General features: G+C 38.4%; 1 long non-coding RNA gene across 1 annotated transcript; it reads left to right on the top strand.

Annotated features, from left to right (window-relative positions):
* Window positions 1-64,965: 64,965 nt before the first annotated feature.
* LOC128115902 (uncharacterized) lies at window positions 64,966-129,022 on the top strand. The gene is made up of 3 exons (XR_008220316.1): window positions 64,966-65,074; window positions 118,197-118,254; window positions 128,298-129,022. It is a non-coding gene; the product is annotated as an uncharacterized LOC128115902 (long non-coding RNA).
* The last annotated feature ends 15,157 nt before the right edge of the window (window positions 129,023-144,179 follow it).

The following is a 144,179-nucleotide window of genomic DNA, read 5'->3' as shown; positions in this document are numbered from 1 at the left end:
TATCCTGAGCCTTTTGTGTTTTCATATGTTTCATTTCATAATTTAAACATTCCTTCGATTTCTGTGAAGAATTGCATTGGAATTTTGATGAGGATTGTATTTAATCTCTATATCAATTTAGGTAGGATGACCATTTTCATAATATTAATCATAGTAATCTATGAGCATGGGAGGTTTTCCATCTTCTGGTATCCTCTTCAGTTTCTTTTCCAGTGTGTAAAAGTTTCCATTGCACAAATCTTTCACTTCCTGGGTTGGATTTATTCCATGACATTTATTTGAGGTGGTTGTGAGTGGTATTGTTTTCAAGGTATCCTCTTCTATAGCAGGGTGACAATGTCTCTACTAGATATCCTAGTTTAACAAATAAAAAGCCCCAGTGTAACATGAATTCCTAAATGGTCTTATTAATAAAAACCGGGAGCCAGATATTGGGGTAAAAGCTGAAAGATCAGAGGAATAGAACAATCCAGACACAAGTTCTTACTTTTAGGATATCCTCATCTCAAGAGAGCTACTTCCTGTATACTCATGCCTTATATATCTTTCTGTGCCCTGCCATCTTACTTCCTCTATGCCCAGCTACATCACTTCTTCTTTCTGCCTAGCTCTATCACTTCCTGTCTGTCTGTTCAGACCTCTAGACCTCTACGGTTAACTAGTGCTGGGATTAAAGGCATGTGCCACCACGCCTGGCTCTGTTCCCAGTGTGGCCTTGAACTCACATAGATCTGGATGAATCTCTGTCTCCCAAATGCTAGGATTAAAGGCGTGTGCTACCATTGCCTGACTCTATGTTTAATATAGTGGCTGACTCTGTCCTCTGATCCCCAGGCAAGCTTTATTTGTTAGAGCACAAATAAAATACAACCACATCCTGGGTCAGGAATGGGACATCTCTTTTGAAGTTGTTGGCCAGTGAAGTATCAGACTTCTCATGTTACAGGAAATTGCCAATGCTATTGGTTACCCTCCAGAACTTGATGATAAGACCCTATTGCTGAGGATACCACATATTTGAGTCACAGAACATGGAGATAACCAAGCTAATGCTAACCTGAATATGCATGCCTACTAGATAGCTTTCATAGTTCTGGAAGGTGCTTTGCATGCTACTAGTATGCAGAAAAATAATCATCAGTCTTACCCAGGCAAGAACCCTGTGAGCTACAATAAGACTGACCTGGTGAGACATGCCCACAGGTGCAATAGTGGTAGGAACATTATGGGAGTACCAACCACTTTCTGGTTGGATTTTGGTTCTACTCCATAAGATGAAACCCATACTTGGCACCATTGTTGGACCAAGAACTTGTGACTGGTCATGTCATAGACCCTAGGGTAGAATCTACCATTATCCTGCTAAATGGACATAATATTACACTGATTCAAAAAACCTAATAATTAATGTATCTCTCAACTCCCATAAAATAACCTTCTATTTGTAGTAAATGGTGGTTATCAAAGAGGCCTAGAACTGATTAAGGTGCAAAGAATAGGAGACTGCAGAATTCTGAGTCCTAAATGAGACATTTTATTGTATCCTTCCTCCCAAGCCTCAGGGATCATTGTGGAAGAAGGAACAAAAGGAGTAAAAAAGCCAGAGGCTGTGAATGACTACAAGCAGACCATTTTCCAGACATGACAGGGCAGTGCACATATGAAATCACAGCTGTTGTGACTGCACACACAAGACCTGTGCAAGGTCAAGATAGACCAAATACCAACATAGAGAAGGGAGGTAGGCACAAAGTCCCATCCTTAGTCAAACAGTTATTGGTAACTGATAAATGCTAGGAGAGGGAGAATCAGTTTTCCTTAGTTGTGTAGAACAGTGGTTCTCATGTTGCCACAACCCTTTCATACAGTTCCTCAATTGTGGTGACCTCCAACTATAATATTATTTCTTTGCTACTTCATAACTGTAATTTTGCTACTGTTATGAATTATAATATAAATATCTGATATGTGGGATATCTGATATGCAGCCTCTGTGAAAGTGTCATTTGACACCACCCCCCAAATAGTACATGACCTACAGGTAGAGAACCACTAACATAGACCCTAAAATAAGCAGATCATGCCCCAGTGGAAGACCACCACACATCCAAGAATGTATGGGCAACATGCATTGAACTTGATAGTTGTTAAAGTAAAGAGTATACTAATTTGGATGGGTAGGGAAAGAGGGAGTATATCTCAGAGAAGTTGGAGAAGGGGTTGAATATGATAAAAATACATTATATGAAATTATTAAAGAATTTTCTTTTTTTTAAAAAAAGACTACATTCAAAAGTGGTTGGACCAGTAAATATTGTGTTATGTATATTTTGTCATAATAAAAAAATTAAAAAAGTTAGTCAAACTTAGTCAGCAAAATGACTCAGTGGGTAAAGATGCTTGCCATGTATGTCTATCGACTTACTGTGATTCCTGGACCTCACATAAAGGTGAGTAGAGTGAACTGACTCCATAAAATTATCTTCTGACCAACATAAACTTGCTGTGGCACAAGTGCCACTCTTATCACACACACACACACACACACACACACACACACACACACGCACACGCACACGCACACGCACACGCACACACACACACACACACACACACGATGATAAATAATTTAAAAATAGCCAGATCATATATATATGGTTATAGAACATGAAACTAGAAGAAAGAACATGATGGGAGAAAAGAGGTTTTAATGGGAGTGGAGGAGAAAAGAAAAGATACACACAATATCAAAACTGATGCAGAGCTAAGGCAGCGAGGGAAAGAGCTAGTAGAAGAAGGACAATGGGGAGTGGGTGGAAGAAAGATCAATCAAAACAAAGTGTGCATGAAAATGCCATAATGAGGGCTCTAAGGGGGACACATCGATCTCTCTGGGAAGGGGAAATAGAATAGATTTTGCTGGTGGACTGGGGATTGGTGGGAATGGGAACAGGAAGGAGCAGTTAGAGGGTATAGAGATAGAGTATGGGAAGAGATGATTGGAATCGGAGGGCATTGCAGGGGGCGGGGCGATGTGGAAACCTATTGCAGTCGAAACTCCCAGGATTCTATGAGGGTGACCCTAGTGAGGACCCCTAGTAATGGAGGAATGGAGCTGGAACCTGCCATCTTCTGTAACTAGGCAACATCCAGTTGGAGGATGGGACAACACAAAAGCTTTGACCTACAATCTATCCTGCTTGCAAGATGTGAACGGATAATGGAGGTGAATATCTTGTGGGAAGGGCCAACCAATGACTAGCCTAGTTTGAGGCCCACATCATGAAAGGGAGTCCATGCCTAACAGTGCCTGCGTGATCAGGAACCGGAGGCTGGACAGCCCAGAGACCTATAATAGAAAAATCAATAAAATGATTCTGAATAATATTCTACTATACCCATAGATCTGTGCCTAGCCCAATCATCATTAGAGAGGCTTCCTTTGATAACTGATGGTAGCAGATGCAGAGACCCACAGCCAAACACTAGGCACAAAAAGAGCCCAATTGGAGATCTCTATTAGGTCCCTTCCCTTGGAGCTCAGGGTTCCGAAGAGGTGGAAGAAGAATTGTAGGAGCCAGAGGGGTTGAGTACACCACAAGAACATAGCCCACAGGATCAACTAAGCAGGCCTCATAAGGGCTCACAGAGATTGAAGCAGCAATCATGGAGCCTGCATGGATCTGCACTAGATCCTCTGCAAATATGTTATGGTTGTCAGCTTGGTATTTTTGTGGGACTCCCAACAATGGGAGTGGAGGTGTCTCTCACTCTTTTGCCTGCCCCTGGGACCCTTTTCCTCCTACTGGGTTGCCTCACCCAACCCTGATATGAGGATTTGTGCCTAGTCTTGTTGTAACTTCTTAAGTCATCTTGGGTTGATATCCCTGGGAAGTCTGCTCTTTTCTGAACGGAGGAGGAGTGCAGTCAGGATGCATTGTAAGAGAGAGGAATAAAAAAAATGCTATTGTGAAACTCATTACCTTTTATGCTAATTAAACATTAATAACAACAAACATATGTCAGAAGCCTATCTGTGTTCTACTATTTCCCTCCTTTCAATTCTTTCTTTCTCTCACACTGATGTCCCTAATTCTAGTTTTCTGGCTCCTACAGGTACTCCAAGTTATAGAAAAAGATATGAAACTGAGCCAGGAATGTGAGGGGAAGGTCTTGTAGGAGTTGAGAGGACTGGGGGTGGATATGATCTGAACACATTGTATTCATGTCACAAAATTTTCAATTAATAAATACTTTTTAAAATAAAATATTTGAATACATTCGGTCTGGTATTATATTCACTTAACAAAGTAACTAGTTAAAAGGACTAACCATTGTAAGTTATTATCAATCTGTAACAAGGAAAAAATAAGTGTTTTATTCATGGAAGGAAGAAGAAGGCACACACTGGTGAGATTTAGAGGGTAGAGTTGGTAGTAGGATCTCTAACCAGTTGTATGAAATTCTAGAAACTAAGAATCAGTCTTCAACCTTTACTTGACTGTCAGAGAAGGGGAAAGTAGGAAGACAAGGTTTGAGTGGGAAGTTCTGAACTTAGTTTTGTCTATGCTAGCTGTAGAGGTGTCTATCAGATATGCAAATAGAGAAAGAAATGTTGGCTATGTTATTCAGAGTGTGGGGGGATGTTGTTTGGGCTACAGATAGACTTGTAAAGGCCATCAATACCAAGAGTCACAATTGGAATGTTGATAGGATGATGGGAAATTATATAAATGGATGATTTTGGCTGGGCTGATACAGAGCTTAAGACAGTTTAGGACATTCAGTTTAATAACAGTCTGGTAAGCCAGCTGAACAAAATCCATTGGCAGGATACACGCAGCTTTGAGTAGCCAGCTTTCCAGCTTTGAGCCTTGAGTAGTCACCCTTGAGATCATGTGTGTGTGTGTGTGTGTGTGTGTGTGTGTGTGTGTGTGTGTGTGTGTGTGTATGCCATTAGAGTGAATGTACATAGGGCATAGAAAAATGTCAAGATCAAAATTCCAGACAAACAACATAAAGAACAGTGAGCTATCTAAATGTGTGTTTCATTTTTGAATTTTGAGAGACTATACTTTGCACATATTTTCTCTGGTTCTGTAGTTACACTCTTGCATTCTTGTAGAAGGGTCGTTCACAGTAAGAAAGTTCTGAATTTAGCTGAAGGCCAATTTATCAGTTTTCCTTTTGTGAATTGTGCTTTTATCTATCTTAGTTGTAATTGTTTCTTTTGTGTGATTTTTAAAGGGCTTGTGGTTTTATGATTGTTTAAGGTCATGATCAATACTGAATTAATTTTTGTAGAAGATGTGAGATTGAGATACTGGATCATATTTTGACTGTGGGTGTCCACTTGCTCTGGTCCCATGGTGTAGCTTTTTCTCATTGAATTAATGTCATTTCTTCGTTAAACCTCAGATTTTTTTTTTGTGTGTGCACACACAGTCTACTTGTGGATTCTTTATTTTATTAAATTGATTTATATACTCCTCTCTATGCCTGTGCCACACAGACTTCGTTACTGTAGCTTATAGGGAGTCTTGAAATAAGGTAGGCATCTTCTCTTCTTGCTGCATTTTTCTTTAAAAAACATTTTAGTGGGGATAATCAACCTCTCTGATTGGATTTGGGACCTGCTTCACAGAAGGGAATTCATGGCTGGACTGTAAACCTGTTCAAAATTCCATGGTAGGAGAGGTCATAGGCCTTAGGGATGAGCCTATTGATATTGTTTAGGTAAATTAACAAAATGTCAAGCTGCCTTCTAAATATTTGTTTATACTCAGAGACAAACACTACTCTACATTAATCAGAGAAGTCTCTCAATCCAGTGAATGGCGGTGAGTGCACAGGCCCATGGCTTGTAGAAGATGGAGAGAATAATTGATGGGCAAGTGCTCAGTCCTTAACAAGACATTTTATACCAGGCCCTATAAGGTTCAGGGAACACTGTGGAAGAGGGATGAGAAAGAATGTAAGAGCCTGCACATAAGAGAGAATAGATGTAAAATGTGACTGCCTGGGCAAGACACTTCCATTGCAGCCATGAACTCATAGCAGCTGCAGATGCCTGCACTGTGTTTTCATAAGAATATGCTGTCAACAGTTGAGTGTAGGTAGAGTGGGGGCACAGAAGTCCCTACTCCTCTCTGCTGAAGTATTTGATACTGATGAATTCAAGCAGGGGGCAATCATTGCTTTTAGTCGTATACCTATTGGTGACCTCACAAGGCTCCAATGATGTTGCAGTTTAATAATCACACAAACGTCCCCAGTTCAACAAAATGAGTTACAAAAGTGACCCACAAATCATGATTCTAGGAAAGGAACTGGTAGGTATGAGGGGTGGGGGTTGATAGGGATGTGAGGGGAGATAAAAAAGAATGTGGGGGAGAGAATAATCAGGATACATTGTGTACATATGTGAAATTGTCAAATAACAAAATTAATAAAAATATTTTAGCTATTTTGGTTTACTTACCATCCCATAGAAACACTAGAGTGCATTTTAAAAACTTTTGGAAATTTTGTTTAAGTTTTATTTGAAATATAATCACATCATCTCCCCTCTTGGCTTTCCTCCCTCCAACTTCTCCAATTAATGTTACGTGTGTGTGTATGATTCTAGGATTGACCACTTGCTTTTTGATAACCAATTAGGGGCTCATCCCAGGGAAAGACTAACTTTCTCTCAGCAATCGTTAGTTGCCTGTAGTTCTTTGTCTGGGGGTGGCGCTTTGTGAGATGTTCCCTTTGCAGTGATAACTCACATTATTTTAATATATAAATTTGTGTTTTCTTTTTAGCCGTGTCAGCCTTTCTTGAGGTCTATTAATTCTATTGTACTTTCCAAAGTATCAGCTCTTCATTTTACCAACTTCATTATTTCTCTTTTCAATTTTGTGGACTTCTGGTTCTTAGTATTTCCTTTCTTCTGCTTGCTTTGGACTTTTCTCTTTCTACATTCATGAAGTAAGGACTTACATTTTTGATTTGAGACATTTCTTTTTTTAAATATTTAGTGACATAAATCTCCATCTTAGGATTTGTTAAGATGTGCCCATAATTTTGGTGTGTTATTTTTATATTTCAAAGTATTTTAATGCCCCTCAAGATTTCTTCATTGATGCATGAATTATTTTGAAATGTGTCTTTTGTTTCTAAGTGCTTGGAAAATTTCCTTTTATTTTTCTGTTACTGATTTTTTGTTTGATTCTATTCTGGTTGAAGATTATGTTTGGCATGGCATAAATTCACTGAGGCTTGTTTTATGGCTCAGGATATGATCTATGGTGAAATGTTCCATAAGCACTTGAAAAGTATGTATATTCAGTCCTCTTTGGGTACATGTTCCTATATCTGTCCATTATATCTTGTTGGATAATTATATTGTTCAATTTTAGAACATAATGGATTTTCTATCTGGTTCTAGTAATTGCTAAGGCCTGGATTTTGAACTATTCAGTTATGATTATGGATTTATCTATTTCTATAACAACAAGTCTTTTAGTTTTTCTTCACTTTTTCAGCTCTGTTGTTGAATGTGCATTTAGATTGCTATTTCTTCCTAATAATTAATTTATGTGATGATACTCTTTGTCTCTGGCAATTCTATTTGTAAAAAGTTTACCTTATCTGATATTATGATTCCTACCCTATTTGATAGACGTTTCCATAAAATATATATGTTCATATGTATGTATATATTTACACACACACACACACACACACACACACACACACACACACACACACACACACGTTCCTAAGTTTATTTTCAGCATGTTTGTAACATTGTATTTGAAGTGAATTTCTTAGATTTGGGTCATAAGTTCATATTCTTAAATACTTTCTTCTAATTTTAACCTTTTAGTTCATATATTTAGATCATTTAGGTTTGGTGCAATTATTGATATCTTAGAGTTTAACTCTCCCATTTTTGTTTTATTTATTCTGTAATTTTAATGCTTTTCTTCTTACCTATGAGTCACTTGAATACCTTTTAGAATTCAATTTTGATTTAAATATATGTTTTAGTATCTTTCTTTATATAGCATTTTAATGCATGCTTTTATTATCAAATCATGTATACATAACTTATCAGTCTATTGGTGCCACTATTTTACCAGTTTGAACCATAGGCATCTTATATTCATGTTTTTCTATGCTTATAATACAACTGTTATAAATATTTTCTCTGCATATACTTAGAACCACATAAAATAGAGTTATAATTTGTCGTTAGACCCTAAAAGATAATTTACAAAACATAAGAGAGTATTAATATATATTTCAATGTTTTTGTTTGCTATATATTTTTTCCTTTTGATTGTCTTTCTAGAGAACTTCTTTTAGAAATTCTTATTTTTTTGTTTGATTTTTTTTTTGAGAAATGGTCTCTGTGGGCCAAGTTTTTCTGTGTCCTGGCAGTTGCTCTCACATAAACTCAAGAGACTTAATATTAATTATAAATGCTTAGCCCAATACCTTAGGCTTGTCTCCAGCCAGCTATTACAACTTAAATTAACCAATTTCTATTAATCTATGTGCTGCCCCGAGCCATGATTACCTCATCTATAAACTTCCCATGTTGCTTCTTCCATGTCTGGCTTATGACTCTGACTTCACCCTTCTTCCCAGAAGTCTCAGTTTGGCTCTCTCATCTAACCTTACTGTGTTCAGCTATTGACCAGTCTGTTTGTGTAGCTGGAGAGCTTCTCTCCAGGCCACACCAAGCCCCTGCAGTCCCACAACCCACATATAAAATAATCACTAAGATGCTTATATTACTTATAAACTGTATGGCTGTGGCAAGCTTCTTGTTATCTACTTCTTTTATCTTAAATTAACCCATTTCTATTAATCTATAAGTTGCCACGTGGCTCATGGCTTACTGGTACCTTACATCTTGCTTGTCATGGTGGCGGCTGGCAGCGTCTTTCTGACTCAGCCTTCCTGTTCCCAGAATTCTCTTCTCTGCTTGTCCTGCCTATACTTCCTGCCTGGCTACTGGCCAATCAGTGTTTTATTTATACAGAGCAATATCCACAGCACTTCCCCTTTTCTTTTTTTTTTCAGAAAGGAAGGTTTTAACCTTAACATAGTAAAATTACATATAACAAAACAATTATCAAGCAAGAACTACAGTTACAATATTAAAGAAGATATCCTATCTATCTTATATTTGTGAGTCTAAGGTTTCATATCTAACTTATCTTTTATCATAACTAAGGAAAATTATAACTATCTCTAGTGTTCAACTACATCAAAGACCTCAGAAGGATATATTACCTGAGAAACGGGAGAAGGATGCAAACAACTTTCAGGAGTCTTGCAAGGTAGACAGAGACAGCTGGCAGCCTGGACAGTCATCCAAAGTTCTCTTGTAAAGTTGGGGCATTTGTCTTCAGCCCACAGGGCTAGAGTCTCTCAGTCATTTTTCTCTGTGTCCTGTAGAATGTCTGGCAGTTTCCTCTGCGAAGCAGGAACCTGAAGGACCATTTCACCAAGCAAAGTTCAGTGGTCACCTTCCTATGGGTCTTGCATGTCCAGTTGATATATTTTTTCAAGCAGTCCAGGCAAGAACAATTTCTTGCCAAAATGGCTATTTTTGCCAAGGTGAAGATAAACTCCATATGGAGTGTCTTCGATGCCCATCCTCCTGTCTGAAGTAAATTGGTGCTGCCAGGAGCAGACATGTCTCACTGTCCAGAAAGTCTAAATTTTTAAAAATATTTTAAATGCCATATTCTGTAGGTCTTTGAAGTGTTTGAAGATTACCTGTCTATCTGAAATATATCTATGTATACCTAGAAAACTTAACTAACATGCTACAAGTTTGACTATCATAGAAGACCAGTTATCTGTATTTCTTAATTATCCATTACAATCTAAATGAGTTACATAAACATAATACTTCAAAATTATTAAACAAGAGTAGAAATATACACACAGCAAAATCAAATCAACTCTAAAGTTGTATCAATAAACTAAAATCCATAGCAATATAAAACATTTTAAACAAGTTGCTCTTTAAAAGTAGGTTCACTAATCTATCCTTTTATCCTATCATATCTATACTATCCCTTTTTTTCTTTAGAAAGACATTGTATTTATAATCAACCTGCTTTAAATAAAAATACTGGTTTTTCTCTGTCCCACACCAGAGGGCTCTTCTGATTTGGGACACAAGAATCTCTTAAGCTTTTTTTTTTTTTTTCAATATGTCTGGGTTTGGAGAAGGAGTGAACCAATTCCATCTCCAAAGCCAGCTTGGTATTATTTGGGAATTTGGGCGTAGCTTTTCTTACTACTTCCTGCTGGAGGGGGGCACTGTATCTTATGGGGATACAAAGAAAATTTTAGGATTATGGAGTAGTCTGTGAGGGTGTATTGTCTGAGTCAGTTGCCTTGAAATGGTTATGGATGTTGGATCATCTGGGCCTTGGTGTCATCGGAGACCTTTTGGGGGTCTTGACTGGTCAAACCTGATGTATCTTAAAATCCATAGCCTCTGGCTTTCTGTGGAAACAAAAGCAGAGCCTCTTTTCCAAAGCAACATATCCTTATATCCAAATTTTGAAGTCAAAGTACCTTTAAAATATACATTTTTGCATAACTGAACAGCTTTTGCAATCTAATGTTTTTCTTCAGTTACGAATATCAAAGAGAACATAATCCAGATTCTCTGTGTGATAGCCATCTTTACGTGTCTTATTTTTTATATTACCTTGAACCTATTGCTTTAAACTGCAGTATTCTAAGACTGAAATGGTGCTGTGGCTGCTGGCTCCTCCCACTTCAGCTTCCCAACATGGTGATGGTACATTTTCTGCCAGCTCTGGGAGCCATCAACTCTCAGAAATAGTGGGTCTATGCTTCTATCAGAGCAGCATGTAGCCCAGAAACCTCTTTTTTTTGTTTTATACTAGCAAAGGCTAAGTCCACCACACAGCTTGATGTGCCACTTGCAGAGGCCTCATTCCTGCCATACTGCAGGTCGAGCGTGCACGCCAGGAACCCACCATAGTAGCTCAAACATTCAGGCTGCTGCTAACTTGAGAGAGACAACTAGGAACTGTTTTTAGCTCTGTTTTAGAATCTTTTTTTCTCAGGTTTTAGGTGGAAACTCTTGCCAACCCGTTGGGTGCCATTTGTAGCTGAAGAGCTTCTCTCCAAGTTCCACCAAGCCCCTGCATGTTTGTTTATTAAGCTAATCACACTGAAATCTTCACAGTGTACAAAGGGATTATTCTGCAGCAGGTCTTACTATGTAGCCTTGACTAGCCTGGAACACTGAATGTATACCAGGCTGGTCTTGAACTTGCAGAGATTTGCCTTCCTCTGTCTCCTGAGTACTGAGATTGAAGGTCTGTGCCACAGTGCCTGGATTCATAAACCATTCTTCCTTCCTTCCTTCCTTCCTTCCTTCCTTCCTTCCTTCCTTCCTTCCTCCCTCCCTCCCTTCCTCCCTCCCTCCGTCCCCCCCCTCATATCCAATAAGTCATTCTTATGTAAGTCTGCTAGTGGCAAATTAAATTCTCTTGTAATTTTTTTTAATCCAAGACTGTCTCAACCAACTCAATTGCTGAAAGACTTTTATTTCCGATATAGGATTCTAGGTTAGTAATGTTCACATTTTAGTCCTTTTAGATGTGTCACTTTGTTTGGGTGTTTATGGTTTCTAATAAGAAACCTGCAGTATCTCAAATTGTCTCTCTAAGGAAGGAATAATAGGTCCTTTACTTCTTTCAACACCTTTCTTTGACTTTAGTTTCAAAAATTTTACTATGATATGTGTTGGTGTGGATTGGAGCTTGCCCTCTTTTTTTGGAGATTACTCAGTTTCTTGAATCTGTAAGCTTATGTATTTATTGAATTTAAGATATTTTCAACCATTATTATTTTTTGATAATATATTTAGCTCTATCTTCTCTTTCTCTTATCCTTCCAATACTTAAATACGAATAGCTAGATCTTTTGTTAAAGCCTCCAAGTCTATGGTGCTGTTTATTTGTCTGTGAATTTTTGTATTGTTCACACTAGTGCATTTCTGTGGTTCTATGTTGTAGTTCACAAATCTTTTCCTCTGTCTCATTTGTTCTTGAGCCTGTTCACTTCATTCTTTATTTTAAGAAATTGATTTTTTAAGTTCTTAAATTTCCATCTCATTTTTTATGTTATATTTCTTTCCTTATATTTTCTATTGTTTTTCCAAGTCCATTTCCCCCCAGAAGTGTTCTCAAGTGTCTGTCGAACCTTGATTATAATGACTATCATTATAATTTAGATCTGAAATATTTTCAAAGGCTCATGTATTGAAGCTGTGGTCCATAATACAACAATTAAGTGAGGCTTTTGGCAAATTATTAGATCACAAGGGATCTAATTTCTTCACAGATTAATTCAGTTATGGGTTGCTGATTGCTTCATACTTTGATGAACTATTGCTTTAGCATATGCCTTTGGAGAGTATATGTTGACTATCTCTCTCTATTTCCTATCTGCCTTAAGCATGTCCTTCTCTGCAACCATTCCCATCACTATTGCATTCTGCCTCTCTATAAGACTAACAGAACAAAGCCAGGAGACTATGAAATGAAATTTAAACATGTAAGTCAAAATGAAACTTTTCTCTTTTTAAATTGTTTTGGGTATTTTATTACAGTGATAGGAAGTCAACACAATTGCTAAAAATCTCTCAGATATTTCTAAACTCTGTATCATCTTATCATCTACTGTCTTTGATCATTCAATGTGATATCTTCCTGGTTCCTGGTATGAATAAAATTTGGACACATTGTCTAATATGTTATGAAAGTTTGAATTTGATTTAAACTTTTATTTTATCTGAACTTTTAAACAGTATTCTGCCAATGAAAATAGGCTATCAGGTTGAGCTAAAGAAAATCTATATCCTCTCCTTGTCCGTTGCTGATACCCAATGGGAGGATCTTCATTATTGTTGTACAAGGGGAGGAATTTTAGCTCCATCCTAGGCCTCTGTTGATAACTCTGTAGGTGGGAAGAAGAAGAATGTTTGATTGCTGCTCACAGATTGTCTTCTCTTCCACCACTCCAGTGTGAAGGAGAGAGAGGCATCTTATTCCTGCTACGTGAAACTCCAGTCTCTTCTGTTGAGGATTTCTAATGGGAAAGGGTCATTGTCTCCCGGGCAAAGATGAAGTCCAAGCTTCATGCATGGACTTCTCTGACACTACAGTGGGCATTTGAGGATTGTTCTTTACAGTGTCAGAAAAGTAGCAATCTATGCTTCCTACTTGGCCTTTGTTGGCATAGGTAATGGAGAACAAAAGCATTTTTATGGGGTTTTTGGCTTGAGAGAAGTACTGATTGTCCAAAATTTTTCTGCTTGTTGAGTCTTTCTCTACCCTTTGGTTAAAGAGAGCAGGCTTTAGTTGGTGCTTTCTTTTTGCCTGAACCCAATTCGTGTTTCTGCATTGCTAGTTCTTTCTGAGACTGGGATATATGAAACAAAGAGAAATCTCAAGAAGTTCACCACTGTGTTGTTCCTCAGCTACAAAACTCCCTAATTGATCTTCCTTTTCTCCACCTTCAAAAGCCTGCCTATTGTGTTTTACATATACTTTCCAGGGATTTTCTTTGTAGTTAGTGGAAAGAATATAAGGAAATACAGTAGAAGCCATAGGTTATTTTTCTTTAATCAAAGTAAAATATGTTCACATTTTGAAAAGCCAAGGTAGCCATAAGAAAATACGGAGTTGCACTATGTTGCATTATGCACTTCCAGATTCTAGTTTTGGAAGAGACTACTTTCAACATTTTTGGCTGTTTCCTCTGTTATTCAGTCACATCTTTCTCTTTCTTTCTTTCTTTCTTTCTTTCTTTCTTTCTTTCTTTCTTTCTTTCTTTCTTTCTTCTTCCTTCCTTCCTTCTTTCCTCCCTCCCTTCCTCCCTCCCTCCCTCCCTCCCTCCCTCCCTCCCTCCCTCCCTCCCTCTCTTTCTTTCTTTTACAAGTAAGTATTTCCATGTTTCAATTTAATTTGGCTAAGTTGGTTGCCTTGAGGTTAAGGGGTTAGTCAAAGGGACCAAATTCCATACCCACATCTGATAATTCCAAATCTTCCTTGGCTTCAGCCTTGGCTGGGGCTGCAGTAGCAGCAGGAGCAGTAACAGTGGCAGCAGTTACAGAGGCAATAGCCATGAATGCAGATGGATCAGCCAAGAAGGCCTTGCCTTTTTCAGCAAGTGGAAAGGTAGACCCAGGTTAACTAAAACAATCCTGTATAATAACAGAACTTCCAGAGGCATCACTATCCCTGACTGAAAGCACTACTATAGAGGTATAGTAATAAAAACAGCATGGTATTGGCATAAAAACAGACATATGGATCAATGGAATTGAATCAAAGACCCTGACATTAATCTACTCACCTATGAACACCTGATTTTTGACAAAGAAGCCAAAATCATACAATGGAAAAAGGAAAGCGTCTTCAACAATTGATGTTGACATAACTGGATGTCAGCATGTAGAAGAATGTAAATAAATCAATATCTATTGTTCTGCACAAAACTCAAGTCCAAGTGTATCAAAGACCTCAACATAAATCCAGTTACACTGAACCTGATAGAAGAGAAAGTGGGAAGTAGCCTTGAATGCTTTGGCGCAAGTGACAATGTCCTGAATATAGCACCAGTAGCACAGACACTGAGAGCAACATTTAATAAATGGGAGCTGCTGAAACTGAGAAGCTTCTGTAAGGCAAAGGACACAGTCAATAAGACAAAACGGCAGTCTACAGAATAGGCAGAGATCTTCATCAACCCCACATCTAACAGAGGGCTGATCTCCAAAATATATAAAGAACTCAAGAAAATAGACATCAAAATACCAAATAATCCAATTAAAAATGGGGTACAGATCTAAATAGAATTCTCAACAGAAGAATCTTAAATGACCAAGATACACTTAAGGAGTTATTCAACATCCTTACTCATCAAGGAAATGCAAATCAAAACGACTCTGAGATATGATCTTACACCTCTCAGAATGGCTAAGATCAAAAACACTAATGAAACCTTATGTTGGAGAGGATGTAGAGTAAGGGGAACACTCCTCCACTGTTGGTGGGAGTATGAACTTATACAGCCACTTTGGAAATTGATATGGCAGTTTCTCAGAAAATTGGGAATCAATTTACCTCAAGACCCAGGCATACCACTGTTGGGCATAGACCCAAAGGATGCTCAATCATACAACAAAGACACTTGCTCAACTGTGTTCATAGCAGCATTATTCATAATAGCCAGAGCCTGGAAAAAACCTAGATGACCCTCAACTGAAGAATAGATAAAGAAAACATGATGCATTTACACAATGAGTATTACTCAGCTGTAAAAAAAAAACAAAAAACAAAAAACAAAACAACAAAACAACAGACACCAAGAAATTGGAAGGCAAATGGATGGAACTAGAAAAAAAAAATCATTCTTAGTGAGGTAACCCAGGCCCAGAAAGGCAAACAAGGTATGTACTCACTCATAAGTGGGTAATAATTGTAAAGCAAAGGATAATCAGAGTACTACCCACAGCTCCAGAGAAGCTAGGCAATAAGAAGGGCCACAAAAAGGACACATGGATTTCCCTGGGAAGGGAAAATAGAAGAGATCTTTTGGGTAAACTGGGGGGTGGGTGGGAACATGAGGGATTAGGTTGGGTGGTTTGGGGGTGGGATGGAGGGGGAGAGTAATGAAAGAGGTGTCTTGATGGGGGTGGCAATTTGGGGTTAGGGAGAAACCTGGTGCCAGGGAAACTCCCAGGAATCCACAAAAATGACCCCAGCTAAGACTCCTAACAGTAATGGAGAGGGTGCCTGAATTGGCCATCTACTGTAATCAGATTGGTGACTACCCTAATTGTCAGCAGAGAACCTTCATTCAGTAATTGTTGGAAGCAGATGCAGAGACACACAGTCAAACCTTGGGCCGAGCTCCCATAGTCCTGTTGAAGAGATGGAAGAGGGATTGTACAAGCTGTGGTGGGGGTTCAAGTTCATGACAGGGAAGCCCACAGAGACAGCTGACCTGAGCTGGTGGGAGCTCATGGACTCTAGACTAACAGCTAGGGAGGCTGCATGGAACCAACCTAGGTCCATGGCATGCAGGTGATAATTGTGTAGCTTGGTCTGTTTGTGGGGCTCCTAGCAGTGAAATCAGGACCTGTACCTGGCCTTGAGTTGGCTTTTGGGAACCTATTCCCCATGCTGAGTTGCCTTGCTCAGCCTTGATGCAGGGGGAGAAGCTTGGTCCTACTTAACTTGATGTGCCATGTGTTGTTGACTTCCCTGGGAGGCCTGCCCCTTCCTGAATGGCCATAGATAAGTGGATGGGGGGTAGATGGGGGGCAGGGAGGGGCAGGAAGGGAATGGGAGGAGATGAAGGAGGGGAAACTGTGGTCGATATGTAAAATAAATGAGTTTATTTATGTAATTATTTATATTTTGAGACAGCATCATTAAGTTCCCTAGGCAATGGTCTTTGACCTCATTCTGTAGCCTTGGCAAGCCATTAATTGTGGTCTTCCTGCCTCAGCCTCCCATGTAGCTGAGATTATAGGATTGTACTGTCTTTCATTGTAACATGTCTCAAGAATAAAATGTCTTAAGCTTTAACATGTATATGGATCACCAAGATGATTGCAGATTCAGATGCTTTTGTCCTGAGTGTTGCCTGGGATTCTGCATTTTACACCAAGATACTTGACAACACAATGACTAGTAACATTCTACAGCATCTTCTATGGCAAAATCCCTTTGATATTTCTTCCATTTGCCATATTAGGTGGCAAATTAAGTTTGTATTGTTGCTATAGGATTTCTAGATGAGGAACATGACTTGAAAGACCATAAAGACAGGCTCTTAATGAAGGTGCTTCTATTACGAATTTTCTACCTGTGGTTTCTAACACCTGGACAATATTTATAGTGTGTGCATGTGTATGTGTATGTGTGTGTGTGTGTGTGTGTGTGTGTGTGTGTGTGTGTGTGTGTGTGTGTGTGCATGTGTGTGTGTGGATGGATGTGTGCATGTGTGTATGTGTATTTTTCTTCATATAAATCATCTGCCCACAGAAAAATATTTTTAAAATGAAAAATATAGTATAATGCTGGTATTCAGACTTTTCCTCTGAGAAGCAAACATGATATATTGTTACAAAAATGCCCAACCAGTAGTTCTGTAACTTTACTATGGTGACGATAGTTACTAAAATTTATACAGGATGAAGTTTTTATTGAACTACATGCAAAAACCTACAAGAGAAACCTGGTGAGCTTTTATTTTTGCTGAATATGCCATACATGTTGGTCTGAGGACATAGAGAAATCAAGCTGGAATTGACTGGAAACTTCCCATGTGCTGGCCAGAAGAGGTATCCACGTTTCTGGGGGAAAAATGTCATTAACAATCTTACTCAGCTGTAGACCTGTGTGCATCAAAACAGACTCACCAGACAAGATGCAACAAAAGTGACAGGCCACTGGCACAATGGTAGTAATTCTTTTATGGGTGGAACTAACTGTCTGATAAAGAAAAGCTCGTCAGAAGCTGATGACTGGGGAGGTCATAGGCCATAGTGGGGAAGCTATTACTGTTGTTTTGCTAAATAGACTTGTTGTGCCCATCCACTTGCCTTCTAACTATGTTTATATCCTCAGATTAGTGCTCTTATAAGCTGTAGTTAAAGAAATTTCTTTTTTTCAGTGGCCAATACTGACTGCAGAGATTCATAACTGGTCAAAATACTGAGCATAAATGACAGGTGAAAGTTTAGCTATAAATAGGACATCTATATCACTACCTCTATGGTTTAGAGAATATCTTGGAAAAAGGTACAGGAAGAATGTAAGACACAGAGAAAGACAGCAGTGTGTCATGCTGCCAGACATGTAGCTGTTTGATCTCATGAGAGCTACAATTACCTTCACAGGATCTACACGAGTTTGGACCTGCCAACACTCTATCATGGAAAGAGGAGGGAACTCATAAAGTTTTACCTCTCTTTGAGGATTTGTAGACAGTTAATGGTAAATGGGGGAGTAAAAGATAGTTTATTAAGTGATCCAGCTACTGGTAAAGCACATATACTACTGGAAACAAATGTTCAATTCATGCTCATGTTAGCAACTGTAATGAAATTCATTGGTATACATACACACACATACACATACACGCAACACACACTTGCACACATAGGCACATATGCACACATTCGCAAGCACACACATGAGCCCACACACCCTGTAGTTATGCTAATAGAAGGAGAATTAGTTGGGAACAGGATGGGGATCAATGAGAATGGGAGGAGGACAAGAGAGGGGAGTCTTCCTATAGTCCTCTGTTGAAGATACCATTATTATTCTCTGTGGTGGTATTTTACTTGTACTGAAATGTGATTTTAATTGTATGTTAATAAATAAAGTTGTCTGGGGGTCAGAGCTATTAGAGCCATAGCAAGTGCGTAGCGGCGGTGGCGCACACCTTTATGGACCTGGGGGGCGGTACATACAGGCAGTGACGAGGCAGTCACATGTTTGGGTTTACAACCAATGAGAAGGCAGAACAGAAAGACTATAAAGACAGACACACAGGAAGTAGGTCCCTTTTTCGGAGAGCTCTCTTGGCTGGAGAGGATCGCTGAATCAGGAAGGGTGAGGCTCTTAGCTCTGACCTCTTGGCTTTCTTTTCTGAATCGACTCTGTGTTTCTTATTTAATAAGACGGTTGGTTACATCTACAATTCTCTATTTATACATGAAGAAACCAGATCTCGGAAAGATGAGATAATTTCTATTCTGCCATCTAGCTAGTATGTTTCATGACTGAAATGCAAGTCGATAGATTTCTGACGAGTAAGCTGTTTTTCTTGCTGTAACCTCCCTACCTTCGTGTAAGCAACTGAAGTGTGAGCTTCCTATTCTAGACAGCTACCTCAATGGCTCTCATTAGGATATACAACTCTTTTACTTTTATAACTTTCAAACTCTTTTTCTGCTGAGATTTGTTTTCTTCCCTCAAATTCTTTCTGTGCTTTATTTTTTTTCCTATAGAAAGAATGCCAAGAATTTGTGCCACTTACAGAATTTTGCTCCTAGCTTATTTCCCTTTGGCTTCTAGATTTATAACTTAACTTTGTCTTATTTCCGTTTTTCTGGCTTTCACTGAATATTGACAGAGTGGTTTTATCTGAACATTATGTATCCGGCTATATTTAACCCATCCCCCCTTTCATCTTTATATACTCTTCTTCTCTCAAAAATGATATCATCAGTTTCCATGAGAGAGGCGTGACAGGCCACATAAAAGGCAGCCTTTTCTTGCTCACTCTCACTTCAATTTATTCCCTTCCCCACCCATGGCTATGTGGTATCTTGTTCAATTTCCACAATACATCTGGCATTTCATTTCTCTTCAAGAGTTTGAGAAGAAAATCACACACCAGAGCCTTTTCTTGATCCAGACACATTTCACAGCCTTTGACATTTAAAAAACTCTGAGAAATCCTAGTTCTTTTCAGTCAAATACCGCCTTTCCCTTTCTTGCTGTTTCTAGCACCTTGAGGCATATGCATTCTGCCAGGCTCAGCACCTTCTGCAGCTAGATTCCATGTGTCACCCTGATGACCATTTCTACTTCCTCCCAGGTGCCACAGAAACTAGCAGCTTTCAAAGCTGTGCTGAAGCTGCTGTCCCCAGTCTTGTTGAACTCAGCAGTAAAGGCAGCAGGGCAAGGACTATTTCTCTGCTTCAACAACTGGATCCTGCTGCTCACTTCTGGAGCTGTCATGTCAGCTCCTCTATATGCTGTCTCTTTCTGCTTTGATTGGTACCTTAACATAGGAGCGTGCTTTTCCTTTCTCCTGGATCCCAAATCAGTCAGGAAACAAACTACATGATCCATTTTTTTTTTTGCACCAACAAGCCTGTCCAATTTGATTAGGACTACCACCAACCAATATTCTTTTCTTTTACTCATCTTTTATTCAACGGTCATGGGGCCTGACTTGTATTTTGCTTTAGTTTGCTCTCTTCATTTTTCCTCTTGACTCTATTTACAACTCATGTTTTCATTTGAATTTTTGCTTTTGTTCTTTTTCTGCTACCCATTGAACATATCCTGGTTTGAGAATTTGTGTTTAGCTTTCTAAAGCAATTGGTTTGGTTCTTTTCTTGTATATAACTTCCTGGGGGGCGGATGTGAACAAATATCTACTCTCCTCAGTTAGGGAATTTAGAATCCATCACAGATCAATGTGAATGATTCCTCCAAAGTCCAACTTGGTGAAGCAATGAGTTTATTGTGGTTCCTTACAAAATGTCATTGTTTATTAGCAGGTGAGCAATACTCCATTGTGTAAATGTACCCCATTTTCTTTATCCATTCTTAGGCTGAGGGGCATCTAGGTTGTTTTCAGGTTCTGGCTAAGAGTGTAGGTGAGGGGTTACTTTCAAGAACGGGAACCTATTCCTCGTGCTGGGTTGCCTTGCCCAGCCTGAATATATGGAGAGGTGCTTGGTCTTATGGCAGCTTGATATTCCATGATTTGCTGATGCCTGTGGGAGGTCTGCCCTTTTCTGAGCAATTAAGGAGGAGGGGTGCATTAAGAGACTGCGGAGGGGAGGTTTGGGGAGGGTCTGGATGTAAAATAAATAGATAAATTAATAAAAAATATTGTCTTTGCAAAAAAATAAGATTAAAAAAAAACCAAACAAGCAGGGATAGCTCCAAGGAAGCTGTATCACCAAAAAGATCATCCCAACCTTGGTAAAAACTCAGGAAAGTTTCATCCCTGGAGCTCTCTGGGTAACGAGTAGGCATCGTGGCCAGTCCAATAGTCTCCTTCCCCCAGCTGTATCTCCTTCCCCAGAGCTATAACCTTGGGGAGTGGAGTTGTAAATCTTCAAAGTTTTAATTTTCCAGGGACTTGTTTTCTTCCTGAATTTCATGAACCTCCTCTTCCGTCAAGGAGGAAATTGTTGTACAACACTCTTTCTGGTACAGGTTTTCTTTTAATGTTATTATATTATTACTACTACTACTACTATTATTATTATTACTGAAAATTTTATTTTATTTTATTTATTTTTTTATTCATCTATTTATTTTACATCCTGGCTGTAGCCTCCCCATCCTCCTCTCCCTGTCCCTCTCCCCCATTCCCCCCACTGGTTCAGTCTCTGTGAACCCCTATGAGCCCAGATTAGTTGATTGTGTGAGCTTTCCCATGGTGTCCTTGACTCCTCTAGCTCTATACTCCTTTTCCCTCCTCCTCTGCAGGATTCCCGAACACCTAATGTTTGGCTGTGGGTCTCTACATCTTCCTCCATTAATTGCTGGAGGAAGCCTTTCTGATGATAATTGGGCCAGGCAACAATCTGGTCACGGAAAACAGCCAGTTCAGGCTACTTATCCACTATTACTAAGAGTCTAAGCTGGGGTTCTCCCCATAGACTCCTGGGAGATTCCCCCGTGCCAGGTTCCCACCTGACCCGAAATACCCCCAGGAGTCCCTCTCAGCACTCTCCTCCTCCGTGCCTGTGGTGATATTTTATTTGTGCTTTAATAAAGTTTACCTGGAGATCAGAGGAAATAGCAAGCCATTTTAAGTAAACATAGAAGTCAGGCAGTGGTAGCACACGCCCTTAATCCTATCACTTAGCAGACAGGGTCTCTGTGTGTTCAAGGTCACACTAGGGAAGAGAGCCAAGGGTGGTGACACACGCCTTTAATCCCAATACCAACCATAGAGACCTGGAGTCTGTACAGACAGGTAGTGACAAGGAAGTGAGGTAGCTTGGCTAAGATAGTCAATGAGAGGGCAGAACAGCAAGGCAAAAAAGACACGGGTAAGACAGGAAGTAGTGCATTTGGAGGCTGCAGAGCTGGTGAGGTAAGGTTGGCTGGTAGCTCTTCTTATTTCCCTGATCTCTAAGGCTTTCACTCCTATATTTGGCTCCATGTTTTTTATTTAATAAGACCATTTAGAAATTCATCGACACGTGCCCCACAGCCTGATCACTCATATTCCCATCTTTACCTGTACTTAGTCCACTCATGAAATTTCTTCTATTTCCGCTTCCCAGGGAGATTTGGGTGTCCCCCTGTGAACTCTCCTTGTTACCTAGTCTCTCTGGGTCTGTTAATTGTAGCATAGTTATCCTTCATTTTTACAGCTAATATCCACTTATGAGTGAGTAGATATCATGTATGTCTTTATCAGTCTGGGTTACCTCACTAAGGATGATTTTTCTAGTTCCATCCATTTGCCTGCAAATTTCTTAGTGTCCTTATTTTAACAGCTGAGTAACACTCCATTGTGTAAATGTACCACGTTTTCTTTATCCATTCCATGGCAGAGGAATATCTATGTTGTTTCCAGGTTCTGGCTATTACAAATAAAACTGCTATGAATGTGGTTGAGCAAGTGTCCTTGTGGTATGATTGAACATCCTTTGGGTATATGCCCAAGAGCCGTATAGTTGGATCTTTTGGTAGGTTAATTTCCAGTTTTCTGAGGAACCACCACACTGACTTTCAAAGTGGCTGAACAAGTTGCACTCCCACCAGCAATGGAGGAGTGTTCTCCTTGCTCCGCATCCTCTCCAACATAAGCTGTCATCAGTGTTTTTGATCTTAGCCATTCTGATGGGTGTAAGATGGAATCTCAGAGTTGTTTTGATATGTATTTCCCTCATGTCTAAGAATGTTGAAAATCTCCTTAAGACTTTCTTGGCCATTTGAGATTCTTCTGTTGAGAATTCTGTTTAGATCTGCACCCCATTTTTTAATTAGGTTATTTGGTTTGTTGATATCTAGTTTCTGGTTTGGGGAATGGGGCAGTGTGTACAGTTTGAAGTTGTTACACTGGTTTTAAAGAATGTTAGTTGGCTGTGGGTGGTGTCTTTCCTGGGGTTCCTTGATCTTGCCTAGTCTCTGGTAAAACCAAAGACTTCTTCCAAAGTAGTAGGCTGGCATATGGGGCCCAGGGATGGGGAGTGTAGTCTGGGGTTGTTGGACAGGTTAAAAAGGGTTTATTGGGTGGTGGCTGTGTCTTCCCTGGGGTCCCTAGGACTGCTCTGGCCTCTGGTACAGCTGCCAGGGACTGTGGTCCCTAGTGTAGAGCCCAGGGGAGGGAGTCTGAATGTTATTTTTTAAGTCATCTCTGTGACAACCCCCAAATAGTATACACCTTTTAAGAACTTGGCCCAGTTGATAAAGTGTTTACCACACAAATATGATGACCCAAGTTTAATCCCTAGAATTATATAAAAAGCTGGGTGTGGCAGTACACATCTGTAATACCAGTGCTATGGTAATAGCCTCGAGAGGGTCCCTGGGACTTGTTGGCTAGCCAGTCTAGCCAATTGGCAACCTCCAAGTTCAGCAAGAAAGTCTGTCTCAAAAAAATAAGCTGTTGGAAAAGACACCCAACATTGATCTCTGGCCTCCACACACATATACACACAAATGCATGTGCACCCACACACATGTACACACACATATATATATATATACCACACAATATATAGACAAAAGTAAAAACATATGACTGTGTAAACCATAAAAGCTATATCACTGCAAAATAAAATAATAGTTGACAACCTACAGAACAGGAGAAAGTATTTGCAAACTCTACATCTTGTATGAAGTTATTATCCAACATATATGTAGATGTTATAATTTCTGATTCTGAAAACATGAGTTCAATATTTGGTTCAAAGGTATTCTGACTTCTGCCACCATGTCTAGACCCTCTCATGATGATTGCATTCCCACAAACTATGGGCTGAAATAATCCCTTTCATCCTTAAGTTACTTCTTGTCAGGTATTTTGGTTACAGCATTGAAAAAAAAGACAGTATTATTTATAGTCATCATGATATGGAGTAAATGAATGAATGGATACAGAAAATATACTGTCATTCATAATCATCATATGCAACTTTTACTTGACAATTAAGGAAGAATGGTGTAATTTCTGAGATTCTGCACCTGACAAACTGGCAGGTGGAGTAGAGAAGTTTGTGGTTTTGTACACTTGACCTGTGTACCTTTAGCCTCACTTCTCCGGTGTGTAGAGGGGACACTTAGTCAAATTAAGTCTTTTGACATTTCAATATATTATTACAGACAAAGAGGCATATTACAGGAACACAAAGTTTCTGTCTTCCCGGAACACATGGGACTTGATTCCCATTTCATTTCATTTGGTCAAGTGCTTTGTTTTTTTTTTTTTTAAACTTGGGAGACTTTATTCTAAATCTAGGTGATATGGTAAAAGGTTACACAGGGCTTGTTAAAGGTTTAGGATGTTACAGTAGCTATATTAACTATACCATCTAGCAGGCTTTACTATGACATTGTCATAAATATATGTAGTGTAAATTGATCATATCCATCTATTACTCTCTTTTGATTAATTTTTAAAGAGTTTCATATCTGAGTATGTTATTTAGATCATTTCCCCTTTCTTTCAACTGTCTTATGTCCCTCATCCCCACTCATTTTCAAATTAATAGGTTCTTGTTTCTTTGTAATTGCTACATTCATATATCTATGTATGTATGTATGTATGTATGTATGTATGTATGTATATAAATACAACCAGTTGAGTCCTTTTAGTGTTGCTCTAAGTACATGTGTTTATGGTTGACCTCTTGGTATTAGATAAACAATTAGGAGGCTCATCACTAAGGAAGACTGATTCTCCCATTCTCAGCACCCATTAATTGTCTGTAGTTCTTTATCTAGGGGTGGATCCTTGTAAGATTTCCCACATCCACATTGATATACTAACTGGTGTTGACATTGTTCAGGTCTTGTTTAGGCAACCCTATTGTTGAGATTTCATGGGTACAACCTCCCTGTCATATATATAGAAGACAGAATCTTACAGGAGGTGTCCTGGTTCTCTGGCTCTTACAATATTTCCTCCCTGTAGATGTATCCAACCTTCTTATTAAATAAGAAACACAGAACCAATGCAAAGAAGAAAGCCAAGAGGTCAGAGCTAAGAGCTAAAACCTTACCCTTCCTCCTGCGGTGGTCCTACCTCTCCGAACCAGAGCTACCCCTGTGTTAAAGTCTTTATATAGAGTTCCTGTCCTGCCTTCTCATTGGTTGTAAACCCAACCACATGACCGCCTCCTCACAGCCTGTCTGTATAGGCCTCCAGGTTTTCCATGATTGGTATTAAGATTAAAGGCATGTGTATCCAATAATGGCTGTATCCCTGAACACACAGAGACTTACCCAGCTCTGCCTACCAAGTGCTGGAATTACAAGCGTACGCTACCACTGCCCTGCTCTCCTATGGCTTGCTAATAGCTCTGACCCCTGGGCAACTTTATTTATTAACATACAAATAACATTTTAATACAAATAAAATATCACCATATTTCCCCTTTTCTATTTTAATAAAAAGGAAAAAAAGAAAAAGCTTATAACTAATATAAGAAAAACTATATACAAAAGTACAATAACTATATACAATATATACAAGTAATAAATACCTAAACAATGTCTAGTCCATTTGTATTTGACAAATTCAGAGAAAATAATTTCATTATCTATCCTATTTTGGTAAGTTCAAAATGTATCCTAATTAATCTTCAACTAACTAACCTTCAACTATAACTAACTAATCTTCAACTCCCTCAGAGACCCAAGAAGGAAATAATATTAGCTAACAAAATAAAAACAGGAAGTGCATGCAAGCAACTTCCAAAAAATTTGTGAGTTGACAGAAACAGCCAGCTGTCTGGACAGTCACCTGAAGTTTCTCTGCAGTGCTGGGGTATCATCTTCAGCCTATAGGCTTAGCATATCTGACAGACTCATTTGTGAAGTAGGATGTACACAAGGTCAACAGTTCAACCTCACATTGAGTGAGAGTAGTCCATGTACCAGAAACACCTGAATTCCACTAGTGTCATGTCATGATTCAGGATTTTAAATTCTGGAAATTGTTGATGGTTTTTTAATTCAGCTGTCCATTCTTCTTGGCTGTATATATGGCTTCATCTCAGCATCCCATTCTTCTCCATATCCCTCCATCAAATGCCAGTCTACTATTGAGAGGCGTGAGTTTAGTTACTCTTCAAGAATAACTGTTTCAGCTGCTGTTCCATTGCACATCAGAGGCCATCGGCCCACTGCCTGTTCAGCTGCCTTCTAAGAAAAGGGCACTGTACCTTTTCCGAATTGCAAAGGCCACTTCAGGGATGGTGCCACATTGTCCTGGCCTCTGAAGATGCCTTTTGATAAAGCCATAACCACACTTGTTTTGGCAAGAATCAGTAATCCTTTGTTTTATGTCCTGTCTGTCCATTTTGTCCTGTTGATTCGAGGATACTTTGTTGTCCAGTGGCTAACTTTTGCCACAATGAAAGTTAACTCCATATGCAGTTTCTTCAATGCCCATATTTTCTCTGAAGTAGATTGGTACTGCCAGGAGCCGACATGTCTCATAGTCATAACAAAAAAGAAAAATTTTCTAAGTTATTAAAACATTTTAAATGCCATATTCTGTAGATCTCTGAAGGGTTTGAAGATAACCTGTCTATCTAAAATATATCTACTCAATCTTTAAAACATACCTAATATAACTACAAGTTCTATTATAATATCTAACTACAACTTTCATTTCTTTATATCCTAATAGTTGGTAATAACATTCAAGGATCAGAAAATTGCATTACATTGTTAGATGAACGGTACAATTAAAAAAATATATATAACATTTTCTAACAATATCAATTTCAATATATATAATTTGTATACAATATAAAACAATCCAATCCAATGTAAAGTATTTACATTTTTCTTTTCTTTTCTTTTTTTCTTTTTTTTAATAAGAACCTTAAATCTAATCTCCTTTGCTTAGCCTTTTTCCTAATCCTTGACAACAACTTGTAACCAACCCCCCTAATCAATGAAAATTATCCCAGACCCAAAACCCATTAAAAGACCAAAAAAAAACCAACCGCCCCACACCACCTCTTTGGGAATGTGGGCGTCGTATTCTTGAAATTGCTTCCTGCTGGGTATGGGCGAAGGTATCTTTATCCTGAAAGAAAAATTTTAGGTTAATTGTCAAATTCTAGGAAAGGTGAATATATCCTTCGTTATCCAGTCTGTGTATAATGCCAAAATTCAGGGTTTATCTCAAATCCTTATTCAAGTAGTCTTTGAGACTGGATCATCTCAGCTAGCTCTCTCAAAATTGCTCTGAGCACTTTGTAGTTCAAAGCTGATCTGTAGATGATGTTTGTCAGCTTAGTGATGTTATTATTGTCCACGTGGAATTGTTGTTGTTGTGGGGCCCCATCTTCTTCCTGGAGACTTCAGTTGATGTTAGGCCTAACCGTGATTTCCTGCAAAAAACTGATAAGAGACTTGAACACAAAGACTATATATGCAACTTTTTAGAATTAGTTAGTACTCTATATGACCATTTATATCTTAAAGTTTAAAATGTATATATATCTATATATATTGATCTTGTAAATTTTGATATAAAATTCATACTTTAAGAAAAGTTTAAAGAATCAGAATAGAATCAAAGAGTTGAGATTCGTAATAGAATAGTCCCTTAATTAATTTGGCTTTTCTCCTGTCCCATAGCAGAAGATGGCTCTTTACTTCTGGCATGATACAGGGAGTTTGCATTTTCCTTTTAACAACATGCTTGAGTTTAAAGAAGGAGAGAGCCATTCTCCAACTCCAAAGTCAGCTTTAAATTTTAATTGAACTGGGACTATTAGAAGTTAAATAGTGTTAAATCTTTAAAGAAAAGCAGAAACAAACATTTAGGAAGACATAAAATTTTTTTAGATAACATACCCATACAACATTTCACTCTGTTTCTTAGGATAGATGATTTGTCCCTTTTCTTCAGTTGTCTCATTTGTCCAGTGTTCTTCAAATTCCTTAACCTTCATTCTCCTAAAAGACAAAAACAAAAACCTTTCCCCAAGGTTTTTTGGGGATGTTCCTTTTTGACAAGTTATCTGACTAAATGAAAAGGCATGTGTTACTGGTGTAAGTTAGTTTAAATTGGATGTTTACGATAGTTGATGAACTATCACCTCCTCTAATTAAGAGGTCTCTCTTGTTCAAATCGAACCTTTATCAATTTTGATGGTACCCACAGCTTATCTTCTCCTGTAGAAATAAAAGCAAAACCTCGTCCCCAATGTAACACATATCCTGGTTTCCATTCTGAGGTCAGCACATCCTTAAAGTATATAGGTTGATTTAATTCTGTAGTTTTTTCTATTATCCAATGTCTCTCTGCAGCTGTTGTTCCTTTCTCATTGGCATTGAGAAAATTCAAAGTTAATAGAGCATTATGTAGTCTATTTCTGGGGGTTTTTGTTACTCCTTTTTGTTTATTTAGCATATCCTTTAGAGTTCTGTTTGATCTTTCTATAACTGCTTGACCTGTAGGATTATGCGGTATACCTGTAACATGGTTTATATTATAATAAGCAAAAAACTGTTTCATTTTAACAGAGACATATGATGGAGCATTATCAGTTTTGATTTGTGCAGGTATACCCATAATGGCCATAACTTCTAGCAAATGAGTGATTACAGAATCAGCTTTTTCAGAACTCAAAGCAGTTGCCCATTGAAATCCTGAATAAGTATCGATAGTGTGGTGTACATATTTCAGTTTTCCAAATTCTGCAAAGTGAAACACGTCCATCTGCCAGATTTCATTCCTCTGAGTACCCTTTGGGTTACATCCTGCTGGTAATGGTGTTTGATTGTAGAAGGAACAAGTAGGACATTTCTTTACTATTTCTTTGGCTTGTTGCCAGGTTATGGAAAAATCCTTTTTTAAACCTTTACTATTTACATGATGTTTTTTATGAAATTCTGAGGCCTCCAGCACATTTCCTATCAATAATTTATCAATCTCATCATTGCCTTGTGCTAGAGGGCCTGGCAGACCAGTATGGGATCGGATGTGAGTTATATATAAAGGATGACTCCTTTTTCTGATTGTATCTTGTAATTGAATAAATAATGAAGTTAATTTTGAAGCATCGTGGATAAATTCTGCAGTCTCAATATGTAATACTACTCTTTCAGCATACTGAGAGTCAGTTACTATATTGAGAGGTTCTGAAAAATCCATTAATACCAACAGAATAGCATACAATTCTGATTTTTGAACTGAATTATAAGGACTTTGAACCACTTTACTTAAATTTTCTGATTTGTAACCTGCCTTTTCTTGTTTGTTGGCATCTGTATAAAATGTACAAACTCCAGATATGGGTTTTTTCCTCACAATTCGAGGCAAGATCCAATCAGCTCTCTTTATAAGATCAATTCTATTGCTTTTGGGATATTTGCTGTTAATTTCTCCCAAAAAATTACTACAAGCTTTTTGCCAAGCTTCATTTTCTATCCATAATTTTTCAATGTCCTCCTTAGTTAAAGGTACGACAATTTCTGCTGGGTCTATTCCTGCTAATTGACGAAGTCTCAATTTTCCTTTCCAAATCAAGTCAGAGATTTTTTCCACATAAGTTTTTAATTTTTTATTTGGTTTATTTGGTAAAAATATCCATTCCAATATAATATCTTCCCTTTGCATTAATATTCCTGTTGGGGAATGCCTAGAAGGTAAAATAACCAAAATGCAATCCAGCTTTGGATCAATACGATCTACGTGCTTCATGTACTTTCTTTTCTACCAAGGCCAATTCTTTCTCAGCTTCAGGTGATAATTCTCTTGGACTATTTAAGTCCTTATCACCTTCTAAGGTTTTTTTTTTTTTCTGGTTTTTCGAGACAGGGTTTCTCTGTGTAGCTTTGCGCCTGTCCTGGAACTCACTTGGTAGCCCAGGCTGGCCTCGAACTCACAGAGATCCGCCTGGCTCTGCCTCCCGAGTGCTGGGATTAAAGGCGTGCGCCACCACCGCCCGGCCAACCTTCTAAGGTTTTAAAAAAATTATTCAGTTCATCATTTTTTACCCCAACAATAGTTCTTAGATGAGAAATGTCTCCAAATAATCTTTGAAAGTCATTAAGAGTCTGTAGTCGATCTCTCCTAATTTGCACTTTTTGAGGTCTAATTTTTTGAAGTTCTATTTTATATCCTAAATAATTAATAGAATCTCCTCTTTGTACCTTTTCTAAAGCAATTTGTAATCCCCAGCAAGGCAAAATTTTCTTTACTTTTTCAAACATTCTTTCTAAAGTATCTGCATTTGAATCAGCTAATAAAATGTCATCCATATAATGATAAATTATGGATTTAGGAAATTTTTTACGTACCACTTCTAAAGGCTGTTTTACAAAATATTGGCACAAAGTTGGGCTATTCAACATTCCCTGTGGGAGAACCCTCCATTGAAATCTTTTAACCGGTTGAGAATTATTATAAGTAGGCACTGTGAACGCAAATCTTTCTCTGTCTTTTTCTTGTAAGGGTATTGAAAAGAAACAGTCTTTTAAATCAATAACTATGAGAGGCCAGCCTTTTGGTAACAGAGTAGGTAAAGGAATTCCAGATTGTAAAGAGCCCATTGGCTGAATTACTTTGTTAATTGCTCTAAGGTCTGTTACCATTCTCCATTTACCAGATTTTTTTTTATAACAAATACAGGAGAATTCCAAGGGCTGGTTGATTCTTCAATATGATGAGCATTTAACTGTTCTTCCACCAGCTCTTGTAAAGCCTGGTGTTTCTCTGTTGTTAAAGGCCATTGCTGAACCCATACAGGCTTGTCTGTTGACCATTTTAAAGGTAGAGCTGTTAATGTTTTTGGAAGATTATCAGTTGTTGTGCCCTGTTCTTGTATGACATGGATGGCTGGTGAGCACTCATCAGAATAATATCTTTTAATATTTCTCTCAGAAACATGTACTAATTTATGATTTGTTTCTGAGATTGGAGGGATATTAATCTGAGTATTCCATTGTTGTAACAAGTCTCGACCCCACAGGTTCATAGCTATGTTAGCCATATATGGTTTTAATTTTCCTTTCTGTCCTTCTGGACCTATACATTCAAGCCATCTTACACTTTGTTTCACTCTAGATAATGTCCCAATTCCTAAGAGTTGAATGTTTACCTCCTGAAGAGGCCAAGTTGGATGCCAAAATTCTGGTGCAATTATGGTAATGTCAGCACCTGTGTCTACCAAACCAGACAACAAAACACCATTTATTTTTATTGTTAGTTTTGGTCTTTGTTCATTAATAGAAGTTTGCCAAAAAATTTTCTTTATGTTTTTTCCTGTATTTCCTATTTTCTCTGTTTCATCATCTCGACTAATATGATTTATTCCAATAGACATTTGGTTATTTAGTTGCTTTGAGTAGGGGTTTCCTCTACAACTGCAGGAAAGGTTTGAACTGGATTTACTGTGGGGGCCTGCCTGAGGCCCCTCTGGGAGTTTCCCGAAGCTCGAGGCAGAGGGTTACCCTGTCTGTCCCTTGTTGATCTACATTCGTTGGTCCAGTGTTTTCCCTTACCACACCTTCTGCATACTCCAGAAGGAAGGGGCATTCTGTTGCCAGTGTTCCTTGAAGAAACATTATTTCTAGGAATGACCTGTTTACAATCCCTTTTCAAATGTCCTTGCTTTCCACATCCAAAACATCTAACATTGCTCAAACCTTTTGAAATTGCTTTTCCTACCCACATATCATCATGGTCATAAGCCTCTACATTAACTGTATCTCTAATCCAATCTTCCAAAGGTGCAGATCTTGCCTTTAACGGCCTGATTATTCTTTTGCACGCTGCATTTGCATTCTCAAAGGCTAAAGATTCAATTATTATCTGACTAGCCTCTGAATTTGGGACCATTTTTTGTACTGCTGAAGTCAATCTTTGTAAGAAATCTGTGAAAGATTCTTTGGGGCCCTGTATAACCTTTGTAAATGACTCCGTTTTTTTTCCTGATTCTTCAACTCTGTCCCATGCATTCAAAGCTGCCGTTCGACATAGAACTAGGGTTTGGACATCATATGAACATTGTGTTTGTACTGAAGCATATTGGCCTTCGCCAATAAGCTGATCCTGGCAGACTTGTATTCCGCTATCCCTCCATTGTCTTTCTATATTTTTAGCCTCATTACTGAACCACATTTTCCACTGGAGATTTTGTCCGGGTTCAAGAACAGCCTGTGCCAATTCCCGCCAGTCCTTTGGTAGAATCCTATTACAAGTTGACCAGGTGTTTAACATTTGCTTTACATATGGGGAGTGCATGCCATAAGATGCTATTGCCTCCTTAAATCTTCGTAAGTCTAACATTTCAACTGGAACCCAAGTATTTTGTTCATTCTCTTCATCAGGTAGCTGCTGTACGGCTACTGGATAAATTAAGGGTGATTGTGTGAAAACTGGCTTTCTTTCTGTAACCTTATGATCCAATTTTGAAACAACTTCACTATTTATTTCTTCTGTCTGAATTTGAATTTCTCTATAATTCATTTTTACCAGTTTAACAAGTTTTTCTAAGACTGTTATCCTGGCACTTAAGTTGACGATCTTTTTAAATAGTAAAATGAGGATAAGAAAAGTAATAAACTGAATAATTCGATCAATATTAATCTTTTCATATAGTTGTTCCATTGTCAGAGTGCCTAAAATTTCAAACAAAGCCCAATTTTCTTCCAATGTACACATAAAGCCCATTTTTTTTAATGTAGAAAAAAATTCTCTTTTAAATAGATATGTTAATTGACTTACCAAGTCTGGGTAGAACAGTAGAATCCAAGTCTGGGTAGAACAGTAGAATCCCAGGGAATTTCACAGCCACCTGGTGTTCGAGGTGTGAATCCAGCGAGAGAGAGAGAGAGAGAGAGAGAGAGAGAGAGAGAGAGAGAGAGAGAGAAAGAGAGAGAGAGCAAGCTTAGCCGCTTGAGCCGAGTCAAGCCTTGGCTTTACAGGCAGGGGCCCTGTTCGCCAGGGCAGGCCTGAGTTATTTGTAGCAGTTGCAAGTAGCTCCATCTGCTGGTCAGTCAGGCCTGGGCCCAAGCTAGGCAGCCGGGCCGCCCAGGCCGGAAACCGGACCTGCCGCCAAGCCAAGCCAAGCGGTTTTTAATGAATTCTTGTCACGTTGGGCGCCAAATGTAGATGTATCCAACCTTCTTATTAAATAAGAAACACAGAACCAATGCAAAGAAGAAAGCCAAGAGGTCAGAGCTAAGAGCTAAAACCTTACCCTTCCTCCTGCGGTGGTCCTACCTCTCCGAACCAGAGCTACCCCTGTGTTAAAGTCTTTGGTTGTAAACCCAACCACATGACCGCCTCCTCACAGCCTGTCTGTATAGGCCTCCAGGTTTTCCATGATTGGTATTAAGATTAAAGGCATGTGTATCCAATAATGGCTGTATCCCTGAACACACAGAGACTTACCCAGCTCTGCCTACCAAGTGCTGGAATTACAAGCGTACGCTACCACTGCCCTGCTTTCCTATGGCTTGCTAATAGCTCTGACCCCCGGGCAACTTTATTTATTAACATACAAATAACATTTTAATACAAATAAAATATCACCATACCTCCCTCTCTTCCATAATATTCCTTGAGCTTTAGGTGTGGGGGATATATTATAGATGTATTAATTGGAGATGGGCACCCCCACAATCAGCTGTACCATGCATTTTGTCATTAATTCAAATTCTGCCACTAAATTTCATAGATTTCAATTGCCCTGGCCTTTATAATTCTTGTACTCTAGTCTATTAAATTTCACAGAATAAATATTTGAAAACAGTGTTCTATCAGTGTACAATTAGAAATTTCCAAAGGAATAAAGCATGGCCATATAGTGAATAAGGTAGATATAGGCTGATTTTTATCACATAGTGAAACTTTGGTATCACAGGTAAGTAAGGGCTTTCTGTATTTAGTCATTATTGTACTAAACATTGTACTATCCTTCAGTGTAGAATCTTACTGCAATGGACTAAGTACATTGAATACATTGCTGGAAAAGATACCATCCCTGCAATGGGATGTGTAAGACATCTTCATACATAAGATACAACGTGATACTATCACAAGAGCCAAGGAAACGTTATCTTTGGATATTCAGAGAACAGAGTTTTCTGTTGTGACTGTAGGCTTGACAGAGTTGATAAGGCACTTCAGTTTCATCTTGAAGGAATGGTAGTGAAAAAAGCATTTCCAGTGGAGTAAATGGCACGATCAAAGACAAGAATACTGGAAAGAGTAAAATCTTTTCAGGAAACTGTGCATTGCTCATTTGGATAAAAGAGGTCAGGTGATTAGAAAGGTTAAACCATATGGCCTTTAAAGGACAGTTGAGATAATTTAATCTGCCCATTTCCTCACTATAAAGGTGAAGAAATAACTTGTTTAAAGCAATCCATCTTCTTTATACTAGTTTGGGTTTACATTTGCATAGCTTTGGGTATCAGGTAAACAATATTTTAGTTCAATAAAATAAAAATATTGGGGATGTTTGATCAACAGAGTAAAACAGTAGAAATAGTAATAATGATTCATGGTCACTGTATACTTACTATGTACCAATCCTGAGGCTATTTATTTAATACACTTGGTACCAGTAGCTATATTTTTATAACAAATATTGGTTATACAAAATAATGTGTTTCATTTTTATATACATGTATACAATGCACTTTGATCATATTCATTTCCATTTCCTTCTTTTGTTCCTCTCCCTCCTATTATTGTCTATCCAAATAGTTCTTTTACTTTTATATTTTTATAAAACATTTATTTATTAAAATACCAATCTTCTTTTATAGTGTATCACAATTGTACAAAATGATGAGTTTCACTATAAAAATTTCATACAGGTATATAATTCACTAATACACATTTTCCCTGTCCCATTGGCTCTATTCATATTCCCAATTAATACCCCTTCTAATTTCACATATTTAAAAATATATAGACATCATATATGAGAAAAACAAGTGATACATGTATTTATTGCTTAGATTATTTGTTTTCCTGGCATTTAATTTTGATGTTAAAATATATTTTGGATATTAATCCCTTGTTAGATGAATATCTGGCAAATGTTTTCTCTCATTTTGTAGGCTGTCTCTTCACTCTGTTGATAGTTTCCTTTGGTGTGTAGAAACCTTTTAATTTCACACAATTCCATTTGTAAACTCTCACTATTATTTCCTGAGCGATTGGAGCCTTACTCAGAAAGTCATTCATTATGCTTCCTCTAGCACTTTGAATACTTCGTGTCTAACACTGATGTGTTTGGTCTGTTTTGACCTGAATTTTGTGCAGGATGATAGATAAGGGTATAGTTTCGTTTTTTCCACATGTGGATATCTAGTCTCCCAAATATAATTTTTTGAAGAATTTATTTTCTCCAGTGTATGGTATTGGCATCACTCTTGAGAATCAGATGGCTGTAGCAGTGTAAGTCAATTAATTGTTCCTCTATTCTATTTGTTTATATGTCTGTCATGGTGGTACCATTCTTTTGTTACCATGGCTCGGTAGCATACTTAAAATAAGATATAACACTCCTCCTTTTATTCAGGTATTGGCTATTCAGGTGTTTTATGGGTATATACAAATTTTGAGATTATTTTCAAATTCTGTGAAAAATGTCATTAGAGATTATGTGGAGATTATATTCAATCTGTATATTCAATCTATAGATGTAGTAATATTCCTAATATTAATTATGCTAACCCATGAATATAGGAGGTGTTTCTATCTTCTATCTCCAATTTATTTCCCCTGGAATTCTAATTTTTCATTGTCGATCTCTTTCACTTCTTTGATTAAGGCTATGCCTACTTATTTTATTTTAGTGCAACTATTGTGAATGAGATTATTTCCATGATTTCTTCCTCAGCATGTTTCTCAACGTGGTATATGGGAAAGACATTGATTTTTGTATGTTGATTTTACATTTGGATACACTGCTATAAGTATAAATTCTAAGAATTATCTGGTGGAGTACTTAGGGTCTCATAAATATTAGATCATATTGTGTGTAAATACGGATAATTAGATGACTTCCTTTTCCTCTTGTATCCCCCCTCCCTTTTTTAAAACTTTATCTTGCCTTGTTGTGCAGGATAAGAATTTCAACATTTTATTGAATAAGATTGAAGAGCACAGACACCCTTTTATTACTTCAGGTTTTAGAGAAAATACATTCTGTTTTATTTTGTATAATTTGGATGTAAGTTTGCTATATACAGGCTTTATTATGTCGAGGTATGATCCTTCTATCCTTAACTTCTTTAGGGCATTTATCATGAAGGATACTTCTTCCCAAAGGCTTCCTTTTTGGATCTATTCAAACAATCATGTGATTTTTGTCCTTGATTCTGTTGATGTGCTGTATTTATTGATTTGTGAATGTTGAACTATCCATGGCTTTCCAGAATGTAACAAACTTGGTAGTAGTGTATAATCTTTAAAAATACGTTATTGAATTCCATTTACAACTGTTTTACTATGGATTTTTGCCTATATGTTCATGAAGGATTTTATCTCTAGTTTTCTTTTTGGATTGTGTCCTTACTGTTTTTTTGTTTGTTTGTTTGTTTTTAAGAGAGTAATGCTGGACTCAAAGAACGAATCCTTTCCTTCTTATTTAGTAGAATACTCTGAGCAATGTTGCTGTCAGTTCTTGGAAGGTTTTTGTAGAGTTTGGCAGTGACTACATCTGGTCCTGAGCAGTTCTTTGTTGACTGTTAATAAAGTTATTTCTTTTTTAAATCCCATTGCTGGTTCCATTGTTTAAGTAGTTTGTGTTTTCAGGGATAGGTTTTCCAGTTTATTGTAGTATGTCCTCAAAACATTTCTTAATCACTCACTGGATTACAGGGTAGATGTTGTAATAGCCCCCCTTTGTCTATAATTTTGTGACTTTAAAACTCTTGCTTTGTTAGTTTGGCTCAGGGTCTTATCTTTTAGTATCCATTTCATTATTTTCTGTCCTGATCTTTGTCATTTTTGTGGATCTACTAATTTTGAGATTGGTGATCAAGGAACTTGGTAATAACTAATGTAAGTGGACTGGTAGCTATCACAGAGAAGGGGAGGCAAAGGATTGCTCATGATAACTATCCTCACACATCTGCAAATTGCCATACGACAATTTCAGTTTTCTTTTTGTAAGTTCACCATGAAGCAGACCACAGCCAGTGGGTTGTAGAAATGAACAGAGAGATTTTTGGCACAGTATAAGGAAGAAATATGTAGAACTGATGGAACAAATGCTTTGGGAGGTGTCTCCAGAACAATCTAAGAATTTGAAGAGGACCACTTGATGGTGATATTGTAAGAGGGACTTAAACAGTAGAAAGGATATTGAGGTTTTCAGAATTGTGGTTGGAGAAATTTTGAGTACTTACAATTAGAGTAATACCCTGTTCTTAAGCTTTTGGATGGATTGTGGGCGAAGGTTCTAGAAAAACAGTAAATCTAGGAAAGTGTCTATGGTCCTATAGTAGAGAGTAGACAACCCAGGATGATGCTTTCCAGTGAATGAAAAGTATACCTCCAAAATCATGACATCTTTCTATTTGAACCCAGTCTTTACTTTTGATCAGTCATTTCTATTGAATGGTAAAAGGATTTGAATATGTTAGGCCCTATTTTTTGAGGATGTCACAATGCAGGTAAAATTAGTTTGTGAATTCTGAAGGAGAAAGGTAGAAAGAAGTGCAACAATATTCACCCAATTGGTATAAACCAGGTTATTGCTAACAGCATGCAAAGATAGAAGTAGAGCAAGAATCACAGGGAAAAATTACCATCATGATTCTTGCTTTTTCCCTGTCTTTCTTACCATCATTCCTTAGGCTACCTGTGCCAATGCTTCATCTTTGAGTCAGGGGAATGTTTGTACACATATTTTCATCTGCCTCAAGCCTTGTCCTTAAGTTGATTGTTCCCTACCTTCCTGTGACCTCAAGAAGTTGTCAGAATCATAACAATATTCTTTCTAGAAGTAATCTGTTGCTTGATTCATGGACATCTCTGGAGCAAAGATGATAAATAGGTTTAATCTTTGAGACCAATTTTGACTGAATGGTAGTTACCATGTAGTGAGAGGTCATTTGGGCATCATCTGAACACAGCATGAAAGGAGGCTGTGACCAAATAATGATATCTGCTTTATAGGTATGTGATGAGAGATTGACAGAATCTATATCTCAAAATGCATCATTATCCTTAAGATCTAGGTAAAAGCTGTATAGTTCTGCCAAAAGATATGATCTAAGCCTTGTTAGGCTAAGGAGTCAGAAAACATGTCTAACCATTTTAAATCCTTATACATTTTCTGGCCATCAGCATCATATACTAAATTAAATGGCAATCTGACAACAAAGTCATTTCTGAATTCTAATCAAAGCTCATTCCTGGTCCTGGTCACAAGTTGAGCCCTGGATTAGCAACAGATGACACCCTGCCTCCATGTAGCTGCTATACAAATGATGATTATCACATGGATTAAATCAAACCCAATCTTACTTCTGGAAACACAATTCAAGACCTGCACATCACCTGGGTGGGTCAGCACCTTTGTCTTTTGTCTGCGAGGACAGTATATTATTGATATAGTAATATGCCTGCCAATGTTTCTCCTTCAATTATCTAGCTGCAGAGAGCACAAATGCTTTATTGCCCCAGCAGACAGTCTTTTCCTTAAAAAGATCAAAAAAGAAAAAAATGAAACTCGGGTGAAAGAAGTAATTTCCTGTGACTGTGAAAACATAAAGCCAATGCCCAAGCATGATTTTAAATGGGTCTGTGAAGGCAGCCGATAGAAGCAAGCTTTCCAGGAAAGGACACAACTAACTGTGAGCGCAGCTGCATATAGAGCACATTAGGGGGTGAGGAAGCCAGGAGTCATACGCTGGAAGTCAGTTTCTATTAAATGAATAGGCTTCAAACAGCTACTAAATATGGTCTGGATAAATGGGATTTTAGAATAATATTTTTTTAAAATCATGAAGTGAGTTGATAAGCTAATAATGAAACTGTCAGAGTCTCCCCTTTGACTGAAGCTTAGGTGTAGTAGGGGATTTATTTCAATATTTAAATCTTTTCAGAGTGTCAGGAGGGAGAAGCTGAGGAATTAGAGCTCCATTTGAATCCCATTACTAGAAGAGGAGCAGGGGCTCTGGGCTGTGCTAGAGCACCTCTGTTTAGGAGAACTTTCTGTGATGATGGAAATATTCTGTTTCCTCACTGTCCTCTATAGACATCTCTCCTGGCATGTGTTAGTAAGCACCTGAAAAGTAGTAAGTGCAATCAAGAAATAAAACTGTGAATTATCTTTAGTTGTAATTAAGTTAAAATTAAGCAATGATGGCCACTGTATTGAGCAGCATAATACTAGAAATTTAGGTCAGCCCCAAGATTCAATATTATAAAGTCCAAAGGAAAGAGTTAGTAAACTCTCTCTCTCTCTCTCTCTCTCTCTCTCTCTCTCTCTCTCTCTCTCTCTCTCTCTCTCTCTCTCTGTATGGTATGTGTTAATGTATATGCAATGTGTGTGTGCCCATAGAGGCCAGAGGAGGATGCCAAGTATCCTAGTCTTTATGCCCTTGAGACAATGCTTCACACTTATACCCAAAGCTAGGCTGGTGACCAGTGATTCTTACTGATCTACACAGTCCTAGGGCTATAGCAAGGATGGCCACACCTGGCTTTTCATGTAAGCCCCGTGGATTTGGACTCAGGTCTTCACACTTGCACAAAAGCATTCTTAGCCAATGAGCCATCTCCTCAGCCCCATAAAACAATACATCTATATTCAATATACATGCCTGTTGAGAAGTACAGCTTTTTGTTCACTTTGGAAAGACCCAGTACCTTAATTTTAGATGGCAGCATATCAGTTGTGTTAGTTAAGTTTCCTGTGTCTGGAATAAATATCTGAGATTAATCAACTTTATAAGCAAGAAGATTTTTTTAACACTGTGTAGGAAATTACAGTCTTTACTTGACTGGCTCTGGTAGCTTTGGATCTGTTGTAAGGCAGTACATCATGGGGAATACATCCTCATGACCAGGGTCCCAAAGCCCGTTTTGAAGTCATATATCAATGACTGAAGTCTTTCACTAAAATCTCACTTTTTTAAAGTTTCTATCACTTTCATATAGCATCAAGTTTGTGATCAAGACTTTAACACGTGGGACTTTGGGGGATATTTAAGATCCTAAGTATATTACAGGTTTTGATGGAGCCTATAGCTCTGTGATCAATCCAAGGCTACAGAAAGTTCAAATACATTATCTTTTAATAATGAGCATTAATAAGTTTAATGAAAGTAATCTATCTCATTTGAAGAAGAGAAATTACTATTTCACATAATGTAAATAAGATTTTGATTAAAGAATCAGCTAATGATTTTTATCTGCTCTAGATATAATAACCAGAATTCAATCTTATAGGAAAATGATAAAGTTTATTCAAAGTTAAAAAACTCCAGAGTTTCTTCAATATCACTTTAGTGGTGACTTAAACTTCAAAATAATGAAAATAACACACACACACACACACACACACACACACACACACACACACAACTATGAGTTTATCTGGACATAGGTTGGGTGTAATGAGGCAGATTGCATACTTGACTGGCTTCTATTTATCCCTTGTTTTTTTTTTTTTTTTTTTTTTTTTTTTTTAGTGATTATAGTTTCAAAGTGTGGCTGTTGAATTTACAACTTATTTCCTTTGTGCTATAGTTATTCTTATTTTCCACTCTCTCATACTTAATGCATCTATTTAAAAACAAAGATGCCTACTCCATCTGGTTCATTGACTATAATGAGGTGATGAGGCCATGGAGGGACCGTGAAGCCATGTTAAAGTATTAGAGTATTTAAGAAGGTGTGGGTGTGTGGTGGTATTGTGTTCCCCAAAATGCTGTGCACCCTAATAAACTTATCTGGGGTCAGAGAACAGAACAGCCACTAGATATAGAGGCTAGAAAATGGTGGCACTCACACCTTTAATCTTAGCCTTCTGGAGGCATGGATCTCTGTGAGTTCAAAGCCACATTGGAAACAGCCAGGCATGGTGATACACGCCTTTAATCCCAGGAAGTAATGACAGAAAGCAGAAAGGTATATAAGGTGTGAAAACCAGGAACTAGCCTGGTTAAGCTTTTAGGCTTTTAGCAGCAGTTCAGCTGAGATTCATTCTGGATGAGGACTCAGAGGCTTCCAGTCTGAGGAAACAGGATCAGCTGAGAAATTAGCAAGGTGAGGTGGCTGTGGCTTGTTCTGCTTCTCTGATCTTCCAGAATTCACCCCAATACCTGGCTTCAGGTTTGTTCTATTGATTAAGACCTTCTAACAATTCATGCTACAGTGGGTGTGACATTAAATTTAAAGAAAGCTCACTTGCCGTGGCATTTAGAATGAGTTGGAGAGTAAGGAAGGTGAAATTTAGGAGATTATGTAGGAAATAATACAATGGCGGTAGTAGAGATGGAAATAGTAATATAGATAGTGTTATTGGTAGGTTTTGGTGACTGAAGAAAATTGTACCTCCTTCTGTTCTTGCCCTGTGCTTTTTCTGAGAAAAGACTCAGAATTCTGTCATTCTCCCCAGTAGAGATACACATTTGACTGAAAATTTCACATTGAAGTTAAGACCTAGTTGTATCAAACACAGCAATATTTAACCTAATACCCCCACTAAACATCTCTCATACACTTTTTGCTATGAACATTTCCCCTGGCCTTTATCTACTATGCCCTTTTCTTCAGATTCTTCCCTTCTAAATTTTATTCTGCGTCTACCTCATTTTATACATAGAACAATTTTGACTTTTTTCTATATTTTCTTTTCTTTAAATTTACAAGTCTTTGCTTGGGAGCTATCGTTTTAAAACTCAAGAGACAATGTAGGCATCCTGGCTAGTTTTATGTCAACTTGACACAAGCTATTGTCATCTTAGAGGAGGGAACCTCCATTGAGAAAACGCCTCCATAAAATCCTGATGTAAGGCATTTTCTTAATTAGTGATTGATGTGGGAGGACACAGCCCATTGTGGGTGGTGCCCTCCTTGGGCTGGTGGTCTTTGGTTATATAAGAAAACAGGCTAAGCAAGCCATGAGGAGCAAACCAGTAAGCAGCACCCCTCCGAGGCCTCTGCCTCCAGGTTCCTGCCCTGCTTGAGTTCCTGTCCTGACTTCCTTCAATGATTAACAGCAATATGGAAGAGTAAGCCAAATAAACTCTTTCTTCCTTGAGTTGCTTTGGTCATAGTGTTTCATCGTACCAATAGTAACTCTAACTAGGACAGTAGGTGACAATATTTTAGTTTCTTTTTTCATTTGTTCAGACACCAATATGAATAGACACATTTTTACTGTCTGTAAAATTTGTCTACTTTGTTCTTTGGGTTTTTGTATTAATTTTTACTTTTAAAATATTGTACTGAATATTATTTATCTTGATTCTGAGTCTTACATTTTATGTCCAAGAAAAGTGGCTCAGTATTGTCACAAGACTGGCCTTTGATATTCTGTAGGGATTTTAGAAATAGATATTTAAATATAGTGTAACTGGACAATTGTATGAGAATTCAGTGTTGTAGTATGGTGCATTCATGTAGTATGTGATGTTCAAATCAAGTTAACAGAAAAAATATGTACTTTGTATGAGTATAATTTTCCTGAAACACAGAATTTTATAGATACCTGGTCTGATTTCCTTGTCTATTAACAAATCTTTCTACCCATTAGAGTCATACTACAGTGGATGACTTTAATTCTATTCCTTCAACATTATTTAAGTTTCTGTTTCTTCTGAAGTGCTCTGTGGTGTTCTAGGTTTACATTAGTGAACAACATCTTTAAAATGGGTTGGACAGAGAAGCAAATAAATATGAAAAAACTGTATTATTTTGTAATGCATAGAAATTGAATACCAATAATGCTAGATATATAATTGTTGATAAATTATACAGATGTATATTTTCTAGCCTTAAAGAACAAATTATTCTTCTAGGAAAAGAAAGCAAGGAATTTGCTAGGTTGGCAAAAAGGGAGCTTGGGGGAAAAGATAAGATCTGTGCTCCAAGGTGGTGGCAGTAAGGAAGATAGAAATGGACTTTCCTGTAGAATATGTAAGACAAGTTGATCGTATAAGCCAAATGGTAAATGCATGAAATAACGTGAAACATGTTAGAAGGCAGCAGGATGGGCCAGCACTAGTGGGATCAAGAAGAACAATTGTAAGCCAGTGTGTTGGGATGGTCCCAGCTCAGTCCCAGAATCAACTTCATGTCCAGAAATACCTAATGCAAGAAATTCAGGTAGATGGCCAAGATACAGGGATGCTCAAGGGCACAGATATTCTTGAAGGTCAGAGGAGAACAGCACTGTAGTTTAGAAGTAAGAAGTATGTACAGCTATAAGGATATATAAGGATATATTTGACGGAGTGGAAGTCAGGTAAATGAAAACTGGCATCAGTGGTTTTGAAAATTAAAGTAAAAAGGAAATGAAAGCTGGGGATAATTCATATCTTCTTTAAGATTTATTTACTTTTTGTATATGAGCACATTGCCTGTATGTTTGTATGCTATGTGCATATCTGGTGCCCATGATGGACAGAAGAGGGTTTCAGATTCCCCTGGAACTGCAGTTATAGGTGGTTGTGGATGTTGAGACCTGAACCCAGATACTCTGCAGGAACAGTAACTGCTGAGCCATCTCTCTAGCCCCAATTAGCATGCTTTTACTAAATGTGTTTGGAACATAGAAGGCTATTAGTGAAACCTCTCAAATCAATGTTTCTTTAATTCTCTACTTGATTAGGATCTATTTGAATCCAGAACTTGCAGGTCACTCTGCAGATGGCTTCAGGCTATAGGAGTGATACCCTGGAAGGGAAGAGGAACTTTCAAGATCATTAGAGTGATGAACGGAAGAATTGAATAATGTCTTTTCTATGCTTTTACTGCATAGAAACAAAGCAGTTTTAAACAGCAATCATTTGATGATGATGTAATATTACTTAAAGGAAAACTTGCAGAAAACATCTATGCCTTTGTCACTAGAAAAATGTTTTTCTTCCAAAGCTTAACTCAATTAAGGTTTTACCTCCCCCAATATGCTAGAGTCACAAATTCTGTAGGGTGTTAGTAATGCATTCATTTTACTTTCTCATTTTCACTGCAGATAAATAATTTTTACTTTTATACTGCTTTCTTACTGATATTTTGCCAAATTCACATATGGACAGGAAGGAAGTTGATATTTTCTCTGTGTTAGCATAAGATGCTTTATTGCTGAACTCAATGGCACCACATTAATTCAAGGGGAGTGAGGCCACTGAGATGGGAAATCAAGTCCTTCAATCCAGCATTTCCACATTTATTGCATTTGAGGATGCCAGAGTGTAATGATGAAGCATTCCAGCAGGCGGAACTCACAGTTTTCAGCCTATTTACTCTGCTGTAGTTGAATGTGGCTGCATATGACAAATGTGAATAAGTACATTTCAAGGCCAAAGAGCTCCATGAGAAACTCCAGCATTCTAAAGATTATAAAGTCATTTCAGAAATCGAACAATATTACAGCAGCTTAGTAGTAAATTTGAATCTTATGTCTGCAACATGTTATGGTTTAAAAGTACAGTGTTTTATGCACAAACAGCCAGTATTCCTTTGCTTTGGACCTGTCAGGAAGCTAAGCTGAAATTCTCCCAAGAAGACAATGGAATCAACTACTTGATTACAAATGAAACTGAATTCTCATGGTGCAGGAACTCAGGAAGTTGGGCTTTGTTAGTGCAAATAATCATATCAGTTGAACAAGGAACACATCATATAGATTGAAATTAGGGAATTCCCTTCTTGCTTTTAGAATCTGAACCATTCATTTAAGTCAGTTACAAGTAACACTTGTCTCTTTTTGAAAAGGGTTTTAAAAGTGCTGAAAAAGTCTAATAAAATAAGTGCCAAGAAATCTCAGTTTTATATGTGTACATAAACCCTGAGTTCTGGATATTTTAGAAGGATATCTTTGTAAAAAAAAATCTGTCTTCTCAGGCTCATAAACTTGTTGTTTCTAAACCATTCCATTATTTTCCCAAACAGATGACACCTTCTGGCAACTTTTCACATTTTTGAGGTAACACAAAAACCCTTGTAACGCAGCCTGAGTGAAAGTTGACATTGGCCTTGTTTTAAGTTTTATGTTCAGTTTCAGAAGGAAATGCCTGCATTGTAGTGTGAACATGAGAGGGATGAAGACATATAGTAATCCCAGAACTTTAGTGGCCTCCCATACCTGACCGATTATCTGAGCTCAGTTTAGGAAAGAGGATGAAAATAGGAAAAAAAATTAAGGCTACTTGGGAGAAGATAAGGCCTCTTCTCTCTGTGCTTGCTTTCTTCATTTTTTTATATTTTGAGATTCATTCTTCCTACATTGTTTAGACTGGCCTCAAACCAATGGATCTTCTTGTTGTAGACTGCCAAGTAGCTGGAATTACAGGTGTGTACCACCAAGCCTGGCTCCTCTCTATATTTTGATGAAGAATTTAGTAACCATACCACCTAAGACTTGTTTAAACACAGTTCCAAATCCACCAGTTTAGAGAGCACTTTGCATCAACAAGCATGAATATTAAGTATAATGAAACTAAAGCCTCCCCCCAAGCCTTATCAGGTTGTGATTGTTAAAACATCTCAATTTGCCTAACTGAACCAGTAGCACACCATAAATCTCAGCAGGATTATGCTTTTCACAATTTGTATTATTGTTTGTCAGATTAATTAGCATCTCCTGTAATCCAACCTTTCATTCTCTGCCTACCTACCCCAAGAACTTACATATAATTTTGGAGCTGTGAGAAATCCAGGCGTCATGATACATTGAGCTGAATTCTATAGTTTTGGTGACAGGGACAAAGCTAGCTCATTATTGCCTTGGTGCTTGAAAATTGAGATTGTGCGTGGAAACAGGCACAGTGCTTTCAAGAAAACACCAGTAGTATCTATTTGAATTTTGAGGTTATTATCACAAATGGCTGCATTTGATAGACATCACTCGGGTTTAACCACCAAGGCTTTCTTTATAGGTTTTTAATTTTCTTTGCCTCTGGATCCTCATGCCTTCACTTTCTCTTATAAACCCCTTCTGTGCATATTTGATACCTGCAGGCTTCTGCTATACTATTTTAGTCAGATTTCAGTGTGAATGGCAATGCCAGGTATAGGAACTATTCAAGTATATAAACTAGGAAAAAAAATGAGGAGAGTGGAAGGATCATCCTTACAGTGAAGTACCAACCAATATGTGTGGATAGAGTAGTGAAGGGGGAATGGCATTCTTATTTTTGCCATCATAATGCATAAGAATACAGGAAAGAATCAGCAATAGATAAGAACTTTGACTTTTGATGAGGAACTTTGTTTAATGCCTGGTTCACAGTATTTCTTCATAGATTTTTTATTTACAGAATGAAAGAATACAGAGGGAAAACTGGACAGTGCCTTGCATTTGTGATCAAAATCAATGTGACAGAGAGTATGTCCTCCAAGTATGATGCTCTGAAGTAGTTCCACATGCTGGGAATGAATATCCTGAACTTAATCAAAAGAGAACTTCAGACAAAACAAAATTGAGGAATATATATATATATATATATATATATATATATATATATATATCCATCCATAGTCTTCAAAGATACCAATGTTCTGAAAGACAAAGTTTCAAAAACCATATGAGATTAAAGGAAGCTAAAAGCACTTCAAGACTAAATGTAATTCATGATGCTTGGGTGCTCCTGGTATTACAGAAGTGAAATCACCATAAAAGAAATCACTAGGACAATAGTTGGAATTCAAATATAGACTGTAGCTAGCTTTAGCAGTGTTAAATCCCCTGAATTTAAAAACTGATTTGTGGTTATCTAAGATCATTGTCCTCAGGATGTATAAGTTTAAGTATCTAAATTAATGGCAATTGGTATATGTAATCTACCTTCAAATGACACATAAAAATAAATTATATGAAAATGTTAACTAAGCATGATATATTTCTATATAAAACATAGAAATAAATTATATTTTATGTAGTTGATATGTGTGTATATGTGATGTGTGAATTTAGCCTTTATGGGACTGCATGTCAAACAAATCTCATTAATGTATGTGTATGTATAGTGTCAAATACATAATAGATACAGAGATGATCAGAGGGAAATGTAGACAGAGAGTGAGACTGAAAATGAAGCAAAATGTGAAACATCACTGGACCTGACTAAAGGATATACAGGAGCTCTGTATTTCTCAACACTTCTAAGTTTGAAATATTTTTAAGGGTTATGGTGGTTCATCGTTGTCAATTTTATGAGATTTAGATTCATACCTCTGGGTAAGTCTGTACGTATGCTTCCAAGAAAGTATAACTGAGCAGGAAAGGCCTATCCTAAATATGGGTGGCACCATCCCATGGACTGAAAAAAGGGGCTATGAGTCCAAGCATTTGTTGCTCTTTGTTTGCTGACTGTGTATCCAATGTGGTCATCTGCTTTGTGCCCCAACTTGCATGCCTTGCCCGCCATGATAGAGACTGTACACTTAAACTGAGACCCAAAACAACTCTCCCTCCTTTAGGTGGCTTTTGTCAGCTATTATTTGATCAGAATAAGGAGAAAAGGACCTAATACAAAGGCTGTTTTGTCTGTGAGATGGTTCAGTTGGTAAAAGCCTTGCTGTGTAAACATGATGACTTGAGTTCCAGCCCAGGATCCCAAAGTGGAAGGAAATAACTGAGCCCCCAAAGTTGTCTTCTGATCTCCACGTGTGCTGTGGCATGTATGTGCCCCCCCAATAATAACAAATAAGATTTAAAAATCAAAATCAAAACAAACAAATGAAAAACTAAGTCTGTCATGGATTCCCTTTTATAGTTTATAGATTTCCTTCACTGACATCATTCCTACCCTAACCCCAGATCTCAACCTGGCAAAACAGTTCCTCTAAATCCTCCCAATCCTGCCTTGATCTCGAGGTCTAGCTCATATCTGGCCTTTTGCTATGCACTGCCTCTTCTGTGTGCTGTTCTGGCCATACAGTTAGTCCCAGAGTTATATGACACTAAGCCCGATTCTCTTGGCCATGTACTTAAACTAAGGAATTAGATGACATAGATTTAAGTCTCAGTTGTGCTGTGTACATACTATGTGACCTTAGGCTCCTACCTTCTCTCTCAGTTTAACCAGAAGCAGCACTAAAGAATATCCACAAAAAAGTCTAGAAGCTTGATTATAGGTCTAGACTTGCTGCATAGTATCTGACCTTGGATGACACATCTCTGTTTTGTGAGCCTGAGATCTCTCATATAAACTATAAAGGATTGGATGAATAAGTACTTCTCCATACCAGCTGTACCTCAGAATTGCCTGAAGAGTTCTAGAATCATATTTAAAATCCATCAGTGACTAGAATTCCACCTCATTCCCATTTCCAACTGGACTGGCCAGGGCTAAGCCAGGCTGCTCCCAGGTTTTTCATCTATAGCCCAGGTTGAGCTCCACTGAGGCAGCTACCTCCCAAGGCTGCTTCCAGCATTGTAATTCTATGTACAAGTATTGCTGTATCATCCTTGGTCAGCATGTGTTTAGGCAGTCACATTGGTGTCTTTGGGGATATAGCTTATGACACTACTAGGAGACAATCTCATAAACAAATTTCCTGGTTCTTTGGCTCTTAAAATCTTTCTGCCCCCTCTTCAGTGTGTTTTCTGAACCCTAGGCCTGGGAATGTTTTGTAGATGTACCCATTGCGACTGGCCTCCATAACTCTGCATTTTGATTGTCGTGGTTTTCTGTAATGGTCTCTGTTTATTGCAAAGATATGTTTCCTTGATGAGGGGTTTCCTGTCTAGTTTTACCCAACTCGATACAAGCTATAATCATGTGAGAGGAAGGAACCTCAATTGAGAAAATGCCTCCCTAAGATTGGGCTGTAGGAAAGCCTGTGGAGCATTTTCTTAATTAGTGATTGATGTGTGTGTTGGGGGAGGCAGTCCATTGTGGGTGATGCCATTTCTGGGCTGGTGGTCCTGGGTTCTATAAGAAAGCATGTCCAAGAACCTGGAAACAACCTAGATGTCCCTCAACCCAGGAATGGATAAAGAAAATGTAGTACATTTATACAATGGAGTGTTACTCAGCTGTTAAAAAACAAGGACAAAAGGAAACCTGAAGGCAAATAGATGGAACTAGAAAAAATCATCCTGAGAGAAGTAACCCAGACCCAGAAAGACAAACATGGTATATGTACTCACTCATAAACGAATATTAGCTATAAAATAGAGGATAACTATGTTACAATCCACAGACCCAGAGAGACTAGGTAACAAGGAGGGTTCATTGGGGAAGACACCTAGATCTCCCTGGAAGGGGAAATAGAAGAGATTTTGTGAGTGGACTGAGGCTGTATGGGGATGGGAGCATGAGCAATCAGGTTGGAGGGGCGATGGAGGGGCAAAGTACCAAAAGAGACCACTGGAAAGCATGGGAGCTTTCAGGGTTAGGTTAAAAACCTGGCACAAGGGAATCTCCCAGGAAACTACAAGGAAGACCCCAGCTAAGACTCCTAGCAGTAGAGGATACATAGCCTGAACTGGCCATCTCCTATGACCAGATTGGTGCCTGGCCCAATTGTCATCATCGAGGCTTCATGCAGAAACTGATGGAAACAGATGCAGACCTACAGTCAAATATTAGGTGGAGTTCGGGAATCCTGCAGAAGACAGGGAGAAAGAATAGTAGGAGCCAGAAGGGTCAAGGACATCACAAGAAAACTCACAGAATCAACTAACCTGGGCTCATAGGGACTCACAGAGACTGAACTGGCAACCAGGCAGCCTGCATGGGAGTGACCTAGGCACTCTGCATATATGTGACAGTTGTGTAGCTTGGTCCTCTTGTGGGACTCCTAATAGCAGGAACAGGGACTATATCTGACTCTTTTACTGGCTTTTGGGACCCTACTCCTCATACTGGGTCACCTTGCCCAGCCTTAATACAAGGCAAGGTTCTTAGTCTTACTGCAACTAGATATGCCATGTTTTGTTGATACCCATGGGAGGCCTTCCCTTTCCTAAACAGAAATGGAGGAGTACATTGAGGGGTGGGGACAGAGGAGGGAGGAACTGGGAGGAAAGGAGGGACGGGAAACTGTGGCCAAGATGTGAAATGAATAAAGAAAGGAAGGAAGGAAGGAATGAAGGAAGGATGGAAGGAAGGAAGGAAGGAAGGAAGGAAGAAAGAAAGAAAGAAAGAAAGAAAGAAAGAAAGAAAGAAAAGAGAAATTTATTTATTTATTTTTTTAAAGAAAGTCTGAGCAAGCCACAGGGAGCAAGCCAGTAAGCAGCACCCCTCCATGGTCTCTGCATCAGCTCCTGCCTCCAGGTTCCTGCCCTGTGTGAGTTTCTGCCCTCACTGCTTTTTTAATGAACTGTCATATGGAACTGTAAATGAAATAAACCCTTTTCACCCCATTCTGCTTTTGGTGATGGTGTTTCATCACAACAATAGTAACCCTAACTAAGACAAGGTGTGAGGACTCGATTTATTTGTTGGTATAAGGAAACGTATTTAGAATGTAGTTAGAAATTATGCTGGTTCCATAAAATGGCAGTTGTAAGTTCTCTTCCAAGATCCAAGACCTCATTAGCACTGTGTGTTGGCTCTGTTTCCAGTACCAGGCACGATTTCCCTTTTGGTGGGTGGGTCCTAAGTCCAATTAGAGAGCTCTTGGTTATTAGCAAGCTATGCATGTCATTATTGTACCCTTAGGTTGATTGTGCCATCCTGGTGTTTATGGCTCATAGGCATCATAGTTGGGAAGGGATGCTGGTTGCTTCCCTTGTTTGGAAGATTGCTAGCCCTCAGGGAAGAGGCATTCAGGTCAGTTCCAGCTCAGTGGTCTCTGGGCCCTGTGTCTGAACTGCATGGTGTTTTCAGTAATAAGGACTTGTTTTCCATCTTTGAAGAGCAACCAAGGGCAATAGCAATAGGCTGCATGTTTTGGGAATCTGTTGGAAAGCTGCAGCCACAAATTCAAAAGAGGGCTTTTTATGCCAGGTATTGTTTTTTTTTTTTTTTTTTTTTGGAGGGGGGGGGGTCTTTGTTGGAGCTCAGTTGAGAAAATTTCACTAAAACCATACATGTGTATTTATACACAGAATTACATGTCCTATAGGTTACTTTGTTTTTAGATAGTTAATAGTATGATTCCTTATGGCTGACAAAATATAAAAGGAAAAGTCCAAAGGTCTCAACACTACTTAAAGAACTATGGGCAACTAAGGAATGCTGATAGTAAAGAAACAGTCTTCTTCAGGGAAGAGCACACAGATCAGTTACCTAATACCAAATAGTCAGCCCTGAAAACATACATATGAGTAACATTATACAAACTGAGCAGGTCATATTTATGAATATATATGTATGTACATATATATATATATGCATGTAAAAATTAATGACAGAAGAGGCCATGAATTTGAAGGAGAACAATGAATGGTTTGTGGGAGAGTTAAGAGGAGGGAAATGATATAATTATATTATCTCAAAAACAAGAGGAAAAAGAAGTACTGCTGTGGGTTCTTTGCTGTTGGTATTGAACCCCTTTCTCACATATGAGTGGTGTGGAGCTCGATCACATGGTAGGGACACATGATATTGATGTGTTAGCCTTAATGACGATCAGCTAAGATTTTCCCCACCCCAGTGGAAAGAGACATTTTTGACAATCTCAGCATCTTCACAAAATGATTATTACTTCCTTGTATTCCCTACTAGCTATAGGAAATTAGCTGCTGTAATCTATGTTCTTAGTGGGAATCTGGCATGTCAATGGGCTGCTTCTGTCTTTGTGGTTTAAGCCGGATACTCCAATATGCCCCTGCTGCTTTTCATGATACTTAGGGGGGAGAAAAAGAGAGGCAGTAGTTCCCCCTCGGCTCACATTTGACCAATTGCAGTGCTTGAGGCAATCACAAAACACCATAGGTGTTGAAATGATTAGGGTCAATTAAGACAGTGCAGTCTCTAAGGAAGAAGCCACCATCAAGCCTTCGATCTCCCAACAGCACACGTTGTGTGTTCCTGCAGCAGCAATTATCTAAAAATATCTAGTACTTAATTACTTCCAAAGTGTCAGTCTTCATAACAGGGTATTAGAATGTTCTAATTGATAGCACAGCTGCAGCTTGTCCGCCTGACACCAGCATATGGCTTGCAATGTTATTTTACCTTGATCAGTTTTTTGTTTGTTTGTTTATTTGTTTATAAGGCTCACTCAAAGATTGCAGATTTCAGAAACAATCTAGCTGGGTGTATTACAGCATCTCTCTCTCTCTCTCTCTCTCTCTCTCTTTAAATTTACCATTTCCTACTTTGAGAAGGGAAAACACGGTGGAAAAAAAAACAGAAAAGAAAGTAAAGAAGAAAACAATAGCTCAGAGGCCCAGAGTAACTGAATTATGCTGGAAAACTCCCTGGCTCCTGTGGCTTTTACATTTCACTTAAAAAAAAAAAAACCCTATACATATGTAATCAAGGGCTTGTGGCAAGTTTATCATCCCTAAAACCTTGATAAGATTGGTCAGAGCCTGCATCCCAGAGGTCTTCAAGCTGTGAATTTCTCGGATGCTAACACTGCTGGAGATACCTGTAGCTCTGAGCTCTTACCATTGCTGAGTCTGTTTTATTTCAAAATCTCACTGTTCTGTGCGTGCTGTTTCTCTCCTATGCCATGTTGACTCAAACAAACAGTGGATTTTACTGAAGCTTGCGGATACAGGCTTTTTTCTTTCTTTCTTTTTTTGCCACAGGCATGCAAACAAGTTCAAGTGGTGTGCTGTTCTCCCTTTTCTGTCTAGAAAGGAAGGGCCTGCCCAATAGCCTCCTACCATGTTACTCTCCCCCCCTCCCTCCGCAACCCCCTTGTGGCTCTTCCTTTGTCTTTCTTTTTTACCTTTTGTGCCATTTGTCTCAGGTGGAATATAAACATGGTACAAATACTCCCAAACAGAACAGCTCAGCTCTGTTTTATGCCAACTCCCAAACTTTGTACCCTTTACATAGCCACAGGTACACATTTATTGCCTACCAGTGCCATTCTTGTTAGATTGGTTTGGTAGCATATTCATGCATGTGCACACACACAGCCTCAAAATTTATAAAACTTACATATTGATTTTAGTTCATTTAAACAAGTTGGCAATGGAGTTTCCTGTAATATAGCTCCGTAAATTATGTGGAGGGCTCTGGTTTTTCAATAATCCTAACTGATTTTCTACATAACTGTCAAAGGAATCATCCGGAGTTTTTTTTTTTTTTTAATCATGTTGTTAATAGGATCTAATGACTATATAGATATTTATAGTTGGTAATTGATGGATATAATACTCTCAGTTAATTTATAATGTCTCAATTACCCCCCAGGGACATATGCTATCTTAAACTAAAGGGGTAATAATCTCTATGATCTGCTTAGAATAGATCCTGCAAAAAGGCAAATGGCTGATATCATTTTGTTAATATTGAGATTCCAGGAAGTGGTAGTGGTTGAATCAGTGGGTCAGTGACAGGGAATCCTCAAGTCATGGGGAGTTGCTGGTGCTGTTTGGATTCCTATTACTAAACAATTCATTTGATGTATGGGTAGTGGCAGAGCTAGGGTTTACAAATTGCTCCTTTATCACACTTCTCTTTGTTTATTTACTTTCCTTGGGCAACTGGAGGATTATTCTTAAATGGATGCCCAAACTCTCACTCTTCCATGCAATATCTTACAAGGACCAATCAATAGCCGTGGAGCCTCTATGGGACTGGACTAGGCCCTCTACACAGGTGAGACAGATATATAGCTTGATCTGCTTAAGGGGTCCCCTGGCAGTGGGATCAGGATCCATCCCTAGGATTTTGCTCTTTATGTCTCCAAACCGCAACTTTCCCATGCTCCTCACACTGTGTGTTCTAGTTATGGATGCCTTCCTTATAGCTATATCCCTGAGAGATTATGCTTGCTGAAGAAACTTTAAATGAGAATTTGAATTTGAAATTGCAGGTCACCTGAGATCAACTAAGTGGTAGTGGTAGGTGAAGGGAGATAACTTTAGGAGTTAAATTTTGCTGTATTAAATTCACCCATCATTGTGCATATCCTGTTTCCTAAATAATGTCATGTAGTGATTTTATTCATTTCCCTTTACCTTTCAATATGTAAAATATACTCTGCTCTTAAAGGCTTCAAGTGTTTTCTGAACCCCACTGATGTCTTGCTAGCTCATTGAGCAGGGTACTTTAAGTGTGCTTTAACTTTAACCTCCTTTTTCATGAACCAGAGAAGGCCAGGGAAGATGTTCTTCCATAAACTGAGGCAGGGTTGGGTAGAGGCCAGAGGCAAGTACCAATTCAATTAGCAGAACATCAGAAGCCAGGCCCTCTGGGAAGTATCCTAAGCACTGTTGAGTCGTAAGGTGGAGGATCTGGGCATGCTTCGGCAGGCTCAGATTCTGCTTGAAGTTTATTCCAAGGACAGTTACATACTTCAGAAGTCTGGCTCATTTGTTGGTCCACACTTTAATAAATACTATCAATCAAAAGGCATGCTGGTTGCCCATAACTGAGTTTATTTTTGTCTTTCTGAAATGATATCTTTGGCTGTTTAGATTCTAAACAGAATTCCATACTGGAGATCATACTGAAAACACTATTTTTTTTTTCCTTTTTGTAAGATGGCTTACCTGTAGACATGCAAATGCTCAGACACACCTCCTCTTTTGTCCCAGACTTCACATAGTGCATTCAACCAGCTGGAGATGCTTACTTCATTTATTTTTGGAGTTCTTCCCCTTAACAAAGAGGAATAGACTACTTAGGGAAAAGGTCACAATTCAGTCACAAAGGTTTCTCTGTGAAATCACACCTATCTGATTTCATGAAAGGTATGGGCAGGAAATGTGAATTACAAGGAAATGATGGCTCAAGTATAGGGCCTGAGTGGGGCATGGGCACAAAATCATTATTAGTTATTGAGTACCTTAGAAAGTAGATGAAGATACATAGAGCCTGAGCTAGGCTAACACTGCTTATATTTTTGTGTGTTAAAAGGTCAGTTGGCAGAGGCATTAAATATTTTAAAAATATATTCTGTGTGTGTGTGGTGTGTGTGTGTGTGTGTGTGTGTGTATGTGTGTGTGTGTGTATGTGTGTGTGTGTGTGTGTGTGTGTGTGTGTGTGTGTGTGTGTGTGTGTGTTTATACGGAGGTCAGCGGACAACTTGTGGGAGTTGATTCTTTCTTCCCACCAGGTATTGAACTTGTGCTGTCAGGGTTAGGCCTTTACCCCCTGAGCCATCTTTCTAGCCTTTTTTAAAAAATGAAAACAAGGTCTCACTATGTAGCCCAGGTTAGCTAACAACTTCCTATGTAGTAAAAACAGTTTTTCAATTTTTGCTTCCCCCTATGTTGACCCAAAGTATAAAGCAGTTCTGTATTCATATTTATGCTTTGCCCTGGGAACCCCACAAGGTTCTTAGAGGCTCAAAGTGATGATTGTGAAAAATCTTGTAAATGGAAAATTGTACAAATGTAGACACTTAGCTTGACAAACACAGAATCTTAGTATTTGATGGGACATTAAAAGGTTATCTAGTTCAATTGCTTGCCCCGTGCTTGAAGAATCTACTATCATTGCTCCATTTGCTTGAAGGTTTACAAAAAAGAAGCAAACATTAGTGATCAGATCATTCAACAAATATTTACTCAGTGCCACTATTTTTCAGATGCTGTCATAGAACTTTGAAAAAATTTGAGTAGGAGAGACATGCAGGTGAACAAAATAATGCAGATTCATTTCTGATAGTGACACATGGTATGCAGGGAATTGAAATAGGAATAAGCACTAGAGCGCAATTTTGTAGAAATCCTTATATTAGATGACCAGAGAAGGCTTCTCCAAGGAAATGACATATGGGTTTACTTCTCAATGGCAAGATAGCAAAGACCAAGAGGAAGAAGTTTGCAGGCAGAGGAAATAGCCAGTTAAAAAGTTCTGATGAGGAAGGTATATTTGAGGAGGAATGGGACCTCTTCAGAGCTTGTGCCAAAGAGAGTGCTATGAGAAGACACTCTAGCAATGGTTCTCTCCCCTCCTAATGCTGTGGCCCATTAATACAGTTCCTCATGTTGGGGTGACTTCCAACCATAAACTCATTTTCATTGCTACTTTATAACTATAATTTTGCTATTGTTACAAATCAGAATGTAAATAATTTTATAAATAGATGTTTGCCAAAGGGGTCACAATTCACAGGTTGAGAACCACAGCCTTAGATGGAGGCTGGACCAGATCATGAAAAAAATTGAAAATAAACAAAAACTTACATTTGACTAAATATTATGGGAAACCATTCTGCAGTTTAAAACAAGGGAAATTATGACTTTTCATAAGAATACTTTGCTTTGAGACAGGTGTGGTGGCTCACATCTGTGATCCTAGCACTAGGGAGACAGAGGCAGGTCTGCATGAATTTGAGGCCAACATGGGTTATATAGTGACTTTGAGACCAGGGAGAGCTTCAGACAGAGACCCTATCTCAAAAATATATAAATAAAAGTACGCAAATGAAATGTGTATAAAAGAATCCGTTGCTGGCTTTGTTGAAAACATAATAGTGGGCAAGGGTAGAAAGCAGGATATTAATTAAGCCCAGGTCCATGTTATCCATTTCATTCCTTCCATGATTTCCTATAGGCTGAGTCATTTGGGGCTTTGCTGTTTGACTTAATTTGGTGAATAAAATGTCAACAAGTACAACCTACATCCAGTCTGAGCAGAACTTCAAATATATCTGTATTTGGATCTGCCACCTCTGAGCCTCTCTTCCTTACTGAGAGACTAGCCTTGCCTTCAGTCTGGGTGCTTAGAAGACACATGGAGCTAAATATGTCCCAGGAAAGCTTAGCAGAGTCCAGATAAGCTGCAGCCATTCCATGACTTGAGTAAGAGATAAATATTTATTTATGGAAGATTCAGAGACCTTGGGTTTAATTGATTGTTTTCCAAACAAACAATACCCCCAACAAAACAAAACAAATACTGGTAAAAGTGGAAGTTGTGTGAGAAGCGATTCATATCTATATAACATATATGTATAATATATATATTAAAGACAGAACAATAGCACTTGTGATATTCATATCATGTGGGATGAAAGAGACGTAGGAGAGACTCAAATAACTTTTGAACAACTGGGTAAAGTTGCCTTCGCACAATGGGGAAGGCTTTGGGAAAAGCAGCTATCGGAGGACATAGTAACTCATTTTCTCAAATTGTGTTTGAGGTGATTGTGAGGGGTTCATATATAGTGACTTACTTACGACTCCCAGTGACTTCTTATTTTATTTGCTTATGTTGAAAATGTATTCAAAGGAAGAAGGGTTGGTGAATTACAGTTAAGTTTCCGGTAAAATAATTAATACAAAGAGATCCAGAAGTGAAATTATGTTGAGAAATTCTGGCAGAGAAAAACTATTACAATCCAGTACAATTAGTTTTTAGCTTCTTAGTAACCAAAATGAAGAACGAAAGGCAATGACTTATAAAACTCTCATTTTCTGGGGCAGTGGCTCTCATTCTGTGCTGTAGAGTATAATCCTGGGGATTAGCTAAACACATTGTGAATGGTGACCCCTGGAACTCTAGCTCAGCAGCCCTGTCTAGTGCCCATTCCTAGAAATTCAAATTCAGCTGTTCTGGATGGAATTGGCACACAAATATGTTTACTGATTTCAATGCTGGGCCAAAATTGAGAACTGTTAGTTTTGTAGAAGAAACTATAAAAACTATACCCATTGACACGGAAAGATAAATTTGTTCTTGAGCTCTAATTAAATATCTCTCCCCAGCATCTTTATGAAAGGGGTACTGAACTGTGTCATGGGTATTGCTACATTCAGCAATTTCACAGGAGATACAGAAACCTTCCTACTTTGCTGCTTATTATATGCACCCAGATTGAAAGCGGTTGTGATGAAAAATTATAGTTGTATAATAATCATCTCTCTACAAGATAGAGTGACAGGATCCAGTTCTATAGCTTTTGGGCAATTTGATCCAGCACAGCATTAAGCTTACAGAATCATGAAGGACTTAATGAAACCCTCATGAACACCAATAGTTTCAGTTGGTCATTGCATCACTATGGACCATTCCTCAGGGGCCAAAGCCTTTTGATTGCCTCTTTTCACTTTAAGGGAAGCTCGTTTGTGGTTGGACATACAGTGGCTTGTGTTCTCCTTTCCTTTTACTTTTGTCACTATTATGCCAAGGAGGTTTTTCCTTTGGGGGAAGACACTTAGGCAGAGAATAAAATTAAGAAATAATGTAATGATGATGGTGGCAATTCTTTGCACAGTCTAAGAGCAGTTGGCTGCTAATTGTGGAGTGGTAATAAGGGGGGCCCTGGGCCATAAGGTTTGCATTTGGAACACCTGTAGTTTTCATTTAACACCATGGATCATTAAACAGCTGCTCAGAATGGCCTTATTAAAACAAACACAGTTGCACTGTTTTATGCATGTGTTATATTGCAGCAAGCAGATTAGATGCAAACAGAGGGCTCTTGGTTTCACAAAAACGTAACCCTAAGCATGTTCTGGGTGCTATTTCATGAAGACCAACCTATATGGACACTTTCTTCTGCTGTTGTGAACTGAAAATGACAGAACTTGCTGGTGTTTGCTTTAAGTGATTTGGCTGTGGCTGAGGAATACATGAAATGAGGTGATGGAAGTCTTTTGGGAGGAATGCCCTCACTCAAGTTAGTAGTATGCTCTAAACCTGGCTTGTCAAGTGTGTTCTCACTGAGAAAAGCAAATGACACTGTTCTCCGTCAAGTGAAGATGGTTTTCTGAGAAGAAAGAGTGCTTTCTGAGGTTTTCTGTCATTGAAGATGTGGGTTTTTTCCTCCATCTCCCACACTTTCACACTGATGTGCCCTTACAAATTTTATCATACAATTTTGAGAAGACTAAATTAAAGAGTTTGTGCCCAGGTCTAGGACACAAATTTTTTAATATATTAAAATAACTTATTGCTATGGTTTTGATATGCAGTTCCCCAAAGGTTCATGTCCTTACTACAGTGACATTGAAATGGTGGAATCTTTAAGTGGTTGGACCTAGTTGCAGATGATGAAATCATGGTTGCACTAGTCTTGGAAGGAATCAATGTAGTTCTCCTAGGATCATGTTAGTGCCATGAGAGTGGGTTCTTACACAATATGAGGCTATCTGTTAGCATCCACTGCACACAACTTTTACCTGTCCTTCCCTACTATGTTGTAATACAGCTAGAGGGGCTCTAGTAAGATGTCAGATGTCATGTTCTTTGGACTTTCCATCCACTAAAATTGTGAATCAAGTAGTCAAATAAATCTGTTTTCTTTACAATTTACCTAGCCTCAGGTATTTTGTTATAACAGTGCAAGAAGGACTATGATATTGGTCCTTGGTGAAAATAGTTATTAGTTATTTGTCAAAGAAGTGGATGTTTCCAGATACACAAATCTCAAGGACATAATTTGAGTGGGTACATGTTGGTATTTTATAGGTATATTTTATAAGTATGACAATAGAGAATGTATAAGGGGAGAGAGACAGAGAGAGAGAGACAGAGAGACATTAGGCCTTAAATATAGATTAATCATTTATGATTTTATAAGTGTATGGCCATGAGCAGTAATTTATGTCATTATTTGTGGCCTTGATTTCTTTAACTGACAAGGATTTGTTTTTATCATTGCAGTCCCAAGTGTTCTTCAGAATAAGAAAAGAGATCTTAATAAGGCAGTTCCTTTGTGGTTTGAATTATAGTCATGTGTTAACTTCACATCACTTCAATGAATTACTTGAGGCAATTTATTTTATAAAGAGATAAGGTTTATTTTTATTCCAGATTTTGGAGATTAGGTAGCTCCATTTGCTTGGGCCTTGTGTATATGTGTGTGTGTGTGTGTGTGTGTCATGGACCAAAACACATTATGATCCATGGAGCAGAGAAAGATACTGAAGATCAGGGTCCTATAATCCTCTTGTGGGCAAATCCCTAGTGACTCAAGGCCTTCCCACTATACCTGACTCCCCAAAGGATCCACCCCTTTAACACAGAAAATCACAGGGATCCTACCCATGCTCAAAGCATCACAGGTTACTATGAAGAAAGATAACATGACTGGGTGAATTTTGAGTGGATGCACTTGCCTCTCTTTTCTCTCCTGTAGGTACCCCTTGTCAGGTACCCTGCCCTCAACCTACATCCTGGCTCTGGTTACCTTTGGCACAATTGTTAAAGCTAGCAGATTAGTTTTGGTATCCTTCACCTCCACCTGCTGCCTCTGTTACCCCTTTCTCCTTTGGTGGGTCAGCCTTTCTTCTCTTTCCTACTCTCCTGTACTTACTGATGGGTTCCCAGATCCCTTCAATGCTATTCTATTGTTGTCAGGTTGCACGTTAGGAGAGGATGGGAAATTGCTGCAACATGATGATGGGTGATGTTGTTCTGTATGCTGTGAATATGTGTTGCTCTGATTGGTTCATAAATAAAGCTGTTTGGCCAATGGTGCGGCAGAATAAGGATAGGCAGGACATTCTAACTAGAGAGAGAGGAAAGAGAAAGACAGAGAGGAGACTCTGCTAGCTGCCACCAGGAGAAGCAAGATGTAAGAGTACCGGTAAGCCACAAGTCATGTGACAAAGTATAGATTTATAGAAATGGGTTAATTTAAGATGTAAGAGCTAGCTAGTGAGAAGCTCGAGCCATTAGGCCATATCATTTGTAAATAATATAAGCCTCTGTGTGTTTATTTGGGTCCAAGAAGCTGTGGGACCTGACTTCGGGCCAGGCGGGACACAGGAAAACTTCTGGGTGCAACATGATAAGGAAATGACTGAAGATTCACTGCTTTGAGGGCCTGCTCTTCAGCTAATTAGATGAAATACTTTCATGGGACTTGCTATTCAGGCATCTTGCTGGCTGGAGGTAAAGTTGGGGACAGGGGCAGGGTGGGGTACTTTAATTCTTTCCTATTAGATTTTGAGGTCAATCACAGCAGGTGGTATTTTTCTATGCTCATTTGTTATTGCACTTAGTGCTACATCTCCCAGACATTAATGATAGGAGGCTATCAAATATCATCTTTCAGTGGCAAGCAAGCAAGATCACTTTGCCTATTTGCAAGATGCATCTTAAGTAAAAAACAGCATCCCCAAGCAGAATTATGTTGCCAAGAGCATTATCCAGGTCTTTGGCTTGTGGTTAAATTTCAGTGTAAAGGTCCAGCTGAGCATTATGGGCAACAATGTACTCCTGGTTCTGCTTCCACCATAGTATAAGAATGGGCAGAAGAAACCCATCCCTCCCCCTTAACATAAGTAGCTTCTCCTTAAATGCACTTTTACATTGACAAATGGATCTTTGTCAATAAAGAGTTAATTTCTCCCATCCCATTTTATTTTTTCAGTTTAAATTTATTTTTAACACTAGAGTTATTTTTTCTCCCTATTCTTCTCTAAATTATAATTACTAATGCATATTAATTATACATATTAGTAGACTTAACTGTGCCATTTACATACATACATATATAGTGCTTTATAATCCTGCTCCATTTCAACCTCTGGTGGCAAGGAAAGGAAGAGATAATGCTAGTTTTAGTTTATATTTTGCATGGAGACTGATGACTTTCAGATTTTTTTCTGGTTCTTGCAGTCTTGAGTCTGGATTCAAGTTAATCTGTGTACTCAAAAATTCTATTCTAGGATTCTAATTTCTAAGGCTTGATTTAGTTGTAGAGGCAGACATTCAGAGACTCAAACAATTTGAATTCTATCCCCTTCAAATTCCTCATCATGCCTGTCTGAAAACTTCTAGGTTATTTAAGAGATAATAACATTGACCACTGTGAAAATTCCTGCTTCTAAAAATTACTGAAGTCCCAGAGAGACATGTAAATAAGAACTGGAATTCATCATGCTCAGTGAAATAAGCCAGATTCAGAAACACAAACTGTATATTTTACTTATGTGCAGAGTCTAGATGGTACATCAAAATACTTTTAAGATATTTAAGTATGGTAGGAAGTATGAGTCTAAAGGGAGAGAGAAGAGGAGAATAAGACAGACTAATAGGGTGAGACTGAGACAAGATGTTTTTCACACATGAAATCTAAATATTTTCCTGCTGTGGGATGTTCTGTATGGCAAATGTGTTGCTGATTGGTCAGTAAATAAAACACTGATTGGTCATTGGCTAGTCAGGAAGTATAGGCGGGACAAGGAGGAGAATAAAGCTGGGAAGTGGAAGGCTGAGTCAGAGAGACACTGCCATCCGCCATGATGAGAAACAGCATGTGAAGATGCCGGTAAGCCACGAGCCATGTGGCAAGGTATAGATTAACGGAAATGGATTAATTTAAGCTGTAAGAACAGTTAGCAAGAAGCCTGCCACGGCCATACAGTTTGTAACCAATATAAGTGTCTGTGTTTACTTGGTCGGGTCTGAGTGGCTGTGGGACTGGTGGGTGTCAGAGATTTGTCCTGACTGTGGGCCAGGCAGGAAAACTCTAGCTACATTTTCCCCTTCTGTCTTTCTATGTGTGTGTGTGTGTGTGTGTGTGTGTGTGTGTGTGTGTGTGTGTGAGAGAGAGAGAGAGAGAGAGAGAGAGAGAGAGAGAGAGAGAGAGAGAGAGAGAGAGAGAGAGAGAGAGAGAGAGGAAAGCAGAATGGGTCTGATTGTGGGGAAGGGAAAAACAAGTGAGGGGGAGGGGTGACTTTTCTACACTAAGTGAAAAAAAAAAAACGAAACAAAACTAAAAAGACATGTACATCCATGAAGGGTTTCCTTGATTCTTAAAAGAAGGCAAATTATATTGTCTTTAGATAATTAAAATTAGGTATCTGTTTTTAATCACTCCTTTATTTACTCCTGCTGGATGCTGAGCTTAGCACCTCAATTACAACAGAGAACCATGGAGATGAAGATTATACCCTCTGGTCCCTGGAGTATCTATTAATTTTCTTCTGCCTTGGTAGAAAAACTTGAAAAGCACCACCACTGAGTACCTGGACACTCTCTAAAGAAGCAAACTGGCTTGAGGTTATTCCTTAAATGAAAGGCGTGGCTGTTAAGCTTACCCCCTGCCCCCAGCATAACAGCAGCTGTAACTTGGTAGATTGGGCCTGTTGATTGTTGATGATCCTTCCTAAAAGGACAGAGTGGGGGAAGGTCTTTTGGACTCTCACCTGAAATTTTAGCCATTTCCCTCTTGAAAATCCTAGACAGCTATACCTAATTCTTCCCCAATTACACATGGTCTTGTGGTTGCAGGAGGTGCTAGAGTATATAGAGTGTAGAGGGTTAACCGATAAGGAGGACTTAGTTGATGCAACTGTGGGGTAGTAATCATCCATGCTGGGGTGAGAACTTTTGGTGCTGCAGCTGCTTTTGAGTCACCCACACTTTGGTAAGTAACCTTTCACCCATGCTCTGTAAGTAATTCCAATAAACTCATTGGTTCCCCAAGTTGGAATTTGGTAGATTCTGTACTTTGATCTGTCACTGATGCTCTCTGGGGTAGGTGTCAGCTTACACACCCTCAGGAAAGAGTTCCTACCCCAGTGTTTGTGAAGGGTAAAGTTTAGATGCAACAGACCATCATCATTTGGAATAATTAAAGTAAAAAGAGTTTCTGTTGGTAAGCAGCCATATTTTTAGAGAAGTATATTTAATTTTCCTCAGCTGTGTAATACATTAACCTTTGAAAGAATATGGATAGGTAAATATCCTGAAATATGTGTGAATAAACAATTAGTTTATTAATATATGTATATATTTTTTGAGACAGGGTCTCATTATGTAGCCCCGGCTAACCTGGAATTTACTTGTTGATAGACATTACTGTCTTGAAACTCAGAGAGATCCTCCTGAGGGCTGGCATTGAAGGTGAACACCACCACACCTGGCTTTATCATTTTTATAATTATATTTGGTATAGAAAGTATTTAAAATAGAAAAATGCTTTTAAAAGCAGGTTCATGATTCCAGAATTCAGAGACAATTGGTTTGGTACTAGACCACATTCTTTACCTAGTCATGGAAGTCAACTGAATATTAGAATTCGGAATGTTTCAGGTTTTTGTAAAGTAATCCAATGTATGTATTTATGATGTCCTTAGAGAAATGCAAGGCAGTGCTTCATAATCACAGAGAATAATATATCAGCAACAAAATGTGTAAATATTCACTCTATGCAAGATAAACAAAGGCTATAAATGTCACAATTGTTCATGTCAGACTTTTGATACGAAATGAGTTATAAAATTTTTTTCATTACAGAGGCCTTTGTACTTCATAATTGAATACGAATTTTTGTAAACTTACATTTTAACACAAGGCTTAGGTGATTTTCCCAGCACTCATTGTATGCTAGGCATCATGGAAGGAGTTTAGCTTTGCATGCTTGATATTGGTATTCTGAGGGATTGGGGTCCTGCGGCTTCAAAAGTGCCTGCTACCAAGGCGATACTGCAGATAAGGATTTATCCATTTCTACCCTGGTTGTCTGGCTGTTTACAGCTTTGGCCTAAGTTTTGGCCCTGGACTTTGACTCATGCATTTATTAACGTAGATCTGTAGTCCCAGGCTGGGGATGGCCCTACATTTCATCCTAGCTCTGCCCTCAATTCTCCTTAGCTCAAAGGCCAGATGTGGCAGCCTGGCCATGTTCTCTAAGCAAACAAATCCCATCCTATCTCTGGTTCTGCTTTTGAGAATCTATTTTAGCGCTGACATTTCATGGGGACTTCTGCCCTGCCCTACTTGGTCAAGTTAAGACAAGCTTGACCCGAGAAATGGTTGAGAAGAAAATAAATAAAGGCGAAGGTTAAATACACGCAGCACCAGTGCAGATTGAAGAGATGCCTTGAGAGGCAAGTAAGAAAAATTAAGTAAGTAAATAACAGAACATTGTGAATCATTGCTTTTTAACTTGATGGCTGCCTGTCTGTGCCTCTTACTGTGCCTATGCTCCAGCTTTCTGCATTCTGCCAGATAATGAATGTTTTGCAGAAGGAAATGTCAGAAGTCTTTCTTCTATACAAACCAAGAAGTGGATTTGGTGAAATGATAACTAATGGATGAAAAAATATTGAAAACCTGTAATTACCTATGATAAACAATATGGTATGCTTTCTTTTCTTTGTTCTGAATCTGCTGCTGCGTTATGTAATGCAATATTTCAGGCAGGCACTGCTTTTCAATTATATGGCTCATGCTAAAGTTCCTGCTGACAGGGAGAATGAAAGCATATTTTGGTTATTATGTTTTGCTTCCCTTCCTCATGGAATCCAAATGCCTATATGCTAATGTAAGCCCCGATGACAGGAAGTCCAAGTGAAATGTTATTAGAAAGCTATGAATATGTAGTTAATGAAATATGTATGATTACAATATTGCAGGACATGTGTAATATTGATGGAAACTCAACTGATCTCAATATTTAATAAAGACTTAATTTAAAATATGGATATTTGAGGGAGTGGGTTGTTTTATGCTTGCTGCAAATGCAGCATATGTTAATTTATTGCTGAGAATTTGTCTGGTGGATTCAATTTCCTCCTGTAATTTCTCATTTTGAGTTTTCCTTTTTTGGAAGCATGCTTCTGCATGCCCGTCTGAACTCACTACTTCTGAGTGTCCTAGGGTGATAGAAACATGAAGTACATGGTTTAAGGCATTCTAGAGCAGATAAACTGGCCAGTAATGATCTCCTATAGTCAGTTTTAATTGGTGTTTTTGCAAGTGTTGGGGAATGTGGGTCAATAACATAGCTTTTGATACTAATTTTAAGCCTCGGTGTTTAGTCTAAGCATTGGTTAAAGTGGTGGTCCAGGAAGTGGACTTAACACAGCCTGCAATTGCCTGTGTAGTTATCAGAAAATGTACTTGCAGGTTGGTTGAGCTCAGGTCTTTTTATGAATGCCAAGAAAATGACAGCCTATATAGATCATTAATAACTGAGCAGCAGAGGGTCACAGAAAGACAAATGGAAACTGCCATCCATCAAAAATCCTGTCTCCTTGGATTTATAAGAGTATTTTATTGTCATTTTTATTTTAACTGTTCATCCCTTTGATAATTCATACAACTTAAAACAAAAATGTTATTTTGTGTCCTTGTTTTGCTGAATGTTTCCACATGTGTAAGGTTTTTCCTCACTAAGTTCCTTGTGTTGAGACACTTGTATTCATACTTTTGAGTGGAGGAAAGTGAGTCACAGGAAGGTTATACAACTTGCCCAAGGTCATGCATAAAACTAGGAAATGGAAGAACTAAGAGTCTGAAGTAGGTTTATCTGTGCAAAAACAGAATTTGAAAAATGATTAGGTTCTCAGGAGTGCAGTATAAAATGACATACAGCGAGAAAAATAGAAGAAACAATTTAGGAATCAGTTACGTTTTATTTTCAAGATTTATTTAAGCTTTTTCGACTATTTCCCTGAGACTGATCCTTGGACAAGAATGGAAAATGTGGACGACTTGACAAGGACTATATCTATGCTGCTGGAGAACCAACTTCAAATATATATCCTATTAATAACCAGTAAAGAAGAGCATATCACGACAATTAGGGTGTTTGGCCATCCTATCACCAGAGTAGGTCAGTTCGGGGTGTCTCTCGACTATTGCCAGCAGTCTATTGTGGGGGCATCTTTGTGGATTTCTGTGGGCCTCTCTAGCACTTTGCTTCTTCCTATTCTCATGTGGTCTTCATTTACCATGGTCTCCTATTCCTTGTTCCCCCTCTCTGTTCTTGATCTAGCTGGGATCTCCCACTTCCCCAAGCTCTCTTTCCCTCGACCCTCGCCTTTCATTACCCCCACTCACGTCCAGGCTGTTCATGTAGATCTCATCCATTTCTCCATCATTGGGCAATCCTGTGTCTTTCTTGGGGTCCTGTTTTCCAGTTAGCCTCTCTGGTGTTGTGAGTAGCAGTCCAGTCATCCTTGTTCCACATCTAGTATCTTCCTATGAGTGAGTACATACCATGTTTGTCTTTCTGAGTCTGGGTTACCTCACTCAGGATGATTTTTTCTAGATCCATCCATTTGCCTGCAAACCTCATGATGTCATTGTTTTTCTCTGCTGAGTAGTATTCCATTGTGTATATGTACCACATTTTATTTATCCATTCTTCAGTTGAAGGGTATCTAGGTTGTTTCCAGGTTCTGGCTATTACAAACAATGCTGATGTGAACATAGCTAAGCAAGTGCCCTTGTGGTATGATTGAGCATTCCTTGGGTATATGCCCAAGAGTGGTATAGCTGGGTCTTGGGGGAGGTTGATTCCCAATTTTCTAAGAAAGCACCATATTGATTTCCAAAGTGGTTGTACAAGCTTGCATTCCCACCAGCAGTGGAGGAGAGTTCCCCTAGCTCCACATCCTCTCCAGCATAAGGTGTCTTCAGTGTTTTTGATCTTAGCCATTCTGACAGGCGTAAGGTGGTATCTCAGAGTTGTTTTGATTTGCATTTCCCTGATGATTAGGGATGTTGAGCAATTCCTTAAATGTCTTTCAGCCATTTGAGTTTCCTCTGTTGAGAATTCTCTGTTTAGTTCTATAGCCCATTTCTTAACTGGACTGTTGGGCATTTTGATGTCTAATTTCTTGAGTTCCTTATATATTCTGGATATCAGTCCTCTGTCAGATGTGGGGTTAGTGAAGACCTTTTCCCATTCTGTAGGCTGTCACTTTGCCTTGTTGACCCTGATTGTTGTGCTAGAAACCCCATCCAATGAATGAGGGAACTGGATGCAGAGATCCACGGCCAGGCCCTGGGTGGAGCTCTGGGAGTCCAATTGGTGAGAAAGAGGAGGGTTTATATGCGCGAGAATTGTTGAGACCAAGGTTGGAAAAAGCACAGGGACAAATAGCCAAATGAATGGAAACACATGAGCTATGAACCAATGGTTGAGGGGCCCCCAACTGGATCAGGCCCTCTGAATAGGTGAGAGAGTCTTGTGCTCAGTGCATGAGTTGGCTGTTTGAGACCTGGGGCTTATGCAGGGACGCTTGGCTTGACCTGGGAGGAGGGGACTGGACCTGCCTGGACTGAGTCTACCAGGTTGATCTCAATCCTCGGGGGAGTCTTTGCCCTGGAGGAGATGGGAATGGGGGGTGGGCTGGGGAGAAGGGGAGGGTGGTGGGAGGGGGGAAGAACAAGGGAATCCGTGGCTGATATGTAGAATTAAATTATATATATAAAAAAGAAGAGCATATCGAGATACATAACATTGTGCTGTATTGATAACATTAGTCTGATTTTGCTTAGGGTGAAAGAGTATGAGTTTCTGCTCAAGCACTCTACTTCCATGCATGAGAGAGTGTGATGGCAAGACGAGTCTGTCAATAAGTATGTTGTTTCCTCCTTCCCATGTGTTGTATGGGAATTCCTTGAAAGGTTAGGTTGTGGTGACCTATCTACCATGATCAACTCTGGCTAAACCAAGGGAGGGATACTGGTGCAAAGAAGGCCCTAAAAGTTAAGGGCTTTATATCTGATGCCAGGTGTCTTGTGTTGGAATACCAACTCTTCTTCGAATTAAGTAAGGTTTTTAAAACTTAGCTTGCTCCCTTTGAAAATAGAGACAAGAAGTGCTTTCTTGATTGGAATATTTAGAGGATTGTAAATATTTTGGGTAGTATCTGGCTCACAGTAATTCCTCAATAAAGATTAAGCATTGGCCATTATTCCTATCAGCTAAAGTGCTGGCCCAAATTGGAATACATGATTTTTTAAAAAGAAGCATTGATCTAATCTTATCAAGACCATTTATTATCCCAGCACTCTGGAGGTTAAAGGAAGAGGATCTTGGGTTTCTGGTCAGCCTGGGCTACATAGTGAAACCCTGTATACGTTCTCTTCAAAATTTTTTTTTTTTTGGTTTTTTGAGACAGGGTTTCTCTGTGTAGCTTTGTGCCTTTTCCTGGAACTCACTTGGTAGCCCAGGCTGGCCTCAAACTCACAGAGATCCGCCTGGCTCTGCCTCCCGAATGCTGGGATTAAAGGCATGCGCCACCACCGCCCGGCCAAAATATTTTGTGAGAAAATATCTACCTATTTTGAAAAACCTAGTCAGTAACATGACCATGTTGGCTTCTTTCTTTATTTTTTAAAATTTTGTATAAGTACATATGTACACGCATGTGCGTGCGTGTGTGTGTGTGTGTGTGTGTGTGTGTGTGTGTGTGTGTGTGTGTGCGCGCACACACACACACGTGTGGATGTGCATGTGTGTGTACATGCCATGCCATGCCTATGATGGTCAGGGGAGAACTTCTGGGACTCCTATGATGTGTGTTCTGGGGATGAAATTCAGGTCATCAGGCTTGGTGGAGAGCACCTTTATTCACTAAGCCATCTCACTGACTCTATCTTTCCTATTTTGATAGTCCTTTCTCTCAATTTGTATGTAGTTTGAATACTCGGTGATACATCAGTTTTATATTGGAATTTATGATAAATATGTTCCTTAAATAGACTCAGGTGGAAATAGGTTTTCTTAGAAGTACAGTAACATGCATAGAGAAGGAAATTAACCAAAGATTATTTTAATTTGCTGGTTTATGTAAGTTTGTCATTTTAACTATTAGAGGTTTTAATACTAGTAAGTCAGGTAATGGTAACAAGAAAACAACTGCTGTTGTCATAGATTAAATAATGATAGTATAGTCACTCTACTGTGAAGGTTATTTTTGTATCAGGTTTCATTGTACTAGCCTGTCTTGATTTATGTCTGGAACCAACTGACCCTGGCTCTGGCCCCTCTCTGCCCACATAGTAGTTTTAAGCACATCCTTTGGGAAAAAAGAGCCTGCCAGCATATTTATGGAACTCCCCAGGGGTTAACTTATATGAACTCTGAATTAGTTGGTCCGCCACCCCTGCTACCACTACTGTGCTACTGTGCCCTAGACTCAGGTGCTGAAGCTGCTGCCTTGCTAGCTTGCTGTGCACCCTGCCCCTCTCATTGTCCTGCCTATTGATACTTTTAGTTCTCATGAAGCAATGAGAACATTTAAGTCACTTGTAAAGTTACAAGAGTATGTCTTCCTTCCTCCTGCATTATATATCCTTAGAGTCCATACCACAGATATTTTGATTTTGAGATATTACAAAATTTTCTCAGCACATAAGGATTTTATTCATATCTCCAAAGCACAAAAATGTCCTAGTCAAAGTACTTGGTTTGAGGTGCCTGAGTATATTTGAAAGAATGATTTCATTGAATATTGAATTCTAGGTAGTGTTTTGTTTTTCTTTTAAAGACTTCAGTATTTCCCTCCATTTTCATCTTGCTTACATGGTTTCTACTTACTTGTATCGTATAGTGTAATTCCTGCCCATTATTTTCTAGAGTTGAGGTGAGGTTTCACCTTTGATTTCTTTGGAGGGTTTCCCCTGATATTTGCTAAGTTGCAGAGTTTATAGCATTTTTTCCTGCTTGGTAGTTTTTGAGTTTCTTGGACTTTGGTTTGATTTCTGTCATTAATTTTGGGAAAGTATCAGGCAGAATTGCCTCAACTATTACATATATGCATTTCTATAAATCTTTATCCAGTTGTTGACATTCTTGAAGGATAGTTTCAATGGATACAGAATCAGGGATGTCAATTTTTCTTCTTAGTATCAATGCTGTGTCACTTCCTTCTGGCCTCCATTGTTTCTCATGGAAAAACCTACATCCCTTCATGGCATTGTCTTTCTACCAGTAATCTATCCATTTCTCCAATTGTTTTCATGATTTGGATTCTTTGTCTTTAGTTTTCAAAAGTTTGACCCCACCCCCACCCCCTGATATTCTTGTATTTTTCTGTTTGCTTTAAGAGCAGTCAGAATTGCTCATATGAACATTCTTTTAACAGATAGTTTAAAGTTTTAATCACAGGGCCAAACTCAGTTTAATCTGATACCTGCCTTCTGGATTTTCTTCTCCTGTGAGGGTCAGGATTCGAGTGAATTTTTGTATGTGTTTTTGGACTGTGTTGCTGGTATTTTAAATATTTGAATTTTGTTTAAATCCTATGCCACTGAGTCTTGTTTAAATTTTATAAAGCATGCTGATATTTTCTTTTGTAATCAGGCAGTTGATATGGTTCAATTCAAACCACAAGCGCTAACACACCATCCATGAGCTGAGTTTCTCATGACACCTTAATTTTCAAAATATTTGTGGTGCATTTTGAAGCTGCCCTATATACTTCGCAACCAGTAGCCAGGATGAAATAGAAGTAGTGCTCTATTAGTTGAGTTCTGAATGGTATTGCCATGGTGACTCAGACCAGATTCACACATGTACAGTTCAGGGATGATCTTTGCTTACCTGAGCTCTTCAATTTTCTTGGGAGACTATGGTGCCTCAAGACTCTTGCTTTGGGTCTTCTGGCCATAAACTATCTACTTCTATGATCTCATTCCTGTCAGTGTTGATCAGCAAGAGATTGTAGAGAGAAATATTTTATCTTAACTCTGTTCTCTTGGAGCTTCCGTTTAACTGGGTGTAAAGCAAAGGTCGTCTTTAAAGTTTTTGTGACTTTATTTGTCAATACCTGTGTGTCATTGCCAATACCATTGCTATGGCCACTGGGTTGACTAGAGGCTGGGCCACAATAGGAATGAAAAAGAAGGAAATGAAACCGGAGATTCTCCTGTACTTTGACTGTTGACACAGTAGTAGCGAGCTACTTCTTAAGCCACACCGGAGTGCTCACTTTTGCTGTTCTGGTTGACTTGCTTTCTGGGAGAGGAAAATGACACTAGACTTGCTCATGGTCAGTGATTCTACAAATTCTTGTGGTTTTGCTATCCCAACTGTTACTTACTCTTCGAGTCTCAAAAAACATCCCCAATGCATTTTCCTGAGTTTCAGTTTTCATTTCAGTGAGAGGAAATGTTTGGCATGTTTTCATTCCAATTTACCTAGCAGTGAACTCAGCCCTCTTCAGAGTGATCTTGGCATGTCAAGGAGATGAATCATTTTCTCTGTAATAAAAATGAAAAATATGGTTAATGCTTTCTTACCTAGAACTCTTCAAGTGCATAAAAATATTTTCCCTTGGATATAGTAGCTTCAAGTTTTTGCTGAATTTAAATGACTTCTTCAACCCTGTTCCCAAGATTGGGACATGAAATATGGTGATTCAGTGAATAAAGCCAGTACATCACATGGAAAAGCTGGAGTTTAGCAAAATATGCTTAATGTTATAGCTTAAGTGTTTCACAACATGTCCTCTTAAGTAACATACACATTCTTCTCTATTAGCATTTTTTTCTTAACTGGTACATTATGATAGACTTGCTAGTGATTTGCTTTGGCCTAGTATAGTTGGAGAGTGCCCCTCCACTGCTTAACTTTAGGATTGGGCATGTGACTAGGCAAGCTGCAAAAGGATAACCTTGGAATATGCTTTTGTGGTTAGCCTTGCAACCTTGTCCTTCTATCAGAACTATAGGAATGTGCTTCAGGGACTCTACCTCCTGACAAAGGTTAAGAGATATGGACTCTTCCCACAGTTTGGAGTAAAATTCGAATGCAGTGGTTCTCAACTTGTGGGCTGCGACCCCTTGGGGATTGAATGACACTTTCATAGGGGTCAACTAAGACCATTGGAAAACACAGATATTTATATTGCTGTTCATAACAGTAACAAAATTACAGATTTGAAGTAGCAAGTAAAGTATTTATATGGTTGCTGGTCACATTAATAGGAGGAATTGGATAAAAGGTCACAGTATTAAGAAGGTTGAAAACCACTGCTCCAATGGGTCCAACATACACAACTAATGTACAAGTAGAAAGACATACTCATTGCTTCAAGCTTTGGAGCTTAGAGATAGTTTGATAATGAAGCAGTTTTGTGGCAACTGATATCTTAATTATGATCTTGTAAATGTTTCATTGAAGATGTGTTATATTTCTTCATGAAATTTGAATCAACATAGGAATTTTATTTTAATTTCTATACCTAAGGATATACTTATCTTCTTTATTTTCTTCACTGTTCATTCTTTTCTCACTGATAAGATAGTTCTTACCAAGGAACAGGCTTTGAAAAAAAATTCCATCTCTGGTTTTCAAGTTCTGTCAGGCCTATTTGGGGCAATGGAACATGGTGGGAGCTTGCTGTGAGAGACATCAAAGTGTCTATTTCTACACATTGTATTTGTTATTTTCAATCCCTTTTATAAATGCGACACCAGCATTCCTATAGGTCTTGCTGCACAGTTGGTGCTTGTAGGGAACCTCAGATCACAGGGCTGTGTGCTGATCTGCTCCTCATGACTCGTATTTCTTACCATGTGGTTTAGTGAACTTTAGAATAGGATTTAGACAGACCAGGGCTTGAGTACTACTTCTCTCCTTTAATGTCTGCAGGACTGGAGATAAGGTATATACTGTCTCTGAGCTTCAGCCACCTCACATATAAAATGGGGTGATAATCTCTGTCTAGCTCCCCCCTTAGCACTGCTGTGAGTGTCAGGAGCTGAATATAGACTAAAGACATCTTACTGTTCTCACTATTTATGTTGGGTACATTTAGCAAGCTAATAGCAGTCATTACAAGTGTTCTGGTGTTCTAGGGAGTTTCTAGAGATATGCCCCAGGCAGTCTCATCTCCTGACCTCTGGATTCTGACACAAATAGGCTCAATAGTCTCACCTTCCCTTTACACACTTCTAACACCCAGGAAGGTAAATCGTAGCCACACTTACCATATGCCTAGGACCCAGAGAATATTGATTATTTGACAATGAGAATATAAGTGTTAATGAGTGAACTTTGAAGAGCTAAAACAATACTACTGATGTAGCCATTTGTACTGTATTGCTTCTGAGTTTGTTTCTAGTAGTTAAATTAAATGCAGAGTAAATATATATTTAGTCTAGAGACTAAAAGCAATATCCAACCAACCAAATAATAATAACAAAACACCTAGCCTAAGTACTCTCTGTCAGCTTCACAGACCCTCATAATTTTTGCAATGTTAAGACATCTCTTTTCCCTTATTCTAACTGATTTTTAAAAACTATTTTTATTTATGGGTTTGTGTGAATGAATGTCATGTCTTTGTGCATACCTATGGAGGCCAGAAGAGGGCACCAGAGTCCACGTAGCTGTAAAAGTGTGAGCCTCCTGACAGAGGTGCTTGGAACAGAACTCAGGCCTTTTGGAGGAGCAACAAGCACTCTTAATCACTGAGCCATCTCTCCACATCCTGTTATTGGAACTTCTAAAACTATACAATATGTGAAGCATAAATAGAGTATGATTATGATTGCATATACCTTCTATTTCACTATATTAATTGAAATGGCTTTTAAGTTGAAAAGAATTCTCTTCTTATCAAGTATTTACCGTATGGCAGGCTCTTTATAGTATTTGTATCATATGCTATGATTTGTCTGGACATTATTCCTTTCATATTCACTTTACTTTTCTGGAAACCTAGGCTCACAGTTACTAATAAATAGAATCAGAGGTTACATTTGCATGCAGCAGAATCTAAAGTTTGTGCGTTCTGTAACATTACATTATTTGCATCTTAGTTTTTGTCATATGAAGAGTATGATTATATGTGCACTCCACAGTCATTTTGGTAAACAATGATTAGAACTGAGATATGGAATCAGGCATCTTTAGTTTCGAATTATGGCCCTAACTTTTCTCAGCTGGATGACTCTAGAAATTTTGTTTAGGCTGTCTGAATTTCAATTTCCATATGAAAATAATAGTGCTTCTTATTTAGGATTCGGGGGAGTATATTAGTTATTTTTCTGTTGCAGTGATAAAACACCATGACCAAGGCAACTTATATAAGAAAGAGTTCATCTTGCATTATGATTCTAGAGGGTTAAGAGTCCATCATGGTGGGGGGTAGCATGGTGGCAAACAGTAGGCATGGCGGCAGCATCAGGAAGCTGAGAGGTCACATCTCAACTATGAACACAAAGCAGAAAGAGTGAACAGAAAATGTGATAAGTCTGTAAATGCTCAAAGGCCACCTTCCTCTAGCAAGGCTCTACCTCCCAAAGCTTGCACAACTTCTCCAAACAGTGCAACCAACCAGGGACCAAGTGTTCACATAACTTAGCCTATGGAGGACAGTTTTTGCTCAAACCACTACAAGGAATTAACTAAAATTACTCATATACAGTTATTTATATGGTACATATGACATAGTAAGTACTCTATAAACATTGGTTAAGTGTATTTCAAGGTAAAAGATTTATAGAAGTTAAAAATATCTTTTTAGTTTTATAGACCATCAATGGATATTGAAAACTCAATTATACGATGTTAGAACTAGAGGGTAGGGTCTTAGAGGTTTTAATCCAAACTCTTTGGGCATATAGTAAAACTTGGGTTCAGAGATGGGGTATAACTTGGATTTATATTGTCTTCCATTGTTCCCAATTACACTTAGTTAGCAAAGTCTCCTGATGAAGTCAGTGACCTTCAGTAAAGAAGGGCTTGCTTTATTCATTTGAAAACTGTCAGGGATCTCTCCCTTTCTTACAGTGGTTGGGATTTATAAGGAGGACATAAAATTTTAAGGGGATTTTGATTAGGAAAAGCATGTTTCTTCCACTAGACTCTCCTTTCCCACACACCTTGCATACTCACACTTCCCAGAAAAAGCTTGAAATGAAAGAAATTGCTTCCATCTGTAGCCATCTCTTCACTCTGCTTACAGCTCCTACTGCCAGAACTTCCTTTTCCTGTCTTCCATATCCACTGGGACCTGTTCTCTGTCAAATTTACTTGATAGAGTAAAATATATGTGAAAGTGTTAATGATTTAATGTACTGCCTTCCCCACATATTATCTCCATATTAACAGAAGCTTTTCCTCCAAGGAATATGTACAGTGATAGTTCATGCATGAAATTATAAGCTTATAGGTAGGAGAGGAAAATGTAAGGACATATCTCATACCACCTGGGTAGTCTCTTGGAAAATAACCATCCTTTGTTGCTTCTTCAAAGAAAAACTACAAGGAGCTGGAGGGATGGCTTGGTGGCTAAGGGTACTTGCTGCTCTTTAGCAGGATTTTGCTTTGGTTCCCAGCACATTAGATTCCTGTAACTCAAACTCCAGAAGTTCTGACACCTTCTTCTGGCACCCACAGGCACCTTTGTACACTGACTCACAAATTTATTTACAATTGGAAATAAAGTAAATATTAAGACTGATTCTTCTTGCATCTGTTATGAGGTGTGGCCTTGGTTTGGTAGCCTTTTGCAGCAGAAGGGAAGAAGTAGAATTTGCCCTGGCTCTTAGTGATGGGACCTGGCCTGCTGGAGTTCTGAGGTTGGAGAGTGTATTGAGACTTGTGGAATATTTAATGGGATGGGGACTGAACTACGTTACAGTGTAAATAAATCTAGCAAGAAGAATTCTGTTGGAATCAAAGTCATGAACATCTATCACTTCGTTAAAGGTGATAGGCATCCAGAAATGACAAAATAGAGGGTGCTCATTTTCATTACACCCCCATCTACATTGGTAGAGACACAAGCCTACAGACTAATCATCAAGTTGGGCTGGCTATGGTGACTGATATGGGAGCCAATATTCCTCAACTAGTTTATGTAGGAAGGGACTAGTATAGGAAATATCTCTGTGTTACCACTCCTGCTATACCCCTTTATATTATTAGTTTCAGTATATATGGGAAGAAAAATGTTCAAACATGGCCTATGTTTTTACCTATTGGGATGATTTGTCCAAGGTTACAGAGTAAGTTCATGGCTTAGTGAAGGCTAACCCAGTGCTCCTGACACTGTATTCAATGTTCCTTCTAATGGAGTCTCCCTTGAGTGGGTTATGGCTACAAAGGTGGCATGATTCTCAGGATTACTTTCATATATATATATATATATATATATATATATATATATATATATATATATATGTATGTGTACATGTTTGTACATAGTGGCTGGCATGCATTAAATATTTTGGATAACATTACTATTATTGCTAATATTTTATACATATGGACCCCAAATATGAGAGCTTTGAGACTTTGTAGCCCATTCCTTTCAGTATGGAGATAAAAGACTTTCAGAATTTCCCCCACAATTTAAATCTTCATAAAAACCTTACTGGGCTAACACCCTTCTTCACCTCATACTCCTCTTTTCCCTACATCTCTTCCTCCTCCTTGTTATTATTCTCAGCCTACCAGGTAAAATAATAGGGGCAGGGAAATTGAATGGCTGAGCAATGACTCACAGCAAGTAACAAGTCAATGACAGAGCTGGGTAGGCCAAAGCCAGTATTTAGCCTCCTACATGAGAGACACAGTCCCAAGATCCATACAGGGGATATCAGGGCAGGCTCATGCACTTTATACAGAGTAACAGCAGGTTCAGGGATGTAAGGGTGTTGTTTTGTATAAGCAGCAGGTTCCCTAGAATAGGAGCCGAGGAACAGTGGAAGAGGCTGCTTATCAACCCATTTTCTTAGTACCAGCCACGCTTACAAGGAAGAGTGGTTTATGTTATCTCCATTCCATCTAATTGGAATGAAACTGACAAAAATAATGTATTCCGATCATATTGAGAGGCAAGCTCTACAATGAGATCATAACACAGCAACATGTTTGAGAAGCAGAAAGTAGAGAAAGGAAATAGAGAACACAAGAGAGGGAGGGATGGAAACATGAAAGCCTTTCACAGGCAAGATCTCAACATGTAAAGTAGAGAGGTGAAAAGCAAGCAGCTGTGTGAGAACAAAAGGACATTCTTTGGCTTCTCATTCTGCTCGCTGCCCAGACTCTTCAATTGCAGTTCCTGCTAAATAATAATGTGGGCTCTCTTTGCTCTCAGCTCAAAGAGAATGATAAAACAGCAAAACACTCAAAGTTACAGTATAGCCACAGATAAAAGTTGATGACACAGATTTCCCCCTGCCCATCCTCACTCTGGCAACTACTACCAGAGATGCACAATGACAGTGAATATATTGAACAAAGAAGGAAAAGACTCGAGCCAAGATGGGGAAAGGAACCTTTCTTTAGTTCCCTAATGGGGTGTTTTGATGATTTCTAATGCTGGCAGTGCTCAATTTTGCATCAGCAAGTTGGGGAAGGAGAGGCTACTTATTCTGGTATCTAAATTTGCAATAGAGCAGAGCTATCATAACTCTGAAAGTACACATTAGATGATAGAATCATAAACATTAATTTCTGGATTTTTTGATGGATTAGGACAGTTAAAGAAATTCGTCCCTGAATTCTATTCACTAACAAGAAGACATGAAGTGGTAAAATGAGAATTCAGTTTTTAGAAAGGAACTAAGAGTAATTAGGAGCCACATGCTGACAAGCTGGGTGTCAATTTTAGATATTGATTCTTGACATTTTCATTAAAATATGGCTTGTAGTCAAAGAAAAGTTTTTATTAAAATATAGCTCATAGTCATCAGAGACCAGAGGGTATTAGTATAGGTTTACTGAGAAGCTGTATAATATAAGCTTCATTTGCTTGTTTGATATGACTAGTTTAATGACTGCACTGGGGAATAGAGCTGTGCTGGTTAGTTTTTGTCAATTTGATAACAAACTGGGGTCACCTAGGAAGAAAGAACTTCAGCTGAAAAATTCCATTCTCATGTTTATGGGGTATATTCTTGATTGATGATTGATGTGGGAGAACTCAGTTCATTGTGAGAGGTGCCACCCTGGGCAAGTGGTCCTGAGCTGTATAAGAAAACAATCTGAACAAGCCATGAAGAACAAGCAAATGAGCAGGATTCTCCCATGGTCTCTGCTTCATTTCCTGTCTCCACGTTCCTACCCCAGCTTCTATTGATGATGGACTGTAACCTATGATCTCAAATAAGCCCTTTTCCCTTTCTAAGATGATTTTGGTCAGTGTTTTATCACAGAACAGAGAAACAAACTGAAACAGTAGCTAGACCCTGTATATATCGCCCATCCTGTCATTCAGCAAGATTTTTATGATATATTTATGGAATGTGTAAAGATTTATGGTCTCACATGTCAGTGGTTTCTTGAAATAACTTACTAATAAAATGCATGGACACAGATCTTGACATATTATTTCCTCAACCCTGTACTGTTAATTATTTTTATAAATGACTTGGTTGAAATTATCTATGTATATGTATCTATATATACATATGCATATATATATTTATCTCATATTTGTATAATGATAGTAAACAAGATGGAGGCAAGAATTAGGATTGCATAGATTTTTTTTTGCAAGCTTGGTAAATTTGCTGAATCTTTAAAGTGAAATTTAGTAGGCATAAGTATAAAACAATACTGATTTTTAAAATACAAAATATGGCTTCTCAGGGTTCATGAGAAAAAGGTTTAGTGGTATTATTGTATAATGAACTCAAATAAGTAGCCTGTTAGATGTGGCTTTGTATTTTAAGACACATTAATATAGTAGTTTATATAACTGACTATCCAGGCTTTCAACACTGATCAAATGCATTAACTCTGCAGGTGAGACCTTGGACTCAGTATTTTTAGAACTCCCCAGTTGGGCTTGGTGGGAGATCAAGATTGAAAATTCCTGTGAAAATGGAGTGTGATGGAATTAGTGATCTCATGGTAATACATATTGGTCAGACTATCATCCAAATATTTCCCTTAATCTTGAATAACACCTTGTACAAACACCACCTCATACAAACTATAAGAGTGACCAGAATGATAAGGAGACTCACATATAAACTATGTGAAGAATGCTAAAGGACTTGGGTATGCTGAGTCTGAGGGAAGATAGAAAGTTCCCCTAAGATGAAAGAACTACAGGGATTTTCCTTGTTATTTCTGTTTCCAAAAGTTCGAATGAAAATCTCGAAGTTGAAGCAATATGCATGCAAATTTGGACTCAGTTTACAGAACAAGATTGTATTGGGGCTGATGGCACAATGAGCTGTTTCAGAAATAAACAAGTGGCACAAATTTGAGGACTCTAAGAGATTTGGCTGATTAACTAGTTTGCTTTAATTTTTGACAGCTGGAGGTTGAACCAGGGACCTGTGCCTGCTAGGCACACACTTGACACTGAGCTATATCCCAACCTCTGATTAACCAATTTTCTGAGGAAAATGTGGAAAAATTAGACTACCCAAGCTTCTTGATGGCACAGAAAAGGAAGTTTAAGTCAACCAGTTTACGAAGAGAGTTTATCATTTTATGGGAAGTGACTTGGGAAAAACCATTCAAGGGATCAATTGATATCATTAGGCTTTTCTGCATTTGGGGGCCTGAACTGCCCTTTCTTTGCTTTATTCTGTAAAAAGCTCTTCCATGTGGTGTCATAGCAACTTCAGCAGAGATTTTTTTCTGATATGTCCCAAAAAAGTCTTGATTAGCAAAGTTCTAAATAGAATTCCGAATGGAGCAATATGGCCAAAAGAAGGAGGTGTGTGTGTGTGTGTGTGTGTGTGTGTGTGTGTGTGTGTGTGTGTTTGTGTGTTTCAGAAAACTAGGGTGAGATATTGGAGAAGGTTGGATACATGAAGATTCACCCTAGCCCTGGACTACTAATGTTGTTTAATACTAGAATATTTCTATTGTTCACTATGAGCTTGTGTTTTAAATTGCTAGTTATTGCAACTATGAGTGCCTTGAAAGTAAGGACAATGCCTTCTTTTCTTTTTCCTCTGTGCCTATCATATAGCTGATATAATATTGTGTGTGTCCATTCATGACCCTTTATTACTGTTTCTAAAATCTCTGCCATGTTATCAGAAGGCCTCTGTGTTAAAATGACGCTACCACAGATTAGAGCCTTTAGCCATTAGTACAGGCTGTGGCTATATCCCATGTTCATGATGCCAAACCTTTTTGCTTGATTTTGGACTCTAGGAATGGGTGAGTTTCACAGTCAAGGCCCTAGTCTATTTTGGAATAATTATGCCAAACCTCATACTAGGAAGCAAGTTATCAGGAAGCCTTTGGGAAGAAACATAACAACAAAATTAGGTGATTTTTTTTTACAGCATCAACTATGGGGCTCAGATTCAGGATTAGATGGATAAAGCACATTCTATCCTCTCTTTCCCACTGTATAAAGCTATAAAATGAGTTTTGAATGAATTGAACACTCAGGACAATAGTGGCAGATTGAGGAAGTGGCAGCATTCAGAAGTGCCACTGCATCAAGTATGTCCTGTGTTCCTGTACAGCATTTGTTTTTCCTTTGCCATGTCCTGACCTGAACTCTGTTCTAGAAACCTTGTAGTGCACTTCAGAGTGCTGCTAGCGAGTGATCTAAGAGAACTGATCTAATTCTGAATCAAAGAATAGAGAAAGTCCTGACATGGAGAGTGCAGAAACCCCCCTTGTTTCCTCTTTTCATTTTCTGATTGCTGCTACTCTGGTATAATGGTGACAGCAGCTGATGACTAGAGCCTGCAGGAACTAAAACTCTGAGGGTAGATTGTGTTCTTTTTTGGGTGGAGTTGTGGTATAAAGGAGGGTTTGATCGACTTCTAATGCTTTTTATTTTATTCTACAACTCCACCATTGGTTTTAAACAAGAGCGTAGCTGAAAATTGCATAGGAGAACAATGACTTAAATTCTACCTTTTGAAGTAGAGTGTTGGATAATTTGTGGATGTACAATAATAGTTCCTTAGTATCCATGAGGGACTGGCTCCAGGATGTCATAAGTTTTCCTAGAGTGTTAGATCAAGTATCTTATGTACAATGTTTACACATAAACAATACATATACTGCCATGTACTTTAAACCATGTCCAGATTACATATAGTACTGAAAACAGTGAGATGGCATGTGAATAGTTGGCACACTGTATTGTTTTGAGAACAATAACAAGAAGAACAAAAGTTGGTAAAGTACAGATAAAACTCTCCTAGGCCTGATTACACAGTACAAAGAAGAGACACGGGTATGCAGTACTTAACAGTAGATACTGGAGAGGGTCTGAGGACTTCAGTGGGCCCCAACAGGGATGCTTGACTAGCACTTCATCCTGGTCGATTGAGTAGAGCTTAGCACCATTTCTGAAATCTCCTGAATTGTGGAGTAACAAATTCAAGTTTTGAATTTTAGAACTTTCTGGATTTTCCCCAAATGTATTCAGTCCCCACTTGTTTGGCTCTGCAAGTGTGGAACCTGTAGATAGAAAAGAGTGATTGTATTTTTAAAACCCCTTCTGATGGGAATGGGGTGAGACTCCTCTAGGCGGAAGGAATCAGATATGGAAAAACATTAATGCAAGAGAAGTAATGAAAATGGATATTTGGGGCTGTTTTTCTGTTCATTTCTGTGTGCTCAGTCATTAAACACTGGTGGCTGGGAGGGTCTCTCAGTGTCAGATAGCTGAAACGTCCTTTGTCCTTTATGGCCTAGTCCAGGGCACTTATACTGGGAGAGGAGCAGAACATGTAGCTTCTACTATTTTATTTTCAGGCTTTTGGAACAAAAGGGAAAATATATAAAGGTGATGTCTTTTAGTTGTGAGTGTAAGCTTTAATAGTAACCCAGGGAGGAGGCCTGGGGATTTTATTAGAATGTCCTTGATAACACTCTACATCGCCACTGTCTTCCACCTTTAGCTAAACAGCTCTAAGTTAGTTGTATTATAATATCCATTTTGAAAATGGGAATTTGTTCACTGTAGTTGATACAGTAGGGGACAGTTTGAGCATGACATGAATTTTGTGTTTGTCTGAGCATGATTCCATCAGTAAGAAACATGAGTGAGTATAGAGCATTGCACAGAACTCAATTGAGCTGCAGGTAATATATAAAACACACCTTAAGGTCTACCAGACACACCTATCCACATTTAATGAGAACATTTCCATCCAGCTTCAGATAACCCTTTTTTTTTTTACCACTTCAGACAAACACACTTCTACTTCCTCAAAGTAAAGTACCATGTCTACTGTATTGTTTGTTTGTTTATTTTTGGTTTTTCAAGACAGGGTTTCTCTGTGTAGCTGTGGAGTCTGTACTGGAACAAGCTCTGTAGACTAGGCTTGCCTCCAACTCGCAGAGATCCACCTGCCTCTGCCTCCCAAGTGCTGAGATTAAAAGGCATGTGCCACCACCGCCCGGCTGTATTGTTTTTTTTAACCATTAGCATAAATAATACTGTGTTTTCTTTGCTATCTGGCTTGCGTCTCTCTCTCTCTCTCTCTCTCTCTCTCTCTCTCTCTAGTATATAATGTGTGTGTGTATGTTGGGGGGGGATAAACTAACTTGTGTGGAAGCACATGGATGCTGATGTTGAGATAACTTCCTGAATTGCTTCTCTCCCTTATTGTATGAGGCAGGGTGTCTCACTGAACCAAAAACTCTATTTTTGCTATACTGGCTGTCCAGTTAGTCTCCTGGGATTTACCTATTTCACCCCCCCAACAAAACAACCTGAGATTACAGATATGTACTGCCATTCCTGACCTTAAAAATTCTTTTAAAATATTTTGTAAAATGTTGACAATACCATCCTTGTATGCAATGCACTCTGATCACATTCTCCCCACCCCACCACACTCTCATTTGCATCCCACCTCTCTGGACCTCTTTCCCAACATCCCTTTACTCCTCATGTCCCTCCTAGTCTTTCCCCCCGCTCTCCCCCTTCCTCCACCATCATCCTCCCTCCCTCTCCCTCCCTCTCCACAGGTGCCTCTCTCTGTGTGTCTGTCTCTGTCTCCTCCTCCCTTGTACAGGCATTCATGGCCTCTGTGTATTCATGATTGTAGTAGTCATGCCATATCTAGAAGATATTGCCTCACCACACTCATATTCATCTTCCAGCTACTGCAGTCCTTCACTTCCTCTTATACTATGGCCCTCCGGATTTTTTTTTCTCTTTTTGAGGGTTTCCATAAATGGTCCAGTTTGGACCAAAGACTCAGCAGTTTTTTTAAACAACTTTGACTAGTTAGGACTCCTTGCTTTGATAGATGCCCACTGCCAAAAAGAGGCTTCTCTGAACAAGGCTGAGAGCTGCACTAGTATATGAGCATAAATGTCAATGTTTAGAAGGCGGTTTCCATACCCATTTGGCAAAACATCAATAGTAGTTTCCCTAAAGGGGCCTGTGAGTTCCTTAAGCATAGGCTTCTGACTAGTGCTACAGTAACAAGTAAAATGGACTCTCCCATGGAGGGTGCCTCAAATCCAATCAGGGAGCAGCTGGTTAGTCCAAGAACATTTATGACGCTATCGTACCAGTGAGTGTACCTTGCCAGGCAGGTCAGTTTTGAAGCAAATATTCTACAGTTCACTGAGACCATTGATCACCTTCATCCCTAAAGAACCTGCCTAGCACCTTCAGAAACAATGAATGCTAGCCAACAAAATGGAAGCTTCCAGCTCAGTTCCAGTTTGCTTTCTCTGTGTCTTGTGTTCCTGTCCAGTGTGGGTGGTGGCTTCATAAATAGGGCTTTACTGTGTAGTTCCGCTAGCATTCATGGCTTATGTAGGTACTGTGGATCATTGGGCTTGTACAGCAAGTCCTTTACCCAGTGAGCCATCTCCTATGGCCTGCTATCCGTTTTTTTTTTTTTTTTTCTGTATGCCACCAATGTGTTTGTTGCTGTTTCTCTAAATCCCTTTCCCTCATGGGATGTGTGTTTTTCATTGTGTAGTTTTCAATCGTGCAATTTTAATCCTCCCTCTGAAAATGATGATCTTTCTGATCTTCCAGTCATGCCATACCTTGGGTCTGTGACATCTGATGTTAAGGTGGTCTTCATCAAGTCCCAAAGTGACTGGGACATTTAAAATAGAAAATACCCACCTTTTCCCCATGGAACCACATTGCATTTCATGAAAGGAGCCAGAAGATAAACTTAATTATTTCTCTTCCTTACCATTCTTTCCTTTCATCATTATTTAAGTGGTGCTGCATGTTGGTGTAGAGTTTGGTCTCCGAGTCCATCACTAAATAGTCTGTTTGCCCTAGGCCATTTCATTTGTCTTCACCTCAGTTCTCTTAGTTTTAAAAGTTAGATTCTAACAGTAATTTCTTCACAGGCTTGTTGTGATGATTAAATGGGGTAAGGTAATTCATGAAAACTAGAAGAGGTGGCAGGTAAGTGGGCACTGGAGAGGGTAGTAGGGGTTGAATTAGAGCAAAGCATGAACACACACACACACACACACACACACACACACACACACACACACACACACACAAATGTCATAAAGAAAACCATTACTTTGTATGCTAACCTAAAAACTACATTCAAAGAAAAAAACCTTAAAGCTTGGTTGATGGATTTACATACATGACCTTAGTCAATATTAAGATCTGAGGAGCCTGTATATATTTAGAATCCAATAAGAGTAAAATTATTTTGAGCTTTTAAATTCTGTCAGAGAAGAAATGTCCTTGTATTTATCCACAGTTTTTTTTTAATTTTTATTTTAGGACTTGACTATCACATTTAAAGGTGTAATTATGATTCAGTTTCTGTTTATGAAACTTATAAGCACTGATCTATTTTTCACTACCTAGATATCTTTTAGGGTCAAGGTTCTCAAGGTAAATATGTTTCTATATAACTTTTGGTGACGATTTAATATTTAGGTTATACAACTTTAGTAACAGAAAAGTATTTTAGGCTGCTCAATCAGTATATTAAATACAATATCAAATGAGACTGAAATCATCAATAGAAGATATATTGTTTATTTGGTGTTTGCATATCCTTAATAGCTAACAGAGTGGTTTTAAACAGGGATGATGCCCTCCAGGGGTCTCTGGCAGTGCCTAAAGTCATTTTTAAAATTATTCCTACCTGGGGAGAGGTCGCTAACGGCATCCTAGTGGAGAAGTGGCCAGAGATGCTTCTAAACACCCAATAATGTATAGTTTAGTCTACTACCATAATGAATTATTTTTCTGCAAATGCAAACAGTGTAAGCTTGAGAAACCCTGTTCCAATACAGTACATAAATGTAAGGAAAATTTGGGCCTATAAGTCAGTACTTATTGAATGGAGACATGACTACAAACTTTGGGGGACAAAACTGTTCTTTGATATCAGAGACAGGGCTTGGCAGACAACCTCGTGGAACTTCAATTACAAAGATAGGCACTCAACTAATTGGTGATAGCAAGATATAAAGAACAGTGTTTGCATGCATTCATTTCAGTCCGTGTCTGGGCCATATGGTTATTAAGTATTTTGGACAGCATCCATGAGATATGATATATTTTTTAAAGGCTTATGGCAATTGCTTCTGCAAATAATTCTAAACCACAGGAAAAGAAAATATACTGACTATGTCCTTTGGAAATAAACATAAAATGATACAGAGAGAGGTTATAGATGAATCAAATTCTGGAGGCCATAGAAAAGTAGAGCTAAACAATCCAGGGAAAGTGGGAAAAGAAAGTCAGTCTATTTTAGAGTTCTTCTCTCTTAATCAAGGTAACTGACTCCATAGGGGAGAAAATTAAGAAGTAGAATAAAGCAAGTCAATAACCCACAGAAAATCCTAAGTCCATTTAAGAGCCTATTAATGTAATCCTATAGCAAATGTGTGCTGACCATCAAGAACAAGAGGTGTTTTAGGAAAATAAACTGCAAAATTGGTTACATGACAAAAGAAAAGACATTCTTTAATGTAACAGGGCATCCTTGAGAAATTGTAAGAGTCCAAAGTGATCTTGAATCTACAAGCTATGCCACAGTAGGTGCAGAATTCAGGTGCCTTGAAAAGAATTTCAGGAGTATTCTGATAAGTGACTCTGGATTGAGTATTGATGTCTTGTTCAAGTTAAGAAAGAAAAATAGGGTTTGATTATATACTTTTTCATGAATTCCCCAGTTACAAGTTGTTTCTTTTTTTAATTGGATTGTTTGGTATTTTGATGTCTAGTTTCTTGAATTCTTTATATATTTTGGAGATCAGCCCTAGGTCAGATGTGGGGTCAGTGAAGATCTTTTCCCATTCTGTAGGCTGTCATTTTATCTTATTGATTGTGTCCTTTGCCCTACAAAAGCTTCTCAGTTTCAGGAGGTGCCATTTATTAATTGTTGTTCTCAGTGTCTGTGCTACTGGCGTTATATTTAGGTAATGGTCTCCTGTGCTAATGCGTTCAAGACTACTTCCTACTTTCTCTTCTATCAAGTTCAGTGTAACTGGTTTTATGTTGATGTTTTTTATTTACTTGGACCTGAGTTTTGTGCATGGCAATAGATATAGATCTATTTGCAGCCTTCTACATGTTGACATCCAGTTATACCTGCATCATTTGCTGAAGATGCTTTCTTTTTTCCATTGTACAGTTTTGGGCTTCTTTGTCAAAAATCAGGTGTTCATAGGTGTGCAAATTAATGTCAGGGTCTTCAGTTCGATTCTATTGTTCCACATGTCAGTTCTTATGCAAGTACCAACCTGTTTTAAAATCAGGTGTTCATAGGTGTGCAAATTAATGTCAGGGTCTTCAGTTCGATTCTGTTGCTCCACATGTCAGTTCTTATGCCAGTACCAACCTGTTTTTTTTTTTGTTGTTGTTTTTTGTTTTTCGAGACAGGGTTTCTCTGTGTAGCTTTGCGCCTTTCCTGGAACTCACTTGGTAGCCGAGGCTGGCCTCGAACTCACAGAGATCCGCCTGGCTCTGCCTCCTAAGTGCTGGGATTAAAGGCGTGCACCACCACCGCCCGGCTTGTTTTTAATTATTATAGCTCTATAGCAGAGCTTGAGGTCATGGATGGTGATGCCTCCAGAGGTTCCTTTATGGTACAGGATTTTTTTTTTTCTATCCTTGGTCTTTTTGTTTTTCCATATGAAGTTGAGTATTGTTTTTTCCAGGTCTGTGGAGAATTGTGTTGGGATTTTGATGGGGATTGCATTGAATCTGTAGATTGCTTTTGGTAAGATTGCCAATTTACTTTTTTTTTTTGAGACAAGGTTTCTCTGTGTAGCTTTAGAGACTTTCCTGGAACTTACTCTATAGCCCAGGCTGGCCTTGAACTCAAAGAGATCCTCCTGCCTCTGTCTCCCGAGTGCTGGGATTAAAGGCTGGCATTTTATGTTGATCCTGCCTATCTATGAGCATGGAAGATCTTTCCATCTTCTGATATCTTCTTCAATTTATTTCTTCAGAGACTTAAAGTTCTTGTCATACAGGTCTTTCACTTAGAGTTACTCTAAGGTATTTTCTGATTTCTTTCTCAGCCTGTTTATCTTTTGTATATAGGAAGGATACTGATTTTTTGGGTTAATCTTGTATCCTGCCACATTACTGAAGGTGTTTATCAGCTGTAGGAGTTTCTGATAGAATTCTCAACAGAAGAATCTCAAATGAATGAAAGACATTTAAGGAATTGCTCAACATCCTTAGTCATCAGGGAAATGCAAATCAAAATGACTCTGAGATACCATCTTACACCTCTCAGAATGGCTAAGATCAAAAACACTATGGTATGTACTCACTCATAAGTGGATACTAGATGTAAATCAGAGGATAACCAGACTACAACTCACAGCTCCAGAGAAGCTAGGAAACAATTAGGACCCTAAGAAGGAAGTACAGTTCACCTTGGGATGGGGAAACAGAGGAGATCCCAATGAGTAAACTGGGCATGGGGGGGTGCAATAGAGGGTAGGGAATAGGGGATGAGAACATGAGGTAATGGAATGGTTGAGCTGGGAGAGGGACAGAGTGGGAGAGCAATGAAAGATCTCTTGATAGAGGGAGATATTATAGGGTAAGAGAGAAACAGGGTACCAGGGAAGTTCCCAGGAATCCACAAGAACTACCCCACCTTAGACGACTAGCAATGTCAAGAGGGTGCCTGAACTGACCTATTCCGGTAATCAGATCAGTGAATACCCTAACTGTCATCATTGAGGCTTCATCCAGTAACAGGTGGAAACAGATGCAGAGATCCACAGCCAGGCGCCAGGCACCAGGCCAAGCTACAGGAGTCTGATCGATGAGAGAGAGGCAGGATTCTATGAGCAAGGGACATCAAGATCATGATGGGGAAATGTACAGAGATGGCCAGGCCAAACTAGTGGGAACTCATGAATTGTAGATCAATAGCTGTGGAGCCCCCATGGGACTAGACTAGGCCCTCTGTATAAGCCAGACAGTCAGACAGTTGTTTAGCTTGAACTGTTAAGGAGGCCTCCTGGCAGTGGGATCGGGATCTGTCCTTGGTACATGAGTGGGCTTTTTGGAGCCCAGTGCCTATGGTGGGACACCTCACACAGCCATGGTGCAGGGGGGAGGGGCTTGGACCTGCCTCATCTGAATGTACCAGGCTCTGCTGACTCCCCATGGGAGGCCTTGCCATGGAGGAGGTGGAAATGGGGGGTAGGTTGAGGGGGAAGACTGGGGGGTGGGAGGAGGGAAGAGATGGAATCTATTGTTTGTATGTAAAATGAATAGAAAATTTCTTGATAATAAAAAACAACAAAAAAAGAAATTGTTTCTTAGAGTCACTCAACCTGTGGACTCCCCAAGCACTGTATTTCGATACCTGATTAAATTTATTTCAAATGGTAGGCATTTTGCATGTACTTGGAACATATAAACAGTGTCTGTTAACATTTGTTGTAGCATAGGCTTCTGCCATATTTTTTCATGTCCATAGAAGTGGGCCTCATTTTAAGCAAGTAGGATGTAAAAAAATATTTACTGACAGATTGCCAAGTAGAGGAATAGATCGCAATTAAGAAGGGGGTGGTTCAATGCTCAAGAAGCTTTTGAAACTATATATATAACAGTCTTTGGGAATTTCAAATTGAAAAGTTGAGATATTTTACCCATCAGGTTGCCAAAAACGAAAAAGCTGATTAATAGTTAATGTTAGTTGAAAGTGCATAGAGCTAGATATACTTTAGCACTGTGAATATAACTGACAGTTTTTTGGAAGTATGTTTTTTTATGTCTAGTTAAACCTAAAATGTTCTACCTTCATTATATCAAATTATATATATATATAATATATATGCATATATACATATATATGTGTGTACACATATATATTCTATACAGAAGTGTTTGGAAATAAAATAAGGTATGTACAAGAATGCTTTTTGTAGTATCAAATTGGCATAATCTCCTTCCCTACCAAAGGTAACTGATTTAAATAAAGAAGGCTATAGCCCTGTTATGGATTAGGCCATGTTGGTTTTAAGAAGTATATGATAGCTCTGTATCTACTGACATGGATAATACCCAAGGTATATTGTTAAGGAGAAAAAGCATTTTAAAATATATATAGCTTGATGCTGTTTGTTTTTTAAACAAATAAACAACATCTTCATCCAGCTAGAGCTCCCACATCTTTCTCCAAGGTCTAGCCCTGAATTTCCTTGACCATCCCCTTACATGCTTTCTCCTCAACCCACTAGATCTAGCCTTGGTGCTAGATCTAGTGTCCCAAACAATATGGAACTGGTCAGATATTTAGACCAACGGAACAAAGAAGACCCAAACATAAGTATGTAAACTTACCCACCTAATATTTGACAAAGATAACAAAAACATAACCTGGAAAAAATGCATCTTCAACAAATGGTACTTGAGAAACTGGATGTCTTCGTGCAGAAGAATGAAATTAGACCTATTTCTATCACCTTGCACAAAATCTGTAGGAAAAGACTTTCTGACTAGGACTCCATCTGCCCAAGAATTAAGGCCAAAAATTGACAAGTGTGACTTCATAGAACTAAAGACCTTCTTCACAGCTAAAGAATCAACTGGGTGAAGAGGAAGCCCACAGAATGAGAAAGAATCTTTGCCAGCTATATATATGACAGAGGATTAATATCTCAAATATACAAAGAACTCAAAAAAAAAAAAAGGCCTGGGACCTAAACAGAGAGTTCTCAAAACAAGAAAAAAAATGGCTAAGAAATATCTCAAAATGTTCATCATCCATAGCAATTAGAGAAATGCAAATCAAAACAATTTTGAAATTTCATCTTATCTGTGCTAGAATGGTAGAAATCGACAGAACTGCTGGAGGAGGTATGAGGAAAAAAGAACACTCATTCACTGTTGGTGGAACCGCAAACTGGTGTAGCCACTATGGAATCGGTGTAGAGAGCTCTCAAAAAGCTAAAACTACCACATAATCCAGAGATAACACTCCATGGCAGATGCCTAAGCGATCTGACATCCTACTCCACAGATACTTGCTCAACTACGTTCACTGCTGCTCTAGTCATGTTAGCTAGGAAATGGAAACATCATAAATGTTCATCAACCAATAAATGGATAATGAAAACGTGGAAAACAACTGTGAAGAAAAATGAAATCATGAACTTTGCAGGTAAGTGGATGGAAATAAAAAAGATTGCATTGCGAAGGTAACCACGACCCAGAAAGAGAAATATCATATATTATTTCCCATCAGAAACTCCTAGCTTCATATCTTCAGATGTACATGTTACAGTCTATCATCAAGAGAATTCATGGCAGGAGGTCAAGGGCAGGAACCTAGAGACAGGAAACATGAAGGAGTGCTACTTACTAGCTTACTCTGAGGCTCATGGTTAGTTACCTTTTTTTATACAGCCCAGACACATCTGCATGGGGATGGTATGGTCCACAGCAGTCTGACTCCTCCTACATAAATTAGCAATCAAGGAAATGTCCCATGAACATGCCCACAGCCCAATCTGACAGACGTAATGCTTTGACTGAGGCCTCTTCTCAGGTGTGTCAAGTTGACAACCAAGATTTGCCATTATAAGTGCCCTTTTCTTTATGTGTATCAATTACCTTTATGGGAACAAAGTCATGTAGTATTTGTACAATTAAAATATACACAGTGGAAAAGTAGAAAAACATCAATAGACATAGTATAAGTATACAGAAGAATTATGGGGTTCTTTATTCATCAAACAAGAATTTGCTTCCAGATTTCTGTAAACAGATAACTTGAAGCACAACTTGCTGCCTATCCTTGGGGATGGGGGCCTAACAGCCAGTTATGTTTAGTGCTAAATAATGAAGGAGACAGGACTGAGTCAAACATAGCTATTAGTTGTGCTTGTCTGTTAAACCTCTTGGTTTAGCCCCCAAACCACCAAGTTGCTGTTGCCGCCTATATGCTATAACATTTGCAAACCATAGAATTGTGTAGGATGTGGAGGGGTCTTCACTTTGTGTTATCACTACCTCCCTGGCTAAGCACTGCCATAGAGGAGATCTGAGTGTGTGGCCTGTGATATAGCCAAAAGGAACCAGGGCCTAGAAGAGAAGTATCATGGACTTCTATTGGATTAACTCAATAATCTGAGTTCCTGTTTACCTTATAAAAAAGAAGTCTTGAAATTCAGCATTTAGTCTAGTAACAAGCTAAAAACATGTATATTTTCCCCTTCAGTCTGCATTAATAAAAACATCCATTATTTCCCAATAATTCAGTCAAATGCCTTAGAGTAATCTAAATAGCTTCTTCAGTGGTGACTTTCTGGCTCATTTAATCCTTGTTGTATTATTAAAGTATCATTTTCCTATAATATAGAGTGGGAGCTTTGCAGTATTCCAATTGGGGTAGATGTTTAGGTCATTTTCTATGCGTAAGACTTGCTTAGCGAGGATGGGACCAGTGATTTGGAAAGATGGGTACAGCTCTGAATATCAGGGACATCAAGCTAGGTGACTGGACTTGAGATCTCAGTATTCTTTTCATTATATTTTATTTCTTTATTAAGAACTTTTTTATTCATTTTACATATCAGCCACATATCCTCCTCTCTTCCCTCCTCCTGCTTCCCCCTCAGCCTTCCGCCCAACCTATCCCCCCGTTCCCTCCTCCTAAAAGGTAAGGCCTCCCATGGGGAGTCAGCAGAGCCTGTTACATTCAGTTAAGGCAGTTCCAAGCCCCTCCCCCTGCATCAAGGCTGTGTAAGGTGTCCCACCATAGGTAATGGTCTGTGAAACACCAGCCCATGCACCAGGGATAGATTCTGATCCTACTGCCAGGGGCCACTTAAGCAGACCAAGCTACACAACTGTCTCGCTTGTGCAGAGGGCCTAGTCTAGTCCCATGCAGGCTCCACAGTTGTTGATCTAAATTTCATGAGTTCCCACTAGTTTGGTTTGGTTGTCTCTGTAGGTTTCCTTATCATGATCTTGATGTCCCTTGCTCATAGAATCCCTCTTACCTCTCTTTGACTGGACTCCTGGAACTCAACCTGGTGTTTGGTTGTGGATCTCTGCATCTGCTTCCATCAGTTACTGGATGAAGGCTCTATGATGACAGTTAGGGTATTCACCAATCTGATTACTGGGGTAGGCCAGCTCAAGCACCCTCTCCACTATTTCTAGAAGTCTAAGCTGGAGTTATTCTTGTGAATTCCTGGGAACTTCTCTAGCACATGTTTCTCTCTATCCCCACGATGTCTCCCTCTATCAAGATACCTCTTTCATTGCTATCTCACTCTGTCCCTGTTGCAGTTTGACCATCCCGTTCCCTTCTGTTCTCATCCCCCATTCCCTACCCTTTATTCCCCCCTCCCCCACCCCCAGTTTATTCAGGAGATCTCATTGATTTCTCCTTCCCAGAGCAATCCATGCATCCCTCTTAGGGTCCTCCTTGTTAGCTAGTTTCTCTGGAGCTGTGGGTTGCAGTCTGGTCATCCTTTGCTTTACATCTAGTGAGATCTCAGTATTCTTCGATAAACCACCCAACCTATGGAAACCTGATGTTTCTATCTGGGAATTTGGGGCCTCCGTTGTCTTTTTCCCTCTTCTTCTTTCTCCTCTTAGATGTCCCTCTCCCTCCTTCTCACTCACAATAGAAAAGCATAATATTACTGAGCTACAACTGACCCTACATGCTTGCTATGCTTGGTTGTTCTACATATCTCCAGGTCAAATTTGAAAAATCTTTGTTTTTCTTGAGGAAACAACTCTGGGAACAAATACAAGAATGCATAGATTTGTTCATAAAGTTTTTTTATCTGCTTTGTTCACTGGTGTATTGTAAATATACTAGGTGCTCAACAAATATTTGTGGAAGGAAAAAGTGAGATCACCAAGCATATAGTATATAATATACGTAATATGTGTTTCTGTGTGGGAGCTGGGTGGATGTTTTGCCTGCATGTATGTCTGTGTACAACCTGTGTGCCTGGTGCTTACAGAGGCCATAAGAAGGCATCATATCTCCTGGAACTGGAGTTATAGACAGCTGTGAGCTGCCATGTGGATGCTGGCTGAGAAACACACCTAGGTATTCTGGAAGATTTTCTAGTGTTCTTAATTTCTAAGATACCTCTCCATGTATTATAATGTCTGGTATATTCTAGTAGCAGCAAGAAGGCTATTATGAATAGAATGAATTATTTGAGGAAAGAATAAAAGAAGCAGAAACAGGTAAAAGGCCAACTTATATAATGTTTTGTGGGCCATATTCAAAATCCAATTATTTTGGATTTTATTCTAATCATGACAATTTTTTGTAGTGTGTTGAGTATGTGAATGACATAACTAAAGCCAATATTTAAGGTTCTAAGTACTCATTCAGATTCTTTCAGTGTATCTAATATATACTTATCAAACATTTCTAATGTAGCTACTGATATGATCTTCACTATAAAAATGAAGTCAAGCAACAGAGGTATTAACTATATTGGCCCAGATTAGGAAGGCAGTAAGTGATATTATAGATATTTGCATCTGAGCACTGGCAATTTGGCTTCAGATCGGGAGTCCTACTTGCATTATGCTTCCCTTTTTGTACATCATACAAATGATCTGATTTACATCTTAAGTGGCTCTCTCTGATTGCTTTATCATGAACAGACCACTGGGTAGGCAGACCAGTTGGAAAGTGACTGTTTCTGACTTGGCAAGAGGAGATAATGGTGGCTTAGAATATTTTGAAGGTAACAGAGATGGAGAAAAGAGAGAGTCTGAATTTTGTAGACTCTAAAAGGTTTCCTGGGGACTGGATAACATAATATGAGTGACAAGGAGGGGTCACAGATGACTCTCTATATGAATATAGCATAAAAATTTAAAAGTATTCAGCTATACTCTCTGTTCCCCCAGAAAAAATTCCCCTATCTCATCCCTTAGTGCAGCATCAGAACACCAGCAGCAGCCTTCTTTCCTCCCCTGCCCATATTTCTGGTGGATCCCCACAGACCATTTTCCCTTAAACTCACCCTCCCCAATTTTTCACTGTATCCCAGCCCCCAACTTCAGCAGGCACTCTCTACTAAAGGCACTCTCAGGCTTCATCTGCCAGAAAACCAGGTAGACTGCTCACAGACCTTCTCTTCTCTCTCTGTTCCCCCAGACCCAATCCCCTAGTCTCTTCCCAATTTCTGCAGCACAACACCTTTGGAAACCTTCCCTGCCCCCTTGCTCCCATCTCCTGAGGATCCCATAGATCTTCCTCTTCTAACCTTGGCCTCAAACTTGTTATTTTGTCCAAGACCCTAACCCCAGCAGGCACCCCTGCTAACCCAAGGGTAGCTCCTCCCAGGGCATTAAGTAGGCTGAAGGAAGACCCACACTTTTCATACTGCTTCTCAATTAAATAATGTCACACCAGCAAAATCAAAAGAAAGAAAGTGCATGCACGCATACCACCACCACCACCACCACCACCACCACCACCACCACCACCACCACCACCACCACCACCACCACCAATAATGACAAAATAACAGGAATCAATAATCATTGTTCATTGATATCTCTCAGTATCAATGGACTGCATCCCCCAACAAAAAGACACAGACCAATAGAATGGATGCATCCAACAAACACACATCAATATCAAGGATAGACATTAACTCAGGGTAAAGTGTTGGAAAAAGATACTCCAAGCAAATGGATCTAAGAAGCAAGCTGGTGTAGCTATTTTAATATCTAACAAAACAGACTTCAAACCAAAACTAATCAAAAGAGATAGACAGGACACTACATACTCATCAGAGGAAAAATCCACCAAGTTGAGATTTCAATTATTAACATTTATACCCCAAACAAAGAACACCAAATTGTGTAAAGGAAACACCACTATATTTTAAATCACATGTTGACCTGCACACACTGATACTGGGAGACTTCAATATCCCACTCTCACCAATGAACAGGTCATTCAGACGAAATTGAAATGCAATTATTGGAGCTAACAGACATTATAAACCAGGTGGACCTAACAGATATTTACAGAACATTTCACCCAAACACAAAAGAATATACCTTCTTCTCTGAACTGCACTTCATGGAACTTTCTCCAAAACTGACCACACACTCAGATACAAAGCTAGTCTCAGCAGATATGAGAAAATTGAAATAACACACTGAATCCTATCAGCCAACATGGATTAAAGCTGGATATAAACAATTACAGAAACAGCAGAAAGCTTACAGACTCATGGAAACTGGACAACTCCCTAATGAATGAAAAATGGGTCAAGACAGAAATAAAAAAAATAAAGACTCTCAAGAATTTGAATACATAGCATACCCAAACTTATGGGACACAATGAAAACAGTTCTAATAGGAAAGTTCATAGCACTAAATGTCTACATTTTTTAAAAAAATGAAGAGATCTCATACCCGCAGCTTAACAGCACACCTGAAAGCTCTAGAACAAAAAGAAGTAATCACACCCAAGAGAAGTAGAAGTCCAGAAATAATCAAACTGAGGGCTGAAAAAAAAAATATAGAAACAAAGAGAACAAACAAAGAATCAATGGAACAGAGTTGATTCTTTGAGAAAATCAATACACAAACCCTTATCCAAAATCACTAAAAGGCATAAAGAAAATACCCAGATTAACAAAATCAGAAACAAATAGGGACATAACAGCAGACACTAAAGAAATCCAAAGAACTATAAGGACATATTTTAAAAACCTACCAGATTTGAAAATATAAAAAAATTCTCAATAAGTATCACTTACCAAAGTTAAATCAAGATCAGATAAACAATTTTAATAGACCTATAACCCCTAGTGAAAAAGAAGCAGTCATTAAAAATGCCCAGGACCACATAGTTTTAGTGTAGAATTCTACCAGACTTGCAAAGAAGAGTTAACACCAATACTCCTCAAATTATTCCACAAAATAGAAACAGAAGGAACATTACCCAATTCATTTTATGAGGCCACTGTTACCCTGATACCCAAACCACATAAAGACTCAACAAAGAAATAGAATTACAGAACAATTTCCCATATGAACATAGATGCAAAAATACTCAATAAAATACTTGCAAACCAAATCTAAGACCACATAAAAAAGATCACCCACCATGATAAAGTAGACTTCATCCCAGAGGTACAGTGATGGTTCAATATATGAAAATCAGTAAATGCAATCCACTACATAAACATACTGAAAGAAAACAAAAACACATGATCATCTCACTAGGTGCAAAAAGGGCCTCTGACAAAATGAAACACTCATTCATGATGGAAGTCTTGAAGAGATCAAGGATACAAGGAACATACCTAAATATAATAAAGGCAATTTACAGCTAGCCTATAGCTAACGTTGGATTAAATGGAGAGAAACTCAAAGCAATTCCACTAAAATCAGGAACAAAATAAGGTTGTCATCTCTCGAGTTGAAGACCCAGACATAAATTCACACACATATGGACAACTGATTTTTTATGAAAAAGCCAGAAACACACACTGCAAAAAAGACAGCATCTTCAACAAATGGTGCTGGTCAAACTGGATGTCTGCATGTAGAAGAATGCAAATAGACCTATATTTATCATCCTGTATGAACTCAAGTCCAAGTGGATCGATCCTCAACATAAAACCAGATACTGAAGCTGATAGAAGAGAAATTTAGGAATATCCTTGAAGTCATTGGCACAGAAGATGACTTTCTGAAAAAAAAAACACTGGTAGAGCAGGTACTAAGATCTAAATGGGACCTCATGAAGCAGAAAAGCTTCTTTATAAGGCAAAGGACACCTTCAGTCAGAGAAAGCAGCAGTCTAAAGAATGGGAAAAGAGTTTTTACCAACTCCACATTCAATAGCGGACTAATATACTATATAAAGAACTCAAGAATCTAGGTATCAAAAAATGGAATAATCTAATTAAAAATGGGGTATGGATTTAAATAGAATTCTCAACAGAAGAATTTCAAATGGCTGAGAAACACTTAAAGAAATGTTCAGCATCCTTTGCCATCATTGAAATGCAAATTAAAATGACTCAGAGTCCACTTTACTCTTGTCAGAAGATCTAAGATCAAAACCACAAGTGACAGCTCAGCCTGGAGAGGATGCGGAGCATGGGGATATCCATTGCTGGTGGGAGTGCAAATGTGTACAGCCATTTTGGAAATCAATATGACAGTTCTGCCCTGAAGGTGTCCTGGACACCTGGAGCTATTTAGCACAGCTCTGACTGCTGGAACTGCAAAGAAGCAGCCTAACCCTGGAAGGGAAATTTTTCTGACTTCTCTGGAGAGTCAGGCCTGTAACTGCTTCAGCAGGGAGGGGTATCCTGACTCTTTAGCAAAGTCAAGGTGTGATGGGGGATGGTATCCCTGCAGGATATAGCAATCCTGTTCCTCTCCTGGAGAGCCTCCACAGATGAGCTTTGCTCAGCCCCCACTTAAGGGGGCTTCCTAGCAGAGCTCTACTTCTCCAGCCTAAGATGTTGCTTCTTTTGCTTCACTCTGAGAAAGGGGAAACCCCTGCAGAAATACAGCAAAAGGGGAAACCCCTGCAGAAATGTAGCAATCTCCTCCAGCTCTGGAGAAAAGTGTTACTTTTTAGCTCTCTCTTGCTCTGTCCACTGAGGGACGTCTCAGCAAAGATCTGTTCAGCTCCTCCCTGCTCTGCTGGTTCAGCTCTCCCTCGTTTTGTCTACTGGAGGTTCTTTTCTATGCCAGTGAATGAAGATCTTCACACCCAAAACTCTTTTGAGAAAGAGATTTATTTGGGAAGGAGGAGTTCAGGAGAGTAGCTGCCTCTACCAGGCTGGAGAGAACAGTCTTGTTTTTCTAACTGACTGGGCAGAGTGGTTTACACAGGAAGTCTATGGGGTGGAGTCAACCCTGGGCCCAGGGTTCTACTATCCTGCTCTGTGATTGGTTGGTTTCACAAGTCAGTTGGCCAAGGGCAGAGATGGCTCTGATCTGACTGAGCCAAACTGTGTTTCTTTCTGCCTTGATCTGAGCCATCTTTTCCTAGTTCTGGGCTCCAGGGTCAGGGTGCATTTCTTTAGCCAGCCCCTTTTCTCTACACTACAGAAGAAGAAATGTGGAAAGCAACCCAGCCAAAAATCTTTGACCTATAATCTATCCTTCCTGCAAAATATTCTAGGGTAATGGTAGGTAACAGTGTAGTTATGGTATAGAACTTGTAGGAGTAGCCAACCAATGTCTGATTCAACTTCAGCCCCACTACACAAGAAGAAACACATACCTGATGCTGCTTTGGTAACCAAGAACTAGAGCCTAGATTGCCCAGAGACCTAGCATAAAACCAAACACTGCTGGTCTAAAAAATAAAAAAACTCAATAAAATAATTCCTAATGATGTTCTTTTCTACTCATAGTTCAGTGTCATCATCAGAGAGACTTCCTCCAGCAGCAGATGGGAACAAATGCAGAGACCCACAGACAGACATCCTGTAGAGAGAGAGAGAGTCCAAATGCAATGTCTCCATCAAATCCCTTCTCTCTGAGCTCAGGGAATCCCACGAAGAGGACGCAGAAAGATTGCAAGAGCCTGAGGGGATAAAGGACACCAGGAGAAACAAAGGCCCTTTGAATCAACTAAGCAAGCCCCATATGAGCTCACAGAGACTGAAGGACAAAGCACAAGGGCCTACATGAGTTTGTACCAGGTCCCTTGTGTATATATTACAGCTTTTAGCTTAATATTTTTATGGAACTCCAGACAGGTGGGTCTCTGACTCTTGTACCTTCTCTTGGGACTCTTTTTCTTCTATTGGGTTGCTGTGTCCAACTTTGATATGATAATTTTGCTTCACATATTTTATAATATATACTCTTGTTATATTTAATAATATAATTTAAATATTTTTTATGAGAGACAGAAAGGGAGTGGATCCAGAGATGAGGGAAAGTGGGGGAGGAGCTGGGAGGAGTAGAGGGAGTGAAAACTATAATCAAGATATAGTGTATGAGAAATGAATCTATTTACAATAATGAAAAAGACCAAAAATGTTCAGCTGTTATTAACCTAGAAAATTTCTGGGATTCTTGGAAGCACTCACTTTCTTCAAAGTGGGTTCCCAGTGGGATAATAATAGGGAAATTCCATAATGACCCATTTTTAAACTTTAGTCTTGATTGTTCTCATGTAGATTTTTATGGATTTTTTTGTTTGGCTGATGTCCTCCTCTTCTCTTCTCCAGTGGTCTCCTGGGCTGTAAATATTTCTCTCTAGTGTTATATGTGGGAATTTGCAAAGAAATTTACAGTAACTTCTGCTGTTGTCTTGATTCATCTGGTTCAGAATTTTGGAGACAGATTGGATAATAATCAAAAGTGGCATAATGTTCGGGATGACAACTATGTCCTGATGGTCAGTGATCATTCAGTACTACTGTCACTCTACCTACCTTTGTCACACTGTTCTCTCTGCTGCTAAATACTTTTCAGTGTCTGTTCTGACTCACATCTATGTGTTCTTCAGTCTCTGAACCTTTTTAGTTCAGGATTCAACTTTGGTATCTGGGTTAAAGCATTTCCAGTTGAATCTACTTTGTTGTCAAGTTTTCAACTGTCTACCCAGTTTGGTTTCATAACTTTATGTATCCATGTATACCTGTATTAAACCATTATAAAACCTGCCTATTTTAGGCCAACAATTTGACCCCAATTAATGGGGTTAGGTATAAGCCAACTCTCTACTCTCACATCTCTGTGCCTTTCTCTACATTCACACACACAGGCACACACACAAAAAGACCACACACACAAAAATGCATGCACACACAAATGATTCTTGAATCTCTTTGCTGAGTACTCACTGTGTTTGGTTTCTACCAGGAAGATGTTTACACTCAGAAAATAGCCTAAGGTACATATTGAGACAATCTGGTAGAGAGTAGCCTGCCTCATATTAAAAAAGACATTTTTTATTATCAATAAAGCTATAACTTCTCATATAACATCAATCTTCAAATATTTAAAGATTGTAATAAAAGTCAGTATTTGGAGTGTTTTAAAGAATACTGTTCAGTGTCATGAAGTTGGTTCACCATGTTGAGCAATAATTACCACTGCCAAGATTTTAAGCCATTTCGTCTTCCTAAAATGAGATTCTGTATACAGTAAACAAAAACTCTCCATTAAATATTCATCTGTGACTGTTGGAAATTTCCATTTTATTTTTTACTTTCTATCTTTAGGAATTTGACTACTCTGTCTACCTCACATCAGTGACATCATATACTCTTGGTCTTTTTTTTTTGTTTGTTTGTTTTCAGTATTTTGAGACATGGTTTCTCTGTGTAGTTTTGGTGACTGTCCTGGATCTCGCTCTGTAGACCGGGCTGGCCTCAAACTCACAGAGATCCGCCTGGCTCTGCCTCCCAAGTGCTGGGATTAAAGGCCACCACCACCCAGCTTTCTTGGTCTTTTTGTATTTAGCTTATTTCACTTACTGTGATATCTTTGAAGTTGATTTATACTGTGGAACATGTCAATTTTTCTTCCTTTTAAATGATGAATTACTTTATACTATATACATCCATTATATTTTCCTTATCCACACTGTGAATAATGTTAATATGAACATAGGTATATGAGCCAAACTAGCTATTCTTCCTGGGCTCGTGCTGGGACTCTGAGAAGGAGTACCAGGGATGAGAAGGGAACAAGTCAAGCAAAAGCTGGGATCAGGAGGGATGCAATGACTGATGACCCAAGCCATTGAGTTTATTAGTATCATAGCTCTTCTCTACCCTTAAATGAGGAAGCAGAAAACAAGTCAGTACAGTTCATCAGACAACAGAATTACAGGGAACAAAAGTACCTCAAGGTTTCCTTTTGCAAGGTACACACTGGTACAGTAAGCAAAGCATTTCACATCTCAGTGCATGGAACATTTGACCACAGCTTTACAGTGGAAATGTTAAGCTTCAGGCCCTGATCTTAGGCCCCCTGGAACCCTGGTACCAGTCCATTACTGACCTTACCAAACATGACCCTGACAGGGAACAAAAGCTCAGTGCTTCTTGTTCCATCCACAGAACCCCAAAGGGCCTTTGACTATACCTAGCTTCTGACAGGTGTATAAATATCTGTTAAAGTCATTGATTTTTATTTTCTTTTTCTGAGATGGCTCTTTGATATAAATCTCAGGCCAGGAGTTCCTATAACAAAGACTACCCTCATCATCTTGCCTCAGCCTCTCCAGTGCTAGTATTACAGGAGTTTGCTACCACAATTGGCCTTTAAGCCCCTGGTTTGAATTATTTTTGTGTATTTGGAAGTTGGAATGCTAGGCTATATGATAACTATATTTTAATTTTTTAATAAACTATCAGTTTCCCTAGCAGCTTTACAATTCTATATTCTTATCAGCAATGTAAAGTGCTCTAATTTCTAAAACTTAGTGTTTTTTCTCTGTTTTTGTCTATCTCTCTGTGAAATACTAGCCGTCTTTATGGGTATAATATGGTATCTCATTTTTCTATTGGTTAATGATGGTGGATCTCTTCTGATTTGCCTGTGAGATGTTTGTATGTCTTCTTGGAAAAAAATAGTGTTTCCAAATCATCTTCTGATTTTTTATTCTTTTGCTTTTTAAATTACAAACATTTTTAAAGTTGTGAAACTTCATTATCATGGAAGTCTTTGAGGAGATCTCAATGTATATAAAACAGATTACCACACAATACTGGCATAATAGAAAAGGAGACAGAGTCTAGCTTGTCACTCTTAATTGCAGCCCCTGGGAGGACATCTTGAAACCCTTAACATTGTTTTCTTGCTCCTTGTAAAACTACTGCTTCTTTGGCATTTAGAAAGGGATCTGTGCCTCAGAATATCTGAAGAGACACAGGTAAGCACAAACAAAAGCTCACCTCAATGGTTCGCTAGCTTCAAATATTGACCATGACAAGAGAAATGTGGAGTTTTTCACTGGAGCATATAAATGTTTTGTCACTTAGCTTCCAAAGACACACTCGGCTATTGATCCTTCTACATATCAAGGGAAGCTCATAAATTATTGGGGAAATGTCAACAAAAATGAAGGAAATGACAGAAACTCTTCCAGGTCCAGAGAAATCCATTATTTGCAAATTCATGTCCCCCAGTAGCAAGAAAATCCCCAGAGGCAGTAGAAATTGGTGAGAGCAAATAAGCCACAGAGATCGTGTTGCTATTTATCACAGTTGCTCAATTCTGCTTCAGCCTTCAGACTATGTTGAATCAGTAGAATTTTGAAAAGTGAATGTTTGCAAGGTTTAAAGATTTTCTTTTTTAGTCTAAAAGGAAAGTTTTCAGAATAGACCTATTCTTTTGGGAGCCAACCATTGACCGTCAGCTAAGTTATCTTCCTTTTGCAGTTCTTATTTTTAGGTGACACTGCCCATGTGTACATGTTTCTTTTGCCTCAAGCAGGACACCACCATTTATTTTATTAGAATTCTCTGTCCTTTGTCATCTTGATGATCAATTTTCTCTTTATCTCCAGAACAGTTTGTAAGTTGGGAGGAGAAAAGTAACACATTTACTTGTCTGAGTTCTAAGTAATTGAGAAATTGAAAGGATTCCGAAGACAATGTTCATTTATTTACTTGTTTGTATTCGTTCGTTCATTCATTCATTTATTCATTCATTCATCTGAGACAGTCTCACACTATAGCCCAGGCTTGTCTCAAATACAGTGTAGCCCAAGTTGGCCTTGAACTTACAGTGATCCAACTGCTATAGCCTTCTGAGCGCTGGAAGTGTAGGTGTGAGCTACCACTCTAGCTTTGAAGATGAAATTTAAATTAGCACATTTATTATGGAAAAATGATAAAACAAACACAGCTTATATCTGTGAGCAAGTGGACTTTCTCATATGGAGAACCTGAGTTGGAGAGAATCTTATCTCCTTGGTCACAGGCTGAGCTGAACCACCATGTAAACTTCTTATAAAGACAAGCCACTTTCATTGCCAGTGGAAGTCAGAGCAGGACAGAGCCTCTGTAGTCAGCTACATCCCCCAATAAGTCATGTATTCACTAGTTCTTGGTCCTGTACTTTCATCAATAAATTAAGTCATCCAACCCCTCCTTTCTATAGGATTAGCACACCTTCCACATGGAAAGAAATGAGACAAGAGCCTTTAATTTTCTCCACTTTGTTTTTCCATTAATCCACTGAGATTAACCTGAGGCACTTCCATGGAGGGCGGAGGTAGTTTATGAAGGCAATCTAGCTCCTGCCTTCATGGGGGTACCCCCCAACAACAATCATTGGCTCTGCTGATGGATGATGTATATGGTGGTATATTGTGAAGGCTCTGAAACATGCTTCAAAAATATGTTAAGTAAGTTAACAACAATATTCCTTTCCCAAGCCCATGGATGAAATTCATATTCTGTTTCTCTTCTGGAACAGTGTCCTGCTACATTGCTATAAATAGCCTATCAAAAGAAATACAATGAGCTCAAAGGACAACATTAAGAGACTACAAAAATATACAGTAATAAGATGTACTCATTTGAACATAATCTTCCCTTATCACATTTCCAGGGGGACATTAGAGTCCAGATATTAAATTCCATTATACTTTACAGTTAAAATCCAGAGAAATGAAAGTCCAAATTTCTTAAGTCCAAAGGAATTAAATTTTAAAATGAAGTTTTCCCCCCTTTGGGAATGAAAGTTCAAAGACATTAAAGACCAAAATATATTCTCCCTAGCTTCTTATTCTGCTCCATCTTAATGAGAAAAGTTCTCCAGGCCTGTGGAGAATTGGAGTTCTTCATTGGGTTTAGCCTGTGCTGTCCCTCAGTGGAATTGATGTGCTTCCTTCAGGGCTTCAGAGTTTGTACTCTCTGATGTTTTATATAATTCAAAGAACTCAGAACCTACAAGATAAATACGTTACTGCCACAGGCATTCCTAATATAAAAACAAACAGGTGTTGGTAGTCATCTAGGGGCCTCACATGGATCTCTGCTTCCTGGAACTTACTCCTTGCAGAATCTTTCCAGTGTGTGTGGGGTGAACTTTGTATTCATCCAAGTTGAGTGTGGCTGAAATGATGGAGTGCCGCTTCCCTAATTAGTTTACAAAAGACTAACTTCCATCTGTGTAGTATCTTCCCCTCCTCTGGTTCTTTTTGGTTGCTTGTGTTAATGAAGCCAGTTGCTGCATGCTGTGCTGTGAGCTGCCTACTGAGAGGACTATATGACAAGAAATTTGCCACTAAGGAATGGATCCTTCAGATCAATTGCATTAGTTGTTTTTCTTGATGCTGGTAACAAATACCTTACTGAACAACTTAAGGCAAGAAGGGTTTATTTTGGCTCAGTTTGAGGCTACATTCCATCATGGTGGCGAGGGTACGGCCTCAGGAGTGTAAAGCTTCTTACTCACATCTCAGTATACCAGGAAGCTGAGGGCCAGATGCAGGCCAGAAGGAAGCTTAATCACATTGTATCTGCAGTCAGGAAAGAGAGAGAGAGAGAGAGAGAGAGAGAGAGAGAGAGAGAGAGAGAGAGAGAGAGAGAGAGAGAGAGAGAGAGAGAGAGAGAGAGAGAGAGAGAACAGAGACAAAGAGACGGAGACACACAGAGAGACAGAGAGAGACAGGGATAGAGAACAAGAAATAGGGCCCTGCTGTAATAAAATCTCAATCCTCTCCCACAGTGATCCATTTCCTCCAGGTAGGGCTCACCTCTTTATGATCCCACAGCCTCCCCCAACAGCTTTACCAGCTTAAAACTACATGTTCAAACACACAAGCCTGTGGGCAGGGGATTTCAAGCCAAACCTTAGCAAGAACAGTCATCAAGGAATACGATTCTGTCTGTAGCTTTGTGAGTGAGCTTGGAAGCAGAAACTCTCCCATTTAAGTTCAGTTTTGAGTAATTTCTCACCAAGATGCTGATTTTGACCCCACACATTTAAAACACAATTGTTTAACTATATAGACCAGATTTTTAATCTAATAGTGACTTCTAAAATGTGAAAGGTTTAAAATAACTCAAGGCCCAGGTCCTTGTGACCTGTCTCCACTCAGAGACTCTCCTCTTGTTATTATAGTCTACTAGTTATAATTGTTGTCTCTCTCTCTCTCCATATTCTTGATCTAATGAATCATATGTTTGGACTGGAGGAAGTCCAATGAATAACAACTCAAAATCCAAACTGATAGATATTTTTAAAAAAGAAGAAAAGACAGATGGGAAATGAAAATAGCTCCTTTATTTTGGGTTAAGCTGAAAGGAATGTAGCTTATAGCTGTGAGTAAGCTTCCTAATATTACACTGTGGATTTATGTGCCTAGTCAGAGGCAGTACTAGGCTGTGATGATGCTTGCCCTTCATTCCCCAGGGTTGTTTAGAGCCTTGCAGAATTCTCTTAGAGAGGTGCAGAGTATCATCACAGAATCTGTAGAGATCTTTACTCCCAAGAATAAGAAGAGATAAAAATAGGGCAAAGTGGGGCCAGTGAGATTGCTCAGTGGGTAAAGGTACCTGACCCTAAATCTAAGGACTTGAGTTTGATCCCTTGGTCCTATCGCTGGAGAGAAATGGCTTCTACAGATTTCTTTAACTTCCACCCACACATATACACACACAAAATGATTTTATTAGTTCTTTAACAATTTTATATAGTGTGGTTTAATTATATTCACCCCACACCTCCGGTATCTCCAAGATCCACCATCTTTCCCTACCCACACAACTTTGTGTCCTCTTGAAAAAAAAACTATCATGTTTAATTGGTGCTATCTATATAGTCTTGGATGTAGAGACCTTCCAGAAGACCATGGTCAATTTATTAGGGTCTATACCATTACAGAGAACTAACTGACTCTCTTCTAAGGGAATATCGATTGCCAATAGCTCTTCAGTTAGGAATGAGACCTTATGACCACTTCACATCTCCATGCTTGAAGTTTTTACAGCTTGAACTTGTGCAGAATTTGTGTATACTGTCATAGTCTCTGTGAGTTGGTATGTGTAATTGCCCTGCTACATCCGGAAAATACTGTTTCCTTTTGTCATTCACTGCCTCTGTCCTTCAATTGGTCAAGGAGCAGAGAGTGAAAGCCTTCAGAATGCTCAGCCCTAAATGGGATATCCATATCACAACATGTCAGAACACAGTACAAGAATGGAGTCCTATGAGAATTCTGAGTACTTGTGAGAAAACTCCAAGAAAACAAGATAAGAGTCTTGTGATCTCAGTTTCTTCAAAACACAGAATCATTCTTAGAATGTGTTTTTATGCTCCCCTCAGGTGTAGAGGATAGGAGAGAGCTTATTTCAGCTACTGCTATTCATATACATCTATGGAAAAACATGTTTTTGCCTCATGCAACTTGTCTTTGTGATAGTAACATTCAGAGTATAAGTTGTCTGATGTTCTGAATAAAGTTGGTTATTGCATGAGACTTTAGCCTGCCTCATTTTTAGGCCCTGCTCTCCTAGGTTCATGCCATAAACCAACTCGAGCAGTAAACAATACCCCTCCTCCAAAGGCTTGGGGATCATTGTTGAAGAGGGGAGTGGAAAGATTTTAAAAGCCAGAAACAGTGGATGACCATAAAGTAAAAATTTTAAAATTTACTTGCTGTGGATATCACTCTGTATAAATAAAATGCTGATTGGCCAGTAGCCGGGCAGGAAGTATAGGCAGGACAAACAGAGAAGAGAATTCTGGCAACAGGAAGGCTGAGTCAGGACACAATGCCAGCCGCTGCCATGAGTACCAACATGTAAGATACTGGTAAGCCATGAGCCATGTGGCAAGGTATAGATTTGTAGAAATGGATTAATTTAAGATGTAAGAACTAGATAGCTAGAAGCCTGAGCCATTAGGCCAAACAGTTTAAATAATATAAGAGTCTGTGTGTTTATTTTATAATTGGGCTGTGGGACTGTCGGGGCTTGGCGGGGGCTGGAGAGAAACTCTCCAGCTACATTTACTAGGACAAATGGGGCTAGTTTTCTGGTCAACTCAATACTCAGGTAAATCCTGCTTCTTCAAGTAGATGTGAAGAGGTGAAGTCATATAAAACAACATCAGGATTGAGGAAAAAAGTGTTCTCTCTTATATTCATATCTTTTAAACATCATTGTTCTCCTTCTAGGTTTTCAACTTCATCTTTTACAGGTATCAGACAAGGTTGGTTAAAAAACTACCAGGACAATAATGCTAATTGAAGATCCAAGGGAAGGGAACAGCTAATGTGTAATAAGTACATATGTTGAGATGCTCAGAGAGCCAGGGAACTGCTTCTGATCAAAATTATTCTTTTGGCATCTGTTTCCCCATTGACTCGAAAACCGGAAGACCCCATTTAGACTATCGTTTCATTGATGATACCCAAATTCTCTGGATCTATCGAAGTATCCAGAGTTTCCTTCATGACAAACAGAAATATGCACACTTTTATCTTTTTTAGAATATATGTGCCTTTTGTTTTATTTTAAAAGAGGCATATATTTATTAAGCACAATAGTTTTCCTTACAATATTTTCATACATGTACATAAGGTATTTTGACCATATTCACTCCCATAAACTTCTCTTGTACCAGTCCAACTCTGGATGATCCTCTTTCCCAACAAGTTCCCTTTCTAATTTCATGTCCAGCACCTTCTGTCTTACTCTGAAAGATTTAATTTTGATGATATATGGCAAAATGATTATTTATCAACATGGGAAGCTACCTCCTGGTGAATGTAGCCCTGATCTATACTTAAAAATGTCTGAATTTGTTTGGTGCCTGACTTATACTGACCTCTGAAGCATACAGGGTCTATGGGGGAAGGTCATTTTCTTGTTTAGAAGGCTTTTATTATTTTAAATCCAAGAGAATTCAGATTCAGGTTCTTTGGGAGTTACTAAGGATGACAAATGCAAAAGATTGTAAACTGAGAGCTAGGAAGGCATTCTATGTTATCAATTTCATTTGGATGAATAAGCATTTTATCTTATATAATATATTTTTTTAAAATCACTGTTTGTTTGAACTGTAAAACTCTTGCAGTCAAATACCCTGGTTAGGATCTTCTACTCTTTCTGGAAAAGATCAACTCACAGCTAAGAGATTTTTTATCACTTCTTATGGGCCATCAGGGGGCCTAGAAATAGCCATGGCAAATCCAATATTCTCAGGAAGAGAGAATTCTGACTGGTTTTGTTCTGTACTCAGGCTTTTAATGTTTATCAATTCTGAGAAGCACAGAGGCATTCTCACACATTCCTGACAACACCTGTGCTCCCCCTTTCATGTATTATTTCTTATCAAATGTGTTTGACTACAACACAACACAACATTTACCTTTGGCTCCACTGTGACAGAACATTATGATCTTTTACGCAGCTTACCTGTGCCCAGAGATACTTGCTTTGCTGTGTATGTTTGTGTTAGAGGGAAGGCTAGGGTTCAGGGAGGCAGGGAACTGGGGAGATTGGAATGACAAAAGCTTGTTTGCTTCTGTTCTTTATTTTTTCCAAAATCATATGTTCAAATTGCTTGAGTAAAATAGTCAATTTCTAGAATACCAGGCAAAACTCATCTTTCCACTCTTTCTTTTACACTTGGAACCAAATGGAGCCAGTCAGGTCTGGTTCTCTAACATATATAATAAAGGTGTGACAACAAAGTGTGGGAGTCTCCAAAATAACTAGGTTCTCAATCTCTTTTCATTTTCATCTTTTGTTGTAAATATTTTCAGCACTTTGTCAGAATGTGATGGGGATGTGTAGAAGGGCCTTGAGGGTACATGGAATAAATGTTTCAATGGGAAGTGGCAAGGGAATATTCTAGAAACTAATTATAATGATACCATTATATCTCTACACAACTGTCTCCATTATATCATCACTATTATTGAACAATTGATGTGCTTGATGTTGTATAAACATCACTTCATTTCCCATGATAGGTCTGTGTCGTAAACAGTACCACTACCTTGGTTTAAGGAAATTAGGGCCAGAAAAACTGAAGTAGTTTTGAACATTGTTTCTAAGAAACTGTGAATCAAGGTTTTGATTTAAGTCAAGCTGGAAGTAATTAATATTGTGGAAGGTCAGTGTGGCAAGTAGATATAGAACCTACATTATGTTCTGAAATCTTTTGCTCATATACAGCTTAGCTTTATTTTGGATGGGAAAATATAAACTGAATGTTAGTCACTTTCCTTATTAATATGGCCAAATGATTCACAAAAATATCTCAAAAGAGTATTTATTTTGGTTCATGATGTTGTGGTTTGAATGAGAATGGCCCCCATAGGCTCATATAATTAGGCTCAATTAATATACAAAATAGTATTTAGCAGTTGGTGGAACTGTTCTTGAAGGACTAGGAGGTATGGTTTTATTGAAGGAGGTATGTCACTGGGAGTGAAATTGGAGGTTTCAAAAGGACTACATCATTTCATAGTTAGCTCTCTTTCTCTCTGTATCATGGTTGTTTCAAGATGTAAGCTCTGAGCTAGTGCTCCAGAGTCATTCCTGCCTGCCTATTGCCATGTTCCCTGCCATAATGGTCACAGACTCTAACCCTTTGAAACTGTAAGTCCCCAGTAAACTGTTTCTTCTATAAGTTACCTGTTCATGGTATCTCTTCACAGCAATAGAAAAGTAACTAAGACACATGGTTTGAGGAGCTACAGTTCATCATGGTAGCTCCATGGCAATGAGATCATGAGGGTGCTTGTTCACATCTCAGTAGGTCAGGAAGCAGAGAAAGAGGATTGCTTGTACTCAGTTTGGTTTCTCATTTTTTTTCTTTTTAGGACGCAAGCCAGTGGGATGGTGCTACCCACTTCAGGGCACATCTTACTCCTTCAGTTAATTCCTTCTGGAAAAACTCTTACAGACACACTGGTATAGCAATTTCCTCTGAGTTGAAACACTCCATCTGGAGGGAGGCCCCTTAAGGCTCTGGAAGTTCTAAGTTGATAAGATTCCTCCAAGAAGTAGGAGGGATGGCCATGAGATTTAGGAAGTAAACAAACTTAAAAGATTCAAGAGAGTTATAAAACAAGATATACAAGGACCCCTCCAACGTTATTGTCATTCCCCAGGCGAGGTGGGCTTTTCAGTGATGCAACTGTCTTTGAGTTATTCCTGCTCCTGTAAGTAACTCTTCACCTATATTCCTGTAAATGACAGTCATTAACTCATTGCTTCACCAATTTGTCTTTGGTACAATCATTACTTTGATCTGTTGGTGGTTCTTTGCCTGGAGTGACTAGATGTGTGGGTTGTGTCTTCCCAGGAACAGTCTCACACAATATCCGATGTTGTGTCTCATTAATGCCCTGGATGGATCTTAATTCAATCAAGTTGACAATGAAGATTAACCATCAGGCCAAAGGATTGAAATACTGAAAGCTTGTTAATTTAGGTAACAGAAGCAGGATACACAGAACCCTATTAATATAATACAAAAATAATATTTAACTGTAAAAATCTTAAATCCTATGAAAATAGACTCTTTTCTGTAATAAATAAGGTTGATTCATTTTATTTGTATTTTTTAAAGCTAGAGTCAGTATATAGTTCTTGTTAATGTGGTACATGATTTATAGCCCAGGCTGGCCTCAACTCATTGCAGTTCTCTTGAATCGTCTTTCCAAATGCAATTATTATAAGCATGTGTCACCATGATTGACTTATAATTGATAAAATTAGATTTATCAAAGATTTATGCATAGGGACAATTCTTTTAACCATAATAGAAGTTCTTAGTTATTTTAGCCTATAAAGTGAAGTTCCCAGCATTTCTTACAATTGCTAAAAGTATCAATGTGTATGAAAGTGTATATGATATGACATAGGTAGATTATAACATATGGCTCATTATAAAAATGCCATTTCACAATCAGAGATATAGTCTGTTGCTTAAATTCAATGAATGGCATTGGAAACTATGGAGGAAAGGAAGAAAGGGGCTCTCACTGGTTTCCCTACTCTGGTTCCTTTGTAGAAGTCTATCTAGTCAAGCACAGACAATCACTTCTATAAATTGGTTTAAGTTAGATTTTGATGGAGACTTTGTCTAGACCATTCTGCTTTGTTCTTGAGTAGCTAATAAAACTGCAGTGACATTATGGCTAGAATAAAGATCATTTATATTCCTCTCCGGCACTAGTTGATGGAAGATGTCATTGTCGTATTTTGTTTCTCAGAGACAGGGAGAAAATATGCCTATTATTTATAAGGCAGGTGTATAAGAAGATTATTTCTAACAATCCAGCACCCTGTAGTATATACTCATTTAGTTCCTATGTTGTGGTGAGAGAACATAGTTTTAGTATTATTGCCTCTGAACTAAAGTGAGAAGTCACTCAATTTATCTTTGGTAACTGTAGCCTCCCATTTCATAATGTATGCAATTTCTGAATACTTTCCATATGCCAGGGAGTTTGTAACCTGCTTTACAAAGGCATATATAATTGTATGGAATCATTTTCACAACTCTGTTATGCTGCTTTTTGGAGTGCTTCTTGAATGTCCTGTACTACACTATGTATCTTTTAGTATTTTATTATTATTACTCATTACTAAAACTTATGATATTGTGGCTACTGATGTTTCAACTTTATAGACAATGAGATTAAGATTTGTTTAAGTTCACACAGAGAGAAATCACTAGAAATGAGATTTGAAATCTGGCTTTCATAGAAGAAGCTGATTTTTATTCAAACAAAGAACAGTGTTGGATTTAGGAACATGGTGATAGAGATAAATAAACGTCTGGCTCAGGAGGAATATTTCTCATCCAAGAATTCATTCAACTTTTTTTTGAATCATTCAGATTAAAACTTTCAAGTTTTCTATTCTTTCTGGGAATTCTTCAAAAGATAGTATGTGTGAAGCAAACCATTTCTTCCCTTGTTCAATACTACCACTTTGGTTTATGATATTATTATCTCATTTGCATGATTAGATCAGATTTCCTTTGCTTCAGACCTCTATGCAGAGATAGCCAGTTGTCTATTAGAAAACATTTGCCTTTCTTCTTTGGTCATAGAAATACACCTAAAAACATAGCTTTTTGGCCAAAATATACACCCCGTTTTGCTTATAGTTAGGTATAGTCATGTGAGTTAAGTAAACTGTTATCAGTAGAATGTGAGCATGTGCTATTTCTAAGTCAAGGGCATATAATATTTGGGCTTGCTTTCTCAGTACTCTTTTATTGTTTTTCCCCTCATGAAACCTGAATATTTTGACAATCTGGCCTAATCCTTATATACCATGACAAGTATAAAGTCTGAGCAATAACTTGAAAAGAATCTGCTTCCCTGTATCATTGTGATCGATGGATATTCTCTGTGGATCTGTACCAACCACATTTTAAGAATTTCATGTATGGGCACCCTGTATTTACAACATTTTTACCTCTCCTTCTCCCCTTCCACTTCTTCCTATTCCCCTTCCTTCCTGTCAAATTCAAGACCTCCTCCTGTATAATTATTGTTTTACACACACACACACACACACACACACACACACACACACACACACACACACAAAAATATACATGTATGTCCAATTAGTGATGCCCCTATGTTTTTACATGGGTTTAGGGCTGAGCACTTAGGATTGGGAAACCTATCAGGGGATCGTCCCTTGAGAACATTTATTTTCCTTCTTTCAGTAGCATTTACCTCCTGTAGTTGTTCATTTATGTTGGCTCCCCATCCATTAAAATTTCTCCACACAGGTTGACATGTTGATTGGTATGGTCTTGTGAGGGCAACCATATTGTTGAGGGTTCATGGATGCGGTATCCCTATCATGTCCAGAAGATACTGTATGATGGCAGTTGTCCTGGTCATCTGGCTATTAAAATCATTCTGTCCCCTTTTTCATGATGTTTCCTGAGCCTTAGGTATAGATAGGGTTGTGTTGTAGATGTCTTATTTGTGGCTGGGTAACCCATAGTCACTTAATATATATCATTTGACCAGTTGTAGATTTATGTCATAGCCTCCATTTGCTGCATAAAAATCTTATTTGATGAGGAGTAAGAGCTTTACTTACCTAGGAGTATAAAGGTAAGTACTTAGTAGATTACAGTTTTGAAGCTATATTCATTTAGAAAAATCACCTGGTAGGTTCTCCTTTAGGATCTGTGGCCTCTCCAGCCATGAGTTCTTTGCCAGCTTTACAGTGCCAGATATGAATTTCCCTGTATTGTGTGGATCTTAAATCCAATTGGTTACTCCCAAGATATAAATGCCAATATTGCACCACTGGGGATATCCTGCTAGGTTGGTGATTGTGATTAACAGTATTTCCTGATAATATTAGATGATGCTTGAACAAAAGACAGATTACTAAGGCTTTCTGCTAGGAGGCAGCATTTACACATGCCTGCACTGGCTCAGCAGATTCACATTCTATGGTTGAGTCCCAAGTGCTGTAGGGTGTTCCCATACATACCCTCATTGTTGCCTTCTGCACTTTAGTATCTTTGTATTCACCAATATGGTAACATATGTTCTGATTAGGTGCTTTATATTACAGGGCTGTCCCATATGCCATATCACCTTCCTTTTATTCTGGGTGTGCCTTTACAGTAAGATTGTTGATAACCTTTCTCCTTTGGCACCTTGCACAGCACTTTCCCCATACCATGAGAGCTAGCCCTTAGGGAGGAGACTTCTAGGGCTGTACCAGATTGATTCCTCCAAATCCTGTGATTGAAATGTATAGTGTCTTCATCAATAGGGTCTTATCTTCAAGTTCTGGGAGGCAATTAAGAGAAGTGGCAATAGTCTATGTTGTTTTTTTGAGGGGGGGGGAATGGGGGAACTCTAGGATGACCCTATCCAACAATTTCTTAGCTTCCAGGCACTCTGCTAAATGCCAGGACTAAACCAATTAGATCACCTTGTTTTTAAAATCCATTTATACAAAGATTCAAGTCCCTTGGACTTGGGAATCTGTTCAGTGGTGCTTCCATGTGGTCTAAACTGTCTTTAAATATAGTGCTTCTCAAACTTTAATATATGTACCGATCACCTTGGTATCACTTAGCTTGCAATTCTGATTTAGTGGGAGTGGGATGAGGCTGAGAGTCTGTAGGTCCTATAAATTCCCAGATGATGCTGATATTGCTGGTCCACTAGCCACAGTTGGAGTAGCTAGGCTTTAATCTTCAAAGGGACAGTGAGTTTACCTGGGCAGATGATTACTATTTCTCTGGGGCTACCTGCTCCTCTGCTGCAGAAAAATTCCTTGCCTGAAGCCTACTGGTATTTGCCTAATTTTCAAGCTCTACGAAGCACTATACATGTTTTAATTAAAAAAGACTTTGAAACAATTAAGATACACTATGTAGAGTGACTGTAGAATTCATGGACATAAATTGTGTTGTTTTACTGAGGGGGTGGAATAATGTTTCTGTCTCTGTTTAATTAAGAAAAAAAATGAAACAAGGGAGGTTTTGATGGGTGACAGACAGACTGAAAGAGCTGCACAGAACTTGGATGAAGAGTTTGTTTAGGGAAAAATATGTTTAGTATATCTCTTAATTTAGGCCACTTTATGGGAAATTTTGCCTTTCTCACCTTGTCTTGTTTCCTTTAAAGAATTTTAAAGATCCTACTGCCACTCAATTCTTTTGCCTCAATGCATTTAGATTTCAAAAGTTTCTCACAATATAAATGTCCCCTACTTGAAAGCATTAAATACTCTACAGTCACCAATACTTTAGGGTAGGTGTTTCAAACTATAGGGCTTCTTGTTTAGGCTTCTGGGGGATCTCTGAACTCAAAACATTTTTTTTCAAAAATTTACATATGTACTTACATATAGACACATTTTCTTTGGCATTTTTTCCTAGGGAGAGTCTGTAACAGGATTCTCCAATGTGGTCTCTGATTCTCTGAAGGCTAAGAGTCTTCTTAGATGAGACGATAACAGAGAAGTGGGGGATTACTTTAATGATGGGAGAGAAACGTACACTGTCTTATCACTTGGTTTATGTTGTTTTCCCTGCATTAGATTCTGTATTCTTTGAGAGGAAGTGCTGCTCATCTGTTTATGATGTTCAGCAGAGTGTCTTGCATGGAAAATGTACTCATAGAACCTAAAACTAGGCTGGGAAGTATGTAGGGAACAGAGCATGGAAGGTGCTCATGGAAAATGGTATACTGAACATGTCCTGGAAGGTAGATGCTATTCAGATGACTAGGAATAGAGAAGACAGGACTGGGATGGGACCTAGAGAAAACTAGGTTGATACTTTTCATAGGGCTTAACTTCATCTATGTACACTCCACCCTTTCCTAGGATCATTTTCATTGGGATGTAAAATGTAGGTCTAACATCTCAGCTTTTTCCTTCTTGTTTCCTAGTTAAGACGTGCTGTTCAATCAATAAAGATGAATAATTTAAATTCAATATCCCTCTGTCACTACCAGTAATACTTTTGTGAGTGATGTAGTACTAGGGTAATTCAATTTGTTAGTCCCTGCCACACTTTCACGTGACAGTCTGCTGAAGTTGTAAACTTAATTTACTCTAGGCACTTGACACAAGTAACATTGATGGTTTTTATCTTTAAAAGTATTGATTTTCCACCGGAAAATCTCTCCTCTGTATTCGTGTTTATTGAATAAACAGACACCTGTCTGGTTAAGGAAAACTTTTTAAAGCTAAGAGACCTTCCTCTTTGGTTTAAAGCAGCTCTTGGTTGAACAACTTAAAACCCAGTATTGGGAGAGGCCTGGGATATTATGTTGTCTTATCTGTTGGTCACTCCCAGGGGTAGCTTTTTATCATCCAGCATAGTAGAGTCTACTGCTTAGTAACCCTCATGGTTTGAAAGCTCTCCACAGTGGGAACAGTACCCACTCTTCTGCATCTTTGACCCATTATTCACTTTCCTGAGTTATATAAATGTATTATATACCAATTGCTTGGCAAGTGTTTTATATATTAGAAGACTGTTTGCATGTACATCTAAAATTTCTCTTGGTCAGCTAAACATTCCTAGTAATTTTAACTCATTTCATTTGAAAGAGTTTCTGTATCACTTCACAGTTGTGGATGGCCTCCTCTGGCTACGCCAAAGTTGTTGATAAAGATTTTCAAAGTGTAGCGTCCAAGTAGAGTACTCCTGACGACAAGATCTAAAGGGATTCAACTTCACACAGAACTCTTCTTAAAATGACACTCTAAAACAAATCCTTGTTCAACTTTCTAAAACATTTGAAATGAATGAATTATATACATTGTGCATATGATTTTTGTCTCCCTTTGAGAGATAAGTTCAACATATTCATTTGGTTTGTTATATCTTGCAAAAATAAAATAACAACTTAAAGAAAAGTTTGGATTCACTAGCAATGAAGTTTTGAGCTCCTTTGATATATGCTCTCATTATAACCCATTCCTCTCTTCTAATGGGAGCACTTCTTATGACTATAATTGATTATATCTAAGGATCTGGAGCCCTGAGGTTTATATAGTAATTGGTGAGAACTAGAAATTTCAATGTTTTAATTTTTGTAAGATTTAAAAAAATGTTTTATATTATGGAAAATGACATTATTTATCAAACTAATAAATAGTAGCTCCCAGGGACTCATTCATTTAGGTCTTACAAGTATAGGTGCATTTATATTACATACTCCCCCTGCTAAGAATTATTTTAAAGAAAATCTAAGGTATCACTTCATCTTAAATATCTTAGTACATATTTCTAAAAAATTTCTATAAAATTGTTATTTTCATGCCTGAAATTTTGTTGTAGTGTTGCAAAGAACATAGGTATACAGATGTCTCTAGTGTATGCTAAGTTGGATTCATTTTGGTATATACTCAGGAGTAGTATAGTTGAGTTACATGATAATCATGGTTTTTTGTTTTTCGATAGGACTGATTTCCTATGCTGATTTCCATAGTGGATACATTGATGTATATGTCCAACAATGGTATGTAAAAGTTTCTCTTCTTCTGTATTATTGTCAGCATTTGTTCTTTGACTTACTGTTCTGACTGAAATGTGATGGAATCTCAGTGCCATCTTGATATGCATTATGTGATAACTGATGATGTTGAAATTTTTTTCATGTATCTTGGACATTTTATATTCTGTGCTGAAAACTAGTTAATTACTACATATGACCATTTGTAGATTGGATTTTTGGGTTTATTTTTAGTTCTTTTTATATTCAGGATACTTTAATCCCCTTTCAAATGGGAGGATATTCATAGATAATATGTAAAGTATGTGCTGTTTTATATAAGTGCCTTGAATAGCCACTGATTTTTGATATTTTGTCCTGAAATCAATTCCCCTAAGGATACCCAGCGGTTACTTTACACTTAAAATATCTTCATAAATGTTTTAATATGTTTATTACTATATTCTTGAGTATGAAAAATTCATCTTACTATAGCCAGCCATATTATGTTGAAATATATTCATGATACTTTATATGTAATATCCTATTACTATGAGTGAATTCTTATTAAACCATCCATTTCCTTCTGTGAGGCAGAATAATTTGAATATTCCTCAAAATGGTTTTATGACAACAAAACTACAGCCAAGGAAGTTTTAAAGTAAAGCAAAGAAATTAAGTCAACTATCCAGTTAACAAGAGGATCAAGGGAAGGCAGATTTGACAAACTGTGATGATTTAGTGTAGATTTGTTAGGGCCACATACTGACTGACTGACAGTCATAGAATGTCCTGGTGCTAGTACTGAGAAATTGATTGCTTCCTTCATGACTCTGTCTTCCATGTATAAACTTCTTGCTGTTGTCATCAACAAGTCCCAAACAGCTTTTAATTCTTTTCTAAATTTAGGTTCATTGAATCTAAGTTGTTAAAATTATGTCAAGTCTCTCACTTTCTGCACATTGTCCAGTTGTGAGTCTCTGTGTTAATTCCTACCTACTGCAAGAAGAATCCTCTCTGATGTGGGTGGAGTGAACATACAATATTTGATTTGACTGGAAGGTACTTTGCATGCTACTGAAGGAGAAAAGTAATCATCAATATCGCCCAGCTACAAACTCTATAACCTACAACAGTGACCTGCCTGCAAGTTACACTGGAGCAAAGTGGCACAAATGTTATGGGAGTCACCAACCACTTTTTGGGTTGATTTGAGACCCACTCCATGAGATGAAACCTGTACCTGACCCTGCTAAAGTAGCCAAGAACCTGAGGCTAGATAGGTCATTGACCTAGAGAAAAACCCAGTACTATTATTCTGCTAAAGGAACATAGCAATAAAATGACATCCTGTTATACCCGTAGATCAGTATCTTACTCAACCCATATCAGAGAAGCTTCTTCTTGTAAGTAGATGAGAACTAACACAGAAACTCACAACTGGACAATGTGTGAATTATGTTGGAACACCCAACCCTAAACAGAATATCTTCAAACCCCTCCTCTCAGAGTTCAGGAAGAGGAGGCAGAAAGATTTTAAGAGTCAGAGGAAACAGTATCTTCCACACACAACATGCCTGAATGATGCACATACGAACTCACAGAGACTGTGATAACATTTACAAGTCCTGTACAACTTCAAGCTAGATGGGGTCACAGCACTGAGAAGGGGAAGTAGACGTGGAGTCCCACCACTAAGTAATAAGCTGTCTGCAATTGGTACTCATTGGCAGGGGGAAAATTAGTTTTCTTCAGTGGCATTTTACTGGATATATAAAAAAACAATTCAGGGCAGGCCCCATGCTCAGGAGTAGTTGGCCAACATGAAACAAACACAAATGGCATTTTTATGGACTTTTGTTTAATTTTTCTTTTAGAATTTTTCCTTATTGATCTTTTGCTTGTCTGTTTTGATTTTTTGCTTTGATTTTCATTCTTGTGATTTTTTGTTTTTTTCATTTCTCTCCTCCCTCCCTGCTTTCTTTCTTTCTTTCTTTCTTTCTTTCTTTCTTTCTTTCTTTCTTTCTTTCTTTCTTTCTTTCTTTCTTTCTTTCTTTCTTTCTCTGTCTTTCTCTCTTTCTCTTTCTTTTTTGAAACAGAGAGTGAAGAAAAGCAGAATGAAGTTGGACAGGTAGGGAGGTTGGGAACGAGATCTGGGAAGAATTGGTGGAGGGGAAAACATGATCAAAATATATTGTATGAAAAAATGTTTCCAATAAAAAATGAAAAATCTAAGAATATGTATGTACCCTGCACATTTGTTTCCTCGCCCTTCACTGTAGCCCTTGTGTTTGCTTATAAAAGCAGCTGGTATATGTTATCTAATTTATGTTGGTAAAAAGGTACTTATACATAAAAATGTCTAAAATAAAAAATTGTATCTGAATATTATTTTAGGATATTATCCTCTAAGTAAATTAGATCACATTAGAGGATAGACATCATGACATCCATTTTTGTCTCATGGGAACAAAACTTGGTTTTGTGTTTATTACTTTATTTAGTTTTTGTTTCTGCCTATTTTCCTTTGTGTTGCTAATTTGTATTAGAAGAAGTTTATAAAAAAATATTGTCTGGTTGGGTGAACCAGGAGACATTACTGTATTTTTGTTATCTCCATTTATGGAGAAACTTGTTGGGCAGTTATTTAAAAGTTTAAAGAATTTCAAATAAAAGTAAATTTGTTATACTACTACTAGAATAATTTAGAATATTTGATCCCAGCTATACATCTATCTCCAAATTCTATTAACTGTCTCTTGCAGTTGAATTTATTATCTTAGGCAAATACAAAACTAAGTCAAAGGTGATAAGTAGTACCTGCATTAGGGGAATAACAGGGATCAGGGGCATAGTACTAGTTTGCCTTAGTGGTCAGTCACCAACCCTATAACTTTATTAATATTCATTGAGGAAAATAAGAATCATCATGGCATTGTCTATTTGTGTTTAATGTGCCCATTTGTATAGTACTTGGTATATGTAAGTCCTCAGTCATTTTCTTGAGATTATGAACCTGAAAAATATTTAGATTATGCCTATTTCTGATCATCCCAAGTATGTATGGTATATATCTTCTACTTATGGACCTTAGTTTTGGGAGATAGGCTAGAGGGAGGCTAAGAGGAGCTCATGTCAGAAAAATGTGATTTCCTGTTTTTCATGGAAGAGCTGTACATAATCAGAGGTAATGAAAAAAAACTGCATTTCTCTAAGAGAGTTTCCATAATACCCTACAAAGCATTGGGTGCTTTTTAAAATGGACTTATTGATGTCGAGGGAATGAGCATAATGAACACAACACAGACATGATCAAGAAATGTAGCCTCTGTAAAAAAAAACCCTAATTGCTCCCTGCTGAACCCATCAAATAAGATGTGTTGTCCCAGTAGGAAGGCTTATGGAAAGAGCATTGCAATAAGCCTCCCAATGCTACTTATAACAAGCTGAAAGGAGATTCCCAGCATCTATCACATGACATTCAGATACGTATCCATCCAATTCTTGAATACCTTCATCATCGCTATCTATTTCTAGATACTGAGAATTGATGTTCACATATGGATATTAAAGATTCTCAAAAAACATAAATTCATGAATTTACAAGCGCTTGGAAAAGTGCCATACTCTCAATGCAATAAATAATTTTTAAGCACCCAGTGTGCTTATAGTATAATACTGAGTACCTTCGGGGGAGCTGAGGAGCAAAATAAGCCTAGCTTAAAGAAGCAGAAATGGGATTTGAGGGGTCAGTTGGTGTGGCAGTAGTGAGTTTCTAAATGAAAACAAAAATCTATTAAGTGGGACTTTTCTTTTCTCAAAAGAATGCTTTCAAAATTTGACTTTTCTGCATTGACTCTTTTATCCTCCTCCATTTTTCAAAAACTCACTTTGATTAATAAATATTATTCAGTGTAATGTTTCAAGAGTGTAGTCAGTGCAATGTTACCTTAAATATGTACAATTTTGGTGGTATATGAGTGAATAGAGCTTTTGTAGTTTTATACTTAGCTTAATACACAATTGGAAAATACTACAAACCATCTATCAACCCTTTAATAGCTATGATGTTTTAGCAGCATAAAAAGTAAACAAGTGACATGTTTTGAAGAAAACACTCAAATAGTAATGCAGGGTTAGGAAATGCTTTTTCATACTTGTAAGTACATGATTATATGAAAATACTAGAAAACTATAATCTGTTACTGTATATTAAATTAAATCAAGACTAAGCTCCAAATCAAAGCCACTATTTCTGTCTGCTAAAATGATTGTAAAATGCTGTTTTGAAGAAGTAAATGGCATGGGGAAAGCAGTGATTAAGAAAGGGACAGTTTTTAGACAACTTTGCCCCTAAATTCCCCTACAGACAGACTCATTATTGAAAAGGAACAGTGCCACCTGAAGTGAACTATTTTCTCTTTAGGGCAGCAAGTCAAATATTCACTTCTTATTAATAATTTAATGTGACAAATGTATTACTTTTAAGGTGCAACAAGTCAATTAGACAATGGGATGTTGTATCTTCCTTTCAGCTTTCTTAATTGGCTTCCAAGTGTGACATTCATCAAAACCTTGACTTCTAATGTAAACTGAATTCCAGGAATTGGGTTTGGGATTGAAACTAGGCATACTTGAGCAACCCTCAGAGAGGTGGTTACTACTTTCATCAATGGGTAAAAAGATAAGATTTAGGATGTACTAAGGAATTATGCTGAGCTAGCAAAGTGACAGTAGTAGATTTTTTTTTCTGAGCCCCATAATCTCATTAGCCCCAGGATGTTAGCCAGGTTTCCAATACCAGATATTATTTAACTTCTGTTGAGTGGCTCTAAGTCCAATTAGACAGCTTTTAGTTGTCACTGATATGTGAAAACCACTTACTGCACTTTTAGAGATATCTTGCCATGCTGGTCATTGCCATGGCTCTTAGGTGATACAGCTGGGTAGGACCATTAGTTTCTTCTCTTCCTTGGTAGTTTGCATATTATTTTTAGAACCATGGAAGCTAGGCCACATTTAGGAGGCTTTAAATTGAGATGCAGCTCAAATTATCCAAGTCTTGTGTCCTAAGGGTGCAGAGCCTTCAGGATTAGGGATTACTTTCAACCTCTGATAGGTGACTGAGTGCTATATCAATAGTCTATATTGTTTTGGGAGTCACTTGGACTCCTCTGATCAACTATTTGAAAGGTTTCTTGTGGCTGGTACTGACATTTTTGTTAGTCCATGATTCTTGGAGGGCGTATTGTCAAGCCTAAGTGGCCTAACTTCCTTTAAGATACCTCTCTATCTCTACCTCTGTCTCTATCTCCTCTATATATCTATCTCTATATATGTATATGTATATATATGGTGTGTGTGTTATATAAGTTTTGGTAAATATAAAATGATATGATTCCTTGAAGCTTTATCAAACAACTGTGGTGATATTTGCCCCTCATTCCACCTGTACTGACCTTTTTTCCTCTTTCCCAGTTGAAGCCCACTCCCCCTTTTTTCACTTCCCACTTTATATCACCTGTGTCCTGCTATTCCCCTCTCTCTCTCCTCACATCTATGATACCTTTATACTTTCCTGGTTTCTGTTGTTTCTCCATGTTGTATACTCACATCTGAGGATTTGGAGTTAGGAACAACAGATGAGCAAGAATTCATAATTTTTGTCTTTCTGTGTCTGGAATGTCTCACTCAATATAACTCTCTAGGTTCATCCACTTAACCTGCAAATTTCATGATTTTCTTTTTCTATATAGCACAATAGTATTCCACAATGTATATTACCACATTTTCATTATCCATTTATCTGTTGAAGGGCACTTAGGTTGTTTCCATTTCCTAGATATTGTGAATAAGGCAGCAATGAACATCTCTAAGCAAGTATCTGTGGAATAGGAAGTTGGGACCTTTGGGCATATAACAAGGTGTAGTATAGCTGAGACATATGGCAGATTTAGTTTTCTGAGGATTCTCCATACTGATTTCTGGAGTGGCTCCACCAATCTGTATTCCTGCCAACAGTCAATGAGTGCCCCCTTTTTATTAGAGCCTTAGCCTATTTTTTGAGACAGGGTTTCTCTGTGTAGTCTTGGCTGTTCTTGAACTCCTGCTGTAGACCAGGCTTGCCTTGAACTCAGAGCTCCTCTTGCCTCTGCCTCCTGAGTTCTGGGACTAAAGGCATGTGCCACCACTACCTGGCTGCCCCAGCCTATTTTTAATTGGGTCATTTGTTTTCTTCACTCTTTTTTTAAAGTCTTTTGTATATTCTGGCTATTACTCCCTTGGCAAATGAATAGTTGGCAAAGATTTTCTACCATTCTGTGTGTTTCTTCACTCAATTGATTACTTCCTTAGTTGTACAGAAGGTTTTTAGTTTTGTGTGGTCCTAGTTTTCAAATGTTGGTCTTAATTCCTGGGCAAATGGAGAACTGTTCAGAAAACTGTATCTTGTAGGATACTGTCTATGTTTTCTTCTACCAATTTTAGTGTTTCAGGCTCCAAATTGAGATCTTTCATGTACTTAGTCTACTTTTTGTGCAAGATGATAAATATGTATCTAATTTCATTTTTCTGCATATGGACATTCTGTTTTCCCAGCTGTTTATTACTTTTGAGGCAGTGGGACATGGGAGAATAGAGCCTAAAAATGAGGTGGACTAAAGTCTCATAAGACAGTCAACTTTATTTAGAGCCTCAAACAATTTATACTCTGAGGGTTAAGAAGAATCACATGAGTAAGGTGTTCAGTCACAAGGACAAGCCACTTGTGGCAAAACATGTTTTTCTATAGAGACATAGAAAAAAATAACAACAACCAGTTAGCCAATTGTAATGAATAATCTAAAGTAAACTCACTCTTATTTTCTACACATGGGAAGGGCATGAAAGCACATTCTAGTAATAGTTTTGTCTCTTTGAAGAAATTGAGGTCACAAGACTCTAGTCTTGGTTTCTTACGAGCACTTAGAATTCCCTTCACATGACTCCATTTTTTTGACTGTGTTCTAACACCAGCACCATTTGCTAAAGATGCTATCTTTTCTTCACTGTAGGTTTTTACCTCTGTGTCAAATATCACATGGCTCTAGTTACAGGTATTCATGTTTGGGTCTTTAATTTTAATCCATTAATTTACATGTCTGTTTTGTGTCTGGAGCATACTGTTTTCATTACTATGGCTCTGTAATATAGCTTGAGATCTGGAAAAACCAATCCATACAGTATTATCCAAGATATCTTACTGATGTTGACACTACTGTAAATGGGAATGTGTCCACAGTCTCTTTTTCAGTGAGTTTGTTGTTAATAAAAAGGCTGTTTGTAAAAGTTTTGTAAGGTGAATACTGCCACTTTGCTGATATTGTTTATGGAAGTTTTACGATTGAATTTTTGGAGTCTCTAATGTATAATACCATATCATCTGTTAATAGGGATAATTTTATTTCTTTTCCTATTTATATCCCTTTAATTTCCTTTTATTGCCTTGTTTTACTAGCTAGTGTTTTCAGCAGTATATTGAAAAGAGTTGGGAAGAGTGGGAAGCTCTGTCTTCTTCCAGATTTTAATGAAATTATTTCAAGTTTTTATCTATTTAGGATATTGTTTGCTGTGGGTTTGTCATAGATTTTATTATATTGAGGTATGTTTCCTTCAGTCCTACTCTCTTGACGAATTTTATAATGAAGTCATGTTGGATTTTCCCAGAGGCTTTTTCTGCATCTATCAAGATTATTATGTGATTTTTGTCTTTAGGTCCATTTATGTGATTAATTATATTTATTAAATTACACATGTTGAACCAACCATTCATTTCCAGGAAAAAGCCAGCTTGGTCATGGTGCAATGATTTCCTTTATAGTGCTTGTATTCAGCTTGCTGGTTTTTATTGAGGATTTTTGCATCTGTGTTCATCAGGAATATCAAGACTATAGATTGTGTGTGCCTAGATCGGGTATTAAAGTAATACTGGCTTCGTAGAATGAGTTTAGGATTGATCCTTCTGTTTCTGTTCTGTTTCTTGGGTTTCTGTTTGTTTGTTTGTTTTGTTTTGAAGTATATAAGAAGGATTTTTAGTAGTTCTTCTTTGAAAGTATGGTAGAATTCTGCAAAACTATTATTTTTTATTATTTATCATTGTTTCCGTCATCTTCTTTGTTATAGGTCTGTTTAGGTTGTTGGTTTCTCCTTGGTTTAAATTTTATACTTTGGATGAATAAATAAATCTATCCATTTCTTTAAAATTTTTCAACTTAATGGAATATAGACTTTAAAAGTATTCCCTTATAATGTTCTCTATTTGTTTGGTGTCTTTTATGATGTTTCCTTGTTCATTTTGGATTCTATTAATTTGAGTCGTCTCTTTCTTTCTTTCGGTTACTTGAGCTAAGGGTTTGTTGATCTTGTTTATCTTCTCAAATGGCCAGCTCTTAGATTACTTGATTCTTTGTATTGTTTTCTTAGTTTCTCCTCTGATTTCTTATTATTATTTCTTGCCATCTGCTGGGTTTAGGTTCTTATTTTATGTTTATGAGTGCTCTATCTGCATGTATGCCTTTATGACAGAAGAGGACATCAGATACCACTATAGATGGTTGTGGCTACTGGGAATTGAATTCAGGATTTCTGGAAGAGCAGCCAGTCCTCTTAAACACTGAACCATCTCTCCAGCCTATGTTTCAAAATTTTTGTGTTGCACCATTAAATAATTTATTTGTGCTCTTTATTTATTTCTGGTCTTTTAATGTAGGTCCTTTGTAGCTAGAGTTTTCCTGCCTGGCCCACGGTCAGGACAAAATCTCTCTCACCTGCCAGTCCCACAGCCGCTCAGACCCAACCAAGTAAACACAGAGACTTTATATTGGTTACAAACTGTATGGCCGTGGCAGGCTTCTTGCTAACTGTTCTTACAGCTTAAATTAATCCATTTCTATAAATCTATACCTTGCCACGTGGCTCGTGGCTTACCGGCATCTTCACATGCTGTTTGTCATTGTGGCGGCTGGCAGTGTTTCTCTCTCAGCCTTCCACTTCCCAGCTTTATTCTCCTCCTTGTCCTGCCTATACTTCCTGCCTAGCCACTGGCCAATCAGTGATTTATTTACTGACCAATCAGCAACACACTTGACATACAGACCATCCCACAGCAGTCCTTAGGACTATAAACTTCCTTCTTAAAACTATTAATGTATAAGTTATCTGGGTATCAATGTAGCTATCTAGTTTTACCAGCACTATGTGTTGAAGATGCTATTTCATTTGAGTGTTTATTTTTGGCTTCTTTTTAAAAAATTAGGTGGCTTTAGGAGGAACACGTGCTATGAAATGTCAGTGGAGAACAAGAACTTTATAGAGAATTGGGCTATAGAGCATTTATGTAAAATTATGGCCAAATGTGTTTGCATTCTCCCAATGTCCTGAGAACAGGAGTGAGGCTGAATTAAAAAGAAACTAATTCAGCACTAATGTGTTTCTCTGTGTCTATATGTGTTTCTTGTGCTTTTTTTTGGCTCTTGTTTTTTGTTTGTTTTGTCCTATTCTGGTTTGTTTGTTTTAGTTGCCTGTTTGTTTTCTTTCTTTTTTTAAAAAATAAAATATTATTTTTATTAAGAGATTTTTCTATTCATTTTACATACCAACCACAGATTCCCCTGTCCTCCCTCCTCCCACCCCCCAGCCTTATCCCCCCAACCCACCCCCCCCATTCCCACCTCCTCCAAGGCAAGGTCTCCCAAGGGGAGTCAGGAGAGCCTGGTACATTCAGTTGAGGCAGGTCCAAGCCCCTCCTCTCTGCACCAAGGCTGTGCAAAGTGTCTTACCATAGGCACTAGGTTCCAAAAAGCCAGCTCATGCACTAGGGACAGGTCCCGGTCCCACTGCCTGGGGGCCCCCTAAACATTTCAAGCTAAATAACTGTCTCATTTATCCACAGGGCCTGATCCAGTATCATGGGGGCTCCTCTGCTATTGGTCCACAGTTCATGTGTTTCCACTGCTTTTGCTAGATGTCTCTGTACTTTTTCCAATCATGGTCTTGATAACTCTTGCTCATAGAATCCCTCCTCTCTCTTGCAGATTGGACTCCTGGAGCCCCGCCTGGGAGCCAGCTGTGGATCTCTGCGTCTGCTTCCATCAGTCATTGGATGAGAGTTCTATCATGACAGTTAGGGTATTCAGCTATCCGATCTCCAGAGTAGGTCAGCTCAGGCACCCTCTCGACCATTGCCAGTAGTCTATAATGGAATCATCTTTGTGGATTCCTGGGAACCTCTCTAGTACTCTGCTTCTTCCTATTCCCATGGTGTCTTTATTTATCATGGTATCTCTTTCCTTGTTCTCCCACTCTGTTCCTGATCCAGCTGTGACCTCCCACTCCCCTAAGCTCTCTTTCCCTCGACCTTGCCTTCCATTACCCCCCCTCACGCCCAGTTTGCTCCTGTAGATCTCATCCATTTCTCCATCACTGGGCCTGTTTGTTTTCCAATGAGAGAGAAAAAAAGATGTGGGTTTTTGATGGGAAGGGAGGATCTGGGAGGAACTGGGGCAAGGGAAACAATTATTAGAATATATTGTATTTTAAAAAGCCTATTTTCAATATAGAAATAAAGGATAAAAGGAATGAACTACAAAATAATGTTCAGAATGTGTCATGGCTACTTGCTTACTGCTCTTATCTAGATATACAGAGAGTGAGCAACATGTGGAGCAGAAAAGACATGAAAGTGTGTCACTTGATTGAGAAGTGAATGAATTTAAACTTATAGACCAGCAAGGCAGTTGAGACCACAGCTGCGATTGCTAAAGAGGTAAGCATCATTAAAGAGAGATCTCATGCAATAGGAAAGGTACCCTAAGGCTAAGACCCCACTAGTGGAAGGTTTCATCTTGAGAAAATACAAATTAATTTGAAAAGAGAGAGTCTAAACTGATAATTCCCTCTGCACAAAAATAACCACCTAGGAAAGTGTTTCCCCATAGTCAGCACACAGAGGCCAATGCAACTGGGATCCAAGCCCTGACTCCATCCTGACCTGGGAATAGATCTTGGTAGTATTGTCCACGTGGTACTGTTTTTACAGGCACAAAAGATGAAAAATGGAAGGGGTCATGGAATTTAGTGCCATAATTCCAGAGATCCAGTGATGCAAGGCAATGTGTGGTTTCAGAGAACCCCTAAGATCAGACAGTGTGTGGCAGGGTCAGAGCCCCTATAAGAAGGCACTGAGAATGTTTTGTGTGAATATATGAAGGTGAATCCTAAGTTGCAATGGAGACCGCAAGAAGATGTAAATGTTAGATCCATAGGGCACCTACCAAGGAAATCTGTAGCCATAGAGTAAAGCTGGCTCAAGAGAAATGGTATGGGATGCCAGAAATGGTGCTGAGGGGTTGGTAGACACATAGCCTGTTGAGTTTTGATATTAGTTTGATCCTACATTTCCTTGCCATTCTCACTTTGGGATTGGGTATGCTTTTTCTATGCCAGAATATATTGGAAGTATGTAACTTATTTATTAATTTTATAAGAGCTCCCAATTACCAGATTGAGTCTTTTTGAATCCATACATATATGCAATGAGTTTTTGAACAGTGTTTTGACAGTTAAATAATGTGGACTTTTGAGGTGGTCATTAATGCATTTTGCATTATAAGATGGCCATAAGCCTATTTGTAATATTTGATTTGAAGGTAAAATGTCCCCTGGTGGGTAGACATGTTTGGAAATTTTGGAACTTTTATTAGGTTCTTCCATCTCAGCAATGTTTTCTGTTATGATATGAAGAAAGTCCTCTTTTCCTTCCCACAGGAAAAATGTAAAAAAGGTATATTCAGATACATGGCATGCTTTTAAGACACTTTAAGATGGAAAAAAAATACATGCTGCCTAAAGATAGGCATCTGATAGCTAATCTCTCTTTTCTTCTTAGAACATCACTGTTTCATATAGTTGTTTTATTATTTTGTATGTTAATAAAAGCAAACAGCTATATTAATAATGTGAATATGATCACAGTATATTAAACTTATTTGAGATTATAATAATATAATTTCCCTCTTCTTTTTTTCTCCCTTGAAACCTCATGTACCCTTCTCTGTACTCTCATTCTTAGCCTCTTTTTTCTTCGTTACATACCTACATAATGCACATGCATACATACATAAATGAACCTGTTCAGCTCATATATTGTCACTTGTATATATGTTTTTAGGGCTTGTCATTTGGTGTTGGGTAACCAAGTGGCATGCTCTTCCCTGGGAAAGACTTTATCTCCCACTCTCAGCACTTTTAGTTGCCTGTAGTTCTTTGTCTAGGTTTATGGTCTTGTGAGTGTTCCCCCTTCCATGTGTCTATTGGTGTAGTCCTTGTTTAGGTCATGTTACTAACTAATTTTTTAAAGACATATATGACTACCATATGTATTCATAATTTTCCACTATTCAGTCTCCTCTTTCTTTTTTATTTAAACTTTCTTTTTATTTATTCTTTGTGTCTTTCACATCAAGCATCTCTATCCCATTCATTTCCCTTCCCTTTGTATCCACCCTCTGCTCTTGCAATCTCCCCCCAAAAATAAAATAAAATTTAAGAGAAAGAAAAAGAAAAGAAAAAAATCTTATCATAGAAGCTGTAGTGTGACACAGTGAGTCATACACTATACCCTTTTATCCATATAGCTTTACTTGTAAGTGTTCATTGCAGAGGTCATTGGTCTGGTCCTAGGCCACTGGTTTCTGCTACACTATTGACACTGGACCCTCACTGGGACTCCTCTTGGATACCCTGTTGTTGCCCTATACTGTGGAGATCCTACAGCTTTGGGTCTGCAGGACCGGCCGCTTTATATGCTCCAGTAGATCATAGATGAGGTGAATGTTGGGGTGGGCCAAATCATAACCCTAGTTCTGGGCCTGGGTAGTTGCAGGGTTGGTCAGCAGGCCAACTTTTCTCCCATTCTCACAAATAGAGTGAGCTCCCTGGCATTACCCAGCTAGTTCACCCCTTGTTGTGATGAGCAAGGGAAAGGAGCAGTTCGCCTTCTTTCATGCCCTCAGGGTCAGATCTTCCACACCTACACCAGCAGGGCCAGCTCTACTGTGTTGCCTAGGTAAGGTGCAAGGACCACCCAACTGAGTGCTGCAGCTGGTGGGGACAGGGACAGCTCTCCAGCTCTTGTGACCTCAGGGCAAGCTCTCCCAACTGCTACAGGTGGTGATGGTGACAGGCATCTTTCCTTTGATCTCACCATCATATGGCAAATGAGGGGACATGGCCAGCTGTCCTACTTTTATGCCTTCAGGGCCAGTTCACCCATTCCTCTGCCAACAGGTCAGCTCTATTATGTTGCCCAGACATAGAGCAGGGCCAGCTTCCTGAATACTGCAGCTGGTAAGAGGTAGAGTCAGCTCCCTAATCTCTTTCAAATCCCTCCTTTGTTGCCTTGACTTTCTCTCAAATTCATAAACTCCTCTTCAATTAGTATTGTCACACACACACACACACACACACACACACACACACACACACACACACTCTGAGACTTATAGATACATTTGCATATATAACTACAACTTGCTAAGTCTATTTAGTGTTACATGTATGTATATGTGACTACTTGAGATTGGATAATCTACTAGGGGGTTGACCTTGAAGACTGATTCTACCTCTTTCAGTAGTTGTTAATTTCCAGCAGTTCTTCATCTAGGGTTGGGGCCTTGTGAAATTTTGCTCATCCTTTTTAGCACATTAACTGGTATTATTGTTATGCTAGTTTTGTGTAGGCATCGGTTTTGTTGAGGTGTCATGGCTATAGCTTCTCTGTAACATTTAAAGGACAGCATCTCATAGCTGGCATCTTGGTCTCCTAACTCTTAGAGACTTTCTCCCCTCCTTCCACGATGTTGACCACATTATAGGTGTTAGAATTGTATTGTAGATGTATCATTTGGGGTTGGCTTCCCTGTACTCATTTATTCTCTATATTTTGATCATTTATGAATCTGTGTAGTAGACTCTGTTTGCCACAAAAAGTATTTAGAATGTAGTTAGAAACTATATTGATTTAGAAAAATGACAGTACTAGGTTCTCCTCTATGGTCTATGATCTACCAATCAACAGGTAGCTGACTAGGCTTATGGGACTCAGCATGAATTCCCATCAAATAATAACCAGTAAATACATGCCCTCCAAATTGTGTGTTGTTAATTCTTCTTTCTTGATTGAAGCCAGGAATGCTGGGATATGGGCAGAACTCTACTCCTAATGGAAGCACAGTTAAATATGGGTAAAGAATGTATCTATGAATACACATGTACATATGTACACGTGTCTTTATTTGATTGTGTACAAATATCTCAATGTATAAATCTATTTAGCATTAATTAAAATGTGTGGAACCTCATAAAATAGTATTAAAATGTCAGGTTTCAGTTTTGCCCTTTGGAGTACATGGTGATATTGTGTTCCCCAAAATATTGTGCACCCTAATAAACTTATCTGGGCTCAGAGAACAGAACAGCCACTAGATATAGAGGCTAGAAAATGGTGGCACACATGCCTTTAATCCTAGCATTCCAGAGGCAGAGATCCGTCTAGATCTCTGTGACTTCAAAGCCACACTGGAAACAGCAAGGCGTGGTAACAAGAGCCTTTAAACCCAGGAAGCAGAAAGGTATTTAAGGCATGAGGACGAGGAACTAGGTCTGGTTAAGCTTTTAGGCTTTTTTTTTGTTTGTTTGTTTGTTTTGTTTTTCGAGACAGGATTTCTCTGTGTAGCTTTGCGCCTTTCCTGGAACTCGCTTTGGAGACCAGGCTGGCCTCGAACTCACAGAGATCCGCCTGCCTCTGCCTCCCGAGTGCTGGGATTAAAGGCGTGCGCCACCACCACCCGGCTAGCTTTTAGGCTTTTAACAGCTGTTCAGCTGAGATTCATTTGGATGAGGACTCAGAGGCTTCCAGTCTGAGGAAACAGGATCAACTGAGGAATTGGCGAGGTGAGGTAGCTGTGGCTTGTTTTGCTTCTCTGATCTTCCAGCACTCACCCCAATACCTGGCTCCAGGTTTGTTTTTATTAATAAGACCTTCTAAGATTCGTGCTACATGAGTAAATCTATAAAACAAATAAATCTTGCCATGCATATTTATTTTTTATCCTGCCTCATTTACATTCATCACACATGCATATATACATCTCACAAATCCATTTTCTACCGTGCTTTGCCTGTGTCTTTATAATGAATTCTTATGCCATTTGGATTGACTCTGAAGATTTTGACTTTGTTTTTAAAGATCTGGCACATTTTTAAATTATATGTGTATATATGTGGGGAGTATATGTTTGAATGTATGTGCCTATCGAGGCCAGAAGAGGATACCAGATCCTTTAGAATTGGAGTTACATGTGGTTATGAGTCGTCTGTGTGGGTGCTGGGAACTGAAAGCCAATTATTTGAAAGAACAGTATATGTACTTACCTGCTGAGCCATATATCTCTGCAGTTACTGACTGATTCTTATAGGCTGCCATAAGCTGGCCAGACCTAACTGGACCTGCCCTGTTTTGCTCCCTAGAGAGGTCCTCTGCTTCATGATTGCAGTCTCTCTGCTTCCTCCTCACTCCACGTTTGCTTTCCTTTTCACTCTTCTCACAGCTTGTCAGTAGCTTTCCTCCCTGTTTTCTCGACCTCTCTTTCCTTTACTTAGTTCCTGCGACCTTTTCAGTTTCTGACAAGTAGTTTTCAACCAAGCTGTTGAAGTACTGATTGTAAATGCACTTTAGTTTAGCAAAAATAATAGAAGCATAGATGCACTTAAGTAAGTTGTAGTCAAGAAAAACATATTCAAGTAGGTTAATCCTATGATAGATACCCTTTTTAGTCACTTGTATTTAGATGTATATGATTTGGAATGTGGGAAAAAGGAGACTGTGTATTAGAATCCTAGATGTCTTGTAAAATAAACCCAAGCATGTAAAAATTCATTCATACATTTACCAATAAGCATTTATTGGGCATCTTCTGTACTCCAAATATAAGGATATATATTATAGAAGGATATATGCATTTATAATATATTATATAACATTATAGAAGGAAACAAGGTTGAGTACTGTTGGGTTATGTGACATTATTTAGCAGCTGAATATATGTGTTACCTGCTGTTTGTCCTTAATGGTCTTTTTTTTTTAGGGGTGGGGGAAGATTAAACTTTTGTTTTTCCAGACCCATTTGAAGCTTTGTGGACAATAAGGTCTGTTTTAATCCTATGTAGAACTAGTACAGAATTGTAGAAATTTCCAGTAATTAAAGTATTAATAATGGAAATCAATGATAATGGAATAGTTGATGTGCACATGAGATTCCATAGAAGCTAATATTTATATTTATGCTCTTAATTATGAGCTATTAGGTTGGTATCACCCGGGCATGCTGGTTAGGTTTTGTCAACTCTATGCAGACTAGAATCACTCATGAAGAGGGAGTCAAAGGAAATGATTGCATAAGCAGCATTCCTACATGGTCTCTGGTTCAATTCCTGCCTCCAGGACCCGCCTTGAGTTCCTGCTTTGGCTTTTCTTGATGATGGATTGTAACCTATAATCCAAATAAACCCTTTCCCGCTCGAGTAAGTTTTGGTCAGGGTTTATCATAGCACCAGAAGACCAAACCAGAACACCATGTTTTGTTAATTTTATTCTTCAGTCTCCATCTGAAGTTGCAGAAATTAATCAAAGAATTGTTAGTCTGAATAGTTAAAGGATTTTAATCACTTCTCCTTTATGTAATTAATTTTTTTATCATTTAAGAATTTTAAAGGTACATTCAGAAAATATAATGTATATGTAGATGAGAAGGTAACTTTTAAATTATGTATGTAACTTTCTAGTGAGTCAAATTACTATGTAAAATTGTAGAGAGAGAACCATGAAGTAGAACATGAAGAGGCTTTAACAAATGCCTAGTTCAAGCCATTTATTTTTCAGATGAGGAAATTGGGGTCTAGGCAGAATAAAGACTTGATCAAGGTCATACCACACATGGATAAAATGAATGTTCTTAGTTATCCAGACACACATGGACTATTCCAATACTCCAGTTTTATTTGTTAAGAATGGAGGAAATGTGGCAAGTTGAATAAATGCATGCCTATTACCTGGGAAATAACCTGTGAAATGGCAAAGCTCCCATTCTCATTGACAAGGTAAATTATAAGTGGCTTAAGGAAATTTTTAATAAATTTTCTGGTTAAATGATGCAAAAATGAGGAAAGCTAATAAATAATTCTGAAATGGTTGGTGTGGTGATCGTTTCCTAAAGAGGACAAAGGAATTGTGCAGCCTGTACTTTCCAATCACACTTAATCATGGATTGTTTCCTAACCTCACAGGATTTTAAAATGTGTGAAGAAGTAATTATCTTCTAGATCTACAGCATTTGTATGGTTTTCTGCAGGGGGCCATTCTAATGGTCTCTTTTTAAAAGTTTGTGTTTTATTTATTTATTTTGTGATTGTGTGTGCTTGTATGTATTCTGTGACACTGCATGCACGTGGATGGAAGAAGACCACTCACGGGTGTCAGCTCTCTCCTTCCACCATGTGTGTTCTGGGGATTGGGCTCAGGTTGTTGGCCTCAGTAGCAGGTGCTTTGACCTGCTGAGAAATCTCATTGACCCTTGCCTGAGAATTTTCATATGACCCACAGTATACAAGTATATACAATAGGTTCACAGAACAAAACATTAATGTAACAAATCATAAAGATATTTATTGTAAAACACTTCATATATATATAAACACTTCATAATTTAATAACGATGATGGCAAAGTAGCATAGTAACGAGATGAATATGCTTATTTATTTTTACATAAACAATTAAATCGTGAGCCAGGCCGTGGTGGCACATGCCTTTAATCCCAGCACTGGAGAGGCAGAGGCAGGTGAATCTTTGTGACTTCGAGGCCAACCTTGCCTACAAAGAGAGTTCCAGGACAGCCAGGGCTATACACAGAGAAATCCTGTCTTGAAAAACAAAATAAAACAACAACAACAACAACAACAAAAGAATTAAATCATGGTTGAATAATTAATACTGAAGAAATGCTTCCTGTCTTTATTATCTTGGTGTACATCATTTACCTTCTTCATTTGAAATTACCTTTTAGAAGAATTTCATATATAAGCACACTGTATTTATTCCCAACCCCATTTTGGCCTCTTGAACTCATAACCACTACCACCTCCCCACCTTGTGTGTGTGTGTGTGTGTGTGTGTAAACTACACCATCCATTTAGTGTTTCCTATATGGACATGTTAGGGGGACCACTTAGGTTTGGGCAGCCTATTGGGAAGCTTATACCCAAAGAAAACTGATTCTCCCTCAGTATCCATTAATTACCTCCAGCTCGTCCTCTTAGGGATGGGGCCTTGTGAACGTTTCCTCTGTTTATGTTGGCATTTTGACTCTTGTCAAAATTATGGTCTTGTACAGGCAGTCCAGTCATATTGTTGAGAGTTCATGTGTGTGACAATCCTATCATGTTCAGAAGATACTATCTCATAGCAGTTTTCCCAGTTTGAAGGCTGTTACAGTCTTTCTGCCCCCTCTCCTGTGATGTTCTCTGAGTCTTAGGTGCAGGGGTTGGGTTACAGATGGCCCATTTGAGGCTGGAAAACCCATAGTCAGTTACATTTTGTATTTTTACCAGTTTTTGGATCTTTGTAATAGCCTCCATCTGCTGCAAAAACTTCTTTAATGAGGGGCAAGAGTTGCACTAATCTTTGGATTTAAGAACAAGTGTTTAGAAGGAAGCTAGAAACCATGTTAATTTAGTAGAATGATAGTAGCAGGTTCTCCTCTAGAGATTATGACTTCTCCAGCCATGTTCTTCTCTGGGTTACAGTACAAGGCATGAGTTGTACCCTATTGAGTGGGCCATAAATCCAATCATACAGCTTCTGGCTACCCCAAAGATGTTAGTGTCGCCATTGCACCATAATACAATAATACAATACAGGTTGGCCATTGTTGTAGTTCACGAGATTTATAGCTAAGTAGGACTATTTATATAACTTTCTTCCCATAGCACCCTGAATAGCATCTTCTGACATTATGAGAGACAGCCATAAGGGAGAAATCTTCTAGGTAAATATTATCTTGATTTCTTAAAGTCCTGTGACTGAAGTGTGTGGTGTCTTTAGCAATGAGGTCTTACCCTGAAGTTCTGGAAGGCATCCAAGAACAATAGCAATAATCTCTATTACGTGTGTGTGTGTGTGTGTGTGTGTGTGTGTGTGTGTGTGTGTGTTTTATGTACTGTAAAGTACTCTTTCCATATGGCTACTGTTTCAAACATCCTTGGTATTATTTATCCCTTCTCCTGCTGTACTACCTTCCTCTTCCTCTTCCTAATTAAATCTTCATGCCCATTTTTACCCTTTCCTACTTCATAGCTCCTGTGTCATATTGTAATCACTAACTACAATCAAACGTTTTATCCTTTAACTCATAGATAAGCATAGTCCTCACCCCTTATCAAGGAAACTTCTCTTTGCAACAGATGGAGACCATTATTTAAAACTACAACCAATGAAAATACAGAGTTGTGGAGCTTAGCCACAATAGATACATCTATTTTAATTCATTATGATTAACTAAAACATTGATACCAGAGCCACAATCTTTAATAGAAAATCTGATACCAGCAGCACGTCCCTCTGAGGTGCTTATGCTCATCATCACAGAGCCTTAAGGAGCTCATATAGGCTTTAGAGAACAGCTAATGCACTATTTCTTATAGTGTCAAAGTATATTCCTAAGAATATGCTTCTCTACTATGACCATTGAAATGGTGTTTCTTCCTCAATTGTCAGGAAAATATGACGTGGTGTTTGGGTTAGTTTGTCAATTTGACAGAAGAGAAGCCTCATTTGTGAAAATGTCTCCATTGAATATGTGTGACATTTCCTGATTCAGTTTTGAGATGGGAAGACCCTGACTACTGGACTGTGTCACTCCTGAGCACGAGGTTCTAAACGGCATAAGAAAACAGATTGAATATCTCATGAAAAGCAAGCCAACAAGTGGCATTCTCCTATAGTCTCTACTTCAATTTATGCTTCTAGGTTCCTGCCATGAGTTTCTTCCCTTCATGATGGACAACTGTAAGCTGAAATAAACTCTTTATTCCTCAAGTACCTTTTGTTTATTGTGTTTACCACATCAGTACAAACCTAACTAATACAAATAGTCTATGTCCTTCAATGAGGTACCCAATCTATATGAGAATATTTTGGGGTTCAGAGAAACATCACTGTAAAGAACTTGTATAACTCTATACATTATTACATACACATACTCTCTCATCTCTCTCTCCCTTCCTCCCTCTCCATCCCCGCTCTCTGTCTCTCTCTCATATTGCTTACAAACATCAATCAAACAAGATTTTTGATGGATACACTTTGGGAAAAACTGATTCAGTCAGTCTATTTACCAACTTAGAAATCTGAAGATCTGTAAGAAAAGGGCTTGCTTATCCAATATTGTGATACATTAGTGACAAAGCTGGGCCTGTGTGTCCATCTTTTGTTGCTATGAGCAACACAAATTTCAGCAGAGAATTTGAAGCTGAGGGTTATGACAGGACAAGCTGACAGTATACCCGTCCCATGCTTTTACCTCTCTTTTTATGCACCATAGATTTCTTTCTCATTGCGTCTTTCTCTAAAGCAGATACAATGACATTTGTCATAGAATGCCTTTTGGTCCTTTAAGTTTCCCCATCAATTTTACAGGCAATAAAGTCTGATTTATTCCTCTTGATTATGTGATTCCCTTAGTTCTTCATATGGCTAGATCCTTTTCATCCTTTAGACCTTACCCTAAATAAACACCCCTCCAAATTCTCAGTTGTCCTTCTCCCCACCACAATATAATCATTGAAGCCACTGTACAGGTAATAGGTTTCTCCTTGTGCACCCAACAAAATGACCAACACACTGGAAGTACTCAATAATTATGAGAATGAATGAATGGATGAATGAATAACACAAGAAACAAAAACTCTCGGTGATAGTTTATAGAAGTTAAATATACCTTTCTCCCACTTTGGGTTTTATGAAAAGTGGGTTAGTTAGAGAATCCTCTAAGACACCAGACACATCATCATAATGCAATTTGCCTGCGTATTCTACCCTTGGACACATTTCTTTGTAAGGCAGCATTGTTCACCCCCTTCACTGCCAAAAAGATATGATTGTATATCTTCTGAGAAGAGCATTTTACACTTTATGGTTTAGTGGGTAGATTTAGTAGAAACATTTGCCAAAGGTTAACAACAAAAGACTGGTCTTCAGAACATAATTGACAGACACATAGATTGTATTACTGTTCAAAAAGACTTTTTTTTTCCTCCCATATACATGAGATAAGTACATGGACTCACCCACTGACTTTGAATCCAACCATATAACCTGCCTTGGCTTCATTGGATGTTAACAAAGCTGCTATAAATAGAGCCATGAAATACACTTAGAGGTAGAGCTTGTCCTTTCTGCCTGTCACCAGTAAGAGCTGCATCTTCACCGCAGTTCCCACATGACTCTGGGTAGGTAGACTTCAGTCTTTCCTTTATGAAAGAACTAGTCGGATTTGCAACTTGAAGTAGAACTTATCTGGTTAAATCTAGTATATGTCAGCCAACCTGCTCTCATTCTGCAGACTCGTAAATGATTGTTTATTAAAGTACCTAGGTTGAGGTATTTGACATTTTTCTTTAAGCAGTAATAGCTGATTAGTACAATTGGCTTCTGGGAACTCTGATAATTTTCTCTGGCTGCTTCAGGGATCTGAGTACTTCCTTATGTTCTCTTTAGGGCAATTCTTGCTAATGTCTTTGTCACTTTAGGAAGAGAACCACTTTTGTTGACAGTGTTGATAAGACAGCTGGAAGCTGATCAATTCAGCTACTTCTCTGTACTGAGAGGTAAGATGAAGCTAAATTGGTTTCATCAGAAAGGGAAAATGTTGATGGAGGACAGGGACAAGAAAGGAGAAGCAATAGGCAAACTGACAGCTGAATGTTGAAGAGGAACTTTAGAGGAGAAATGCCATTGAGGGGCTGGAGAGATGGCTCAGAGGTTAAGAGCACTGGCTGCTCTTCCAGAGGTCCTGAGTTCAATTCCCAGCAACCACATGGTGGCTCCCAACCATCTGTAATGAGATCTGGTGCCCTCTTCTGGCCTGCAGGCAGAACATTGTATACATAATAAATAAATCTTTAAAAAAAGAAAAAAGAAATGCCCATCGAGGATTTGGATTAAGTGTTTGACCTTTGAAAAATCTTTTCATACTCACCATCACAAAAGCTCCAACAAAGTCTTCACTGTTCATTTCTGTTTTACATGTCTTCTTGGTTTGTTTTGGTGTGATGAAATTTTGAGTCCAGCTTTGAGTTTGACATGGGCAGTAGTAGAGGTTGTCTGCAGGCCTGTGCTCTAATCCCTCAGTTATAACTGGTAAATTAGTAAACATTAAGGTGTCTTGACAGGAAGTGGGAAAGGAAACCATACCAATGGAGAAAATAATGATTTTTTTAAACTAGTGACATCAAGGTAAATATGAAGTCCTCTCAGATATTTATCAGTTTCTTTTACTGTCCATCTTGTAATTTCCCTTCCTTTTACTTTGTCCTTTCTGGTTAGTGTCTGAGATATGCCATGATGCCTTCTCCTTTTTCCTAAATATGAACTATTGACCTGTTCTGGTGTTTGAACCTCAGATATCAGAGGTTCATCCTAACCGAACCATTCGTTTCAAAATAAAGTCCACTGCCATTCAGGCAGAATGTTTAGGAAATTTTGTGTAAATAGGATAAAACAAAATTATTTCATTTTGTTTTGGACTTAAAATATTTCAAACAGAAAAAATGTAAAGAACAATTTAATAAAAATCAATGACCCAATTAATAAATGCTAATGTCATCATACTTTGTAAGAAATAAAATGTGATAGAGTTGTATCCTCTTTGCATCCATCTCTTTCATGCTTCCATTATTTTCTCTCTTCTTAGAGGTAGTCTACACCCTTCAATTAGTGACTATTTTCTCCGCGAATGCTATTTTAACATAAAATACATAATATAGCATTGAAATATAGTCACAGATACTACACATTATTACTGTTTTAAGGTTTTATATATCTATGTTGATATATGCAAGTCTTTATGCTTTTACCTATTGCCTTATACTACACTACATGACTATAACATAATCTATTCACCTTTCTATTGATGAACAACTAGATTATTTCCTGTTTATTACCATAAACATGGTACTTAATTCATGTTTGCAAAACTCTTCTAAGTTAGCAGACTAAAAGTGGAGCTTCTGAGTATTAAGAGACCTAGAACTTCAAACTCATTAACTATTCCTAAACTGTCCTCTAACACAGCTTCCCAACATTTCTTCTTCTACCAGTGAGTGAGCTTTCTCTCTACCCTCTTGACAGCATTTGGCATTGCCAGTCTTTGTATTTTTCTGGTATTTGACGTGGTTCTTCCTTCCTTGAAGTGGTACTTGACAGATATTGACATTGGACATATTTTCATATGGATATTGGGCATCTGTATTTCTTCCTTTATGAAATGCGTATTCAAATCTTTTCCCTATTTTCCTAGTGTATTTTTATAGATTGGTAGAAATTCATTATGTATTCTAAATCACCATCTTTTATTAGTTATAGACACTGTAAATGTAATCAGTAGTTAGTTTATAAGTATATTTATATTTCATAATTCAGAAGTTTTAAAATTTGTGTAGTAAAAACTGTCATTGTTTAAATCTGAATTGTCTCATACAATAGCTCACGTGATGAAGGTCCAGGTGCAAGAAATTTTCAGAGGTTTGGCTTTGAGCAAGTGATTTGGGTCTTGAGGACACTGCTTTCATCAGTGCGTTAATACATTGGTGGATTCAATTTTTGAATATGCTATTGGGATGTAGTAGAACTGTGAAAGGTTAAGCATAGTCCATGGGCATAGACGGTGCCTTTGGAAGGTCTGTCTTGTTCCAGGCCTCTACTTATCTGTGCTTCTTGGCTGTCATGAGGTGAGTAACCTACTCTACCACATACTCTTGCTACATGATGTTATATATATATTTGGTTTTTCGAGACAGGGTTTCTCTGTGTAGCTTTGCGCCTTTTCTGGAACTTGCTTTGTAGACCAGGCTGGCCTCAAACTCACAGAGATCCGCCTGCCTCTGCCTCCCAAGTGCAGGGATTAAAGACATGCACCACCACCGCCTGGCATGATGGTCTATATTAGTACAAATCCACAGCAGGGGAGCACGAGAACCATGACCTGAAGCCTTTGGAACTACAAGGCAAAGTAGTTCTTCTCATTTTTTCCACTTCTCCTGCTCCTATTGAAAATACATTTTTTGTCATATAATATATTCTGATTATAGTTTCCCCTCCCTCTACTCTTCCCAGTTCCCCCTTCCCCTCCAGATCCACTCTGTTTCTTTCTCTTATTAGAAAACAAACGACTTCTAAGAGACAACAACCAAATATGACAAAATAAAATAGAGTAAGATGAAACAAAAACTATCAAATTAAAGTTGGACACAGCAACCCAACAAGGAGAAAAAGAGTCCCAAGAACAGGCATAACAGTAAGACCCACTTTTTCTCAGTCAAGGGTCCCCCAATATAAAGAGAACAGCTGTGATGGATACACAGAGGACCTGTTATAGTTCCATATAGGCCCTGTGCATGCTGTTCAGTCTTTGTGAGCTCATATGCACCTTGCTTAGTTGATTCAGGGGGGCCTAGTTTTCCTAGTGTCCTCCATCCCCTTTGGCTCTTACAATCTCTACAGGATTCCCTGAGATCAGAGGGGAGAGATTTGATGGAGACATCCCATTTAGCCTCTTCTCATAATGTTTAGCTGTAGGTCTCTGTATCTGTCCCTAGCTACTGCCAGAGGAAAACCCTCTGATGACAACTGGATAGGGCACTGATTTATGAATATAGCAGAATATCATATTTTATTGAATATTTTATACAAGTAGTGTTTGGTTTTACCCTAGGACTCTGGACTATCTAGTCTCCGGTTCTTGGTTACCCAAGCAGTGTTGGGTATGGGCTTGTTCTTGTCAGTAGGCCTTAGATAAAACCAGGCATTGGCTGGTTACTCCCATAAGTTCTGTGCCACCATTTCCCTAGCATAATTTTCAGGCAGGAAAGATTGTAGGTCAAAAGTTTTTGGGTGGGTTGATGTCCACATTTCTCTTTAGGTAGCTTACAGAGTACCCCTCTGCACCAAAAGAGTCTAGAATGTAGGGGCGAAGGCTCCATGTAGGCACTAGCTCAACTCCATGTTCAATGAGTTGTATGGTTGTTGTCTTCTGCAATGGGGCCCCACTATCAGTTTGCAGAGACCAATACTTTGCCTTAGCAACAGCCTGGGTTGTTCATGGATTTTCTTGACCAACAACTCAATTGAATGTATACCAGTCCCTCCACTGGAAGCCTTGCCTGGCAACAAGAGATGGCCAGTTGAGACTCCATATCTACCATTACTAGAAATCCTCATTAGGATCATATTCATAGATTCCATGCAATTTCCCCTACAGTAGGTTTCCAAACCATCCCCACAAAAGCCCACCAGTCCCAGCCATCACTGCCTGTACTCTCTCCATCCACTTCACCCCCCATACCTGTTTTCCTGCTCCTGTCCTCCCTTCACCCCCTACTCAAGTCTACCCATAACATTTATTCTATTTTCCCCTCCCAGGGAGATTCATGTATCCCCCCTAGACGCCTCCTCTTTAACTAACCTCTCTGGGTCTGTGGATTATAGCTTGTTTATTATTTTCTTAATGGATAATATCCACTAATAAGTGGTTACATACCATATTTATCTTTCTGAGTCTGGGTTACCTCACTCAGGATGACTTTT

Source organism: Peromyscus californicus, unplaced genomic scaffold, assembly GCF_007827085.1.
Source record: "Peromyscus californicus insignis strain IS unplaced genomic scaffold, ASM782708v3 Scaffold_10__1_contigs__length_136768540, whole genome shotgun sequence".
In the NCBI taxonomy this organism is placed as follows: domain Eukaryota; kingdom Metazoa; phylum Chordata; class Mammalia; order Rodentia; family Cricetidae; genus Peromyscus; species Peromyscus californicus.
This window is presented reverse-complemented; position numbering and strand designations above follow the sequence as displayed.